Here is a 144,179-nt window from a genome sequence, read left to right as displayed (position 1 = left end):
TGACATTATTAGCTGGTAGGAACTTGTTACCAATCATTCAAAATGATGACAACTTGTCCATCAAGCTGCATCATGCTTTGAGTCACAAATTCTTCATGATGAGACAGAGTGGTGGCAGACAGGGAAAGAAAAAAAAAACAAATCCTGCACTGTGCATCCCATTATCTCATGGGGCACCCTGTCTCATGTGCTCAAAGATCTGTGGGTTGAGAATCGGCCTGTTCAGTCCCATGAATACCCAAGGTAGAAACTCACGACCCTGAGTAGACGTCATCCTCGAATCAAGCAACTGTCAATGAGAACGAGAGGATAGCATGGAGGAATGTGAGATGGCATGGGGGATTGAGGTGGCATGCAGTGGCATTGGGGGAATGTGGGGGTATAGTTTGGTGTAGAAGGTGGGCAGGAGAGCTTGATGGGAGGAGTGGTGATGTTTAGGGTCCTTTAAATGATGTTGGGAACTGGGCTGCTGTGTTGGAGAACCAAGGCAGGCCTCCTACCTGGCCCACCTCCACATCCATACTCCTCATGAGCTCCATCGTGTCTTGCAAGTTGCACTATGAACCTGATGCCTGTGTGAAATGACAAAAATCTCTTGTAAAGTTATAATCTCGGTAGAGATCAGTAACTGTTTTTTTTAAACAATTTGAAATCCCAGCTATTTACTAAAGGAATGCAGTCACAAGTTTCCACAGTTCAAAAACAGAAGTATTTTTACTATACAAGAGTCAGACAAAGCAAACACTAAATATTACCTTAGCTAACCACTGATACACTACACCCCAGAATGGCAAGTATATAAAAAGAAAAAGATTAATGAAGAAAAATGTAGATCCCTTACAGTCCGAAGCAGGAGAATTTATAATAGAGAACAAGGAAATGGCAGAAGCAATTAAACAACTACTTTAGTTCTGTCTTCACAGAGGAAAACACAAATAGCTTCCCAAAAATATTAGGGAACCAAGGGTCTAGTGGGAAGGAGGAATTGAAGGAAATTAGTATTACTAAGACAATAGTGCTGAAGAAATTAATGGGATCGAAAGTCGATAAATTCCCAGAGCCTGATAATCTATATCCCAGGGTACTAAAGGAGGTGGCCATGGAAATAGCGGATGCGTTGGTTGTCATCTTCCAAAATTCTGTAGATTCTGGAACAGTGCTGTCAGATTGGAGGGTGGCAAATGTAACCCCACTATTTAAAAAAGGAGGGAGGGAGAAAACAGAGAATTACAGACCGGTTAGCCTGACACCAGTAGTAGGGAAGATGCTAGAATCTATTATAAAGGATGTGATAACAGGATACTTAGAAAATATCAATGGGATTAGACAAAGTCAACATGGATTTATGAAAGGGAAATCATGTTTGACAAACCTACTGGAGTTTTTTGAGGAAGTAACTAGCAGAATAGATAAGGGAGAACAAGTGGATGTTGTGCATTTGGATTTTCAGAATGCTTTTGATAAAGTCCCATACAAGAGGTTAGTGTGTAAAGTTTAAGCACATGGGATTGGGAGTAATATATTGGCATGGAGTGAGAATTGGTTAGTAGACAGGACAGAGAGTAGGAATAAATAGGTCTTTTTCAGCATGACTAGTGGGGTACCCAGGGATCAGTGCTTGGGCCCCAGCTATTCACAATATATATCAATGATTTGGATGAGGGAACCAAATGTAATTTTTCCAAGTTTGCAGAGAACATGAAACTTGGTGGAATGTGGGCAGTGGGGAGGGTGTTAAGGGGTTTCAAGGCAATTTAGACAGGTTGAGTGAGTGGGCAAATACATGGCAGATGCAGTATAATGTGTGAAGTTATCCAATTCGGTAGGAAAAACAGAATAGCAGAGTATTATTTAAATGGTGATAGATTAGGAAATGTTGATGTCCAAAGGTACCTGGTGTCCTTGTACACCAATCACTTAAAGCAAGCATGCAGGTGCAACCAGCAGTTAAGAAAGCAAGTGGTATGTTGGCCTTCATTACAAGAAGACTTGAGTACAGGAGCAAGGATGTCTTACTGCAGCTATACAGGGCCTTGGTGAGACCACACCTGGAGTATTGTGTGTCGTTTTGGTCTCCTTACCTAAGAAAGGATATATTTGCCATAAAGGGAGTGCAGCGAAGATTCACCATACTGATTCATAAGAACATAAGAAATAGGAACAGGCATAGACCATTCGGCCCCTTGAGCCTGCTTTCAATAAGATCATGCTGATCTGATTTCCGCATTCCCATCTAACCTCGATAATCTTTGATTCCCTGGCCTAACAAGAACCTATCTACCTCTGCCTTAAAAATATTCAATGACCCCACTTCCACCACCTTCTGAGGCAGAGAGTTCCAAAGTCGCATAACCTTCTGAGAGAAAAAAATTCTCCTCTTCTCTGTCCTAAAAGGGCGACCCCTAATTTTAAAACAATGCCCCTGGGTTCTGGACTCACCCACAAGAGGAAACATTCTTTCAACGTCCACTTTGTCAACGCTGTTCAGGATCTTGTATACTTCAATCAAATCACCCCTCACTCTTCTAAACTCCAGTGGAAATAAGCCCAGCCTGTCCAACCTTTCCTCATAATACAACCCACTCATTCCAGGCATCATTCCTGGGATAAAAACAAAAATTGCTAGAAAAACTCAGCAGGTCTGACAGCATCTGTGGAGAGAAAGACAGAGTTAACGTTTCGAGTCTGTATGACTCTTCTTCGGACTGAAGAAGAGTCATATGGACTTGAAACGTTAACTCTGTATTCCTCTCCACAGATGCCGGCAGACCTGCTGAGTTTTTCCAGCAATTTTTGTTTTTGTTTCAGATTTCCAGCATCTGGAGTATTTTGCTTTTATCATTCCTAGGATGGCAGGATTGTCATATGGGAAGAGATTAGGTTGATTAGGCCTTTATTCATTGGAGTTTAGGAGAATGAAAGGGGATCTCATTGAAACGTATAAAATTCTGACATGGCTGGACAGACTGGATGCAGGGATGATGTTTCCTCTGGCCGGGGGGCTCTAGAACAAGGGGTCACAGTCTCAGGATACGGGGTAGGACATTTAGGACTGAGATGAGGAGAAACTTCTTCACTCAGAGGGTGGTGAATGTGGAATTCTGTACCACAGAGGGCTGTGGAGGCCAAGCCATTGAATATATTTAAGAAGGAAATAGATAGGTTTCCGAACTCTAAAGGCATCAAGAGGTATGAGGGGAGAGCGGGAGTATGGTGTTGAGATTGAGGATCAGCCATGATCATGTTAAATGGCAGAGTAGGCTCAAAGGGCCGAATGACCTATCCTACTCTATTTTCTATGTTTCTATGTTTTTACAACCAACCCGTGCTCCATGGGCATGGTCTTCACCTAAAACTGCGCACATCTGCAGAACCCTCTCAATTCTGGATGGCGTAGATCCACCAATGTTATCTTCAAGTAACAGAAACATGTCATCTTATTCTCAGCTTCTTGACCGGGCTTCTGTCTTCTTCAGCTTGCTTGCACTGCACCACTGGACTCATTCACTGTTACTACTGAGCTCAGATGGCTCTGCATCCCTTTATATAGTGTTAGGTCAATATGACATGAAAAGAAATCCAAAACTGTATGTATCAAAACTTTCATTCTTTTTGCTATTTTTATAATGGACTTTCTGCTGATTCAAAAAAGATGGCTGCTACAAGTTACATGATGAAAAGGAGTTACAGGAACAAAAGAATCCTCCTCTTATCATCATGAAATCTCACAACCAAATGTAAGGACATTATAATCACAAAACCAGAGACTCACAAATCAAAATTTGTTATGACTACAGAGCTGTTAACACACTCATCTCATACCTGGGATTGTCCAGGTCCTTTTCAAAAGGGGACATTTGAAGGGACAATGGATGTCAATTACATCTTTATAAACTTATCTCTCTAGGCAGACCCTCTGAGGAGGGTCTGCCTAGACAATGGCTTCCTGACACAAGGCCCTCAATGTGAATGGTAACTCTTTCAAAGGCTAATGGCTGGGACATTACCAGTTCTGAAATCATAGCCAGTTCCAGACATTGGATAAACATCCCTTTTGAAATCATTGTGGAGAAAGAAGGTCACATGACTCGAGTGACCATTTTGAAGTCTCTATATTCCTTTAAGAACCCTCAGCCTGTTGATTAACACCTAACCGGTGAACTACCAAATTTCAGAATCCCAGGCTAAAAAACAGCCTGCTCCTCGAAGCCTGCCTCTGCTGGAAGATATCCTACCATTGCCTGCAGAACTAACCCAGTCTCTGTGTATCAAATTCATCTTGCGGTACCAGCACCAATTATAAAGAGAACTCTACAACCCCCATCTTCAGCTAGCTGAACTTCAGCTCCTACGTGAAAGAACTCCTCATGGGACTCTGACTCTGGACTCTGATAATATTCATTTTGGTGTATCTTGTACTGTGACCATCCCTAGTTGTAAAGCTTTCTTTTTTCTATCCCCCTTTACTGTGTGTGTGTGCATGTGTGTGTGTAGTGGGGCATTGCGAACACTCCTCCACCAGGGTTTGAACATGAATAACCTAACTTCTAGGTTAATCATAACGTGATTTTACTGTATGTTATTAGTAAATTGGATCACACAAACTGGGTGTTTTGGAAAACACGGCACAGCATACATTAAAAAAATTCAAAACACATTCTGCTAACGGACAGTTGGTAAGAGGGAAGAAGTACAGTTTATCTGTCTCTCCTGTCTGTAGCAATAGCCTCAACCAGTTTCAGTCTGCCCAGAAGTTTTGGTTTCAGTTTTGGTTTCCTTAGAAATTGGGACGGTCAGTTCCCTTTCTCTGCTTCCTTTTTCAGTTTCCTTTTCGGGTTTCCCTTTCCATTGAGCAGGGAGGGGACACAGTTTAAGAATAAGAGATTTACCATTTCAAATAGAGATGAGGAGATTTCTTTTTCTCTCATAGGATTATTAGTCTATGGAATTCTCTTCTCCAGAAAGCAGTGGAGACTGGGTCATTGAATTTATTCAAGGCAGAGTTAGATAGATTTTTGATAGTCAAGGGAGTCAAGGGATCTGGGAGGCAGACGGCAAATTGGAGTTGAGATCATAAACACATCAGCCATAATCTTATTGAGAGATGGAGCAGGCTCAAAGGGCTGAATGGCCTAGTCCTGCTCCTATGTTTCCATGTTCCTCCACATGTTCCTATGACTCAAAAAACACAAGTTTGGCAACGACAGATCCCATCACAAGGCGTACATGGATCGGGTGTGCATTTTGCAAACCATGAAAGTGCACAGGTTGGGCTTTCCAATTCGAGACGTAAATTCAGCCCCAACAATGCAAAGATATGAATTCAACAACTGGTGAGATATGGTCATTCTTTTTTACCATTGAATAGAACAAAGGCTGAGAAATTGCAGGCACCCTTCATCCTACTCTGCTGCACAGCTGTGAAGAGGTGGAGATTGGAAACTACTGGACTGCTAATGCCACTACTAAGTGACTAATATATAAACTAAAAACGAATAAACTAACTCCCCAGCCCCACCCAGAGAAGATCAATCATTCCAAGATTCCTATCATACCTCTTATCCCTTAGGTCTCCACTTTCCTTAAAATTTAACTAATTTTTAATTTAAACAAATCTCTTTCTACATTTATTTCTACCTTGTTTAATCAATTCTGTTGGAAAGAAGTGTTAGAGCATTGGCAGAGAGTTACATAAAAATAGGCTGTTTGGCCAAACTGCCTGTTGTTTATGTTCCATGTGAACAGCAGTTCTAACACCAAGTACCAACTCTGTACCCATATCCCTTCATCCCTATTTTATCTGGCCACCAATATAACACATTCTTTGACAGTGGACTAAAGAGCAACATTGGAGTTTTACTGGAACCTGGTTGCTTGGCTTTAGCAAAGGGGCAAATGGAGTGGTGTCATATCCTGAAAAACAACTGTCAGTTATCACAAAGAGGGAATTTAACTCAATCTAGTCAACTAATGTAATTATACACATAACAGGTATATCAGATTCTTTGAACTGTCTTAATGATAGCAGGAATACATTTCATGCAAATAAATAGTTTTTGCACCAGAATTTGTCAATGCTTAATTCCTAGGATAAAGTGAACAAAGTCAAAAACATTCACAGTGACATCAAATTAAAATGGGCTGCCCCCGTATACTTGAATGCATGGAATTATACGGTAGGTAATTTTGGAACTGGGCTACAGTGTATAACCAAACCAGCCTGTTACCCATCTCGCTCGATTTACTGAGGTCAGGGAATTGAAAATTGAGAGCGATATATCACGGGCAGCTGATCTGATATCTCTCACCTAAAGTCAACTTATTCCCACGGTTCGATAAATTGGTGTAAAGAAAACTTGGAACCAAACATAATGGTATGCAACATTGGCAATGAATTTCAGTGCTAGTGCAATGCCAGGTACGTGGGTCTTTTGTGGAAGCGATTGGCTGATTTAACCAAACAGCATGTTTGTTTGGTTGTTTGTAATAGGCAGAGCACAAACATACTCAACCAGCCTACTCCTGCAAAACTCAAAACAAAACGTCCACTGTTAGATGTGATTCTGTGATTGGGAAACACTTGCTGAACAATTCTGAGTATGCTAATAGCTACACTAACAGCCAAATTAAGATAATCAGTTGAGCTCATATTGTGGCTCACTAATGCTTTCTAGAAGTGACATATATCATACCCAGGGTGATCTTTGCAAACAAAAGGAATATGTTCAAGCTTTGCATATTTTTTGAAATTTCTAATTTTTTGAATTACCAGGGAGCTTGGGGAGCCTTTAGTAGTCCATTGCTTTCTCCATGGCAACGTCTCACCCAATCAGCAACCTTTTTTCCTGTAGTGTAAATTGTTGAGATCATTTAAAATTTGGCTTTTTTGCATTTGTCCTGATGAATGCAAGACGAAAGGCTTTGGCAACATGCCTCTCTTTTCAGCAATATGCAAGTCATTGATGGCCAGGAAATTACTCAGTGCTGCCGCCAGATTGCCAGCATTACTTGCTGGGGTTGCAATGGAAATCCCTTTTACATATGAGCAGGGGCCAAGTGGGAGCAGCTCCCGGGAGTTTCTCTGCCTGATACATGTCCACGTGGGCAAATTGCTTGTGCATTTTCATTCATTTGGGAACACATTTGCTTTTATATGCTTGCAGCTGTTCTAAAAAAATACTTGGAAGACTTCTATCACACCTACAGCACTGGAAACATAAATAAATTATATGGTAACTCTTACCACAAGAAAGTGTTTATTTAACAGATGAGTATCAATATAGCTAATTAGGAGCTGACAGAAGGCTGTAATATTATAGGAAGTCATTTATGGTGTACATAAGATTTACCAGTGAGTTAAAATTATACCGTGTGATATTAGCTTACAAACCACCAGCATTTCTGTCAAATTCTTTTGTACTTTAATTTAATGGACTGCTTCAGTAACCTCTTTAAGTATATCTGTATATTTTTAAACAGTTAATGTTGACCATCTTTAAATAAAAAAAAATGTCATACCACCATAAAGTCCAAGTAAAAGATTGTACAGCAAAGCAAATTTCCATAACAACTGGCACCAAAAATGATCTATTTCCTCAGAGTATCGCACTTAAAAGAAGTTCAGGGCCAGTCGCTGGGATCACAAGCATAAGCCCTGTGACAGATTATGGCCCCACTAGGGAATCATTTTCAACCAAATTAAATTCTCTGTCACTAATTTTATACTGCTACTACTAACAATATTTTTGCAGACTGAAAACCAATATGCTCCCCTAATGCAGAACTTTTAAAACGTTCATTGCACCCGAGCCGTGGCAGTCATTTCCAGTATCTGCTATAAAAGCTGTCTCATCCTTAGGGCAAGTGAGCAAGGTCTTAAAGACTTGGCTAACCGATGAGCTCACAGAAATTTGCAATCACAGAACCTTGGGCAGAAATAGCATCAGCAACTCTGAACAATAATTCTATTCTTTGCTTGACAGAAGTAGATCCCTTCTGTAAACATGTGAAAAATATTTTGATTATTTATTTCATATTTTCTGGTCAGGAAGTGTGTTTAGAATGTGAGTGAACAAAAATTCACAGCATAAGATGGACATTATGTCAATCTTAACCATATGTTTGAAGCCATGATTTTTAGCTATAATAAGTAACAGAGCAAAGACATTCTGAGGAATAACTTCTGCGTTGTTCCTTTGTATATTAAATCCATTTATTTTTACTTGGTTAAACATCTGTCAAAGATACAGAAGATTAATTTATATGAAGAATGAGATGAGAATATTTTCCAACCAAAGAGTGACATTAGCACACAATGAGATCATTTTTTGGACGTGTTAGAGAAAACACATAATGTTAAGTACTTTGCTTTACTGATACCAAGTAGCTATTTTGAGGATCTGTGCCTCTTATGTTTACACAGTTTGTACAAAGTACTGAACTTTCCTCTGAATGTGAAAAAAAACAGTTTGATGGTAATGTAGGTCCTACATTAGTTTGGCATGGGGTCAAAATTCTTAAGTGCCCTGGAATTAAGGCTTGCACAAACTGACTGAACAGTTTCTGATGTGTGAGTTAATGCAGCCTTGGTGTTCCCAAGAACTTGCTATGTGACATTCTTAGCTGCAACACAAATTAATGCATTTTTCATACATGACTCAAGTTTTGCAATTGAATTCTTCATGCCAACTGCACAACAATTTGCATCCCCTTCATCAAGTGCACATGATTGCCAGGTAAAAACTGCAGTCGGAGTCAGAAAGTTCTGATAATGGGGAACGTATAGCTTTTTGTTGGATTGACACCAAGATTTACATGCAGTGCCATTTTGATTAGCAACTGGGAGGAGGAGGATCTACATGAACAGAAGAGGGTGGACTGTATCATAAAATAAGAAATAGGAGCAGGATTAGGCCAGTTGACCCTTTGAGCCTGTTTTGCCACTCAACAAAATAATGGCTGATTTGATCGACTTCCTTGTAAATCAAAAATCTGTCTAACTCAGCCTTGGGTATATTCACTGATCCAGCCTCCACTGCTCTCTGAGTAAATAATTCCAAGGATTAATGACCCTCTGAGAGAAGAAATTTCTCCATCTTAAGTGAGAGACCCTCTATTTTGAAACTATGCCCCCTAGTTCTAGATTCTCCCACGAGAGGAAACATTCTCCCAGTATCTATCCTATCGAGCCCCCTCAGAATCTTATATGTTTCAATAAGATCATCTCTCATTTTTTCTAAACTCCAATGAGTACAGGCCAAACTGGTTCAATCTTTCCTCATAAAACAACCAGGTGTGCACATAGGAATATCATGAGGCTGTTCAGCCCCTTTAGCTTGTTCATTCAATTCTATTACAGCTGAGTTTTTCCACAACTCCGTTTACTTGCCTTTGATTCATATCCATTGATATCCTTACCTAGCTGTCTTGAACATTTTAATTGTGTCACAAATGTAGGATAAATTTTGTAAAAAAAAAAGCTAACCCTCCTTTTTAAATGGACACAAAAAGCCTTAAAATGGCTTCCAAAAGTCACCTGAATTTTTCCATTGCAATGTGGTTAAGCTTCCAGAATGCTTTAAGTGGATTGCAGGCAGACATACACAGACATGAAAAGACTTTTGAAATTAGATGAGTCCTCAAACCAGACAGTGGCTTTCTTTGAAGGTGTGAAAACCTTGGCCCCTTTTGAACACTGCAGCTGATAAGGGGGCTTCAGATTGTTAAATGGGATTACCACTTGCCTTATTTGGAAGATTATTGGCATTTTGTCTAAATCACATAACAGCAGCCATTCTAAGTTTTTTGAATGGCATAAAGGCAGGCTGCAAATAGCCATTTTGCTTGCAGAACCCCAGGAAAAATTCTGAGAGGCCAAGGGAGGACAAAGAGGAAGTTTTTTTTTAAAGAAATCAACTGCTGTTTCTGCTGAAAAAATCCAAGCAATCTGTAAGTGCAATAACCGCAGAATTAGTGAGGAGTAGGAAACATTTTCTCTCTCTCCCAAAAACCTGTTGACCTGCTGAGAAAGGTGAACACCGACAGGTCAACTGCAGAAGCCATCGCAGCCACTCAACCAAACCTCAGGTTTCAACCCCTTCACTTCAGAAAGGAGGAACTCGAGCAACAGGCCCACACTGGTACCTCTCAGGGATTTGCAATCTCATCATTAAGTTCTTTTTATATTTATCAGCTTTTAATCTTTGTATCTGCATTTTAGTTTAATTTATTTTTAATTAAATTTAAAAAGTGCTACATACACACACACACAAATTCTTAGTCCATAGGCCACTTTAAGGAAACACCTTTCACATGGTTATGATAATTGTTGACAGAAGTCACAGTCTTTTGGGGAAAAGAGTTCCAGATTTCCATGACAAAGTGCTTCCTGATTTGACTCTGAAATGGCCTTGCTCTAATTTTAAGATTATGCCTCCTTGTTCTGCAATCCACCAGCAAAGGAAATTGTTTTCTGTTTTTATCCCATTGTATAAATTTTACACCTGGATTTGATCAGACCTCAGCCTTCTAAACTTGAAGGAACACAAGGCAAGTCGATGCAACCTATCGTCATAATTTGACTCTTTAAGCCCTAATGAATCTGCATTGTATCCTCTCCACAGCTAATATATCTTTCCTGAGGTGCAGTGCCCAAAACTGAATGGAGTACACCGGATGGAGCCTAAACAAGGTTCTGTACAACTGAAGCTACATTTCCTCATCTTTATATTCCAGTTCCCTTGAGATGAAGGCCAACATTCTATTGGTGGGTTAGAAAGGTCAAGAAAATGTCATTGAACAACATGAGCACCATGAATCATTTGTACCTAATGTTGACCATTTTAAATACACCCCCAAGAAATGCCTCCTTGTCTATTGCTCCTTATTATGATGAGCAATATTCATGTCAATCAGTTGTGAAACCTTGGTTCCTGCACAAAATGAAGGCAAGTGTCGTAGTCCAGGCCCTTTCCCCTGTGCAATGTGTAACCTTCTGAGCACAGTGATTTTCCAGCTTCGAAGTCACTCTCTAGATCAGTGATGCCTGCACCTCGATGTGGCTTGTGTTTGCTGCATGAATCTCGTACCCAAGCATCACAGCGTCACAGGGTTCTCTGTCTGCTCTCAGCACCTTAGAGGCAGGGCTGACCCCCCATCTCATCAGCATTCCTGACAGGTGAAGGTGTGGTGCTGAAGAGAACAGATGATGAAGCCTGTCAAAGGATCAAGTGCTGTTAAAGTCCATGTACCCGCCGTATCTCAGCAGTTCCTTCATGATATGACCCTCTTCACAGAATATCTGTGTGTTACCATCACCCAGACAGGTGTAAGATGTTTCCAGGTGAAATGTGAAGATCTCAGGAGTGTCCTCACTGCATCTCATCATCATCCTCCTGAAATCTTGTGGCAATGAGGGCCTCACGGGTACGCCTGCCTTGCCTGTGCTATGGCCTCATTGCCTGCACCCTCGCCTTCCAGGACCTCATCACTCTCATCCTCATCGGAGGAGACATACACCTCTTCCACCTCCTCATCATCCAGGTTCTCCCCCCTTTGCATTGTCAGGTTGTGTAGCGTACAGCAAGACACGATGGTGCGTGACACCCTCTGCGGAGTGTATTGGAGTGCTCCGCCAGATCTGTTCAGACACCGGAACCTCATTTTCAGGATCCCCATGCTATGCTCCACCAAACTCCAGGTTGCAACATGAGCCTCGTTATGCCTTCTCTCAGCTGCAGTCTGAGGCCGCCACATGGGTGTCATCAGCCAAGTTCTTTCTGGGTAGCCCCTGAGGAGCCAACCCTGCAGCATGTGTTGTGCCTGGAAGACATCAGGGGTCTGAGGCCTGCTGAGGGTGTACAAGTCGTGGACGCTTCCGGAGCATTTTGCACATATCTGCATGATTTGTTTGTTATGGTTGCAGGCCAGCTGAACATTGAGGGAGTGGAATTCTTTGCGGTTCACATACTGGACTGCTTGTTGCCAGGGAGATTTAAGAGCCACGTGAGTGCAGTCGATGGCAGCCTGCACCTGTGGGAATCCGGATCACTCAGCAAATCCCAGTGCTCTTGCTGCCTGGCTTACCTGATCTCTGTCGAAGTTAACAAAGTTGTGTGCCTTGGCAAAAAGGACGTGCACGACCTCCTGGATACATTTGTGGGTGGAGGCGTGCGAGATCCCACACAGGTTCCCAGTGGAGCCCTGGAAGGGGCCACTGCCGTAGAAACTGAGTGCAGTGGTCACCTTCACTGCCACTGGCAGTGGAAGCCCTCCAAGTCTCTGTGACACCAAATCCTGCACAAGGTGGGACATGTAAGTAACCAGTTCTCTTGACACGTGCAGTCATTGGCGATACTGGTTCTCGCTCATCTGCAGGGAGCACATGCGCCTTCTATAGATCCTGGGATTAGTAAAGCAGCTATGAACGACGGCTCTGTGGGGCTCATCCTCTGTGTATGGAGGAGGCCGAGCGCTGCTTGGTCTTCAGGTTTCTGCTCCTCCCTTTGGTGAGCCAGGCACCTCCGTCGCATTCTTCTCCTTCTTCTCTCCTGTCAATAAGCAATGAGGCAGACAGCGAGATCACCAGACTCCATGGTCCTGATGGTCTACTCACTGCAGTATCAAAGAGAGAGACACAAGGGTCAGCAATTGTCTCCTAAGGACCACTCTTGGTCAAGTCATCGTCTGTGGCTGCCTCTCAAGGCCCTTTTATGCCGGAGAGTCCGGGCAACCACATGGATGCCCAATGTTCAGTACACATGATGGTTGACCAAAATCCAACCCAGCACTGCCCCACACCACATGACAGCTTCAGCCACTCGACTACATCCTGAATTCTCACCTCAGGCGCAGGCATTGGTTAGCTTGGACCATGGAGGTGATTTTGATGTCTACTTAAACATTATGCAAGGGATTGGGGGGGGTGCACCCCTCTGTCAGTATTCCATGGAGACCTTTCCCAAGGAGATCCTCAAGCTTTCCCAATCGCCCAATGGTTCTGCAGTTCTATAGCACTCATTCAAGTTTGAAGTCTGCATGCGAGGGGTTAAAAGTAGAGGAGCAATCATTGGCATTAGGAATTAATGCTGCTTGAGTGGGCACATCTGCTTGAGCAGTCTGACTCCAAGCATGTCATTTGAGCTCAAGCTAGGCGGTCTCAGCTGCGGAAGTGTGCTCATCTTTGACATGTTTTTCCATTTGCCTAGCTGTTTTCTTGCCCCCACCCTTCCCCCCAACATGTGTTACTGTGCTGCCATGACACCCCCCCCCTTGGAATATTGCCCTAGGCCCAAGGTTCTCTTCTCTCCAGCAATGTTGCCCTTACCCCGAGTTTCCCTTCTCTCCGGCACTATTGCCCTTACCCCGAGTTTCCCTTCTCTCCGGCACTGTTGCCCTTACCCCACGTTTCCCTTCTGTCCGGCACTGTTGCCATAGCCCCTAAGTTTCCTACCTTCCAGCACTGTTGCCCTAGCTCCACCACACAAACCAGATTGTGACAGCCCCCTCCCCCCAAATCCAAGGAATCAGTTCCATGGGCCAGGGTTTTACGTCCCCTCCTGCTGGTGGGATACTATGGTCCCGCTGAACTGAATGGAAATTTAAGTGGCTCGCAGCATATGCCAGTGGGTGACACACCACGGCGGGCCGTAAGGTCCTGGTCAGGATCTCGGAGAAAATGCCGAGGAAATTTGCAAGATTACAAGGACTGAAGGACTCCAGTTATCTGAAGGGGATAGAGAGATTTATATTATTCTCTTTAGAACAGAGAAGATTAAGAGATTTAAGAAAGGTGGTCAAAATTTTAAGGGTTTTAAGAAAGCAAATAAGGAAAAACTGTTTCCACTGGCAAAAATTTGGTAACAGTTTAGAGTTATTGGCAAAAGCGCCAAAGGGCAGATGAAAAGGTAACATGTTGTCGTGATCTGGGATGCCCTCCCTGAAAGGATAGTGGAAGCAGATTCAATAGTAACTTTCCAAAAGGAAATGGATAAATACTCGAAAATGAATATTTTCAGGGCTGTGGGTAACATCAGTATAATGGGACTAATTGAATACCTCTTACAAAGAGATGGCACAGGTATGATGGGCCGAAAGGCCTCCTTCTGTGCTTTGTGATTCTATGAGACTGCACTTGCACTGAAGTTGTTGTCACTCGTTAATGGGCGAATGGGCATTTCAGTGGCATAAGGAGTACGTTTTGCAAGGAAATGTGTGCATGATGGAGCCAGAGAAGACTCCAAAGGAAACTGAGATTTAACTACAATGTTTTCACCATTGAAGTAAGTTTGAGTTTGCCTTGAGATCAGAAATGGGCAGGCAGCCAGTAAACCGAGGGTACACAATTGATTGAGGTGTTCTCCTGCAGTGTGTGGTGCCATTCAAGCCCTCAGTTGGATTTCTATCCTGCAGTTGACTGAGAAGTGAATGATATCATTTACTTATTTCCTGTAATGCTAAAGCGGTATCTTTTATTGTGAGGCTGATTGTATGTGTAAAGTTGCACTTGGCTAGTTGCGATAACCAGGGTGGGAAAACTTCTGGTTTAATTCGAAGGGCCGCAGTTCCACACTAGCACTCTGATACAATCTGAAGATAGCATTTTCCGTGAATTATCAAAGCGATTGCCCTGGGAGGCACCTCATGACAAGGGAGCTCAGCAGATGGAAAAAGATTTATCTGAACTTTGTTCTTGTTTGTTAGAAGAATTACAGCGGTGAAACAGGAAACCTTACACCCACCACTAAAAGGCATGAGTGGCCAGAACTAAAGATACAATCAGTACAAAAGAGATGAACTGCAGAGAATTGGAAGCAATAAATTATACAGGGCATGCCTGCTTTAACTAGCTCCATTAGATTCAGCACTTAATTGAGAAAAATCATTTTCACAAATTGTATAATTCCTACAATCTATTCCAATATTTCATATATTAATTCATAATAATGTTTCAATCTGGATTTAAAAATAAATGATTTTTTTTATATCACCAGACAATATTGAGAGGCTTTATAGAATCTAGCATTAAAATCTAGTCCCTTCAAAGTAAATTGTAAGTCACCATTTTAAAGTACTTATTCAAAATAATGAACATTTAAATATTAATGAGAAACTAAAACATTTTAGCATTTGAAGGGGGGTAAATCTATATATCAATTTTGGTGTATTAGTAGTGTACAAACGGTACAGGAAAACTCAGCAAATTTGGGTAGAGACTGTTTCTGTCCATTGTCCACCATCAAATCACTTCTTCAAGCTCCATCACATTTTATGATTCCTCCTGCAGTCCATCTGCCAAGTGCCCTTGTTTCCATATAGGCTATTTATGGCTAATTGCACTTCAACTTCCAGTTTCCTGCCTTTTATACTCGATAATAAGATTGTTACAGTCATTATCAGGAGACAGACAGAAGTGAGGAGTTTCTCAGCATCAAGAGTCTGAAGAGTTGACTGTAGAATTATAGAATTGTAGAAATTTACTACATGGAAGAAGGGCATTCGGCCGATCATGTCAGCACTGGCTGACAAGTAGCCATCCAGCCCAATCCACTTTCCAGCTCTTGGTCTGTGGCCTTGTAGGTTATGACACAAGAGGTGTCAGCTGTGGCTCAGTTCATAGCACCCTCGCCTTTGAATCAGAGGGTTGTGGGTTCATGTCCCGCTCCTGGAAAAAACCAAGAACTGTGATTGTACTCGAAAGAGTTGCAATCTGTGACTGTTGATAACTCGAAAGAGTTTCCCTTCCTTGTAGGTTATGACACTTCAAATGCCTATCCAAGTACTTCTTAAAATGTTATGAACATTTCTGCCTCTACCACCCTTTCAGGTAGTGAGCTTCAGATCCTCACCACCCTCTGGATGAAAAGATTTCCCCTTTGAACCTCCTACCTCTTACCCTAAGTCTATGCCCCTTGATCATGACTCCTCAACCAAGGGGAGTAGGATCTTCCAATCCACTATATCCAGACCCCTCATCATTTTGTACACTTCAATTAGGTGTCTCCTCAGCTTCCTCTGTTCCAAAGAAAACAACACCATTCTATCCAATTTTTCATCATAACTAAAATTCTCCAGTCTGGGCATTATCCTTGTAAAATATCCTCTTTACCCAGTATAGTGCAGTGACCAGATCTGCACACGGTACTCCAGCTGTAGCCGAACTAGTGTCTTGTACAGTTCCAGCATAACCTGCCAGCTCTTATATTCTATTTCTCAGTTAATAAAGGCAAGTAATAAGTAAGCCTTCATGACCACCTTATCCACCTGTCCATCCACACTCAGGGATCTTTGAACACGCACTCCAATTTCCCTCTGTTCCTCTATACTTCTCAGTATCTTACCATTTATTGTGACCTCGCTCTTCTCCACATTGAACTCCATTTGCTGCTGTTCTGCCCACCTGAGTAATCCTCAGATATCCTTCTGCAGTCTACAGCTAACTCCTTCATTATCAATCACATAGCCAATTCTTGGAGAGTCTGCAAATTTCTTCATATTATTCCCTAAATTCAAGTCCAAATCAGTGCTATACTGTATGCCACAAGAAGCAAGGAACCTAGTACTGAACCCCGTGGAACTGCACTGGAGACAGTCTTCCAGTCACATAGGGCTGAATTTTTCCGTCGGCGAGTTGGGGGCGGGGCCCGCTCGCCGACGCGAAAATGACACGGGATGACATCAGGAGGAACCCCCGACGTCACCCCGCCCCATTTAAATATTCAGGAAGGCGGGGGCACAGCGAGATCAGCTGTCCGCCCACCGACCTGTCAATGGCCAATTGAGGCCATTGACAGGATAATTAAAGCAATTAAAGGACCTGCCAGTCCAACCTTAAGGTTGGTGGGCAGGCCAGGAGCCCCAGCGGGCTTCTGAAAAAACATAAAACCTCATCCACCGGATAAAACACTTCATTAAAGTTTCACTGAAATTTATTAACATGTCCCATCTCGTGTGACATTGTCACATGAGGGGAACATGTTAATGATTTTTTTATTTTTCTATTTTTAAAGTTTATGAGGCTTTCAGCGATCTCCCTGAGGCAGCACTTTGCCTCAGGGAGATGTGCGCACTCTCACATTTGGGGAATCCTCTCCTGCCCGCACAGGAGCGCATAGCGCTTCCCGGCGGATGTCACGCTGGGTGGGTCTTAATTGGCCCGCCCACTTAAAATGGCAGCAGGGCCCGCTTCTCCGGCGGGGATCAGCTCCCCACCCGCCGGAGATTGGGTTGGGCCCGCCCGCCCAACAGGCAGAAAATTCTGCCCATAAACACACATTGACCATTTGCTTCCTACCTTGGAGCTAATTTTGGATCTAACATGCATTTTGCCTTGGATCCCATGGGTTTTTACTTCTGTGACCAGTCTACTATGTGGGTCTTTATCAAATGCCTTGCTAAAATCCATACAGGCCAGAATTTTAACGTCGGCCTGCGGGGGGTGGGACTGACACGCCGAAGCGTAAAATGATGCGCGGTGATGTTGGGCGTGCGTCCTGATGTCACCGCGCATCGTTTAGACCTTTAGTTCGGTGGGCGCGCGCCAGAGGCGGCTGCGCGCCCGCAGAATTGTCAACGGCCTATTAAGGCCATTAGAAAACCATTTAAAGTAATTATCAATGCTGCCCGTCCAACCTGAAGGTTGGCGGTAGGCGAAGAGCTCAAGCGGCCTTCGCGATTTTCAGGAAACCTCATCCACGGGCGGAATGAGGTTTCATGAAGGTTTAATGAAATCAATAATTAAATTCTGATAAATTGACAAACATGTCCCAGCTCGTGTGACACATTATGTGTAAATAATTTTTATCTTCCCTTATCAAAAATTTTCAACATGCACTTAATCGTGCGCATGCGTGAAAGAGCGCAGGCTCCTACTCTCCCCCCTCCCCCGCCCGCACCGGTAGCAGTGCGTCACGCTGGTCAGGCCTTAATTGGCCCACCCACGTAAAATGGTGACGTGGAACCGATCGCGGGCGGCAATCAGCTCTGCGCCTCCCCGTGCCCACTCCCGACCGGCCCGCCCGATATACAGAAAATTCTCCCCATAGGCTACATCAAATGCATTGCCCTCATCAAACCTCCTTGTTGCTACCTCAAAAATTCAATCATGCTAGTCAGACACGGCCTTCCCTTCAAAAATTTGTGCTGACTGTCTTTGATTAATCTGTGTTTTTTCACATGAAGATTTATCCAGTCCCACAGGAATTTTTCCAATAATGTTCCCACCACCATGGTTAGACTGACTTTAACTATTCCATCTATACACTTCTTTTTTTAAACGATGGTACAATATCAGCTGTCCTCCAGTCCTCTGGCACCACACCTGTAGCCAGAAAGGCTGGGAAAATGATGGTCAGAGCCTCCACTATTTCTTCTTTTGCTCCCTTTAACAGCCTAGGATACATTTCATCTGGGCCTGAGGATCTAGCCGCTTTCAAAGATGATAAATCCATTAATGCATCATCTCTCACTTTGTTAGTTTAATATTTCATACTTCTCCCTGATTGCAGTGTCTTTATTACCCTTATTTTTTTGTGAAAACAGGAGTAAAATGAAATATTCGTTAAGAACCACACCAACGTCCTCTGTCTCCACACACAAGTTACCCTTATGGTCCCTGATAGGCCTTGATTCTTTAGTTATCCTTCTGTTTTATGTATTTCTAAAAAATGGTTGGATTTTGCAGTTGCACAAGGCTTTTTGCAGTGACTTATTTTGCACTCTTCAGGGCCTTTTCTCTTATTGCTTCTGAAAGAGTCAGACCACCTGCTACCTTCAGTGAAGGATTCTCAGGAGCAGTTATTGCATTCCTTATTGCTATTCCCTTCCATGCCATTAGTCTGGAGGAGGAAGTGGAGCAGCACAGGATTCTGCAAAGGTGTGACATTTAAGCATTTAAGGAAGATGCATTTTGCCTAATATTACCACCCCGCCCCCCTCCCCTTGAATATGGAGGCAACACAGGGTCTGCGTAAGCATATTGCTGACAAACCCACTTGTCCATTTCTAGCATTTTCCGTTTTCATGTCTGATTTCTAGCATGTGAGTCTGCTGTTTTTGTCTCTTTCTGGCTGTGGCAATTGATTTGGTATTAGAAAAAATAAATGCTAATACAAAATGTTTTTTGTTTTACTAATTTTGGTGCTTTTACTTCTTGTAAATCATAAAATGTTACACTAGAGTCCAGGGTTCATGGGGAATTCCAGTGGTCCATGAGGTCATCAGATGTCTCTTCTTTGCTTTATAAATGCAAATCCTTTTTCCTCTTTCTGCATAGCCACAACTTTATGTGCAACTAAAGTGAAGTACAGTAGCTCATTCTCACCCCTCAGCAAAAGCACTTACACGTTCTTAGGCTTTTGCTTTGTACCTACGAGATTAATGTGATTCATTACAAAATAAATTGCTGCATGAGAACCATAAATTGTAGGAATACTACACCTGGGAAAAGAATTGGAGATGGAAAGGAATACTTTAAGCAGAAACATTGTGCAATAGAAATGAATGCGCAAGAGTCTGTGCTTGGATAAAACGTACTCTTAAATAGAAATAAAGGCGTAACATGTGCTGTGGATAAAGGGGAGCCTGTAGACGTGCTGTACTTGGACTTCCAGAAGGCATTTGATAAGGTGCCACATCAAAAGTTATTGCGGGAAAAAAGCCCATGGTGTACAGGGTAACATATTAGTATGGATAGAAGATTGGCTGACTGGCAGAAAACAAAGAGTATGCATAAATGAGTCTTTTTCTGATTGGCAGGATGTGACAAGTGGAGTCCCACAGGGGTCTGTGCTGCGGCCTCAACATTTTACAATTTATATCAATGACTTAAATGAGAGGAGTGAAGGCATGGTAGCTAAATCTGCAAATGACAGGGAGATAGGTAGGAAAATATATTGTGAAGAGGACATAAGGAGGTTGCAGATGGATATAGATAGGTTGAGTGAGTGGGCAAAAATCTGGCAGATGGAGTATAATGTAGGAAAATGTGAAGTTGTTCCCTTTGGCAGGAAGAATGGCTGCAGAATTCTGAGGTGCAGAGGAATCTAGGTGTTCTGGTGCATGAGTCACAAAAAGTTAGTATGCAGGTATAACAAGTAATTAAGAAGGCTAATGGAATGCTATCCTTCATTACGAGAAGAATTGGCCATAAAACTAAGGATGTTATGCTTCAGTTATACAGGGCATTGGTGAGACTACATCTCGAATATTGTGTGCAGTTTTGGGCTCCTTATTTAAGGAAGGGTTTAAATGCGTTGGAAGCGGTTCAGAAGAGGTTTATTAGATTGATACCTGGAATGAGCAGGCTGTCTTATGAGGAAAGGTTAGACAGACTGGGTTTGTTTCCACTGAAGTTTAGAAGAGTGAGGGGTGGTTTTAATAAAGTATATAAGATCCAGAACAGTATTGACAAGGTGGACGTGGAAAGGATGTTTCCTTTGGTGGGTGAGTCCAGAACGAGGGTGCACTGTTTTAAAATTAAGGGTTGCCCTTTTAGGACAGAGATGAGGAGAATTTTTTTCTCTCAGAGGGTTGTGTGACTTTGGAATTCTCTGCCTCAGAAGGTGGTGGAGGTGGGTCATTGAATATTTTTAAGGCAGAGATAGATAGATTTTTGTTAGGCAAGGGAATCAAAGGTTATCAGGTTTAAATGGGAATGTGGAATTCAAAACACAAACAGATCAGCCATGATCTTATTGAATGACGGAGCAGGTTTGAGGGGCAAAAAGGCCTACTTCTGCTCCTATTTCATATGTTCTTGTCAAGTATATTTTAGCCCTATACATAAAATCTTTGTTTGCACTCGTTAGGTTGCAGCAAAATATAAGTTAACAAAATAAAGCTGAATCTGGCACTAATATTGCATGAGTAAATCAGCATAGTGGCCAGAATTTATCCGTCGGTGAGTTGAGGACACGGGAAAATGACACAGGATGACATCAGGAGGAACCCCCAACATCATCCCGCCCCATTTAAATATTCAGGAAGGCAGGCGGACAGCGAAATCAGCTGTCCGCCCGCCGACCTGACAATGGCCAATTGAGGCCATTGACAAGATAATTAACCCAATTAAAGGCCCTGCCCGTCCAACCTCAAGGTTGGAGGGCAGGCCAAGAGCCCCAACGGGCTTCTGAAAAATCATGAAACCTCATCCACTGCCGGGTTGAGGTTTCATGTCTGTTTTTAAAAAGTTTAATAAAGTTTATGTGTTTTTTATTAACATGTCCCATCTCGTGTGACATTGTCACATGAGGGGGACATGTTAATAATTTTTTTATTTTTCTATTTTTGATGTTTATAAAGCTTTCACCGATCTCCCTGAAGCAGCACTTAGTCTCAGGGAGATGAGCGTGAAGGAGTGCACTCTGACAGTTGGGGAATCCCCCCCCCCTCCCCCCCCCCCCCCCCCCCCCGCAGGTGCAGGAAGCGCATAACGCTTCCCATTGGGCAGCCCGCTGGGCGGGCCTTAATTGGCCCGCCCACTTAAAACGGCGGCAGGGCCCGTTTCGGTGGTGGTGATTGGCTGCCTGCCCGCTGCCGAGCCGGTGGGGCCCGCCCGCCCATCAAGGGCAAAATTCTGCCCAGTGTGTTTCCAAAACAGATGTTTCTGTTTACAAACTGTATTGCACTCAGAAGCAGACCCAGTATTCTACTGTTAAATAATGAAAAAAAGCCACCCTCCTTCTGGATGCTGAAAGGATGTTTCCCCTTGTGGGAGAGACCAGAACTAGGGGACACAGTTTAAAAATAATGGGCCTCCCATTTAAGACAGAGATGAGTTGAAGGTTTTTTTCTCAGGAGGTCGTGGGTCTTTGCAACCCACTTCCCCAGAGAGTGGTGGAGGCAGCCATTGAATAATTTTAAGGCAGAGGGAGATAGATTCTTCACTAATAAGGGAATCAAAGGTTATTGGGGATAGGTGGAATGTGGAGTTGAGGCCACAATCAGATCAGCCCTGACCTTATTGAATGGTGAAGCAGGCTTGAGGGGCTGATTGGCCTCCTCCTGCTCCTAATTCATGGGCAGGATTTTGCCCCTGACTGGGTGCTCGGCGGGGGCGGGCGGTGCGGGGGGGTCGGGAAGCCGACTGCTGCCCACGTTCGGTTCCACACCACGATTTCACGCGAGTGGGCCAATTAGGGCGGGCCTGCACACTGAGCATAATATTCTGCCCCATATGTTCGTATGTCCCATTGCCTTAGTGGCTAAGTGGTGCTTCTGTTCCCTCAGAGGTTAGGCTATATGGTGCAATAGATTTGAGTTAATCAATCTCAGCTAAGACAGCAGCAGAGGTACACGTTTGACTTAACTGCCCCTTTAAGTGAGGAAAAGAAGAATCAATCAAAATTCCTGCAGTCAATTCAGTGATCCCTACTAGAAGTAGACATGATCGGAAATCAGGTGAAGACTGGTTTGAGCTCAGCCAAAATCGCTTCCATGGAGGAAATAATCAGCATACACTCACTGAGAAAGCTCACACATAAAGAATAGGCACTTGGGACAGGTTACCATTGCTGACACACTATAAACACAGCATGAGTCACCAGTTTCCAGCGAGCGGCAGCAGAGAAAGTCCATTCTAACAAAAGAAAAGCGAATTCGTTGAGCTCTGTTCTCTCTAGCGGCTGTTGCAGTCTGTCTCTGTTTTCCCTCATAAATTGTATTGTTGGCAATACTCCAATCTGGGAATGTATAATGGTGCATGTCCTGAAAGGGATCTGAGGTCAATAAGGTTCAACAATCCAATTACTCCTTTTATAATGAAGCTCACTTCAGATTGCTGTAATAATTTTAAATAAGCTGTAATCAACTGCTTAACTTTCTTTAACCATTTTTCATAGGTTCTCAAAACCCTATTAAAATCATTTGGATAAGAGGTTTTTCACCATTTAACGGAACTTTAGAGGGAAATCATTCCGTCTGATCGTCTAGAATTAGAACAATAAGCAAACATTTTTCTTAGTTATTTACTAACAGTGTATTCTGCCCAGAACTAAAATATGAACTATTGGGCCACACTTGACTACAAGGAGATAATCATCAATTCTATGATTCTTTGTGTTAAGCCTATGTGCTGTAATACAGATAATACAGTGTATTTTAAATGCATCTTCGAATGCTCATGATTAACACTCCACAATGACAATAATGCGCTGCCCCCAGCAATTGGTTTAGTTGTTGTTTGTTTGCATTCTGTGATTGTCCATCACTTTAGTTGTTTAGTTTTTGTGCTTAATATCTGATCTGGCAGTAAATGTAACATTATAACCCAGAGGAACATAAGAATGGAGCCAGAGAAAGGATACTTGGCCCATTGAGCCAACTCCTGTCACAGACTATGTATAATGTATCCCACTTACTTCATGTTATCAATGCTTCTTCCTGGCCCACAAAGGAAAGCAAGTGAAACTCCAGAGCATCTGTCCATTCAAATATCACTGCTACTTAATTCCGGCAGGTTGTTTTCCCACAGATGATAGTTCCTTGGCCCTTTCATGTTAGGTTCCCCTCTCTATCATATTAGCTTACAATGCCTGTGAGTGATATTTTTGTGCATTGAATGGCCTGATTTAAAAAATGTATAATGCTAAAATTAACCAATTGGAATATAGCCACACAGTTACTGTGCCTTAGCCATGGAGCAAGCAAACAAATTCACAGCACAGATGAAGTCCATTTGGCTGGTCACACCTGGATCAACCCTGGTCCTTCATTTGAACTACCTCCTCTAATCCCATTTCCCTGTGCCTCCCCATATTTTATAAAATCATAGACAATATGAATGTTTTCTTTTCTTCTTGTTGATGTAAATACATTTTTGTTTCATAGTCCCATCCATAGCCTTAATCCACATATTGTGGCTGCTGGGCCCCCTTGCCTTGCAATTAAACCATTGCCTTTGAAACTTTCTTCATCACGGGCCAAGCATTTTGATGCCCACTTTCTGTGGCCCAGATGCTTTAGTTTGGGTCTTAGTTTGATATGAGTAAGTTTTAATTAATCCTTCACAAAAATATGCAGCCCACATTCACAGAAACTTTACTCAATTCAGTTTTGTTAACCAATTTGTTTCCATTCTGTCCCATGCAAAAGAAGTTAAGTATGTCAACAGAAGGCAAGTGACACCTTTCTGATTATTATTCCATTTGTAATAATGCACCAGATATTCCACTGGATCAGTTAATGTACTATTTAATGACAGATTTACATTTATAAATGCACTAAATTCTCATCCTGCTTTATAAATCACTCCCTGCTTCACCCTCTGCAATCTAACCTCCTTCAGCTCTATGTCTCAGGCCATGTCCATTAGTCTTTCTATTTTCAACTTCTAAGCATTGCCCTCTGACTCCACCCTACCATCGGTGGCAGAACCATGAACAATATGCAACCTCTTTACTTCAGTCTCATCATCTTGGTAACTCTTCCCTTCCATGATCCACCGTATTAAAAAACCTCTTCAAAACCTGTCTCTTTGAACATTCTGTGCTCATTTCCCCATTGTCTTCTATATTGATAAACATCTACCGCTGTCCTTTGAATCATTTCGGGATACTTCCTATGTTAAAAATGCGATATGAATGCAAGTTGTTATAGTATAATGTGCAATAAATGGAAGAATTTGCATTTCCACAGTGCCTTTCATGATCTCAAGACATCCCAAAGGCTTTGCAGCTAATGAAGTACTTTTGAAGTGTAGTCACTGTTTTAATGTATGAAAACACTTGAACAGTTAGTTATCGCATCTAATTTCAGTCACATTTACCACCCAAATAGCTGTTTCAGTGGATGATTCTGCTGTCCATGCTTTTTGATTTATGAAGAGGTTTGAAGAATAGGAAACACAAAACAGTTCAGGAAGAAGCATCTAGCTCAACTGGCGGGACTCTCTTTGATTGATCTCAACCCCAGCTTCTGGCCTTGTCACCATATCCCTATGCCCATCTCTCTAAATAAAATGCATCCCCATAATAATTCAATAAAAAAAATCTGGAATCAAAAGTCTAATGATGACCATGAAACCATTGTCGATTGTTTTAAAAACCCACCTGGTCCACTAATGTCCTTACCTGGCCTGGCCAACATGTGACTCCTGACCCACAGCAATGGCTGACTTTTAAAATGCCCTCTGAACATAGGCAATTAGAGACGGGCAGTAAATGCTGGCCTAGCCAGCGACGCCCACATCCCGTGGACGAATAAATAAAAAAAGCATTGTTCAGCAGCAGGATCTATTTTATTAGCAAGTCATAAAGTTATAAAAGAATGAAAGGTTGCCGAACAAATTCACTGTTTGGAGATGTGCCACAGGGATGGAATTCTACTCTCCCCGAATCACAGGAGAATGCCTTTCTTAATGAATAGTTTAAGTCCCTGCTAAGGAGGTTGTGAGAACAAGCAGATTTGAAATATGTAATTTCTGAGAAGCCGATTCCATTAATTTTGACGAAAAACAGATATTCTCCCTTTTTTTTGTGAGAGGAGGAATTTCAACCGCCTCCCCTATCATGGCAATGCTAGGAAGATTATCTCAAATCAGGAAGATAGGTCCTTCTTTTCAAAAAGATCTTACCTAAAGATTGCTGAGGAATGAAAGTATTAAAATTTTAATTATGACGTTTAATTCTCTCAACATCAATTTCTCAGTAACACAGTGTTCCCCAGTCAATTTAGCTTTAACTCCCCGAGACCTGGGGTGGAATTTTTCGCTCGGCGTGTGGGTGTGCGCCTGACGTGCTTGAGTGTGAAGTAACGCTTGATGATGTTGGGCGAGCGTCCCGACGTCATCGTGCACCCACGCGATATGTCGGTCGGCGGGCGCATTCGAGAGTCGGCAGCACGCCCGCCGACAATTAAGAGGCCTAATAAGGTCATTAACGTATTAATCAACTGTGATTTTTCACTGCCCATCCAACATTACGGTTGGTGGATGGGCGAATCGACCAGGCGGCCTTTGCCTTTTTGAGGAAATCTTATCCAACGGCGGGATGAGGTTTCTGATATTAATTTTTTTTAAAAAATGTTTGCGTAGAATTTTCAACTGGTATATGCTCCGGCGACTGATTCTGATGCTTGGGCATTTTTTCCCAGTTTTTACAATCTTTATTTTTGGCATTTAAGTTCTTCAGTTCCTTGAGGCAGCTCTCTGCCTTCGGGGAGCTGTCTGTGAGTGCTCTCCCGCGCCCACGCTGACTTCAGCGCTCGCCCTCCTCCTGTCCCCACTCTGGCAGCGATGAGCCTTTCAGCGCATCTTTCACACTGGCTGGCCGATCGTGGTCAGGGCCCCGTTCCGCGGCCATTCCCGGGTCCAACGGGTCTCGGGCACCCGCCAAACTGCAAAGCCTGCCCCTGGGTTTCATGTTTGTGTTAATTCTTAAATTCCAGGCTAGCTCTAAACAGGTCCATCTACTTAAGTTAGTTAAGTTTTCGCAAGAACCTTTACAAGTGGCCACACTCCCAGCAGCTGTAAAGGATCCTACGTGAAATGGATGTGGGCTCAATCTAATTCTGAACTGGCACAAGCCTGCAAGGATGAAAAGAAAATAGAAATGTAACAAGGTTTGTCTGCGACCCAGCAGGAATCCAAAAATGAAATGCTTCAGCAATGTGATCACTGCCGAAGAGACACTGATATTACCAAAAATGTCCTACAATATTTCTGTGCAATGACACGATGCAGGCCCTTATCTAATTGGACCATCAATCAGAGTTGCCATACTGAAACACAAAGGGAGGAATTTTTGCATTGGGCGATGGTTCAAAACATTGGTCAGCTCCACTGCTCATTAACCCCCTCTCCTGATTTTTGGTTCCGGTCAGGTCAATGGAAATTAAAGTCAGGAGAAGTGTTTAACGGGTGGCTGAGCGGACCAATAACACATCTTTTACTCTATCGTCTCAAGTCAAAATTCCCCCATAGTTTTGGTTACATCAAAGAAATACAGTTATTGTCTACCAACTTTGCCTTGCCAATTTTTCTTAGTGACCTGCATGGTAAATTTTCAGCGAGGTTTCCTGAGTCTGCTAAAGCTGGGTCTTTGTGCTCATTCAGTTAGGGGTCGACTAAGCAGGATGTCTCTATTTCCTGATGAGGCATAAGGAAATAATATGCACATATAATGTAGCATCTTATTATGTCCTGAAGAACTTTTTCAGCTAAATGATCACTATTAAATTCCAGTCACTGTTATGTTAGAGGAAAGAGCAAATGATGTGTGATCACACAATCTGTTTTTGATGATGTTGATTAAAAGGAAATTAGGCACTATAAAGAAAAAAAAGAACATGCATTTAGATAGCACTTTTCATGACCGCCAGATGTATCAATGCCCTTTTCAGCCAATGAAGCGCTCTCTAAAGTTTAGTCGCTGTAGGAATGTAGGAAACTTGGCAGCCGATATGTGCACAACAAACCTCCACGAACAGCATTGTGACAATGACCAGATAATCTTTATCTGTGATGTTGATTGAAGGACTAATATTAGTGAGGATGCTGGGGATAACTCCCCTGTCCTTCCAAATAGTGCTATGGGAATCTTTTACATCCACCCAACAGGCAGATGGCAGCTCGATTTAACGTCTCATCCAAAAGGTGGAACCACCGACAGTGCAGCACTGCTTCAGTGCTACGCTGGCGTGTCAGCCTTAATTTTTGTGCTCAAGCCCTGGAATGGGACTTGAACCTGGATAGTTGTGAATCAGAAGTGAAAGTGCTACCAACTGAACCACAGCACTGCTCCATGCTTTTCTTCAAATAGAGTCACAGAATTTTTTAAGACCATATTACTGTGTAGATAATGCTTTGCTTTAATGGCTGGTGCAAAATTCAGCACCCCCAAACAATGCAGTACTCCTCAGTATTACACCAAACAATGTAGTACTCCTCAGTATTACACCAAACAATGCAGTACTCCTCAGTATTACACCAAACAATGCAGTACTCCTCAGTATTACACCAAACAATGCAGTACTCCTCAGTATTACACCAAACAATGCAGTACTCCTCAGTATTACACCAAACAATGCAGTACTCCTCAGTATTACACCAAACAACGCAGTACTCCTCAGTATTACACCAAACAATGCAGTACTCCTCAGTATTACACCAAACAATGTAGTACTCCTCAGTATTACACCAAACAATGCAGTACTCCTCAGTATTACACCAAACAATGCAGTACTCCTCAGTATTACACCAAACAATGCAGTACTCTTCAGTATTACACCAAACAATGCAGTACTCCTCAGTATTACACCAAACAACGCAGTACTCCTCAGTATTACACCAAACAACGCAGTACTCCTCAGTATTACACCAAACAACGCAGTACTCCTCAGTATTACACCAAACAACACAGTACTCCTCAGTATTACACCAAACAATGCAGTACTCCTCAGTATTACACCAAACCATGTAGTACTCCTCAGTATTACACCAAACAATGTAGTACTCCTCAGTATTACACCAAACAATGCAGTACTCCTCAGTATTACACCAAACAATGCAGTACTCCTCAGTATTACACCAAACAATGTAGTACTCCTCAGTATTACACCAAACAATGCAGTACTCCTCAGTATTACACCAAACAATGCAGTACTCTTCAGTATTACACCAAACAATGCAGTACTCCTCAGTATTACACCAAACAATGCAGTACTCCTCAGTATTACACCAAACAATGCAGTACTCCTCAGTATTACACCAAACAATGCAGTACTCCTCAGTATTACACCAAACAATGCAGTACTCCTCAGTATTACACCAAACAATGCAGTACTCCTCAGTATTACACCAAACCATGCAGTACTCCTCAGTATTACACCAAACCATGCAGTACTCCTCAGTATTACACCAAACAATGCAGTACTCCTCAGTATTACATCAAACAATGTAGTACTCCTCAGTATTACACCAAACAATGCAGTACTCCTCAGTATTACACCAAACAATGCGGTACTCCTCAGTATTACACCAAACAATGCAGTACTCTTCAGTATTACACCAAACAATGCAGTACTCCTCAGTATTACACCAAACAATGTAGTACTCCTCAGTATTACACCAAACAATGTAGTACTCCTCAGTATTACACCAAACAATGCAGTACTCCTCAGTATTACACCAAACAATGCAGTACTCCTCAGTATTACACCAAACAATGCAGTACTCCTCAGTATTACACCAAAGTTTTAGACCCATCTTCTTGAACCCACAAACTTTTGACTTAAAGGTGAGAATACTACCAACTGAGCCAAACTGACACTTAGCAAGCTGGCCTGAGCTGGTTCTGCTGCTGTCTTGTGTCTTTGGGCACAAACCAAAGCACAGAAATAATTTTAGATTTGTCACATTAATCAGCAGTTTAGAAAGAAAGGGAAAATAAACAGCTCTTTAAACATGACGTAACCTTTTTACATCACTAACCCCCAGGTAGCACTGTATCTCTCATCACTTTCTCTGTACTGCATTGTTACTGCAGGATGTTCAATGTTTCTTTACATTTTAAGTTGCTAACTTTGCTTTAAATTGTGCTGCCGAGCAATGAATTCACCTATTTTCTAAGAGATCTTGAATAGCTCAGTGTGCTACTGTATTTATTTGTTAAATGGCACTGAACATCTGTGCACATTGCAATTGTATAATTGTGTCTGTATTTAACATTTGGCACAGCTTTGTGAATTCATGAAGCTTGTTTAGTGATTTCAATGCATTCAAATATCTTGTTCAAAAATAAATAGCGACTTGCTGAAGAGTTGAAAAGTGGGCTGGCTATGACATAAAACAGGTCTGTTTGTTTTTCTGAGGTGTTGAAGCCACAGGTTTTACCAAGAGAATTTTAAACTCTTAGCCCTCAAATGCTTTCTGCTAGACTCTTTTACCTTCAACCTGAACAGCTACGCTTGAACTGATCTATCTATGATGTATGGAGCACTGGCATATACCCAATTAACAATTTACATACCTCAAGCCAGTTAAGCAACTTACCCGTTTACTTCCCGAGTTTATGGAAATTGTTTTCAGGTGTCTTTCTTGAACAACTAACTCCTCACATTACACACAGGATAAACACCAGACTGCTGTGCACTGACTGTTTTTACTGAGATGTTAAAATGAAACTTAAAATGTATCCTAACCTTTAAAGTCAACTGGACATACATTCAGGAAAGAATTACGAATTTTGATCCATGAATTTGTGATGGGTAAGTCATGTTTGCCTAAGTGCAGTTGTATTTTTGAGGAGGCCACAAACATAGTGGATAAGGGAATGTTGATGGATGTTATCTATCTGAACGTCCAAAAGGGACAAGGCTCCACATAAGAGATTATTAGCAAAAATGGTAGCGCACAGAGTTAGAGGCGAATTCTTGACATAAGTTATAAATTGGTTAAGAAGGCAAAGAGTAGGGAAAAAGGGCACATACTCTGATTGTCAGTGTTGTAAGATGTTGTGTGTAGTTTGATAGGTCTATGGAAGAGATTTTGAGTCTTGTATAGTTTAACAGTAAGTGTTTATTAACTACTAATAACTATATACATATAAACAGTAAAAGGTCTAAGCTAGGAGCTGTCTCCATGCTTGCCCCTACACATGTCTTTGTCCAGTACAAGACTGCCCTTTAGATTTGTATCTTGCGTTCCTTTACATCACAGTGTGGGTGGTACTGTACTCAGTCCCACACTAACCCTTTCTATGCCAGACTGTTATACTGCAGGCAAGATGTGAAGTGGAGTTCCCCAGGTATCTCTATTGGACCCGGCTTTTCATCCTATTTCTCAATGATTTGGATAAAGGAGTAGAAAGTCGTATATCCAGGTGATACTAAATGTGGAGAAAGTGCCCTGGATGGTTGGATTTTCAGTCCAGGGGTGTGGGGGATGGGTGTTAGGAGGACACTGGCTCAGTGCCCCTGGAAAGGGTTCAGGGTTAGTCACAATGGCTGCCGGGTGTGGAGGTGGACTGGGAGAAAGACTGGCCTCGGTGATCCAGGACTTTATCACAGCTGTTAAAAAACAAACAGAAGATATCCCTCCAGCCCACACCCCACACCACCCCTCCCACACACTCCCCATGCCCATCTATGCCGCCTCATGCCACCTACCCAGTCTCTATGGCCCCTCTTATTCTCCATGCCAGCCCATGCCCCTCAACCAACAAATCAGATCTTTTTTAAATGGTGAAAAATTAGGTACTGTGGAAGAGCAAAGAAACTAAATGACTAAAACCTACTGGTACAAAAAACTATCAAAAAGGCTTGCAGAAGGCTGGCCTTCATGTGGGGGCCCAGGCTTATGCTTTGGGAACAGGGACTCAAATCCCACCATGGAAGCTGGTGGTCCTCCTCCTTCAGGTACCACACCCTGAGAGGTCAGTGGTGACCATGGACTGCCATTGGATGGTCCATGGTTATACTTGGCAGTGTATTGCTGTTACCTACTGCCTGCCATCAGGCATATTGGAAGAATCTGCAGGCTGATAATCAACGTGACTGGCCACATTATGAACATACCTTCTGTGACCATCAAGTCCTTAAGTGGGACTTGAACCCAGAGCTTCTGGCCCAGAGGTAGGGATGCTACCACTGTGCCATAAAACCTCCTGGTGGTCAGATACCAGCCAGATGTTAAGGGAGTGAAGCCATTTTTAAAAGGTGCTAGGTTATCAGCAGGAGCCTTGCTGACAATGCACGGGGAGTCAATGGCACCTTGAACTTGTGGGTTTCCTGCAATGACGAGAAATCCTATTGTAGTATAAGTGTGTTCAGTCAGAGCAAGGGTTAATGTGGGACTGGAGAACAGTACTACTCACTGTATGATGTAGAGAGTCACATGGTGGCAGACTGTGTGTAGTAGAGTCTGGAAGGAGTCAGCATGGAGACAGCACCCTTGCAGGGTTGTACCTTGGAGATGTACATAGCAATGGGTTACCAATAAACAATTTATGTTCAACCATACAAGCCTTCAGACGTCTTCATGAGATACCAAACAACTTTCAACATGGTGGCAGTGAAGGATGGACCCTGAAATCCCAGAGAAGCTGGTGATGGAACCCAGAATCTCAGAGCATGAAGAAGTAAAGAAACTGAAGCCTGACCTGAGAGAAGTGCACCTAAATTGAAGACCCAATTGAAATCGCCTAAAAAGAAATTGAAGACACAGTTGGAGATTGCCATAAAAAAAAAGCTCCATTGTAGACGTGGAGGCTGAAGGGCTGCACGAGGGCATGTTGAGGTCCATTGCCAGACCTTATTGAATGCAGACTCAATGGATCTAGCTAGATCAAAAAGACTGAGCAAAATTCAGAAAAGTGGAAAAAAAAGGCTGAGAGGCAGCAGAAGAATCTACTGTGCAAATGAAAAGAAAAACCTGAGTGAACACAATCAAATGACCTAGCCAAATCACAAGAATGGTGAGCAAAATACAGTAAAAAAAAGTTGAAATTACCTTTAAAACAGACGGCTATCAGGATCAGCACATCCATATTGCAGCTGCAGGAAAGTTGCAGCAATGGGTTCACAGCCGGCACCAGAACATTTGGTGGCCGAGCTCAACTGAATGGAAAAAAAAAGCTTTCAAAGAAATGGCAGGCAGAGCTAAAAATATTGCCCTCCAGTTGATTCCCTGGCTTTGAGGAGCAAGTGGCTGGCCCAAGCAACTTGTTTTGACGTTTCCTGGAGAATCAATTAGTTTCCAAAAAATGGCCCCATTGGTGCAGTGGGAGCCCACTGAAATCCGACAAAGCACAGGAAGTGCACAGAGAGAGAGAAAACGGCAGCTGCGGGGCCATCTTACACAGTTTTTAAAAAACAGCCATGGGTAGTAAAAAAACTACCAGACCAGTTTAGGCTCCCAGAAATATGATAGGGTCCCCCTTGTCCTCACTTATCACCCCACTAGCCTCCGCATTCAAAGGATCATCCTCCGCCATTTCCGCCAGCTCCAGCATGATGCCACCACCAAACACATCTTCCCTTCACCCCCCCCGGCGGCATTCCATAGGGATCGTTCCCTCCGGGATACCCTGGTCCACTCCTCCATCACCCCCTACTCCTCAACCCCCACCTATGGCACCTCCCCATGCCCACGCAGAAGATGCAATACCTGCCCCTTCACTTCCTCTCTCCTCACCGTCCAAGGGCCCAAACACTCCTTTCAAGTGAAGCAGCATTTCACTTGCATTTCCCCTAACTTAGTCTACTGCATTCGTTGCTCCCAATGCGGTCTCCTCTACGTTGGAGAGACCAAACGCAAACTGGGCGACCGCTTTGCAGAACACCTGCCATCTGTCCGCAAGAAAGACCCAAACCTCCCTGTCGCTTGCCATTTTAACACTCCACCCTGCTCTCTTGCCCACATGTCTGTCCTTGGCTTGCTGCATTGTTCCAGTGAAGCCCAACGCAAACTGGAGGAACAGCACCTCATCTTCCGACTAGGCACTTTATAGCCTTCCGGGCTGAATATTGAATTCAACAACTTTAGATCTTAAACTCCCTCCCCCCATCCCCACCCCGTTTCTTCCCCCTCCCTTTTGTTTTTTTCAATAATTTATATAGATTTTTCTTTTCCCACCTATTTCCATTATTTTTAAATCTACAACTAATACCTTGTCAGTCTTTCCACCCCACCCCCACTAGAGCTGTACCTTGAGTGTCCTGCCATCCATTCTTAATTAGCACATTTTCTTAGATAATATCACCACCTTCAACACCTCTTTGATCCTTTTGTCTGTGACATCTTTTGATTATCTGCTCCTATCACTGCTTGCTTGTCCCTACAACCACCCACCCCCTCAACTTCTCTCTCCACACCCCCCACACCAACCCACGCCCCCCCCCCCCCCCCCCCCTCCACCCCTCACCCCCAGCTTATATTTCAGCCCTCTCCTAACTAAACTCAGTTCTGCTGAAGGGTCATGAGGACTCAAAACGTCAACTCTTTTCTCCTCCGCCGATGCTGCCAGACCTGCTGAGTTTTTCCAGGTAAGAAAATAAACAGTTGAAAGAACAGTTGATTTTCCTTCAAGATCAAATGCAAAAGGAATACATAACCTTGCAGCTGCATGAAGAAATAGAGACTGTCTTGAACAGCAGAATGGAAGAACAGCAGAATAAACTTGACGAGATTCTGTTGAATTACAGAAAACTCAAGGTGAAGCAATTGAACTTCACAAAAAAAAAAAAAACCTGTTGAAGGACCTTCACATGCTATAAGGATCCCTCAGGGCCAAGCCTGTTCCTCTGGAAAATTACAAAGAGAAGAAAATGAATTTAATGTCATTCTGAATGAACTGAAGAACCAGTTGGCAGAGAAGACTCAGCAATGTTTCATATTCCAGGAGGAAGTCAAGAGGTACAAGAAAGAGACTGAAGAGCTGAAGAACCAGCTGAATGGAAAAGAGTGGCATTGAAAGGCAAAGCCGTAGAACTTTCCAAGCTACAAGCAGATAATGAACCCACAAGTATTGCAATTACAGAACTGAAACAAGTTTAGACTTCACTGGAGACTTACCTGGCCAACAGAGGAACCAAAATGAAGGACAAGGACAAAGCTCTGCTGCAGACAGATAACGGAAAGACAGGAAAAAGATTGGGAGATGGTAAACCTGCTGCTAAAGCTCAAGGAACTAGAAAAAAATACGCTGGATGCATCAAATATACTGAGAACCATTGAGTTGCTGGAAAATGACATGGCTGAAATGAAAATGAAGAACCTGGAATGTCAAGAGAAAGTTGAACACTTGCATGAGAAAGTAAAAGTTCTCAGAAAAGAGCATGAAGAGTCTCAGATACAACTAACAGAAGTTAAATTAAGAAATGTGAGCCTGAAGGACAGCACACTGGAACTCAGCTCCGCCAAGGATAAACTGTTCAGTGTAGAAAACAATCTTTCACCTACGGAAGATGAGTTTGACTAAATGTTGCGTCTTAATCGTGCAAAGAACAATGAAATACTTGAACTTTGATTCAGTCTGAAGAACAGTAAAGATGAGGTGCATGGTATGGAAGAGCAAATCCAGACTATAAAAGCAGGAAGAGAAAATTCTAAGGAACAGATTGAGGATCTAATGGGTGATTTGAAAGAGCCTAAGGAGCTGTCAGTGACCGTGGAAGCAATGCTCCAAAAGGAACTGAATTCCCAGGTGAAGTTGTTAAGCTTGTATGGATAACTCTGAGACAAACTGAACTTACCAGAGTAGTTGCTGAGCTGAATGAAAAGATTCATAATATTGAAAAAAAGATTGGAAAATAAGAGAGTAAACAAACATTTGGCTGAAATTGTGAAACAAGTGGAAATGAAGGTTCCAGTTTGAAACGTCAACGTCTAGCAAGAACAGGGCCGAACCCACGGACAAAGAAAATCCAAGTCCTCTCCAGGAATGTAGGAGTGAGCATTCCCTTCGAAAGGAATGGGACAAAATCACAGTGTCCAAACACAGCAGGCGGGTTGTCGATAAAGGGAAATGCAACTCAAAGAAGTGCAAAAAGGCAAATCAAACGGAGCCAAACAAGTGCCAGAAACACAGAGTACGACAATTTCAATGCCAAACCAACAAAGTCAACCCAAAACAACTGAGACTATCATTCACCCAAACATGACAGAACAAAATCTGGAAGAATTGCCCAGCCTCCAGACCGTCTGAATTTATAAAGTCAGAGACTTGAGGTGGGGGTGGGGGGGGTGGTGGGGGGAAAGAAGGAGTAGCAAGTAAAGATTATATTGCAAATATATTTGAGTAAGGACTTGGGAGGAGGTGTAGTATAAGAATATTCAGGCAGAGCAAGGTTTAATATGGGGCTGGAGAGGGCGTATCACCCTAGGTATGTAGCAAGCCACATGATGGGAGACTGTGTGTAGTAGAGTCTGGAAGGAGCTAGCGTGCAGACAGGACCCATTCAGAGCAGTACCTTGGAGGTGTGTATAGTAATGGATTACCAATAAACAGTCTATGTTCAAACATACAAGCCTCCAGATCTCTTACTGTGACACCAGACAACCTTACAACACACATAACCCTCTCCTGCTGGCATCTGGAGTTCACGGGCAATGCAATGAAATTATTAGCTCTGGTAAAGAGTTTGCCAGTGACCTGCTTTATGCAGGAATGGACCGCAGCCTGATTGATGTTGCATAAGTTTCCAGCTGCTGCCTGATAAACAGAAATTCAGGGCTGCAGTCACCTTATCTAACACACACTGCGCATTGCCAGCTGTGGTCATGGTTCCTGATATAGCATTCCAAGATCTGTACAATAGCATCTTTTGGGAACTGTAATCTTCTATACTGCTGTTTACTGAAGTTTCAATAGCTGATTCTGACCCTATGAGCACACTGAGGCCTCCATTGTTGGACTCGTTGAAGGAACATGTGTTATTCCCCACTGCCCCCGGTCATCCTCTTCTGCAGATGTGGTTATATTGTTCCCATTTTTCAATACTAGAACCACCTCAGTATGCCAAGAGAATGGTTGAGGTGGCTAAAAAGTACAATTCAGCCAGAAAGCATTCTCAATAAACTCGTCCAACACTCTAGACAGATGCCAATGATCTGATGAATTGTCGGCAAGTGCCCTCTTAAATGTCACTGGAAGTGTTGAATTCTGACCTGTACTGTGCAGAAATGCTGAGTTGGTCCAGACAGGAGCCATACTAAAAGTCATCAAAGCAGTATCCAGGGGAAGAATTTTCCCCCCGTTGGGGGGGAAGTTCAGGAGCGTGTGCATGCGAGTGCGCCTCCGATTGGCCAATTAAGGCCCGCCCAGCATGACCTCCGCAAGGAAGTGCTATGCGCTCCCTGTGCGGGGGTGGGGGATTCCCTGAGATGGGAGTGCGCTCTTCTGCGCATGTGCACGAAAGAGTGCACTCATCTCTCTGAGGCTAAGTGCTGCCTCAGGGAGATCGGCGCCAAATTTAAAAATGGTACTTGTAGAGAAATGAAATTTCCCTGACATGACCCCTCATGTGACACTGTCACATGAGTTGGGACATGTCCATCACTTTTAAGTAAACTTTTATTAGATTTTTAAAAACCTACTTGAAACCTCATCCTGCCCGTGGATGAGGTTTCATGCTTTTTCTGAAGCCCGCCAGGGCTCCCAGCCTGCCCGCCAACCTTAAAGTTGGCCTTTTAAATGGCCTCAATTGGCCGTTGACAGGTCGGCGGGCGCACAACTGATTTGGCTGAGCCCCACCGATCTGAAAATTGAAATGATGCGGGGTGATGTCGGGAGTTCTGCCCAACGTCATCCCGCATCATTTTACACGTCAGCAAGCGGGCCCCGCTGCCCGGTCGCCGACCTCAATATCCTGCCCCAGGTCATATTAATGTAGGACCCTGATTGGCTTTAATGGGGCTCCCATTAGTTGTAGGCAGCTGCTAAGGCCATCAATGAATGCTGATAACAGTGGCAACCCTGTGCTCCTTGTAAATCCTGTGCTCTGATTTTTGATACCGTTATCAAAACCACCCGACAATGGGGAAGGAAATTGTCCCTATTGTGTCTAGTGTCAAGTATAGCACATAGTTCCGGCACATAGAGCCTGCCAGAACTGCTTCCCATGCAGGCACATTGAAAGCATTTACTGGCCAAAGTGATTCAGTTTCAATTTAAAAGGGAGTTATTCAACACACATCCCTGCTCACCCCTCCTAAGTTTTCACATCTGCAGAGCAGCGGCCTAGTCTGGCTGGACTGTAATGAAAATCATTCCTCCCTGCTAAATGTAAAAAAAAGTACAAAAACATTTGGTCATATTTGAAATGTAGAGTTATACTTTTAGATAGTGATCTTTTTTTAATTCCTGTTGTCCTGGCTATAAGCTTTAACTATTTTGTAGTTGAAATATGAAGGCTATAGCTTTCAAATATTTAATCATTCTTGTGGGAACAGCCTTGCATCATGTGATTTCTGTTAACTTCAATTGAGTCCGCCATAAATATTTCACATAAACTCCCCCCATCTTGAATAAATCATCCTTATCTCAAAATAAAACGAGAAGCTTTTTTTTGAAGCTTCGTATTTTATTTGCACTCATGTAATTACTTCTTGCAAACTACAAAGAGGATGAACCTTGTCTCTGTGTGCATTTGGTCTCGTCGAGTCCAGAAACCATGACGACAGACTAGCAAACTGTGAATGATGTGTTTGAAGCCTATTTGTGTCAATAGAGCACTTTGTAAAAGAGTTCAAGTGTGTTAAGTGTCTAGTCAAATATCAGAGAGAAAGGAAGAGAACATGACTGTGTCAGGGATAAACAGAGGGGGCTGCACCAGGAGAGAGTGAGACAGGAACAGGGACAGAAAATATTGGGCCCCGAAAGCGGGGCAGAGGTGAATCAGCAGTTGAGAAAGAATTAGGGGGAAAATATGAGCAAATTAGGAAATATGATTGTGAAACATGAGGGAAGTGAGCAGGGAAAAAACAATGACAGAAACACGGTAATAGGCTTTAGGCTGACTCAGACAGGTTGGTGAAATGGGCAGAAGCTTGGCAGATGGAAGTTAATACAAAGAAGTGTGAAGATCTGTGTAGGCTTAACATAGAAAGACCATATACTATAAATAGCATGACTTTGAAAACTATAAATAATCAGGCTGGCCTTGGTGTCCATATACACAAGTCCTTAAAGGTGGTGGGGTAAGTTGAAAAGTGGCTAAAAATTCATACGCACATGGGTTATAAATAGAGTACAAAAGCAAAGAGACCATGCTAGATGGTTAGTGATTGGTTAAACCTCAACTGGAGTATTGCGGACAATTCTGGGCACCGTACATCAGAAAAGATGTGAAGGCCTCAGAAAGGGTACAGAGAAGGTTTACCAGGATATCATCAGGAATGAGGGACTTCTGTTAGGAGGGCAGGTTGGACTAGCTAGGCTGTTCCTCTTGGAACAGGGAAGATTAAGAGGTGATCTAATAGAGGCTTTCATACTATGAGAAGTTTTGATAGAATAAATAGAGGAAGAATATTCCATCTGGTGATTGGCAATAGGGTCATAGATTCAAAATCGTTAGCATAAGATCTAGAGGGGAGATGAGGAGGAATTTTTTTCACTCACACAGTTGTTGGGATCTTGAACGTTCTACCTGAAATGGTGGTGGAAGCTGATTACGTGAATCATTTTTAAAGGAAGTTGGACAGGGTCTTGAGTGTAAGGAATTTACAGGGTTACAAACAAAAACCAGGGCGTGCAACTGAGTGCGACTGCTCTTCCAAACAGCCAACCCAAGCACGACAGGCAAAATGGCTTCCTTCTGTGCTGTAAGTTTCTATGAATCAGTGTGAGAGTTAGCATATGAGAACAATCTAGAAAGCTTGTGAGTTGGAGAAAGTGTCCTTCTGTTCAGATTTAGTTTTACATGGCCTGAGACAATCCTCATTGATCTCAAGAGAAGAGATTGAGTGGAGAGAATATCAGGGGCCAGAAGAAGTACAGAAGATGGTGGCACGGGGAGAGAGAGTATGATCCAGGTCTAAAGCGGGAGGTAGCTGAGAGGGCGAATGTGATCCAGATAGGAAGATGGGCCCCATTCTCCTCCTTCTGTTAGACCTGGATCACATTCTGCCCCTCTCCCCCTGCACCCATCTTACACTTGCCTGTGTTCTCCCTCTCCTCATCCCCCAACCCAACCCACTTTCCACCTGAGCCACATTCTCCCCCTGTAAACCTGGATCAAACCCGTGACAATGAAGGACAGCGAGATGATTTCTCGGCAAGCAAGACACATGTACTGCAAGTGACACCAGTGAACTGGACAAAGTCCGGGTGCACTGACATGGTTCAAGGTGACACCTTGCCCCACAATTTCTAGTCAATAACCCTTCTAACAATCCATAATCCACAAATGCCCCATCAGTCATGCAGCTCTCAGTCAGTTGGAGAGATTAGTGACGGTGTGGATACTCCTGCATTTCGGCCGAGCCATGGTGTCACCCTATATCCGGCCGGCTCACTTGTTGAATTCCTTCTCAGTGCATGCGAAAAACCTTAGGCTCCTCGTTTGATGTTGCTTACTGTACCATCATCCGCGCCCTTTCTCGCTGAATGTAAAGCATCGCACTAAACCAACATAGCCACTCAAATGGTGCAAAATAGTCAATCCTGTCGATTTGTCAAGTTCAGGCTCAGTGTAACAGCTACTGCACACTGCATGATCTTGCAGCTCCCTTTCATGGGGTCACAATTTTATAGGGGCCCACAAGACAACTCACGTCCCATGAATAAATAAATAAAGAATTAATCCAAAAGGAACATTGGTGAACAGCTCAGCAGCGTTTGTCTGAATGGCACTATTGCTGATTCCTGCTATCACTCTGCTGACTGAAAGCACAGTACTGCAGATGCTGGAAATTGGATATAAAATAGAGAAACACTCAGCAAAGCAGGTAACATTTGGAGAAAGGAGAAGAGATAGTTTCATGCGCTGGTGAAAGGACATCGACTGGAAACGTTAACTCTGCTTCTGTCTCCATAAGATACTGGCTGACCCCCCTGAACATTTCCAGCATTTCATATAATATCACTCAGTGACAGGGCAGGCTGTACATGGCCTTTTCAGAGTTCTTTTGCTTTTTAAAGCGATCCTCCACATATTTACAGGTAGCGGCTGTTGTCATGGCTGCACTGAAACAGCATGGTGTAGGGAGCAGCAAGCTTTGATGCATGGGTCCCCTGCACGTCACCTGGGATGTTTGCTGTATCCAGTGAACTGGAGTATTTCCCCACTACATGTGGGGTGAATCAGTGGTAATAATCCATCACTATTTAAAAAAAACGGAAAAGGGATAAACCCATTAATTACAGATCAGTCAACACAGTGTCGGTGGGAAACCTTTTGAGCTAATAATCCAAGACAAAATTAGTTAGCATTTGGAAAAGTCAGGGCTAATAATTAAAAGTTGGGGCAGATGTGAAAGGCAAATTAATGTTTGATGAGCATGAATGCTTTGATGAAGTAACAGAGAGGATTGATGAGGGTAGTGTGGTTGTCATGTATGTGGATTTCTAAACAGCACTTGATAAAATACCACATAATAGATTTGTTAGTAAAATGAAAGCCCATGGGATAAAAGAACTGCAAGGATTTAAAATTGGCTGAGGAACAAGAGGCAGAAAGTATCATTGAACAGTTGTTATTCGAACTGGTAGAGTGTGTGCAGTGGTGTCTTGCAAATAGTTGGCATGGGAACAATGGGCTGAGTGGCCACCTCTGTTGTATCAAAGGAGGAAAATATACTGCAGATGCTATACATCTCATATAAAATGCTGCCAACACTCAACATATTGGCAGAGAAACAGAGTTAATGTTTCAAATTCTGATGAAAGGTCATTGACCTGAAAATTTAACTCTGCTTTTCTCTCCTGTCTTGCTGAGTGTAAGTTGAGAGGTAAGTTTTGTTGAGCAAGGCATATTTCATTTAAAGCAGTGGTTCCCAAAATGTTTCCTTGTGCACCCCAATTCAGATTTACCAACCTTTCATGCACCTCTACAGGCTGTTTCTTCTTTAACTACTCCTCTAATGACCGCACGTTTTGTAATTCATTATAATTACACATTACAGGTAAACATATATCAATAATAATAATTTTTGCTTACCATTACTGTGATGGATGAGCTTGCTTGTTGGAGAAGTGCTTGAAGTTGGGAGAAATGGGTGAAAATTTCAGTTGCAAGCTGTTTTCCACACACATATGGTGACAATAATTTGATTTCATTCCAGTGAGTACTGAAAATCCCCTTATACAAAGGTGGGTTGTGACAGATGGCATCAAAGCCTTGGCAGCTTTGTCTTGAAAGCCAAGAATAGTCTGCTTGCATTTAGACCCAAAAATCTGCCAATTGGAGCTTGATCTTGAGCACACCATTAATTTGCTGTGTCAAGGACATCTTGTTCTTTTATGGTCAGCTTATGTGCCTGGAAATTGCAGGACAATTTGAGAAATGGTAGCAAACCCAACTCTTTGCGCTGTCCTTTGGGAGAAAGTAACCAGATAACTGCTGTGCCAGTTCAGCAATAGGTTGTTTGATGTCCCTGATAATGCTGTCCAGCAAGTTTAGCTTGGTCGTCAGGAATTCGTGCAGGCTTGGAAATATTTCAACGTTGTTTTCCTCCAAACACCAAGCCTAAAATTCCAGCTTTTTAATCATGGCCTCAGTTTTGTCCTGGACGTTGAATATTGTCACACTCAGCCCTTGGAGTCGTATATTTAACTCATTTAGGCGAGAGAAAATATCTGAGAAATTGCCCAGACATGAGAGCCAGGCCGCATCATGCAGACGTGCAGAGGGAAGGAAAGGGTGATCTGTGAAGAATAGCTTCACCTCAAAGTGCAATTCAAAGAACCTTGCTACGAGGAAGCCAGCAAATGTCCGTGTGGAGCAACAGATTAACATATTCACTTCCCATTTCTTTACATGGAGCAGAAAAGATGTGTGAATTGAGGGAACAGGTTTTTATAACATTAACCATTCTCATAGCATTGTACAGCATTTCCCTTAAGTTCTTAGTGGCAAATGCCTCCCATGTCTATGTTGTAATGCACCAACGCTGCATTTGGGGGTCACTGCTTCACAAGTGTCACCACTCCACTGTGCTTCCCTGTCATTGGCTTAGCACTGAATCAGTGCAACACATTTTGACCACAAAGTTCCATGTTCAGTGATGAAGCCATGAAAGCAGCAGGAAAATCTCCTCAGCTGTTCAATTAGATAGTGGTTTGTAAAACAAAAGTCCTCTTTATTGACCCTGTGTAAATATACCTAATTTTTGCTCATGTTGCTGAAGATTTTCATCTTGCACTCATCAGGACAAACACAAGAGTACCAAATTTCAAATGATCACAACAATTTACACTACAGGAAAAAAGGGTGCTGGTTGGCTGGCAAGTTGACTCTGATTAGCCAAGGTGTTGCCATGGCGAAAGCAATGGGGAGCTGTAGGCTCCCAAAACTTATTCAAAACTCAAAAATTCAATTCAAAATTCAAAAAAGGAAGGCTAGAACGTATCCCTTTTGTTTGCAGAAAGCAAGTACCTGCATCCTGTGTATGAATGTATCTTGCTTCTAGCAAGTTAAAGTTAGCCACATTAGGAGCTCGGCTGATTATCGCAATTTGGTTGTTATTGTAGCTGTTAGCACACTCGGGATTGTTCAGCAAGCGCTTCCCAATTGCAGAATCACATCTAACCATAGACATTTTGTTTTGAGTTTTGCAAGTGCGGGTTGGTTGAGTACGGTCTGTAAACTGCCTATTACGGACAACCGAAGGAACATGCTGTTTGATTCAATCAGCCAATCACTGAAATGTATAGCCTACGTACAAGCACTGAAATTCATACAAGACATTGCTTAATTGTGTGGTGGTAGCAGAACCTCTTTTTGGGCTGACAGCAGCATCCTGTCAGTGGAAAATACCACTTGGATAGCCACAGCATAGCAACAGTGTGAAATGGCTTGCTTAACCTGTTGTTCATATTTTTGAGATACTTTGCCTTTCTAGGGTAATTGAGGTGGAACGGGCACTTTTCAGGTCTGAATGTGGCAGCCTTTGACCCATTTGTGAGTTTGCATGATACACAGCGAACAATGATTTGATCAGGAAAGCCAATGTCCTGCAGGGGATCTTTGATGTGCTACATTTCTGCACAAAGCTTGCAGGGTGAGCAAATGGCCAGGGCCCTATTTACAAGGTTGCTAATAAGGCCAATCTTATAGCGCATGGAGCTATATGAATCCCAATTTGTAAATTGACCAGTGAAGGTAGGCTTGCATTAGACAGAAGTGGAGAACTCATTAGCAGATTTCTCATTAGTAGCTATATGACTGCTGTTCCTCAAGAGGGAGCCTGTGGTGTCTGCCATTTGAGGCCTTCCATAGCTCATGGGTACCAAAGTTACTGGACTGCTTTATCATCACCTTGAACATTGTTTTAATTTGATTTGTTAAGTTTCCATTTTTTTTATTGTTGCAGTTTATTAGTGATACCCCCTTAAGAAGGGAAATGTTATTACCTCTTTCAATTCATAAACATCTGTGATTGGTTAAATTAAAAGAGTTAGCTAGTAGTTGAATTGATATGAACTTTGACTCAGTAATGTCATTGTAAAATGTCATTGTTGAATAAAGAGGTAATTATGCTTTTAACAGTGCACTAACTTATTACTACTGCTGAACAACCTCTCTGACATTGAAAATTTAATTTTATATTTGTAGAATGTCAAATTTCTACATTATGATAAAAAATTAATAGGTTTTTCATTCATTTTTTCAAAAGTTTGTTTATTAGCAATCTTTATTTTGCTGCCAGTAATGTTTATAAAAGGGAAGGATAATCAGTGTATTTCACTTCATATCATGAAAACAGAATATGCTGGAAAAACTCAGCATGTCTGGCAGCATCTGTGGAGAGAGAAACAGAGTTAATGTTTTGAGTCCATTGCTCTGAAGAAGAGTCATATGAACTCAAAACATTAACTCTTGTTTCTCTCTCCACAGATGTTGCCAGACTTGCTGAGATTTTCCAGCACTTTCTGTTTTTATTTCAGATTTCCAGCCTCTGCAGTTATTTTGCTTTTATGTTTCACTTCCTAGTTTGCTGTCTGTAAGAATTTTTCAGTGTCATTGGTTGCTTAGCCTACTTGATGACCTAACTGTTGCTGGATGTCACATGCCTTGGAATTGTTGCCAGAATCAAATTAACATCGGGCGAGGGGAAATCCTGCCATAGAGATCACTAGATCCTCATAGGCAGTTTCCTTTAAATTCAGCGACAAATGCTGTTGTTTCACCACTGAACTCAAAACCTGGGCCAATAGTTTGTGCTTTCAAAGATTTTAGATGTGGTGCTGGCTTGTGGTGCTTGCTTTGAGGTAGCTTTCACCAGATTTGGAGGCAGAGTGAAAAACAAAACCTGTTCCTTTCAGCTGTTGACTTATTGCAAGAGTTGGTTCCTTGCGTGCTCCAGTTCACTGATCTTAGCTGAGTGGGTGTAGCCATTCAACACACAATATTTTCCTGCGAGTAAATTAATTAATGTCTTTGTCGAAAAGTTAACAGCATGTTTTGATTTCTTTGATCCATGTATATTTACCTCATTTGTTCTTTCTATATTTTTGGGAAAAAAACTTTTAAATAAACATGTCAGGGACTCTTGTTGAACAACTGTTCGCTGTGTGTTTCATGTCTGACTCCCAAATGTGGTGGTGGAACAGTGTACTAGGAGCCAGGGAGCTGAAAATAAACACATGTTCCTTCTCAATCTTTGCTAGAGTGTAACATTTATTTAAGATCAACTGAAGTGGAAGCCAGTTTAGGCTTTTTTAAAAAAACACAGATGGAGTTGAATGCTGATAAAGACCAATTTGGTTAGCCAAGAAATGTTACGATTGCATCAGGACTTCTATAGACTACATCAATCTGTATATTAAAATGAGGACCTAAATGCAGCTAGTGTTTGTTTTGTACTTTGTTATGAGGTCCTGTGATAATTGCAACAAACATATCATCACAGTTCAAATGATTGTCTTACGATGAGCTATTTTAAGGCATGTGTTATCCCATTTCTTTAACTGGGTTAGCAAATGCCAAAGCAGAACTTCATATGAATGCAGTTAACTTCTTCCTCATAAAAAGCACTGAGTCCACTTTCACCCTCTCAGTCTTTCGCCTGCCAATTTAATCTGAATTAAACTGAAGTGTTTTACTATTACTAAATCAGAAACAAATAACTTGTCACTCATGGTATTCAAGCAGCACATTGAAAGCACAGACTGGAGCAGAATGATCCACTTAAGGATATGAGTGAATTCGAAATAAAAAGATATGAAAACAGTGGAATGTAGAGCTCAGATCAGAATCATGCATGTCCAGAGTTTGCACTGTGCTTTAGATGCTGGTGATTAATTAATTCACTTTTCAAAGGAGCACTGATCCATCTGACCTCATACAATAATCCACCGTGCTAAATGCACAAGTACGAGGATCAGTGGCATCCTTTATAACATGTCAAGAATGGGTATTGTAAAATTTCAAAGAACTTATTGGGCCAGGGGTCTGTGATCCAGCCAGCTTGCCCTTTGCAAGGGCACAGGTCAAGTTAATTGGATCAATTTACTGTGACATTTGGAGTTGGTTGGGTCTTTTCATTACTGGCAGACATGACTGTTGTAGGCAGACACATAATTGCTTTGTGGTGCTTTGTTGGTACAGCTAATGTTTATGGCATTTTTGGGCTTCAAAGGGATACCTGTATTTTAACCTTTTATCCCACTTTATAGCTTTACACCACATCCAGAAGATTCAAAGGCATGTTTCCTGTAGCAATTTTCAACTCTCCTAATTTAATAAAAGCTTAATGATTTTATTTATCAAAGCAGTGTTTGCTCCAAAGGATTTCTCTGTGTAAAGATGATCGACCGAGCTTCATCATTCCGTAATGAATTAAGTGGTTAATATTCCTGTTAATGGCCACCTTGTTAATAGTCAAAATGTTCATTTAAAGATATTACACATCATTTTACTTTGATCTTCAAAATTTGTTCTTTTTTAATTGAAGTATTGATTCATGCTAGAGTACAACCTCAAGAACACCACAAATGAATCTGCTCACCAATGTGTCAGTCATCCAGGGAGGTGCATCAGAGTGAACCCAATTCTGTCATTCACTCAACAGCCACACTGGTACATGCCTTACAGTGAGGGTTGATGGATAAAAATCAGGAGCAGTATCCCTGACTGAATTTCCCCTTGTTTCCCTGGGAATGAGAAACCAGTTCTAGCACTTTTATCACTACCTGGTTTTTGACAAACAGAGCCCAGATCATGCATCCAGCCTAGGGGTATAGTCTCAATTTGAATGGGCAGCCATGCTCAAAGCGTGTGCAGGTCAGAGGACATTGCATTGCAGCCCCAACTGTACTCTTTGAGCTTGGCTACAAACTGAGTGAACTTATGCTCTGAGACTTGTCTGGTCTGTAAGACTCATTAATGAACCATATTGTCATCATTCACTCGCTTTGGGAACATTTTAATTTCTTTGTATTATTTCAAAATTATAACATGTTGAGCCAGATATTGGTACATATTGTCCTTGTATTTTAGGCATAAAGTGGACGCAAAGCATATCAATTTAGCGATCGGTCTGCGCCCATTCTGTGCATGCTTTTGTTCCTGCTAAATTCATGGGGTCTACTTTTTAGGCATCCTGGGTTGCCACCCAAAACAATCATTGTGCCACTTCAATATGTCAATTAGAGGTCTAACCACCAATCTAGAGACCTAGGCTGCTGAAGGATGTCTGCGTCAAGTTTATTCACAACGAATGGGGCAGGGGTCAGGATTTTTCCATTGTCTCTGTGTAGGTTTGCCAGCTCTGGTTCAGCGTATTTCAGAAGGTGTTATCTCCTGCCTCCAACAGCCCTGGCCCCGTACTCCCGTCATTGATCCCCTACATGTCCATCCTCGTGGCGCTCCATCCCCACCACAGCCCTCCCCCTGACTTCTGGAAGCAAACAGACTCATTGTTATCCAGCAGTCAATCAAATCAACCTCCTCCCCGTCACCATGTTTTAAATTAATACCCAAAGCGTTCAATGAATTTTTGATTTAAAACACTCTTTTTTTGATTGCCGTCTATGATTTTGTTCCCAGCTGTTGCCTATGGCAGTGTTGCCTGGAGATTAGTCTTTAATTCCTGGAGACTTCAGGGCAAAGCTGGCAAGCTGGCAACGGGAAAGGGAAGTTTTAATTTGATTTTCCCTTTTTACGGAGTCAAGAGAAACAGGAGTGTTTGCCCGCAGTTTTGGCAATCACAGCCCCTTTCCTGTTGCCCGTTACAAAAGCCCCTCTCAGAGCTTACCAGAGGGCTGCTGCCAACGGGATAGGCAGCCTGACATTGGCTTTCCTGTGGCTGTGTGGCCGATAGAAGCAGCTCAGCAAATGTTTCCTTTGAACAAGCACAAACCTTAATCAGCATTAATGTTATGATTCCATCAGCAGCTTGGACAAACATAGATCAAAGTCATTTTATTTTTAAAGCTCCGTCCGGAGAGATAAAGATACCGTGAGGTTCAATTTACTCTTTTAGGGTAACACTTAATGTGTTTGTGCAGCACTGTGTGTACTATTTTAATGCCGTCATTAAGCCATTCAAATAACAGGGCAGACACTGGGCAGAATCATCCCAGGTTTTCACAAAGTGCGGTACCGGGCGGGAGAAAGGGTCTTTTACCCGCCGGCCGCAATGCTGGCTTTTTGCGCCGTATCATCCCATTCCCGGCATGTCCTGCCTCATTAATAATTCATGCACGGGAAACACGACGGATCGCTGGTGGGCAGGGTTGGATTTGCCTGTTAACGTCATGACCGCAGCAGCTCCTCGCATTTAAAGCACACCGGGGCCCAGCCTACCTCGTGCCTACAGGACCAGGACGTCTCCAGGCGACAGATGGCCCCAAAAGCAAAGAAGATGGCAGCCCCCAAATTTAGTAACACTTCCCTGGGAAACCTGCTGGACACAGTGGAAGGCCGCTGTGATGTCCTCTACCCTCACTCTGGCCGCAGAACATCCACCACAGTCACCAATCCAGCTTGGGAGGTGGTGACAGTGGCGGTCAGCGCCACCAGAGCACAGAGGAGGTCAGCCATCCAGTGCAGGAAGAGGGTGAATGCTCTCATCCGTTCAGCCGGGGTAAGTCAACCATCTCATCGCTCTCAACTCACACACTCACAAACCCATCACACATCCACAGGGATCTCACACCTCAAGGGACAAAGCCACTAACCCTCATATGCACCCTCACATCTCCATAGGCTCACACCCTCTGGAGTTCACGACACCATCCTGCCCATGGCTCCATTCACCACACAAACATGCCACGCAGCGCCATGTGTCCTGCTCACACTCTCTCCATCTGTTTTCATGCAGGAGAAGCTGGCTCACAACAGCAGGGAGAGGTCCCAGACCGGGGATGGAATGGCCCACATTAGGCCCCTCCCTCACTTTGAGGAACTTTCCATCGGGCTAATGGGTGAGGATGTGGACCATGCAAGCGGCGACAGTGAGGTCAGCGGTGAACACTCACGTGAGGATCCTGCACCCCATCATCCCTCTCTCCACACAACTGTGAGTGCTCTCTCTCCTGCTTTTGACTCTGCTGCCATGCACCAATTATCTCTACTTTTGTTCACAGGGAGCTCTGCCAAGTGACCAACAACCTCAGCCAGCCAGTCTCTCAACTCCATCCAGACCCTCACCTCCAGCCAAGAGAACACCTTATCCTCCATAGAACCATAGAACCATAGAAAAGTTACAGAACAGAAGGAGGCCATTCGGCCTATCTTGTCCATGCCAGCCCAAGCACACCCAGGTGCCCTTTCTAATCCCACCTTCCTGCACTCGGCCCATAGCCCTGCAGCTTACAGCACTTAAGGTGCAGATCCAGGTACTTTTTAAAAGAGTTTAGAGTTTCTGCCTCTACCACCAACTTGGGCAGCGAATTCCAGGCACCCACTACCCTCTGCATAAAAAATGTTCTTCCTAATGTCCCCCCTAAACCTTGTGCTGCTTATCTTGAATCTATGTCCCCTGGTTCTAGAATTCTCCATCAAGGGAAACAATTTTATCCTGTCCACTCTATCTATTCCCCTCATAATTTTGTACACCTCAATCGAGTCACCTCTCAGCCTTCTTTGTTCTAAGGAAAATAACCCCAACCTATCCAATCTCTCCTCATAGCTACACTTTTCTAACCCTGGCAACATTCTTGTAAACCTCTTCTGCACTCTCTCCAGAGCTATTAAGTCCTTCCTGTAATGTAGTGACCAGAACTGCACACAATACTCCAGTTGTGGCCTCACCAGTGTTTTATACAATTCCAACATTATATCCTTACTTTTATATTCTATACCTTTGCCAATGAAGGAGAGCATTCCATATGCCTTCTTTACAACCTTGTCTACTTGAACTGCTGCCTTCAGGGACCTGTATACTTGTACGCCAAAATCTCTCACTTCATCTACCCCTCTTAGTATATTCTCATTTATTTTGTAATCCCTGTAACTGTTTGACCTCCCTAAATGTATGACCTCACACTTCTCTATGTTAAAATCTATCTGCCACTTTACCGCCCACTCCACCAACCCATCTATATCGTTTTGGAGATTATGGCTATCATCCACACTGTCCACTACTTGGCCAATCTTTGTGTCATCTGCAAATATCCCAATCGTTAATATATAACACAAACAGCAAGGGTCCCAACACTGAGCCCTGTGGAACACCACTTGAGACAACTTTCCATTCGCAAGGGCATCCATTGACCATTACCCTTTGTTTCCTGTTTACAAAGCCAACCTTTTATCCAGTTTGCCACATTACCCCGAATCCCATGGGCTTTTACTTTCCTGACCAATCTGCCATGTGGGACCTTGTCAAATGCCTTGCTAAAATCCATGTACACAACATCCACTGCACTACCTTCATCAACCCTTCTTGTCACTTCCTCAAAGAATTCAATCAAATTTGTGAGGGAAGACCTTCCTTTAACAAATCCATGCTGACCATCCCTGACTACTCCATGCCTTTCCACATGACAGTTGATCCTATCTCTCAGGATTGATTCTACTAATTTGCTCACCACTGATGTAAGACTAACTGGCCTATAATTGTTTGGCATTTCCTTTGATCTCTTTTTAAACAATGGAACTACATTTGCATTTCTCCAGTCCTCCGGTACCTCCCCTATATCTAGTGAAGATTGGAAAATCATCCTCAGAGTATCTGCTATCTCCTCCCTGACTTCCTTCAGCAGCCTCGGAAACAATCCATCTGGCCCTGGTGACTTATCAACTTTCCAAGATTTCAACCCTTCGAGTACTTCCTCTCTCTTTATGACTATCCTGTCCAATATCTTGCAGTGTTCCTCCTGGACTACTATATCTACATCCTCCCTTTCCTTTGTAAACATGGAGACAAAATATTCATTCAAAACCCTTCCCACAGCCTCTGCATCTACACACAAGTTTCCATCTTCATCTCTGATAGGTCCCACTTTTTCCTTAACTAACCTTTTAGCATTAATGTATTGGTAAAACATCTTTGGGTTATCTTTAACTTAACTTGCTAATCTTTTTTCATGCCCTCACTTTGATTTCCTTATTCCCTTTTTTACTTCGTCCCTGCACTTCCTATATTCGTCTAGGCTGTCTGCAGTGCTTAGTTCCTTGTGCCTATCGTACGCTTTCTTTTTCTGTTTGATCTTCCCCTGTGTTCCTCTAGACAACCAGGGAGGTCTAGATTTTGCAGTATCACTCTTATTTTTGTAGGGGACATGTCTACTTTGCACAATTAGGATCTCGCTTTTTAGTGCTTCCCACTGGTTTTCCACTGTTTTACCTTCCAGCAGTGCTGTCCAGTCCACCTCAGCCAAGTCCCTTCACATTTCTGCAAAATTTGCCTTCCCCCAGTTCAAGACTTTTACTCCTGCCTTATCTCTGTTCTTTCTCATGGTAATGCTAAATCTAACTGAATTGTGATCACTGTCCCCGATATGGTCGCCAACTGTGACTTCACCTACTTGCCCTTCTTCGTTCCCCAAGACTATGTCTAGAATTGCATCTCTTCCTGTTGGGTTTGTCAATAATTGGTTGAAAAAATTTTCCTGGACACACTGCATGAATTTTTCTCCCTCAGTGCCCCTTTTATTGTTTGAATCCCAGTTGATATTAGGATAGTTGAAGTCTCCTACTATTATTGCCCTCTTGTTCTTACAAGCAGGAATTTGCCTACATATTTGTTCTTCTATCTCCCTTTCACTATTTGGGGGTCTGTAGTATACTCCCAGTAGTGTGACTGCCCCTTTTTTATTTCTAAGCTCAATCCATAAAGCCTCGTTTGTTGACCTATTTAGTATATCATCCCTTCGCACAACTGGAATTGATTCTTTAACCTTTTGTGCTACCCCCCTCCTTTTTTATCTCTTACTCTATCGTGTCTCTATATAGAAAATTCTATAGCCAGGGATATTAAGCTGCCAGTTTTGTCCCTCCTTTAGCCAGGTCTCCATTATAGCAATGACATCTTGCTGCCATGTGTCTACCTGTGCCCTCAACTCATCTACCTTGTTTGTAATACTCCTTGCATTGAAGTATAAACAGTTTAATCCTGTCAATTTCCCTTGCTGGACACTTTTTAAACTTTGCTTCTCCTGTAGCTCCATGACTATCACAACGTCCCTAGCTAATGTTCTACCTCCATTTTTTTGATCTGAATCTGACCTATCTGATCCTACTCCTGGTATCCCATCCCCCTGCCACACTAGTTTAAATACTCCCCAACAGAACTAGCAAAAGCCCCTGCAAGGACACTGGTCCCAGCTCTGCCTGGGTGCAGCCCGTCCGGTTTGTACAGGTCCCACCTTCCCCAGAACCGGTCCCAGTGCCTCAAGAATCTGAACCCCTCCCGGCTACACCATCTCTCCAGCCACGTGTTCATTTGGTCTATCCTCTTATTCCTGCTCTCGCTAGCATGTGGAACTGGGAGTATCCCTGAGATTAGTACATTTGAGGTCCTGCATTTTAATTTATCTCCTAACTTCCTGTACTGAGCTTGCAGGTCCTCATCCCTTAGTTTACATATGTCATTGGCACCAATGTGCACCACGACCACTGGCTGTTTACCTTCCCTCCCCAGAATGTCCTGCAGCTGCTCCATGACATCCTGGACCCTGGCACCAGGGAGGCAACATACCATCCTTGATTCATGTTTGCGGCCACAGAAGCATCTGTCTGTGCTCCTAACTAATGAATCCCCTATCACTGTAGCCCTGCCACTTGTTTTCCTCCCACCCCTCTGAGCAGCAGAGCCACCCACGGTGCCGTGAGCTTGGCTGTTGGTGCTTTCCCCTGAGAGGCCATCCACCCCCAACAGTATCCAAAGTGGTATATCTGTTAGAGAGGGGGATGACCACAGGGGACTCCTGCACTACCTTCCTGAGTCTTTTGCTGTTCCTGATGGTCACCCATTCCCTTTCTGCCTGTGTAATCTTCACCTGCAGCGTGACCACCTCACTAAACGTGCTATCCACGACTTGCTCAACATCACGGATGCTCCACAATGAGTCCGCCCGCAGCTCCAGCTCCGAAACCTGGTTAGCTAGAAGCAGTATTTGGACACACCTTCCGCACACATGGTCACCAGGGACGCTGGAAGCGATCCTCATTTCCCACATCCTGCAGGAGGAGCATATCACAGGTCTGAGTTCTCCTGCCATGACGTCCCTCTCGAATAAGCTAGTTACTTCCTTAAAAAATACGCTAGCTCAGGACCTTATTTATGTTAGCTAGGAACCTTGTTTCTTGACTAATTATACTTGCACAGTACTACTCTATACTTTTTTTTTAGCTCCTACCTCAGTATTAAGCAATGAATTTCTTTAATAGATTAAAAAGAAAACTCACCAGGATTTACTCACCAATCAGCTGCTTTTTATTTAAATCCACTTTCGGAAGAGTGTCCCCCGCAGGCCTGGTGCACTCCGGAAGGTACTGCCTCTCCCTCTCTCTTTTTTTGGTTTGAGGAGGAGGGAGGGTTGGACACACTACAGTAATGTAATGTTTGGGGCTAAAACAAAAATAACAATACCTAGAAAAACTCAGCAGGTCTGGCAGTATCTGCGGAGAGGAACACAGTTAACGTTTCGAGTCCGTATGACTCTTCAACAGAACTAAGGAAAAATAGAAAAAAGGTGAAATATAAGCTGGTTTAAGTGGGAGGGGGGGGGGGGATAAGTAGAGCTGGATAGAGGGCCAGTGATAGGTGGAGATAACCAAAAGATGTCATAGACAAAAGGACAAAGAGGTGTTGAAGGTGGTGATATTATCTAAGGAATGTGCTAATTAAGGGTAGAAAGCAGGACAAGCAAGATACAAATAGCCCTAGTGGGGGTGGGCTGGGGGGAAGGGAAGGGATCGAAATAGGCTAAAAGGTAGAGATAAAACAATGGATGGAAATACATTTAAAAATAGTGCAAATAGGTGGGAAAAGAAAAATCTATGCTAATTATTGGAAAAAAAGGGGGGGTGTATCGGAAAGGGGGTGGGAATGGAGGAGAGAGTTCATGATCTAAAATTGTTGAACTCAATATTCAGTCCGGAAGGCTGTAAAGTGCCTAGTTGGAAGATGAGGTGCTGTTCCTCCAGTTTGTGTTGAGCTTCACTGGAACAATGCAGCAGGCCAAGGACAGACATGTGGGCATGAGAGCAGGGTGGAGTGTTGAAATGGCAAGCGACAGAGATGTCTGGGTCAAGCTTGTGGACAGACCGAAGGTGTTCTGCAAAGCGGTCATCCAGTCTGCGTTTGGTCTCTCCAATGTAGAGGAAACCACATTGGGAGCAGCGAATGCAGTAGACTAAATTGAGGGAAGTACAAGTGAAATGCTGCTTCACTTGAAAGGAGTGTTTGGGCCCTTGGACGGTGAGGAGGGGGGAAGTGAAGGGGCAGGTGTTCCACCTTCTGCGGTTGCATGGGAAGGTGCCGTGGGAGGGGGTTGAGGTGTAGGGGGTGATGGAGGAGTGGGCCAGGGTGTCACAGAGGGAGCGATCCCTGTGGAATGCCGCCGGGGGGGTGAAGGGAAGATGTATTTGGTGGTGGCATCATGCTGGAGTTGGCGGAAATGGCGGAGGATGATCTTTTGAACACGGAGGTTGGTGGGGTGATAAGTGAGGACAAGGGGGATCCTATCATGTTTCTGGGAGGGAGAGGAAGGTGTGAGGGCGGATGCGCGGGAGATGGGCCGGACACGGTGGAGGGCCCTGTCAACCACCATGGGTGGAAAACCTCGGTTAAGGAAGAAGGAAGACATGTCAGAGGAACTGTTTTTGTAAGTGGCATCATCAGAACAGATGCGACGGAGGAGAAGGAACTGAGAGAATGGGATTGAGTCCTTATAGGAAGCAGAGTGTGAGGAGCTGTAGTCGAGGTAGCTGTGGGAGTCGGTAGGCTTGTAATGGATATTGGTGGACAGTCTATCACCAGAAATTGAGACGGAGAGGCCAAGGAAGGGAAGGGAAGTGTCAGAGATGGACCATGTGAAAATGATGGCGGGGTGGAAATTGGAAGCAAAATTAATAAATTTTTCCAGGTCCAGACAAGAGCTTGAAGCAGCACCGAAGCAATCAGCGATGTACCGGAGAAAGAGTTGTGGGAGGGGGCCGGAGTAGGACTGGAACAAGGAATGTTCCACATACCCCATAAAGAGACAGGCATAACTGGGGCCCATGCGGGTACCCATAGCCACACCTTTTATTTGGAGGAAGTGAGAGGAGTTTAAGGAGAAGTTGTTCAGTGTGAGAACAAGTTCAGCCAGACGGAGGAGAGTAGTGGTGGATGGGGATTGTTCAGGCCTCTGTTCGAGGAAGAAGCGGAGAGCCATCAGACCATCCCGGTGGGGGATGGAGGTGTAGAGGGATTGGACGTCCATGGTGAAGAGGAGGCAGTTGGGGCCAGGGGACTGGAAATTGTTGATATGTTGTAGGGTGTCAGAGGAATCACGGATGTAGGTGGGAAGGGACTGGACAAGGGGAGAGAGAATGGAGCCAAGATAGCAAGAAATGAGTTTCATGGGGCAGGAACAGCTGACACGATCGGTCTGCCGGGACAGTCCTGTTTGTGGATTTTGGATAGGATGTAGAAGCGGGCCATCCGAGGTTGGGAGACTATGAGGTTGGAAGCTGTGGAAGGAAGATCTCCAGAGGAGATGAGGTCAGTTACAGTCCTGGAAACAATGGCTTGATGTTCAGTGGTGGGGTCACGGTCCAGGGGGAGGTAGGAGGAAGTGTCTATGAGTTGACGCTCAGCCTCTGTGAGGTAGAGGTCAGTGCGTCAGACAACAACAGCACCACCCTTGTTAGCAGGTTTGATGTTTGGGGCTATTCAGTTCTTTGACAGTGGGTCCTCCTCGATCCCCTTCTGAGTTGCTGTGACTGCGCTGACTTCTCCCAGAATGCTTCTCAATCACTTCTCACTACCTCCATCTGTTGGAGCTCCTTTGAAGAGCTAGAAATAAGCAGCCTGGAAGACCTGTCACAGCGCTTACCCACACTCTCCACCAATGCAGAGACACACCTTGGTGGGACCTAGATCTAGAGCAGGCTCAGATTCACAATCTGGTGGTCACCGCAAGGACACATGTCCGCAGCAGGAGGAGTCAGGATCAGCCGAGCTCCCTGGTACTTGGAGGACTGCTGGGGAAGAGGCATCAGTCAGATGAGGAGCCCCTGGATGTGGCCTTCCAACTCACCCTGGAGAGTCAGCAGAAGGTGTGGGAACATCATGTAGAGCTGTTTGAAGCTCTCAACAGAGTGGCACATGAGTCAGAGGAGTGCATCAGCCAGCTCTCTGATGAAGTGACACCCATGTGTGCACATATGGAGGTCTCTATGGGAAGGATGGCAGACACCATGGAGACCCTTATCCAGCAGAATGCAGAGATGCGCACAGACCTGCACTCCATCGCAGTAGCCATGGGTGAGTTCCTGCAGGGGCAACACGAGAGGAAACGGGGCATCTCGACGACCCTCCAGGTGCTCCTTCCCCTCAAGGAGTCACGCCCAGACTGTCGGGCACCCGAAGGGAGGAAGAGCTGAAGCTGGATACCCTGGGTCATCCATTCAGGAATTTCAGAGGCTGTCCTCTCCCTCCAAGCTCCCTTTTCCTGTAACCCCCTCAACCTCGTCCCCTCGTGCAGAGGGAGTAGCTGGCCCACAGGAGGACAGTCGAAACAAGTTGGGGCCCTCAAGGCCTCGGCCCTGCAGAGGATGCACACTGAAGTCATCAGAGGCAACAGGGCCAACCATTGCACAGGCTGTCTCCACCCCTGCTGCGGATGTCAGGGCAGCACCTAGAGGAAGTGGTCGGCCTGGAAAAGTTAAGAAATTCTGATCACAAGTGGTTGCATGGACGAACAAATTTTGTCACTTTATAACCTGAAAATATATTCACTTTCACTGGCATGGGGGGACGATTCTGGTCAGGACTTACTTTGCGTTCCATTAGCAGGATGCAAAGAGAGTACATACCAGCCTCCAGCAGGATTGGCGTTCCACCATGGTGGACACAATCGGATGATCCCGTTGTGCTTCCAGCATTAAACTGATTATTGGTCTTCTTGCCTATAATGACCCGCTGGCTCGCCATTACACCCAGCCCCAAAATTCTAGCCATTGTGTTAACATAAATACTTTGCACACATACACAGGAACAGGAGTAGATCATTTACCCTATCAAGCCATTTAATTAGATCTGTATCTCAACTTCATTTGTCCCTGTCTCTGTATATGCCCAGTGTGCTTTCGAGGGAGTGTTCTGTGTTTGCCTGAAACCTTCACTCAGTATGAGACTAACAAATACAAAAATTAAATCTTGCCGACTAGTATCTGTAAATGAGACGTTGATTTGGCACTACCATTGACTGATGGCGGAGAGCAGATGGGCTGCAAAGGTATTAGTTATGATCCCCAGAGAGACTGATAACTTTTAAAAAGAGATGAATTTCCCAACGACCGACAGAAAGAACGGAAGGAAAAGAATTAATGTTTTAAGACTTTTGGCTGATCTGTATCTTAACTTCATCTACCTACTTTGGTGAGTATAAGTCTGGAACAAAGGGGATTTATAATTCTTTTGATAAGGCCCAGGGGCCAAAGCCTATGAGCTCTCATGCCTAGATCTATTTCTACCCCATTGCCTGGTGGCTCAATGCTTATGGAATACAAAGGCTGGAAGTTATGTTAAATAAAGCTCTGGCTGGATCTCATTAGAAAGCTGCCTTCAATTCTGGGTGGTGCACCTAAGGAAAGATATACTGGCCTCAGAAGGCATGCACATTCATCAAAATGATATTAAAAGAGTTCAATTATGTGGATAAGTTGTATAGACTAGGCTTGCATTCCCTTCGGTTCAGGTATTAAGAAATCATCTAATTGAGGTGTTTAAGGATTCAAGGATTTGAGGGCAGTTAGAGAGAAATGATTTCCTCAGGTGGGGAGTCCAGAAGAAGGGGGAATAAAGGCTGTTCAGGGGTGATATCAGGAAATGCATCTTCAAACAACGGAGTGTGGAAATCTGGAGTTTTCTTCCACTAAAAAGTTGTTGAGGTTCAGAAGGGATCAATTGAAAATTTCAAATCAGAGATTGGTAGATTTTGGTTAGACAAGGGTATTACGTATTTCGGAAGCAAAATGGATAGATGGAATAAAGAGACAGATCAGCCATGAGCTAATTGAAAGGCACATTGGGCGGAATTTTCCATGCCCACCAGTGTTGAGTGTGTTCGGTGGTGTGAGTGGACAATATGGTGCAATTGGTTTTACAACAATTCATGATTGTCCTCTCAGCATTTCCCGCCATCAGACGTCGGGAACCTCATTATAATACATCAGTATATCATTATTAGGCCTGCCCGCCGGAATCATCCCCCCCACCAGATCGTCCGTTCACAGCATGTTTCACAACAGCGACGTGTACTTGGTGGGCTACACTTTGAAGGGAACACGGAGATGAGTGCACAGCAATGATGTGCAGTGCTCGCCAGGGTCGCCGGTTGGACTTCAAGCTTGAGCAGCGCTGCGGGGGTTGGGCTCAAAGGCAATCCTGCCTTTGAGGCGACTTGTTGGGGGGCCAAGGGCAGCCCTGCCATTGAGGTGACTTATCGGGGGGCAAGGGCCTGCCATTGAATATAGTGTGCAATCATTCTGGGCGGGGGGTAGGGTGGGCGAGGGAAGCAGCCACGCATTCGGGAAACCTGTATAAGGCGACCATTCCTCTGCAACTGAGACAGTTCAGACACAGACACATTGATATGATTGGAGTCGAGCTTCCAGCTTATCTGCCCAATCAAGCAATGCAGAGACATCAAAGAGCCGCCAAGTGCTCCAGAGCTTTTCACCAACCCCCCCACCACCGCCCCCCCACCCACCACCCCTCCGCCCCTCCCCCGGCACAGACTGTAAAGCCATGAGCATTTTAGTGGACAGTTGGACGTACTGTACACGTTGTAAAATCTTCTCGCGAAAGCTGGTCATGGAGCAGTCACTGCTGGAGCTGCTCACTGCCCCTTGCAATGTCAGCCTCTGGATTTGGACCAGTCTCCCCCATGGTTCAAGCTAACAGTGCAGCCTTGCAGTGCGGGTTAGGAGAATGACTGTGCCTGAGCTGAGAGCACAGCATGCAGTCCAATGGGCAAAGCTGTCGCCAATCTGTCAGGTGGACTGGGGCGGAGGTGGTGGCGTTTCGGGCAGCCATGCAGCGCACTAATCTCTGGCCATCCAAGTGGTGGCCAGCACTCTCCAGGAAGCATTAAGGGGCTTTCACACTTAACCAGAACAGCTTTTTAGTACTCCCATGCTAACCACGTGTCTCTCTCTTTCATGCTGCAGGAGGACTACATTAGGATCATGGAGCCTGGTGAACTAGCTGTATGCCCAATGGCCTACAGAGTGTGAAGACGATAGAGGAGACAGTGACTGAGACTCCTGGCTGCACAGAGGCTGGAGCAGCACCCACAGGAAGAAGAGGCAGCTGGGGCTCCCGCACATGCCACCCAAGAGCCACCGTGAGCCATCGCTGGTCAGCACCTAGCGATACCCAGGGTCTATAGCCACTGCCTTTCATCCCTGCAGATGACGGAGAACCAGTGTCGCCAAAGACTGCGAATGTCTAGGGAACTGGTCGCTCACGTCTGCCACCTGCTGCAGGGTTTGGGGCCTCGGGGACACGGAGGGCATCCACTGCCACTGACCCTGAAAGTGTCCTCGGTGCTCAATTTCTATGCTTGTGGCTCCTTTCAGGGCTCAACAGGTGACCTCTGTGGGATCTCACAAGCCTCCACCCACAAATGCATCCATGAGGTCACGGATGCCATATTTGCGAGGGCACACAACTTTGTGCATTTTGCCCAGGACCACGACATCCACGATGCAAGAGCGATTGGATTCACCCAGATCTCGGGTTTCCCACAGGTTCAGGGTGCCATCAACTGCACTCACATGGCGTTCAGATCTCCATTGCAGCACATGGTCAACTATGTCAACTACAAGGAATTCCATTCGCTGAATGTGTAGCTGGTCTGCGCACAGTTCCCAGGAGTCCTACATCCTCAGTCGGTCACAGATCCCTGAAGTCTTCCAGGGTCCACAGGAGCTGCAGGGATGGCTCCTCACCGGCAAGGGCTACCCTCAGCGGCTACGACTGATGATACCCGTGCGGCGGCCTCAGACTGCAGCAGAGCGAAGGTACAATGAGGCTCATGCTGCAACCTGCAACTTAGTGGAGCAAACCATCGGGATGCTGAAAACGAGATTCTGGTGCCTGGATCAGTCTGGTGGAGCCCTGCAAGACAGTCCGCAGAGGGTGTCACACATCGTCGTCGTCTGTTGCACCCTTTACAACCTGGCGCTGCAACAGGGAGACGAGTTGGATGAGGAGGAGATGAAAGAGCTGGAGGTCTCCTCCGATGAGGAGGACGCTGATGGGGATGAGAGTGAGGAGGCCCTCGGAGGCGACAATGACGGGGATGAGACCCTCGCACTGACTAGACAAGGCAGAGGCACTTGGGAGGTCCTCATAGCTGCTAGATTTGTGGAGGATGATGACAACAAGCAGTGAGGAGACCCCATAGATCCTCACATTGCATCTGTGAACATTTGACTATAGTTTGGCTTATGGCAGCCTGAATACCTTCCCTGAGAATGCTTCTGTCAGGGAGATGCAGTGGAGGCCCTAATAGTCACTTGATTGCAAGAGGATGATGATGACATGGAGTGAGGACACTCTATAAATCTTCACATAGACCCTGAGAAGGTCTGACTCCTGTCTGACCTCTTTGATCAGGGTCATATCATAGAGATGCAACCAAGAAACTTTAGAATCACCTGATCCTTTTCCACCTTCAGCACCTGACCCCTTCAGGAGCACAGCATCACGGGTCACAGATGCTGAAGAGGTGGGGGCCAGCCCCACCTTAGTGGTGCTGAGAGCACACAGAAATAACGAGAGAACTCTGTGGTGCCTGCCCACTATATTCTGACAGCAATGGCAAGTACCATCAAGGCACAGGCATCAGTAATGTTTTCAGGAATTGTGAGGCTGCACAGAGCACAGGGAAGAGGCTCTGGACTGAGACACCTGCCTTTATCTTGTGCAGAAAGGTTTCACATCTGAATGACAAGAACACTGCTCATTAAGACAAAGAGCCATAGGCAGGGAGACCTTATTGGGAGTTTATTGACAATAGTGAACAGTATGTACAAGTGATTAACACCTGGGCCCAGGCTGTGCAACTAATTCTTCTTAACTTTCCTAAACCTCCCGCTACATCCCGGTGCTCCCTGGACATACCGAGCGGAGGTGGAGGCAGTCTTCTGAATGCAACACCTTACCTATAATGACCTTGGCAGGTGTCCCCTGGAGGGCTGAGACTTGGAAGGCCCCGGCCTGCTTTTGGGATCTTGCTGTGTGGCAGTAGCACCCTCCTCGGCCTATGGAGCTGGAGCTGTTACGGTCACAGAAAGAGGGGATCCAAATGGGCCAGACACTCTCGGAGTCACCTGGATGGATGAGCCTGGAGTGTGCACCTGCTGATCCTCCTGCCTATGGGTGCCCGAGGGACCCAGGCTGACCTCCTTGAGGAGAAGGGGTAGCTGGAGTGAGATTGAGCTGCCCCGCACCCCTCTCACGTACACACTGTTGGAGGCCAACTATGGCCTCAGTGATGGAGCTGAGCCCGTGCAGCAGTGTGGGAATGACATCCTGGACCAAGGTCTCCACGGCATCCACCATCCTACCAATGTTGACCTCGGTGCATTGGCATGCCGGCACTATCACCTCAGACTAAAGGCGGATGGACTCCTCCATCATGCCTTGCAATCTAAGGAGTGCAGCAGACATCCCTTCTTCGTGTTCCTGATCTCGCCCTTGCAGCTCCAGCAACTATGACAAGACCGAGTCCAGAGGCTGGTCATGTGACTCGGGCTGTTTCCCAGATGTGCCTGTGGAAGCAAGGGGAGATAATTAGTGCATGGCAGTGGCCTGTGAAACAGGACACATCACTCACAGCATGGCTGTTTGATGAATGTTACACTGTTGGATCCTCTCTTGGTAGAGCACTGCCGACCTCACCATCAGCACAGGAACAGTCCAGATCCTCACTGACCAGCTGGATGACCCTGTTTTCAAAGTCTGTGAGGACTTCATCTCAGGCTTTCCTCCACCGGTCAGCCACTTCTCCCTCTTGATGCATGCCAGCTTGTCCTGCATGAATAGAGATGGAGAGAGTGTAAGCAGGATGCTTGCCAGGCTAGATAATAAGTGTGCCTGGCCTGTGTGTGTGGCGAGTGGTCCCATGGGTGGGATGAGGACAATGAAGGTGTGTGTGAGAGAGTGAATGGTGATGTCCCTTGAACTAGCAGTGAATGAGGGCTCTTTGACTGTGTGAGTTGAGAGTGATAAGAGAGTGACTTACCCTGGTGGAACGAAGGGGATCATTCATCCTCTTGCAACACTGGGTGGCTGCCTTCTTTTGAAGGGTGTCGGCGCTGACCACCACTGCCATCACATCCCAAGTCTGGTAGGAGACGTCGCTGCCCATCCTGTGACTAGAGCGGGGGTAGAGGACATCCCAGTGGGGCTCCACCGTGTCCAAAATGCGTTCCAGAGACCCATCACTGAAGCTGGGGGACTGCAGTCTTTCTGTCTTTCGGGGCCATCCTGTCTTCCAGTGGTGGTCTGGAAGCACTGAGATGTGTGCTTGCGGCTGGACTTTAAATACGGCGCCTGGCGAGATGAAGTGGCGAGGTGATGGCAAGTGGGCGAATGAGAGCCCGCCTGCCATCGAAATGGCGTGTTTCCCGGGAGTGCATAAATAATGTGGCGGGTTTGGGATGATACAGTGTAAAAACACCCCATTGTGGTCTGCGGGTAAAACGTCGTTTTACCTGCCTGCTACCGCACTTAGTGCAAATCTGGGACAATTCTGCCCAATAGGTTCAATGGGCTGAATGGCCTATTTCTGTGCCCATGTGTAAGTGGAAAATATCTTTATATACCATGATAACACAATTTCTACCCTGTTTATTTGAAATTGCTTAATAAATACATTAAGATAGTGCACAGAGTGCTAAGCAAGCACATTGGACCGTAACTTCCGAGCTCCCCAGTGTCGGATTGGAGGGGTACCCCAAAAGATGCGCTGGGGAATCCCATTCGGATCCCATAAGGTTTGCACGGCAATTGCCCAGAAGCACAAACTTCCTCTGGGCAATTGCCCTGTACCTGGGAACCATCCGAAAATGCAATTTAAATTGCAAATGTCAAATGGTTCCGGCTGTGTTACACAAATCGTTACCCAGAAAAAGTTAAAAGAATTAAAACCTCTTCTAACTCTAGGTAGCTATTGTACAGACCCAGACGGACCCCTCCCCCCACAACCCCACGGGACTTGCCACACACCCCCGACCCCCCAGGGGACTCCCCCAACACCCTGACTACCCTCCCTCACCACCACAGGACTCCCAATTCCCTGACTCATCACCCCCAACCGGATTCTCCCCAACTCGTCTCGACACCCAACCTGCTGCAGGCCCTTTCCCTCCCTCGTCGACCCAACTTCCCCTTGCCCCCCTGACAGGCCCGACCCGACCCGACCTGATCTGCCCTCCTGCCCTGCTGACCTGACCCGTCCCAACGACCCCAATTCCCGACCCATCCCCAGCACACCCAACCTACCCGGAACCCCCCCTGAGGCCTGACTCACCACCACCCCCTTGGAGGTCCAAACCACCTTCACCCAAGGTCCAACCCGCAGCCCCCCGGAGACACACTGCACTGCCTGGATCTCGATTGGTCTGAGTCGGAAGATCGAGTGAGACAATCTGTGAAAGAAATTCACGTAAAATAATTGGGGCATGGAGTGGCAATCCAACGCTCATTGCCACTCCAAGGAAGTTAGTGTCCATTAAGTGTCATATTAAAAGAGTAAATTAAACCCAAGGTATTTTTATGTCTACATAAGGCACTTTTAAAATAAAATTACTTTGATCTATTTTTGTTCAAACTGGTGATGGAATTACAATACTAGTGCCATCAATGCTGATTAAGGCTTGCTGGGCTGTCTGTTGCCTATAGGACACAGGTACTGTGGCGATGTCCTTTACCTGTATGGACTCTCCAGTGAATGTGTATGTCTTCAATTGAGCCATGGTTTGCTCCAGATTCAGTGGCTTCATTTAGGTATTTAAATGTGTGCTCTCCCATCACTGGGGTTGAGGCTCCCGTATCTACCTCCATTATTAGTGGCTTCCCATTCACTTGAATGATGATGGCTATTGGTTCAGTTTTTGCTGCTGTGACATTGTGCAGGGAATAGATATCAGTTTCGGCAGCTTCAGCTTCTGTTATATTATTCACTTCAATCATTTTGGTCTGCTGTCTGATGGGCTGTCTCGATTTTGCCCTGCATTGCTTTATTACATGCCCTTTCTTGTGGCAGTAATGGCATTCTGCCTCCTTGGATCTGCAGGTGTCCAGCACCTGGTCACCCCACATCTGTAACAGATTAAATTTGGAATCACTGCTTAATGCTTCCTCTAGGCCTTTTCGTTTTTTGAGCGGTAGAGACTGTCTCTCGCTTCGCTGCTGTGTCTCTGGTTTTCGCACCACACCGGGTGGTAGGCTCCCGCCCCATGTGAAGAACAGCGCCATGTTGCACATTCTGTAAAGCCTGCAAGTCCCTCGCAGCATTTTCCATGGCTGGTGCTATTTCCATGGTGCCCTTCAAATCGATGTTGACTTCGGCAACATCGGCGCTGATTGGGGTTGTCATGAACTCCACAAACTAATTGGTCCCGCAACATATCTTTGAGTGTGTCTCTGAAGTGGCAGTTTGGAGTTAAACTTAAACCTCTGCATAATTGCTGATGGCTTCGGTGGAAAATGCGTCTTCACAAGGTCTACCAATTCGTCAAAAGATTTAGAATTGGGCGTGTTTGGGGCCGTCAAACTGCGGATGAGATTATGTGTCTCGCTTCCACAGACAATCAAAAGGATTGCTTTCTGCTTCTCCTCCACGGTAATTTCGTTCGCCACGAAATAAAAACCAAGATGCTCTGCATACTGGCTCCAGTCTTCCATGGACGAGCCATAAGGGTCAATTCTGCTGAAGAGAGGCATGACTGGTGAGTATGCTTTTCCTTTTTCTTCAGAACCGTTATATTCACATTCACAAGGAGCATCGGAGCTTATTTTACCCTCATCTCCAAATGTGATGACTTGACATACTGGGCAGGCCTCTACTTGAAACAGATAACTTTATTACAGAGCTCTTTTTGGAGCTACATGCTTGAATCAGGTCCACGACTAGAAAACCACCCCCACCCACCTCCCCCCCCTCCGCCCGGATTACCTGCGCTTAGGACTCATTCATCAAGAGTAATCACATGACCCCTAATAGGCAGTAGGAAAAGGCTATACCTTCATGTCGGGGCTGCACCCAGGTGTAGTGCTAGAGTTTGGAAAGTTAAGAAAAATTTATGTCACTTTTGGGTCATGGGTGTGTGGGTGTGTTAGACATGTAACTAAATTGCACGTTTGTTAACACGGTTATGTTATGTGAATGTTCTTGTCAACTGAAGGCATTGTGATTTTGTACTTTGGAGCCCACTTGTTTTGAGATTTAGCCTTCCTCCCACTCAGCGATAGTGTTCCTGTAATGTTAACTTCAGTTGAACTAGTATCTGCACCACTTGTATGATGTCAGTGAGATGTGTTTAAATCTTTATTGGAAGTGTGTGATGTAAGCGTTTCTTGCCCTTCTTCCTCAAAGAACACCATTGAGTGAGAGCAGCTCATCAGCATTGATAATCTAGTGGCATGTGTGTCTCCTCGGTGGTAGTGGTAGAAGAAAAGACATGCATGGGAGGAGATCCCTAGGCATGTCCACATCTCAGTCACAGCAGTGTATGCATCATTAGATGACAGTGAAGGCTTCAAGTCTTCTCTCACATCACTCTTGTTTCTAAGTGGGCTCTCAGTTCTCAGGGTGAGCTCACTCACAGGGTCCCACAGACTAAAGCAAATATTATGGCCTGGCGAATCATGAGGCAAGTGTGAGTGTAGGGCTCATTCTCACTGCATGTGGGTGGACATCTCCTGAGTTGAAAGAAGATGGCATTGAGGGCTAGGAGAGATGTTCATATTCCCTCACTTGACTTTACTCTTCCTGGAAACTGTCAGCGATATATCACGACCACATCTCCCATGTCTTCCTTCTTCCATGATGTGATTGCACTCATAGCAGCCTCCTGATGTTCCTGAGCCTCCAGATCTTCATCCTCCAATGAAATCTCATCCTCCTCCAGTTCATCCTCTGGCAGGGGGTCACCTCTTTGTGAAAAGGAAATCATATTTGATAAATTTGCTAGAGTCCTTTGAGGATACAACAAGCAGAGTTGACAAAGGGGAACTGGTAGATGTAGTGTATTTAGATTTCCAGAAGGCATTCGATAAAGTGTCACATAAAAGGTGATTGCACATGATAAGAGCTCATGGTATTGTGGGTAATGTATTAGCATTGACTGAGGATTGGTTAACACACAGAAGACAGAGTCGGAATTAATGGGTCTTTTTCAGATTGGAAAGGCGTAACTAGCGGAGGCCCACAAGAATCAGTCCTAGGGCCTCGATTATTTGCTATCTATATTAATGACTTGGAGGAGGGGGCAGAGTGTAATGTATCCAAATTTGCTGATGATACAAAAATAGATGGGAGGGCATGTTGTGATGAGGACATAAGAAATCTGCAAGGGGATATAGAGAAGTTGAGTATGTGGGCAAAAACTTGGCAGATGGAGTTTGATATAGGAAAGTGTGAGGTCATGCACTTTGGTAGGAAAAATCAAAAGGCAGACTCTTATTTAAATGGAGAGAGACTCCAAAAAAGTGCAGCACAGAGGGATCTGGGTGTTCTTGTACATGAAAAACAAAAAGTTAGCATGCAGGTGCAGCAAGTTATTAAGAAGGCAAATGGAATTTTGGCCTGTACTGCTAGGGGGTTGGAGTTTAAAAATAGGGAAGTCTTGTTACAACTGTACAGGGTGTTGGTGAGGCTGCACTGGAGTACTGTGTATAGTTTTGGTCCCCGCATTTAAGAAAGGATATACTGGCATTGGAGGCAGTGCAAAAGAGATTCACTAGGCTGATTCCTGGGATGAAGGGATTGACTTATCAAGAACGGCTAAACAGGTTAGGCCTTTATTCATTAGAGTTTAGAAGAATGAGGGGTGATCTTATTGAAATGTACAAGATTCTGAGGGGGCTTGACAGGGTAGATGTTGAGAAGACGTTTCCACTAGTGGGGGAATCTTGAACTAGGGTACATAGTTACAGAATAAGGGGACACTCATTTAAAACTGAGATGCAAAGGAATTTCTTCTCTCAGAGGGTAGTGAATGTCTGCAATTCTCTACCCCAGAGAGTTGTGGAGGCTAGATCACTGAAAGTCTATAAAGAGGGGGTAGATAGATTTTTGAAATATCGGGGAGTTGAGAGCTATGAGAAGCTGGCACAGGAGAGGAGTTGAGGCTGGGCGCAGATCAGCCATGATCTTATTGAATGGCGGGGCAGGTTTGAGGGGCCAAATGGCCTACTCCTGCTCCTATTTCTTATCTTCTTATGTTCTTTGCATAGCCAGATTTTGAAGGGCACAGCACACTGCAATGATGCGGAAAACCTGGCCGGAGTGTATTATAGTGAGGCACCTGAGCGGTCCAAGCATCTGAAGCACATCTTCAGAAGCCCTACGGCCTGCTCTATAAGGGAGCATGTGGAGCTGTCAGCAACGTTGTACCTCTTCTCTGAGCAACTCTGAGAGTGACGCACCAGTGTCATCAGCCAGCGCTTTAGTGGGTACCCCTTATCCCCAAGCAGCCATCCCTGCAGACGCACTGGCAGCTCAAAAATCTCAGGCACCCGGAAGTGACTCAGGATGTAGGAGTAATGGCAACTCCTATGGTATTTGCGCACTAACGGGTTTATTTAGTGAAGATAAAGCAATTCTGCCATTAGCCCCTGCTAGAATTCAAAGATGGACTTTGATTTTGTCAGCATATGAGTACACCTTTATGCACCATCCAGGTGTGCATGTAGCAAATACAGAAGCCCTCAAACATCTTCCTTTGCCAGTTAGCATTACACATGCTCCAGTACCTCAAGAAGTTGTACTTGTGTTGAATTTCCTGGACTCTTTGCTGGTCTGTGTGAAGCAGCTAAAGAATTGGACAAACTGGGATTCAACTTTATCAAGAGTCCGAGAACAGGTATTGCATGGATGGTTAAATGCACAAGTCTCTGAAGAGTTAAACTCATTCTATGCCCGTAAATCTGAATTAAGTTGTCAAGATGGTAGCTTGTTGTGGGAATAAAGAATCATTGTCCTTTTGCAAGGAAGAGAACCCCTCTTGACAGCGTTTCACAGTGCGTATCCAGGCATTTTGAAAATGAAGGTGCTCGCACAAAGTTGTACCTGGTGGCCAGGTATAGACGGTAATATAGAAAAAATGGTTAAACACTGTCTCCAGTGTCAGCAACAGCAGAAGATGCCTGTTTCAGCTTCACTGCATCTGGGGGAGTTGCCTGGTTGACCCTGGGTTAGACTACATATAGGCTATGTAGATCCATTTTTAAGTACCATGTTTTTAATGATCATTGACGCGCATTCTAAGTGGATGGATGTGTATGAAGTGAGATCACCTACATCGTGTGCAACTATTGAAAAGCTGCACCAATACTTTAGCGTACATAGCCTACCAGAAGTCATTGTTTTGGATAATGGCACTGCTTTCATTAGTTCTGAATTCCAGAGATTCATGAATCTAAATGGGATTAAACATGTTAGAACAGCACCATATCATCCCTCATCCAATGGGTTAGCAGGAAGAGCAGTACAACTTTTAAAACAGGCATAAAGAAATTATCCGAAGGATAGTTAGAAACATGAATTTCAAGATTTCTTATCAACTATCGCACAACTCCTCATGCAACTACGAGTTCAACACCATCTGAATTGCTAATGAAATGCCACCTTCATACCAGATTGAGTCTAGCATTCCCTAATTTAGAAGGGAAGGTGGAGAAGAGCCAGAATAGTCAGAAGGTGAATCATGCTGTGAAGGTAAAGATCAAAAATTTACTGTGGGAGAGACAGTTTTTGTGCGAAATTTTGGAACTGGGCCTAGATGGGTTCCTGACATAATCGTCTCTGAAACAGGACCTTTGTTATACCAAGTGGAAGTGGAAAGCAGGATTGTTAGGAAACACATGGATTACTAAGAATTAGAGAGACACTCCAACAACCAGTTACTCTACCTCAAATTGGAGTTGAACATTTGATCCCTGAGGTGCCAGATCGACATAGAATAGACACACCTGATGTCTCTGTTGAAGTAAATAATTCTGAACTGCTATTGCCTAAGGATTTCCCTGATGCTGCACTTCCTGGTTAAGTTGATCCAGTGGAAGAATCTCAAGTCGTAGAGTTGTGTCACTCTACCCGAATAAGAAGATTCACAAAGGCTTAATCCATAATTGTGTGAACTGTATATATTTGGATATGTTATGGATTAAGATATTCTTGTAAATAAGAGAGGTAAAGCAAAATTAAAGGGGGAGGAATGCAGTGATTATAAGTAAAACCTTTCATACTCATTTGGAATCATGTGACTGCACAGATGAATCAGCCCTGAACGCAGGTAATCTCGCCTTTGTCTTGGTTCAAGCATGTAGCTTCATCAGGAGCTCTGTAAATAAAGTTTACTGTTTCTAACAAGAAACTGGTCTGGTACACCAAGTTTATTACAGAAGCCATTGTCTTTAAGTGGCTTTCATCACAAGGGGGTCTTTCTCCTTTCTTTCTAAGCAGACTCCTGCTCACTCTGGCAGCAACAAGAGATTAGAGGGAAACCCCAGAAATGCCCCCCCACATCGTGTTCATTCTTCCCCCTGACTGCCATTCCATAGCCTTTCCTCCCCATTACTCACCCCGTGTTCGCCCTTCCCCCTGACTGCCATTCCACAGCCCTCCCTCCCCCTTGCCCCCATTGTGTTTGTCAGCCGGACCCTCGCCTCACAGCCCAACCCTGGTTGAAGTGTTAGTCTCTGAAAGTGAAGGCCTGCATGAGTACCACAGCACAGTGGTGTTCCTTGGGACAATGAAAGCAAACAGGAGGGGCAGTCCAATGCCACAGCCCCAGAACTGTGGCATTCATCACTACAAGACCGATGCTTTTCCACTCTTGACGTGTAGCTAGGTGAATTCAATAACTGAAGTCCTATCTCAAAGCCGTTGCAGGGTCTCCTCGAAAAAGTATATTTTTCAGCAGGTCACAAAGTTAGTTGCTTGTAATCTTATTACTAGGAAGTTGGTTTTCTGTACTGGGGTGGACTTGAAAAAAAACATGCTTAGAGACCTTACAATATTTCAGCCTCCAGTCCTAAGGCATAGGTGTTACTGCCTTTGTTGTTGCTGCTGCTGTTTCTTGCTGTGTTGTTTACAGACTGACTTGTTTCTCCCTGATTCTTGGCATAAGTAAGATTGGTTATCTGAAGACAGTTTCGATCAGGTAGCCACATGATCAATTGTTCTATTGTTCAACCAGAATTATTTGAATTTATCAGCCACTGCTACACAATGGGGAATAGCTGGTGGCCATTCACACCTACTTTTCGATTTCTTCACAGCTCTCTTTGTAAAGTTTTGAATTTGGAGACAGTGACCTGGATTTTCACCAAGTCGGGTTGACTCATGATCCTTTTAAAAATGGTGGGCAGGCCCCAATTCCAGGATTCCTGACCCCAATCCCGGGTCATCTAATTTTCAAGAGTGTCTTCTAAGGGAATGGGCTGGCTCCCGTCAAAAGCCTGCACCCGGCACTCTTGAGCTGGCTGGCTCCATTACAAAGATAGGCATTTCCTACTCCTCTGCAATTTTCATGGAGTTAGGCCAGGTTTTTAAAGCATTGTGGCTCGTTGCTCCTTAGAGGAGTCATGAACCTTATCATGAAAATTCAAAAAGTCCCCCTCATGCCCCCAAGCCACCTCCCTCCCACCCCTATACCCTCTCATTTTCCCTATGTCAAGCTCTGCCCTTCCACCCACCTCCATGCCTCCTCATGTTCCCTATACTAAGCTCTGCCCTTCCACCCACCCACTATGTTCCCTCATTCTCCCTGTGCCAAGCTCTGCCCTTCCACTCTCCCCAATGCCTCCTCAACACCCCGTGCCAATCTCTGCTCTTCCACCCACCCTCTATGTTCCCTCATACCCCTATGCCAAGCTCTGCCCTTCCACCTACCCCCTATGTCTCCTCATGTCCCTGTGCCAAGCCTTGGTCCTCACCTTAGTATGTCCATTCAAGCAAGGTGCTTCATCCATGGTCATTCAATTAGGAACCTTCTGAAGACTTGAGATACTTCTGAGTATGTGCAGAAATTGCAAAAGTCACCTGACCATTGTCAACCACCTTAGAAGCCTTTTAATGCCCACATTTTAAAAGAAAAGTCAGTTCTAGAAAATTCTATACTGAATACAGTCCATGTTTAAAGTTATGAATATGAAATGCCTTTACTGGACATGACAGCACAAAATAGAAATAAATGAACATGATTTGATATAGCCATTACAGAGACATGGTTAGAAGATGATCACAGCTGAGACTTGAATATTCAAGGAGTTGACATTTCAGAAAGGCAGGAAGAAAGGAGAAGGAGTGGTGGTAGCTCTGTTAATAAAGGATAAGATCAATACAGTCATGAGAAATGATCTTGGCTCCGAAGATTAAGGTGTAGAATCAGTTTGGGTGAAGATAAGGACAATAAAGAAAGAAAGTCATTAGAGGGAGTACTTTATAAGCTCCCTAACAGTAGCTACACTCTATGATAGAGTATAAATCAAGAAATAATAGGAACTTCTAAGACAGGTACTGCAATAATCATGGATGACATTAATCTTCGCATAGATTGGGCAAATTGGCAAAGGTAGCCTGGGAGTGACTTCATAGAGTTTATTTGGAACAATTTCTGAGAACAATACATTCTGTAACCAACCAGGAAGAGGTTATATTAGATCTGATAATGTATAATAAGACAGGGTTAATTAATGACCTCATAGTAAAGGAGGCCCGAGGCAAGAATGATCACAACATGTAGAATTTCACATTTAGTTTCAGCGTGAGAAATGGGAGTCTGAAACTACTATCTTAAACTTAAATGACAGAGTTGGCTGAAGTGAACTAGAAAAATAGGTTGAAATGCAGGACAGTAGAGAAGCAGTGGCAGACATTTAAGGAAGTAATTCATAATTCTCAACAAAGATACATTGCATAAAGAACGACTCTATGAGAAGAATGCACCATCCATGGCTGACTAAGGAAGTTAAGGATAGTATCAATTTAAAAAAAAAGACTTACAAGACTGAAAACATTAGTGGTAGGCAAAGGATGACTAAAAAATATTAAAGAGGGAAAAATTAGAGTATGAGTGAAAACTAAGTACATATAAAAATAAACAGTAAAAGCTTCTACAAGTATATAAAAAGGAAAACAGTAGCTAAAATAAGTGTTTGTTCCTTTGAGGGTGAGATTGGGGAATTAATAATGGGAAGAAAGGAAATGGCAGAGACTTTGAACAAATATTCTTTATCTATCTTCATAGCAGAAGACACAAAAAGCATCCCAAGAATAATAGAAAATCAGGAGGCAAAAAGGGAGGGAGGAACATAAAAACAATTGCAATCACTGGAGAAAAAGTACTGACTAACAAGTTGGCTGGACCTGATAGCCTGTATCCTAGGGTCTTAAAAGAAGTGACAGCAGAGATACTGGGTGCATTAGTGGTAATCTTCCAAAATTCTCTAGATTCTGGAAAGGCCCCAGCTGATTGGAAAATCTCAAATGTAACACCTCTATTCAGGAACAGAGGGAGACAGGAGGCAGGAAACTATACAGCAAAGAACCTAACACATATCACTGGGAAAATACTAGAGTCCATTATTAAGGAAGTTAAAGCAGGACATTTAGAAAATCACAATTAGAGTCTTTCGAAGGTGTAACAAGCAGGGTAGATAAAGGGGAACCAGTAGATGCCATGTATTTGGATTTCCAGAAGTCATTTAATAAGGTGCCACATAAAAGGTTACTACATAAGATAAGAGCTCATGCTGTTGGTGATGATACGTTAGTGTTGATAACACTAACAGGAAGCACAGAAAGTGAAACCCACTGGACACAATGGCAGCTTTTTGTGTGGTATCATCCCCTTCCTCATAAATTATGCATTTCTGGAAAACACGGCAGGTCACTGGCAGGGCGCCCTCTGATTTGCCCATCCCACCGTCAAATCAGGCCTTCAGTAAACCGGCCGCCATATTTAAAGGCTGCCCCTGCACAGACCTAGCCCTCTTCAAGGGATAGGAAGCTGATAGGAACTGATGGCTGCCAAAGGGAGGAAACATGCTGCCCCCAAATTTAGCGACAGCCCCCTTGAGTGCCTACTGGATACAGCGGAGGCAGGCTGTGATGTCCTCTATCCCTACTTGAGAAGGGTCTCAGTCCAGGGCCTCTTCCCTGTGCTTTGAACAACCTTCCCAGCACACTGATGCTGCGCCTTCACTGTCACTGGACCCATCAGTCATACCTGCACCTTGGTGGGGCTTATCATTGCTGCCAGAATGTCCTGGGCCGGTGGCACAGAGTTCCGTCATTCTCTCTGTGAGCTCTCAGCACCTTTGAGGTGTGGTTGCATCCCCCCATCTCATCAGCTCCTGTGTCCGGTGACAGTGTGGTCCTGAAGTGTTCAGCTCACGAAGGATGCCATAGGATCAGGAGAAGTTAAAGTCTCCCCGCTGCATCTCCATGATATGACCCTGTTCACAGAGCGCAACCGAGATGCCATCAGCCAGACAGGAGTCAGACATTCACATAAGCTATGTGAGGATCTATAGGGTGTTCCCACTGCACGTCGTCATCATCCTCCTGGAATGTAGGGACTATGGGTATCTGCTGCATCTCCATTGCACATGCCTTATCACAGAGGGTGTGTGAGCTGCCATCAGCCAGACAGGAGTTAAGCATTCACAGATGCAATGTGAGGGTCTATGGTGTCTCCTCACTGCAAGTATTCATCAACCTCCACAAAGCTAGCAGCTATGAGGGCCTCCTAAACATTGGAACCTCATCTTCAATATCTCAATGGTTTGCTCCACCAAAGTGTGAGTTGCAGCATGAGTCTCGTTGTACCTTCTCTCTGCTGCAGTCTGAGGCTGCCACACGGGCGTCATCAGCCACATCCTCTGCGGGTAGCCCTTGTCTCCAAGGAACCAATCCTGCAGTTTCTGTGGACCCTGAAAGACGTCAGGGATCTGTGATCGACTGAGAATGTAGGAGTCGTGAACGCTCCTTGGGAACCGTGCGCAGACCTACAGGGTGCGTTTGCTGTAGCCACAGACCAGTTGAACATTCAGTGAGTGGAAGCCCCTGTGGTTGATGTAGTTGACTGCTTGCTGCCATGGAGATCTGAGCGCCACATGAGTGAAGTCAAAGGCAACTGTGGAAAACCAGAGCCCTGTGTAAATCCTAGCATTCTTGCTTCCTGGCTTGCCTGAACCCAGACAAAATGCACAAAGTTGTGTGCCTATGTGAATATGGTGTCCATGACCTCCTGGATTCACTTGTGGGTGGAGGCTTGTGAGATCCTGCAGAGGTCACACATGGAACCCTGGAAGGAGCCACTGGCACAAATATGAGTGTTGCAGTCACTTTCACGGCCACTGGCAGTGGAGGTACTCCAAGTCCCCAAGGTGCCAAATCCTGCAGCACGTGGCATATGTGACTGACCAGTTCCCTGGATGTGCACAGTCTGCTGCGACACTGGTTCTTGGTCATCTCCAGGGATGAAAAATGTCTATAGACCCTGGGTCTAGCTAGGCGCTGACCAGCAATGGCTCGCTGTGACTCTTCAGCGCTGTGCACAGGAGCCCCAGCCGCCCCTCATTCTTGAGGGAGCAGCTCCTCCCTCTGTCCAGCCAGGCGCCTCCATCGCTCTCTTCTCCTTCATCTCCACTCCCTGTAAGCCATGAGGCATAAGGCCAGGTCACCAGGCTTCGTGTTCCTGATGTACTCCTGCTGCAAGATGAAAAAGAAAGAGATGCGTGGGTTAGCTTGTGCATACTACCCTCTCTTGGTTAAGTCTGAAGGCCCCTTAATGCATCCCAGAGAGTGCTGGCCACCACTTTGATGGCCAGAGTTTAGTGTGTTGCATGGCTGCCCGAAACCCCACCCACCTCCGCACGACTGCACCTGACCGATTGGCAGCAGCTTCGCCCAATGGTTGCATGCTGTGCTCTCAGCTCAGGCACAGGCATTCTCCTAACCCACACTGCAAAGCTGCGCTGTTAGGTTGAGCCATGGGAGAGACTGGTCCAAACCTAAATTAAATCATTGCAAGGGGTTGTGAGCAACTCTACCAGTGATTGCTCCATTGCCAGGTTTAGCAAGGAGATTGCACAACTTTCCTAGTTGTCCAATTGTCCTGCAGCCCCCTAAAACACTCATTAATTTGCAGTCTGTGCCCAAGGGTGGAGCATTTGGTGGCACTTTCATGCCTCTGCATTGCTTGAGTGGGCAGATAAGCTAGAGGCCCAACTCCAAGCATGTAAATGTGGCTGTGCCTGAACTGCCTCAGCTGTGGTAGAATGCTCACTTTATACAAAGGTTTTCCTACTGCATGGCTGCTTCCCTCCCCGCCTCTGCATGTGCTTGTGCACTACAATCAGACCATGCTACCTTGCACCCCCAATTGCCCCAACCACAGTGCTGCCCTTGCTCCGGCATTGGGAAAATGCCAGCCTGAAAAAAGCAATTTGCATGAGCCCTCGCCTGAATTTACAGCGCCTCTTCCTTGAACGAGGCGACCCTCGTTACTGTGCACTCACCTCTGAGTTCCCCTTGAAGCTCAGCTCGCCTGGTGCAAGCCTTTTAAATGCTATTGTGAAAGATGTTTGCGTACAATCATGCCGACGTGCCCAGGTGATTCAGCATGGGGGGATGATTCCAGCAGGCGGGCAAGATGATGAGATGCAAAGGCATTGAAACTACATTAAAGGTGACCCACCATTGACGGGGGGAGTGGACGATTGCAAACTGGTTTCATGACGGCGTAAAACCAACTTTTGGCCTTCTCACCATATTGTCCGCTCTTGCCCGCCTTGAAGCTTGATGCCAACAGGGGGCCAGAAAATTCCAGCCAGGGTTGGAATAGATGTGCTATTTTCAACATGGCAAACCGTAAGTAGTGGAGTGCCACAGGGATCAGTACTGGGGCCACAACTATTTACAATCTATTTTAATGACTTAGATGAAGGGACCAACTGTATTGCAGCCAAAGTCGCCGATGGTACAAAAATAGGTAGGAACGCAAGTTGTGAGGAGGATACGAAGTGTCTGCAAAGGTAGGTTAAGTGAATGGGCAAAAATTTGGCAGATGGAGTATAAAATGAAAAATGGTGAGGTTGTCAACTTTGGTTGGAAGAACCAAAAAGCAGAATATTATTTAAAAGGAGAGAGACAGCTGAATGCTGCGGTGCAGAGAGATCTGGATGTTCTCATACATGAGTCACAAAACACATGCAGATACCGCAATAGATTAGGAAGGCGAGTGGAGTTATTGCAAGGGGAATGGATTAGAAAAGTAGGGAGGTCTTGGCAAAACTGTACAGGACATTGGTGGGACCATACCTGGAATGTTGTGTGTAGTTTTTGTCTCCTTACTTAAGGATAGATATACTCACAGTGCAAGCAATCTGATTAAAATATATAAGATTCTGAGGGGGCTTGACAGGATAGATGCTGAAAGGATGTTTCCCCTCATGGGGGAATCTAGAACTAGGCGGCACAGTTTTAAAATAAGAGATTTCCCATTTAAGACTGAGGTGAAAAAGAATTTCTTCTCTCAGAGGTTCATTAGTCTTTAGAATTTTCTTCCAGAGAGAGCAGTGTGTCATTGAGTGGGCAGATAAGCTAGAGGCCCAACACCAAGCATGTCACCCTCAATGTTGAATTAGACAGATTTTTGATCAACAAGGGAATCAAGGGTTATGGGGGCTGGCAGGAAAGTGGAGTTACGGTCACAGTCAGATCAGCTGTGATCTTATTGAATGAAGCAGACTTGAGGGACCAAATAGCCTTGTCATGAAGAGATATGCATATAATGTTATTGGAAATTATTGTTTTAAAATAGAGGTTTAGTCTCTGTGTATGTTAATTGGATTAAAGCCAGCTAGTCTGGGTGCTTTGATGTATAGTAATTTTGAGATGTAAACAGTAAGGTAAAAGGGTGCATTTGCATTTTGTTGTATAAACCATTCAAAGACTGGGAGTGAAATCTTGCACCTAGCTAGGAGACACCAAGCATAAGTTTATATTACTCATAAAATTGTTACTATAGAAGGGGTTTTATTGTTAGAAGAGGTGGAGTTCAAATGACCTGGTGATACAATGAGAATTTTCACTCAAAGGGAAAGGCTGGCTATAACAGAAGGGAGTTTTGTTTGCAGGGCAGAGGCTGTGTTATAACAGCCTATTCCTGCTCTTTTTTCTTATGTTCTTATGCAAGCATACCTGTATTCTTAATTAACAGGCAACTAATATATCAAACTAAAGAAAAGGTACTTTTCAATCAATTAACTAATGCAACTAAAATATGTAATTCAAAACCCTTTTACTGTGCGCCACACTTCTGGCAGATACGCAGTATTAAAGGAGCAGTCCCATTCACTCCCAGCTCTCCAGCGGAGGCTCACTTCTTCACTCCACTACCGGGTAGAAACTTCTGGCGTCCTTCAACAGTTGTTCTACTCGTCCTGAGTTTTCCCATAAATTAATATCACCAAAAAGGCATACCTCAGCAACGCCCCATTCTTTAAATCTCAGCAGCCCTGTCTGTTCTGTTCTCTTTCTTTTGAACAGAATCTGAAATCTCACAAACCTTCTGCTTGGTCATTAACTTAAAACAGTTCCCCTGCTTTTCCACAGCAGAAGCTGCTTTGTTTCTGCCTTTCAAACAGGAGCAGTCCTTTTTCAGTGAGTTACTGTGAAAGGTGTTAAAACTACCACCCTCAATAGGTTCCTATTTCAGTTTCTCTCCCCATTGCAACTGGATCATATGGGCCTGTCTCCTAGCTGAGGTGTTTATTCAGAAATCTCTATTTTATTTTGAGTTGAAGCTACATTTGAAAATTGAACTGTCTTGTAAAGATGAGTGTTCATGACATATTCCACATGCTCCCATCAGCCTGCCTTCATGAAATGATTACAGGGCTCCATGAGACAAGGTTTGGCAACATAAATAATATAAGAAGCTAATTGGTAAGAAAATAATTTCAACATTCCAGTCTTTAAGGCTTAAAAATGACGTTATCTCTGTGTGTGTTTGAATAGATTTTCTATAATTTCTTGCTGCTACGTTCCCATAAACTCAGCCCTACACTACTCAAGGAGTCAAGACTATTACCACCTAATAAAAACATTAATGTTGGAGTCAAGTTAATGACTGGGGCATTGAGAGGACATGTTATTGAAGTGAAGATCAGTGTTAAAAGCACATATTTTTAATGAAGCTTGTTTAATGGGAAGGGCTTGAAGAAAGAAACATTATTCTTGCCACAGGCAGTGATCCTTATTAAAGGGCGTATACTCTCATGTCTTTTTTTTAAGTGGATCATGCAGATGTCAAGTCACCCTGAGGGAGACTGTGGATGTTGTTTCATAAAATGATAATGGCTCTTACTCCCTCAGGAGGGGCAGGGGGTGTTTGTGCTGGGGGGAAGGGGGAGAAGGGATAATGCTCAGTTTGCAAACTACTTTTATGTCTTTTCATTACTTTCTCTGAAAGCAGAATAGTTGGCGCTCATCGAGTGGGTTATTTTTTGGCATGTAGAAAGTAAATGGGAACCTGAGCAACAGTTGAGTAAAGGATCTGATAAATGAATCAGTGCCACCATTGTCTGCAGGCAGCAGGTGTGCACACTGCACACAGACACAGCTCTGTTCAACACTCTCAGCACTCATCTGCCATTCCTGTTTCTCCTACACCTGAAAACACCACTGACACGGCTGATCTGTGCAGGCTTGACTGAAGCCGCCCGATATCGGGTTCAGGTTTTGAATTTGTACTTATTAAACCTGGCAGAAAGTTAGCAAGGAAAAGTGCATTTTCTGCAAAAGACTGTGCAATTCAGTACGGATATTGTTTATGTTTCAGTGTCCCAGTATAATTAGTTCACTGTCCAAGGCTCCTCATCCTGAATAAATAAATTCACAGAACATAGCCACACACTATCTTTTCTCTGTGTCCCTTTACTAATTCCTTCCATTGCTCTTGAATTCACTGGTTAACTTGATTGGCAATTATGGCTCTGCCAAAGGCACAGCATTCCAGTACTGCCATATTTAGCAAGTTCATTAAATTAGGTCAATATAAACATCTAAAAAAACCAGGAGCAAAGTCAGAGATATATGGATGTCAGCCATTTGTAGCCGAGCCAGACATAAAGTGGAGTTTAACTTTGCAGACAGTAAACGTTGTTTCATTGGTATAATTGGAGCTCCTTCTGACAGTTACCAATGGCAAAGATCATATTTTAACAAAAACAGTGCTTGGTTTGCATTATAAATACTCCAAGCGTTCTCAGAAGTCCAGATTCAAGAAAAATACAAACTAGTTATTTGGAAAACAGAAAACATTTCAGTGAATGATGTGGCCAGTGGTTCATCAGCATTAAAACATTATGTGAGGAAAAAGTTAAATGTGTTCTCTCCCTGAGACAGAACTTCCTTTTGAGGCCACAGGTCATGTTGTATCAATAATTTCTTTCCCAGTTTTCATTACACATTAGCTAGTTCTTGTGAGGAACAAGGACATTGAATGGGGATGTTGGTTCAGAAAGCAGTGCTGAATTATGAGCATAGTCCATGATCAGCCAAGTTGTACACATATAATTGTCTAGAAAAGAATGGCTTGCGTGTATGTAACACCTTTCATGATGTCAAGATTTCCCAAAGCACTTTACAACCAACAAAATATTTTTGAAGTGTGGTCACCGCTATAACATTGAAGCCCAGCAGTCAAATTTCACACTGTAAGTTCCCACAAGTGACCATGTCATAAGGAACAAATGATCTGTTTTTAGGTGATGGTCGAGGGATAAATATTGGTCTTGTAAGATTTTTATGGCTCTAGGATAAAGACGTGGGTAGTGAGCCTACACTCAGCACTCCCACCCTTGACTGCTCCATTACATAGTATGCATTTTAGACCCCTTGTTATTTCCATGAATTTTGGCCTGTTTTGTTAGATGTGGTCCATGGCATCTCAGAGGAGGCATAACCTTGGGGGAAGGCTGCTGTGGAGTTGGGAATATTTTAACAGGCATCTTTAAAAGTTCTTGTCAACTTCAACTGAAATAATTAGATGTTGTATTATAAGTTAAATGTTTTTAATGCAGTAATTGATCATAGGCTTTGTCCTTAAAAAAGTTACCATTAAGTTGACCAGCATTACGTAAGTGTTCATGTGCATTAGAATGCTTTCTCTACTGGACAAAATCCTCTTCTGCATTTAACAGTATTGAGAATCTGACTTTAATGTGTCATCTAGAGTCCAAAGATCTGCTGAGCCTTTGAAAGCACTGTTCCCATTATCTGCTAAGAGCAGAATTCATGAAGCCTAAAACAACACTGGGAAGTCTTTGGAATGCTCATGAAACTGTTAAAATAAACAAACATCTATTCAAACTCCCCTTGAAAAAAGGCTTAATCCCATTAAAGGCTACAAAACTATAAAAATAAACAAACGGGCATCAAAAACCACTTCGAAGAAAAATAATTTTCTGAGCAGCTCAAACAAAGCTTCACAGCCATGTAAACAACCCCTATGCTCAGCTGAACCCATTAGTGTGTTTTGGAGCTCAGCCAAGCATTCATAATATTCCATTGCACAGCTGTGTCAACAAAGGCTCTAAAGCTGAATACATTGAAACCTTTGAAGCAGGTTGAACAGATGTTCGAGCTGTGAATCAGAGAAGTCAGCTGCCTATTGAGCCAGATGGCCATGTGCTCATCATGCAAGCTTGATGCTGAAATAGGGTGCATCAATGCTATTCTGCAGGATAATAGCTACCTGATCAGGCCTTTGCTCACTGCATATCACATAAACTCATGAATGGGCCTAAGGCCTTTGGTCCTGAAAAGTGTTCAGTCTACCTCAAATTGCCTTGGAAGGGTAAGGTGTCTCAAAAATTTGAGCATCAGGTGACGATAGCCATTCCATACTGCTAATATGCAATAGCAACATGAGTGGCATTCTCCACTAACAGAACGCTGCCATAAAGCCTACTACAGAAATGAGTAGTGTGGTATATTAATTTCAGTGCCAGTGTGATGCCAGGTGTGTAGGCAGTAAGCCTGGATGACTGGTAGCTCGTATTAAACAACAAGTCCCTTTAGCTGTTTGCAACAAACAGCGTACTGACCATACTCATCCAGCCAGTGCTTGCAAAACTCAGAACATTGTGTCCAACATTAGATGTGATTCATCGAATGGTTAGCACTTACTGAACAATCCAGAGTGTGCTAAGAATTACACTAACAATCAATTTAAAATTATCAGTTGAGCTCACAATGTGGTTCACTTACATGCGCTAGAAGCCACATATTTCAAATGCAGGGCTCTGTCCTCTGAAAAATGAAAGAATAAGCCCAGGCATTACACCTTTTTCAATTAAACAAAAGCATAGGCGACAAATGTTCCCTGGTGTATTTGCCATTGCAACGCCTCAACCAATCAGAGTTAACTTGCCAACCAATCAGCACTCTTTTCTCATGCAGTATAAATTGTTGTTCCCTTTGAAATGTGGTATTCTTGCATCTGCCTGGTTAAGTGCAAGATAAAAAGTTTCGATAGCATGTCTCTTCATTTCAGTAACATACATATTTACTGATTTCATGTGATAAAATGTTTAAAATGGTTCAGAAAGTTTGGCCTTAATTTTTAGTTGGTTGGGGGTGCTGGTGGGGGTGGTGACAGGAATGATGCCCTTGAACCTGGCAGCAGGTGGTGCACCCGGATTTATTGAGGATTTGGAGGAACTGTGGTTTGGTGAGGCATAAGCTTATGAGTAGAATTTTTCTGCAATAACTTTTCTGTGAGTTCAACGCCTGGGTTGAGATAGAGAAATTTCTTATTTATACATGAGCCAGTACAGTGATTACTTTCCCCCAACAATCAATGGCACTTATCATGTTAGAAACCCAACTTACCTCAATCTTGAGTGCAGAGGTTGGGAACTCCAAGCCCCGACAGTCTTCTGATTTCTCACTTGTGTAGGCTGGGAACAGGCTGCATGTGCATAGTTCTGTATCTCTTATGTTCTTTGAGCCAAGGATGAGCCCAGTGTGCTCGTGCAGAAGAAGAATGGCGGGAAAACCTGGGTGAGGTGACTGAGTGCAGGGTGCCATGGCCAGCAAGTGCCCCAGGTAAAGGACAAGAGTGGGGGACAGGACAAGGTCCTAAGAAATGACCTAGGCAGGGACAAAGGAAGGGGACAGGGAGAGGTCCAAAGAAGTGTCACAGACAGGGGGAAAGGGAGAGGGGACAGGGAGAGGCCCCAAAAGGAAGTCCTAGGTAAGGGACAAAGACAGGGGACAGAATCAGATCCCACTTAAGCTCAGTTAAAAAAGAGGAGCAGGGAAATAGGCTCCAAGCTAGAGAAACGGCTAAAGGGAGCAGGCTTTAAGTAAAGAAGGCTCAGGAGAAGTCCTGATAATTGAAGAGGACTGTTGAGGCAGAGGTACCCCTTTGGAGCAGCAGGATTCTGCTTGGCGTGGCCGGAGATCTGAAGTTGTGCCTGTAATTTGGTGCTTGGGTGTATACCCGGGAATCCAGGGGAACGGAATCTCGGAAGGTGAGATTGAAACCCTATGAAGTGGGCCATTGTTGATGCCATCTGAGTCAGGTAATTATCAGACTGAGGACTCAAGGGAATCCCTGAAGATCCAAGGAGGCAGCCGAGGGTTGGTGACTCAGTGCTGTGGGCCGTTGGGGCAAAGGTAACCCTTTAGAGCAGTAGTGTTCTGCTTGGCATGGCTGAACAGCTGAAATTGTGCTTGTGATTTGGTGTTTGAGTGGACTTGGAAATCCAGGGGAATGGAATCTCAGAAAGCAAGATTGAAACCCTGTAACTGTGGGCTGTTGTTCAAGCCATCCATGTTTGAATGACTTTTGCAGACAATTCCAAGGCAAGATCTTCCAAGGTGAGAGATTTTCATTGAGATTGGTTGACTCACAGTGTTATTAACACCTGAGTGGGTTGTGGAGAAATCCATGGAATCTATTTTGGTCGCACCTGTTATTTATTGTGTACTATGGTGCGTCCGACCATGGGTTGCCTGTTAATTCATATGTACATCACACTTACCCTGAATGTTAGAGTATGAAATAGATATCGTAAATTGTATTATCTTTCTGACATTGTACAGTAAAATTTATTTTCGTTTGATCAAAACGCGTGGAATCTCGTGGCTTTATTCTATTAGCAAGTGTCTTGAATCTCAAACATTGCTACTTGAAACAAAATGTTATTGGTCCGTAACTGGATCTCACCAACAGCTTGGGGGTCTGGTCAAGGATCACAACAATCAGACTTTGAAGAGCTATTACCTGAATGTTGTCTGACAGCTTCAAACTCAAGAAAGCACCATTGGGCAGGGATGCTATTTTAGTTATATTTAAATAACTCATATTGGCTCAACTAGATTGATTTTCAGTTGATATTTCATATACTTAGCTGATTAGTGGCATTTGCATCAGTTTGGAATTGAGGCACTTTCTGGTCCATTCAATCAATGGGTTATCAAGGGAAGTTAGGGTTGGGTAACAGATGCTGCCTTGCCAGTGAAGGCAACATCTCATGGAAGAATTTAAAAAACAACAGTATCAACAGCATTATTTATATAGCACCTTTAATTTAATAAAAAGTCCCAAGGCACTTCACAGGAGCATTATCAAACAAATGATGAGCCACATCAGGAGATATTAGGTCAGATGACCAATAGCTTGGAAAAAGTTGGAGGTGTTAAGGAGTGTCTTAAAGGTGGAAAGAGAAGCAGAAAGATGGAGAGTTGCAATGAGGCGATTCCAGGGTTTAGGGCCTAGGCAGCTGAAGGTGCGAACGATTAAAATTTGGGATAGTCAAGAAGCCAGAATTAAAGAAGCAAAGAGTTCTTGGAGCGTTGTAATGCTGGAGGAGGTCACAGACATAAGGAGGGGCCAGGCCTTGGAGGGATTTGAAATAAGGATAAGAATTTTAACATCAAGGCATTGCTTGACTGGGAGCCAATGTAGGTCAGCGAGCACAGGAGCAATAGGTGAATGGGACTTGCTGCGAGTTAAGACATGGGCAGCAGTGTTTTGGATGGCCTCAAGCTTATGTAGGGTAGAATGTGGGAGACCAGCAAGGAGTGGATTGGAGTGGTCAAGCCTAAGGGTAATGAAGGCATGATTGAGGGTTTCAGTAGCAGATGAGCTGAGACAAGTGCAAAGCTGGGAGATGTTAGGTGGTGGAATATTCGGTCTGAGGGATGGCGTGAATATGAGGTCAGAAACTCAACTTGGGGTGAAATGTGATATCGGGATTGTGAACAATCTGGCTTAGTCTCAGACAGTTGCCTACGGAGAGGAACCCCAAAACAACAAGTTCTTTAAATAAGTTTTTACCTTCACACTTTTTTGTTTGGAAAGTTATTTTTTTGACATCAATGGAAAATAAAGTTGTCCAGGGTGTATAATACTAATGATGTAGTCTTTCTCTACTCTCTGTTTTACATCTGTCATGCCAAGTACTGGCATGTCATTTTCTGAACTTCAAACTAATTTCACATTTTTAAAAAAACTGGGAGTAAGGCTAGAAAAGATGGCAGCCAAAGGGTCATCTGTCTTCTTTTGTGAGTTAGAATCCTTTCTCAAGGGGGAAGGAAAGAGCATTCTGGACTAATTTGCATTAATGCCCTTCCTCAAAACCAATCAAAAGAGTATTATCTGATTTAAATGGGTCCTTCTAAAGCAAAAACACTGACAGCCCCAGAGGTGTTAATCCACAACACAGGATGTGTAATCAACATGAACACCCCACCTTATTTGGAAAAAGTCTTTGTACTTGTGAAAAGCTACATGGAGGAAGCCATGTTGTCTTTGTCTGCTTTTAAACATCATCTAAGAATTGTTTGCAGTAGCCATAAGTTGGTCAGAAAGCCAGACCATGAACTAGTTGTAATACATCAAGCAGCTAAAGTAATCAACAGCAATTCACTGAAAGTTGAAGATCCCAACAGAGAGAAGGACTCCACCCCCACGCCCGTAAACCTGTTCCAGTTTAAGGTTCACCTGAAAGCCAACCTCCTAGCTATCCGGCAACAAGAAACCTCACAACCTGCTGTGAGCCCTTTGCTTTACAAGACTCTCACTTCAAGTTTAACTCACTGTCATCATTCAAGGAACCAGGCCTACCACATGGGAGACTGGAGATTGTTAATCAGAAACTGAGATAACTGTAATCTGTAAAAGTTCATTACCTTCACATGTATCCAATCTCTGTGTGTGTGTGTGTGTGTGTGTGGGAGAGAGAGAGTGAGAGACAGAGAGATTGAGTGGGTAACATTGCATTAATTTAGGGTAGGTGTGTAAGAATCAGTAACCTTCCTTATTTTAACTCACAAAAGCTTGCTGCTGAAAGTATTTAGTTGGACCACACACTCAAAGGAGTAAGAAGGCCTTTTTTCATACAAAACATACTGATCATGGGAAGTACGAAAACACATACACTCATCCGTGACACACCCTTTTTGAATTTGAGTTTTATGCCCATATATTAATATCAGGGTAAGTACTAGCATTTGTCAAAGGTAAATGTGTTCCATGAGATCCAGACTAGAGATCAGCATTTTTGAAAGAATATTTAGAAATAAATCATCGTGGGTATTAGCTTTCTTCTTGGTTCAACTTGGCTAGCTTTATTCAGTGTGCCAATAAATCAGTGACCCCTTTTTGTTGCCTCCAGTTGAGTACTTTTGTTTTACTTTCACTAGCAATTATTCGTGTGGCCCTTAACAAAATGGTATTTAACAGTCAGCGGTCTGGTCTGTCTCATATAAACCATGTATTATTTACATGAACGTGTTCATTATTAGTCACTGGTTCAAGTTCCTCCATGATGAACTACACCATATAAATGATTCATGACTTAAAGGAGGAAGAAAGTGTAGTGAGAACGCTTTCGATATAAGATGATCAATCTATCCTAAGTATATGAAAAATCAGTTGAAAGCCTATCCTCTGTTGTTCATTGAGGAGAAGGAGGATATAAGCTGTGTCTATAACGTTAACATACTTCATCGAAGGGAGATTTTTTTACAGATTAACTTGTACATACTAGGAAATTCCCAGGCAGGGGATTTTCTTAAATTCGATGGTTTACTTATTGTAAGTCGGAAACATTCAAATCAGGATTCAACAAGGGAATCCCAGTGAGCCATGATGTCATCAGATTTCTCTATTTTCTGTATTTAAGTTTCTGCCTCATTGTGCAGAGTGTAACACATCCCCGCCGGTGGATTTTCAGGCAGGGGGGGCCTGTAAAATTACCTGGGTGCCCTTCTGGCCACCCTCCCACCAGCCACCATCCTTTCCTCAATTTTACAGGGTGGGCCAATTTTACTAGGGTGACCGCCCTTACCCCATTTGAGGCATCTAAGTGGACAGTTAATGGCCATTTAAGGGCCATTTCCCACCCGGCCTCAATTTTGAGGTTCGGGGGCGGTGGTCAGGGACTGTGAGGAGGCCCCACAGGTCACACTGCTTGGGCCTCAGGCGGGAAAGGGGGCACCTCACTCACGCCCCTGTCCCCCTGCCAAGGTCTTCTCACCAGGGTCTGCCCAGGTGCTCCCTCCCCCTGCCCTCTCTGTCAAGACCCTGCCCCCACCAAGGATCTCCCCTCCCATCTCCACCTCGACACCTCCCACACCACCACCTGGCACTTGCCTTCGTTCTGGCTTTGGGCCTTAGACTCTTGGGATTGCATGTAGTCCCAGCAGTGGTCACCACTTTCAAAGATGCTGCTGGGACTAAAGGCCTGTCACCGAATCAGATTGACCTGCAGCTCTCTGAGGCGGGACTTCCTCCCGAGTGAGGAGTGAAGTCTCACCTCCAATCAATGAATGCCTGTTGGAGCGTTAAATGGCTGAGGGATAGCCAACATTGGCGTGGATACATTCCCTGCCGACTCTTCAGGTGGTGGGCCAGGAAACGCCATAGCCTGTTAAATTTTTGATACATATAATAACAAATCTACAAATAACATATTAGGACTATTTTCCTTTGAGCAGCTGTCATTGGGATTCAAATGATTCAAACATCTGATCCCTCAGATGGAGCAAAAGTATTCTAAAAGTTGCCCAGCTGGAGTAAAGTTATCAAAACCTTAGTCGACCAGTAGCACAAGAAGGAGACCATTGAGCTTTAACCGAAACACAAACCCTGGGTGATATGATAACTGCAATTGTCAACATTTATTAGCTACCAGCTGGGCCGCTAAATTGATTATTTCATGGAACACCTCTGGGCTCGAGGCTTGCAGCAGTGCTGTGTGTGTGAAGGTGCAGTGAGGCATGTGGAAGTCAGGTATGAAGCCTGATTGATCAAGGTTTTTGGTAGATGAATAATGGAGAGTGTTGTGAATTGAGTTGTGCCTGAGGCCAGTGGTGCAGTTGTTAGGATTTGGCATTTGAAGATGCATTCACTGACCTTGATGACCTATGTGAGCTCAAAAGAACGTAAGAAATAGGAACAGGAGTAGACTATTCGGCCCCTCAAACCTGCTCGGCCATTCAATGATCTTCTTATGTTTCGATTTCCACATCCCTGTCTAACCCCGATAACCTTTGATTCCCTTGCCTAACAAGAATATATCTACCTCTGCCTTAAAAATATTCAATAAGCCCGCCTCCACCACCTTCTGAGGCAGAGAATTCCAAAGTTGCACAACACTCCAAGAGAAAAGATTTCTCCTCATCTCTATCCTAAAAAGGCGACCCCTAATTTTAAAACAGTGCCCCCTAGTTCTGGACTCACCCAAAAGAAGAAACATCCTTTCTACGGCCACCTTATCAAGGCCATTCAGGATTTGAAGAGAGGTTGGATAGACTTGGGTTGTTTTCATTGGAGCAGAGGAGACTGAGGGGCGACCTGATCGAGGTGTACAAGATTATGAGTGGCATGGACAGGGTGGATAAAGAGCAGCTGTTCCCCTTAGTTGAAGGGTCAGTCACAAGGGGGCATAAGTTCAAGGTGAGGGGCAGGAGGTTTAGGGGGGATGTGAGGAAAAACATTTTTACCCAGAGGGTGGTGACGGTCTGGAATGCACTGCCTGGAAGGGTGGTGGAGGTGGGTTGCCTCACATCCTTTAAAAAGTACATGGATGAGCACTTGGCACGTCATAACATTCAAGGCTATAGGCCAAGTGCTGATAAATGGGATTAGGTAGGTAGCTCAGGTGTTTCTCACGTGTCGGTGCAGACTCGATGGGTCGAAGGGCCTCTTCTGCACTGGGAGATTCTGTGATTCTGCGATTCTGTGCGATTTTGTATAGTTCAATCAAATCACCCCTACTTTTCTAAACTCCAGTGGAAACAAGCCCAGTCTGTCCAACCTTTCCTCATAAGACAACCCACTCATTCCAGGTATCAATCTAGTAAACACCCTCTGAACCGCCTCCAATGCATTTACATCCTTCCTTAAATAAGGAGACCAAAACTGCACACAGTATTCGAAGTGCGGCCTCACCAATGTCCTGGTAGAACTGAAGCATTGCATCATTTTATGCTCAATCCCTACTCGTAATAAAGGGTAGCACTGCATCTAGATGCTCAAGGTTTGACTCCTGGCATTGACCTCTGTGGCTATCTGTTCCCACTGCCGCCTGATCGTGCGTCTGGAGGGCTTCCGGGCCCCTGGCGATACAGACATCTCTCCTCTTTCCCCTCTCCTCCACCAAGGCCTCCAGTGCAGCATCAGAAAACCTTGGATCTCACTATTTCCCATAATTATGTCATTATTCAATGTTTCCCAGGTCAGATTCGCTTCCTGCATGACTGCCTGCACCTGCTCCAAGCACAACGTACCTTCCCTTCAAGAGGAGCAGGCTCGCTTTAAGCTGTGGAGGCGAGCTTTAACTGGTGCTAGCCAGTCACAATATTGGCCCCCTACTCAGGCATGCAGCCTGGTTACTGCCGGCTGGATGCTGAAATCGTTGAAATGAGCAGGCAGCATAAGGTTGGCATGGTGCCCGCAGTCAGCAGGTGTAGATTAATCACACATTGCAAACCCTGTTTTCGGGGGCTATCGAATTTAGTGCCCTACATTTTCTGCCAGTTGGTCACAGAAGCCACTGTTATATTTTGGTACAGTTTAAATTTGAATTAAATTTGAGTAAATTTGAACCGCTTCATCACACTTGGTTTCACAATAAAGCAGCTGTTAAAATCTAGTTGTTTGCGCATGCACCGTGCATTAAAAAGAAGCACAACCTGCATCATGGTATAATGTTTTTCAGAGCCTGTGACAAAGATAGTTTCATCTCCCACTGCCAACCAGTGCAAAGGAATTAATTATCACATGTACTTCTGTTGCACAATTTGCTGAAATGATCCAGTTTTCTCTATCGTATATCATGGTGCAATCACTGTTAACACAAACGTGGAATTTTTACCAACTTTTTGCTGCATTTTACTGCACTCATTTTAAAAACCATGTAAAATTGCTTTTGGCATTTAACAAATTTTATCAAGATGTTGTTATGTAACTCGTATTAACATTTCAACAGCACTGTAACATGCAATCAAGACATTTGAACAAAGATAGCATTCATCAATAGTATTTGATAAAACAGTCCAAGCAGAGCACAGGCCATTTATACTGAATGTTAATTTTGATCAATACATGAGGGGCTGAATTTTATGCTCTCTCGCTGATGCGTTTGAAGGTGTGGGGGGGCTCCTAAAATGTAGCACGTCGCCTTCCCACATGTCCTGTTTCCCATTTCACAGGGCAGATACTTAAGTACCTCATCCCATTCCCCCTCCCTCCGCACCCACTTCTATTTTACCTGCCACTTCAGGCCTATGCCTGAAGTAGGTGAAGTGGGTAGCCTGGCAGCTTTTACTGGGTGAGCTGGTGTTGGGCAAAGGGCCATGGGGCAGGAGAAGCCTCTTTTTGGGGTCCCCTGTGCCCATTGGAGACACCCCACCTAAGACCAAATCCCCTTCCCCCCTTTAAACTTCCCTCTCCATCTCAAACCTGGAACCCCCCCCCACCCCCACAACATTCCCTCACACGCTTACCCCACCTCACAGGGACCTGCCTACTCGGCCCAACCGATACCCTGGATTTGTCTTCAATTCGGCCTCGATAACCTCCTCTTTCTCGAGGACTGCCTGTAGTCCCAGCAGCGGCCACCATTTGAACCCAGTGCTGTTGGGCCAACAGAGCTGGGCCAGCCAATTGAGCCCTGATGTGGGTAAAATGGCTGCAGGGCAGCTAGCTTTTTCATAGTTGGGCTGCCAACTGACATGCTACGTGGAGGGGAGGGTGTGGACCGGAACACAGCGTCCCGTAAAAACCAGCCCAAGATGTCCCAGTAGTTGTAACATATTGAACTCTGTACCAAAGGATATATTATTCAAATATGCATGGTTAAATATGCTCAATAAATAATTTGGTAAATAAAAAACTAGTATTACGTTACAAGGCTAGAATTCAATCAAGAAATTGTGATTATATAATTGCAAAAGTAATTCTTGAATATTAGCTGAAACTTGAATTTGACATATCAGCCCTATGGTTTACAATTCAGAGTAAACTGAGTATTATTGAAAGAGAAAATAACATCAGATTTTGTACAGTGTATGGTACTCTAACTCCGCATGATCACCAAGAACTTTCCTTTTTCCCAAAACAGTTTGTTAAATACTTACGATGTGAAAGCTTTTATACAACACAGTTGGCCCTCCATTTGATTGGTGAAGCAAATTCTAATCCAATGATAACAGCTTAGAGGATTTCTTTAGCACATGTCTTATTTCTGCCATTAATGCCAATTTATTCTGTTCTTTTTTAGACCGATTTGGAGCTGTCTCTTTACGCACAACAACAGATTGTCGATAGGTCAGCTAGGAAGGAGTCGCAATTAGTTGCCCAGATTGGTCAGGTGTTCAGTGCACCCCTGGATATATTGCCTGGCCTTGGAAGGAACAAGTGCTGGCACTGGAGGAGGACATGGGCCAAATTTTCATCAACAGTTTTTTTTCAAATGGTTTGGAACTTCTGCTACTCCTATTTGGATGGGCAAGTGCAATAGCGTTCATGAAGGGTCATTTTCACCTTTGTACTTGGGCAGTAATAGTATTATAAAAGCCCGTTCGATTTTCATAACCATTGAAATCAATGGCATTGAGTGTTAGGCAGGTTGTATAACAGGTGGGTTAACAGCTCTACCAGTTTACTGGCTAAATGGAGAATAACCAGACCTAAGCGAAGTTCACAGCTCCAGATGGGCCAAGGGATGATGTGAGTGGTGGAGCAGGGCAACTGTGTGTGCATTTAATTTAAAGGAATGGGTGAATTATGATGTAGTGCCATTTTGTGAAGACAGAAATTCAACAAGGTTTTGGAAAGCCTTGAAAGACAACTCAACCCATCAGTCATCTTTATTGAGATTGAAGTGACAGAGGATTAAGGCTAGTGTCTCTGCAGACAAGCGACAGTACAGCCTAGCTGACCTCCTCCTGTTTGTTGGCTGCTAAAATCAGAGTGATGCTTCATGAGATGTTTGTGAGGTTGGTTGCCTCTTTGAATCTCCACTTCATCATCTCCACAGGCCGGTATTGTGACATGGTCACAGAGAAATAGAGCCAATTTTCAACCCATAGTTGTTCATTACTGTTCTTGGACGTACCAGCCCTATTCAAAGCAGGTATGCTTGTACATCCTGAGAAAAAGAAAAACATGACATTCAAAGACCTGCAGAAATGGTTTTTGTTAGCTTACTAGCTGCAGCAATCAAACCATGTTGCTTCCTAACCACCCTGGCATACATTCTTTCATGCAGTGCCATGTAGGGAGAGGTGGTGGCATGGTGGTGTTGTCACTGAGCTGGTATTCCAGAGACCCAGAGCAATGCTCTGGGGACCTGGATTTGAATCCCACCATGGATTAAATTTGAATTCAATAAAAAATCTGGGATTAAAATTCTGATGATGACCATGAAATCATTGTCAATTGTTGAACCCATCTGGTTCACCAATGTCCTTTAGGGAAGGAAATCTGCTGTCCTACATCTGGTCTGGCCTACATGTGACTCCAGATCCACAGCAATGTGGTTGACTCTTAAAATGCCATCTGAACAAGGACAATTAGGGATAGGCAATAAATGCTGGCCTAGCCAGTGATGCCCATATTGCATCCCATGAATAAATACATTTTTAAAAATCATAAATTATTCTGCTTGATGATGCTTCTGAAGGACCTTTGATGTGATGGTTAGCAGAAAAAGGCCCATTAAGTCTGTGCTGGTCAAACAAGTACCTAACTATTCTAATTCCATTTTCTAGCACTATGTCCATAGCCTTGTACACCATGGCATCGCAAGTGCACAGCCAAATACTTCTTAAATGTTATGAGGGTTTCTGCCTCTACCACCCTTTCAGGCAGTGAGTTCCAGATTCCCACCACCCTCTGGATGAAAAAATTCTTCCTCACATCCCCTCTAAACATCCTGCCCCTAACCTTAAATCTATGCTCCCTGGTTATTGATCCCTCCACCAAGGGGAAAAGTTCCTTTCTGTCTACCCTATCTGTGCCCCTAATAATTTTTAACACCTCAATCATGTCCCCCCTCAATCTCCTCTGCTCCAGGGAAAATAACCCCAGTCTATCCAATCTCTCCTCATAACTAAAACTCTCCAGCCCAGGCAACATCTTGGTAAATCTCCTCTGCACTCTCTCTTGTGCAATCACATCCTTTCTATAATGCGAATTCCAGAACTGCACGCAATACTCTAGCTGTGGCCTAACCAGCGTTTTATTCAGTTCCAGCATAACCTCTCTGCTCTTATATTCTATGCCTCAGCTAATAAAGGCAAGTATCCCATATGCCTTCTTAGCCACCTTATCTACCTGTCCCGTTACCTAAAGGGACTGGAGGACACACACACCAAGGTCCCTCTGAAGCTCGGTACTTCCCAGGGTCCTACCATTCATCATGTATTCCCGTGCCTTGTTTGTCCTGCCCAAGTGCATCACCTCACACTTATCTGGATTAAATTCCATTTGCCACTGATCAGCCCGTCCATATCCTCCTGTAATCTAAGGCTATCCTCCTCACTATTTATTGCCCCACCATAACCCTCCTCATTCAAGTCTAAATCATTTATATATACCACAAACAGCAAGGGGCGCAACACCGATCCCTGTGGAACCCCACTTGTCACAGGCATCCAGTCACAAAAACACCTCTTGACCATCACCCTCTGCTTCCTGCCACTCAGCCAATTCTGGATCCAATTTGTCAAATTTCCTTGGATCCCCTGGGCTCTTACCTTCGTTATCAGTCTCCCATGTGGGACCTTATCAAAAGCCTCACTGAAGTTCAAGTAGACTACATCAAATGTATTGCCCTCATCCACACACCTGGTCACCTCTTCAAAAAATTCAATCAAATTGGTCAGACATGACCTCCCGTTAACAAAATCATGCTGACTGTCCTTGATTAATCCCTGCCTCTCCAAGTGTAGATTAATTCTGTCCCTCAGAATTGCTTCTAATAATTTCCCCACCACTGAAGTTAGACTGACTGACCTGTAGTTCCTTGGCTTATCCCTTCCTCCCTTCTTGAATATTCTTCTATTATGATGGCACCAGCCTCCAACAGCACAACTTCTGTCAAAGAGAGATTAATTCAGCTCCCTCTGCCTAAGTAGGATTTGGTAAACCCTGTGAGAGTCCCCTGAATGTCCCCCCTCAATCTTTAAAAAAACACACACACACACAATTTTTGAATGTAAGCCAAACTCCTTAGCTCATAACCCACCCTGCCCCGTCCCATGATGGAATCTACTTTTACCTTTCTGCAGGCCAGAATGCCTAATTTCTCTCAAGCTACTGGCCTCCTACCTTATGCTGCATCCTTTCTGGGCCATTGAAGTAGAAATGGCCCTCTTGGTGTCATTGGTTTTGTATAGGATGGACAGAACATCCCCCCTTTACAAGGTTGTCCGGGAGCTCTCAGTATCAACAGTGGACCCAGTGTATCAGGATCCCCACCCATTTCCCTCTCCCTGCATAGTCCCAGCTGTCGTTCTCATGAGGAAAAATAGGGCTCATATCTTCAGTAATTAGATGTAAACCAAAGAACTTATAAACAACCGCATTCACTTCTTGGCATCTTGCAACAAGGAAAATTTGCCGGCAATGTCACGACATGCATATGTGTCACACGTGGAATTTATAGAGACATGCTGTATGCTGCATTCTGCACAAACCCTGCCAAGAAGGACCAAAATAGATCTCCTATTTCTTACAACTTCAGCTCCATGACTCATGGATGATAAGCAGATGATTGAAAATTCTAAACAATATCTCGATCGCACCTGTATAAATACAGTGCAAATTACAAGGGGAAAATCACAATTTTTAAAAATTGGAAATGAAGCAAAATGTTTGATGGCAAAAAAATCAAATGCAGCTGGCAAATTGGAAATAATTTCAATTGCTTGGTTAAGAAAAGATTTTGCAGAAACATTTACAAGAAGTTTAATGAAAGTACAGTACAGAAGATCTGAGTTGCAAAAAAAAGATGCTGAATTGCAGTCAAATGGATGAACTGTGGTCATCATTGAGAGACATGGGGCATAGAACATATGCTAATGGAGTTGCGTGAACTGAAGTAATTGTGGCCTGGAAGCGAAGGATGGGATAGGACTTCTGCTGGCGATGATTTTTGTTTACATTTCAGATATTTCTGATTCTGTGATATTTCAGTGAGCCAATTTCCTGAATATCCAAATTTGGTTAGTTTCAGATATCTGAGCTTTGGGTTTCCATAAGATTTTTATCATTATGTTGTGAGCGTTGAGCATTGTCCAGATGGGCAACAGGCAGGAAAATTAGTTGGGAATGATTGTACACCCACAGTGAGCCCATCTTTCCTCCCATTTTGTTTAAAATTTAATAGACTCGGTGCTGAACATTTCCAATTCTAATTTCAAAACTATATAAGAGTTATATAGCCAAAACAAGTTGGAGGAAATCATATTTAAAGTGTACAATACAGTGTTCAGACCATACCTTGAGTCATGGTTATTCAAGACACAAATCCTGGAGGGGTCCAAAGATGAAGCTCAAGACTGATCCTTGGTGTGAGAGGATTGCACGATGAGGAAACACTAAAGAAACTTGGTCTTGTCAAACTTGAAAGAGAGCCACTGAAAGGTAACCATGTGGAGTTACATAGGTAATGAATTGGGAAGGTAATGGCATAATGGTAATGTCCCTAGATTAGTAATCCAAAAGCCCAGGTTAATACTTTGGGGACATGGGTTCAAATCTCACAATGGCAACTTGATGATGACCATAAAAGCTGTCATCGATTGATGTTTGAAAGTCCAGCTGTTTAACTAATGCCCTTTAGGGAAGGGAATCTGTTATATCCTTACCCAGTCTGGCCTATGTGTAACTTCAGACTCACGGTCATGTGGTTGACTTTTAACTGGGGCGGGATGGGTAACAAATGCTGACCTTTTTCCAGTGACACCCATATCCCATGTAAGAATGAAAAAAAGTAAATCTGAGCAGTATTTCAACATAAAATGAAACATTGTTACTCTAGGCTTGACTATTCCAACGCTTTCCTGTCTGGGCCCCCATTTTCCACCCTTCATAAAGTTGAGTTCATTCAAAACGCTGCTTCCCTTATCCTAACTCATGCCAAGTCCCATTCATCTATCACCCCTGTGCTCGTTGACCTGCTTGGGATCCTGGTCTGGCTGGCAATGCCTCAATTTTATAATTCCCCTCTTTGTTTCCACATCCCTTCATGACCTCGTCCCTCCCTATCTCTGTACCCTCCTCTAGCCCCCACACACGTGCTGAGATATCTGCGCTCCTCCAATTCTGACCTCTTGCGCCACTGCAATTTTAATTTCTCCACTGTTGAATTTAGTTTCCAAGGCTCTAAGCTCTGGAATTCCCTCCTTAACTATCACCAACTCTCTACCTCTCTCTCTCCTCCTTGAAAATGCTCCTTAAAACCCATCTCTTTGAGCAAACCTTTGGTCATCTGCCCCAGCATCTCCTCATGTGATCCTGCACTGAAGATTGTTTGATAACACTCCTGTGAAGTGCTTTGAGACATTTTACTATGTTAAAGGCGTTACATAAACGCAAGTTGTTATATTGAGACAATGGGACAAGGAGGACACATGCCCAAACTAGCAAAAGGCATAATTCTGACTTGTATCAGGAAGTTCTACTTTTACATAAAAACTGTTTTAACACATTGAAATAGGCTTTTAGGTAGGGCAGAGAGGCAGGAGTTGTGCAGGTGTGGCAAGAAAGTTGAAATCATTTAAGAAACATTTGCCATGTTGTAGAAACTCAGCCTTTTCTGAAAGGTTTGTAAACAGTTTCCCTTTCATAAAAGAGATAGTTCATTTTGAGATGTAACCTGGGGCTTGGAATTCAAATTTCAAATGATTCACAGGCAAATCAAATCCAAATTTTACCAAAATCTTAAATCAATTGTAAATTTAAATTTGCCTTTGTAGTAATTATGGTTTTATTTAGTGTGTAACATACCTTTAAGAATAATGCTTGTTAAGGAAGATCACATGATCTTTAGTACCCAATAGGAGAGTAGCGCGAGTTACCTCAGTAGTTAGTAGTGTAGGGCTAGGATATGAGTTGAAAGCACACATGTAGTTGGTGCTGAGCACCTTTGTGAATAAGTTTAATGTTTCCACCTAAGAAGCTGATCAACTCTATCAATAGTACCAACTCGGCTACCTCTCACAACAAACTGGCGATGAGGATAAAACAAGTTTAACAGAAGAAATCAAGTGAAAAGAAACCGGCACTGTACCTCACCCAGTAATTGTAAGTAGAAAGTTCCGTTCAATTCGACGAAGTAATTCCCTCTCAAAATGCGCGATTCGGAAGAATTGATCCTTCGATCCAACTACGGACGATTGATCTCATTACATTGACCACCTCACATTCTTTTTCCAAGTGAACGAGATTACAGGGGCAGAGAAGTACGTGTGGGAATAAAATATATGGCTTGATTCGAAATTTGATGGCTCCTAGTGCCCCAGATTCAAAAAATTCTGACGAATTGGTAGACCCCGTGAAGGGTCATTATCAACGAAAGCCCTCAGTAATGATGCAAAGGTTCAAGTTTAATTCGAGAAATAGAGCTCCAGGTGAGACATTTGCATGCTATGTGGCAAAGTTGAAGCAGTTAATGGAACATTGTGAGTTCGATACATCTTTAAATTACATTCTCAGAGATCGTTTAGTGTGTGGTGTGATTGAAGACGCAATTCAGAAGAGATTATTATCTGAAGTGAATTTGGATTTCAAGAAGGAGCTAGATATGGAACTGGCCATGGAAACCACAGTAAGAGATTCAAAAGCCATACAGGGTGGGCAAAATGGTGCCATCCTCTACATCAGGCAGGAAATCCCAGCTGAAAAGGGGGCGAAAATGCAAGACTGCTGAGAAGCAGGAAACAGCCCCCGCTAGCTGAAGAATAAGGAAAAATAACCTAGCAACGAAATCAAAGAATAATTTCAATGGAGGTCAAAACAAGCAGTCTTTTAACGATTGGCAGTTTAAAAAAATTGACTGTTATTACTGTCACAGAAATGGACATTTAATGAGACAATGCAAGGAAAGATTCAAGCGGGCTTGTAAACAAAGGAAAAAGCCCAATGAAATCTACAATGTAGAAGACTGAAGCAACAAATTCAGACATTTACTCAGTGTTTAATCTGAAAGTTGGAAAGACAGAACCAATATTTGTCACAGTGAAAGTTAAAATGGAAGTGGACACAGTAATTGGGAAACATACCTTCAGATACCTGAATAATGGGGAACATCATTTAAAATTAGAAGAAACAATTGCCAAACTAAATATACATGGGTACTAAACTAAATATAAATATAAATATACACGGGTAAAGACATTCAAATCAAAGGTATAAGCAGAGTGACTGTCCATTATGGAAGCCAATCGGTAAAGCTACCAGTGTTGGTATTGAGAGGCAGAGGACCAAGCCTTCTAGGGTGAAATTGGCTAAGAGAAATCAACCTTGATTGGCCACTGAGATTCCAAAAGGAAGCTGGAAGCATTCCTGTTTTGAAAAAGGAGTGTGTAAGGATTCAACAGCCTGAAGAAATGCAGGCTATCTTTAGCCAAAACATAGAAAAACAGCAAAAGGAACTTGAAGAGACTATGCTTAGCAGCAGAGTTCGGGATGAGATAAGCAAGCTTCAAAAGGAAAAAGAAAACCTGCTGAAAGATCTTCACACACTACAAGATTCTCTCAAGTCGAAGTTTATACCCCTGGAAAAGTATGAAGAGAAACAGAAAGAATTCAGCACTTCTCTGGATAAACTGAAGAATGAGTTGGCAAAGAAGACACAACAATGTTCAATCTTCCACCCCCAACATGGTGGGATTTGACCCCAGAGCATTCGGTTGGGTCTCTGGATTACAAGTCCAGATCCTCCTTTTTCCAATAATTTATATAGATTTTTCTTTTCCCACCTATTTCCATTATTTTTAAATGTATTTCCATCCATTGTTTTATCTCTACCTTTTAGCCTATTTTGATTCCCCCCCAACCCACCCCCACTAGGGCTATCTGTACCTTGCTCGTCCTGCTTTCTATCCTTAATGTCCTCATTAGCACATTTCTTAGCTAATATCACCACCATCAACACCTCTTTGTCCTTTTGTCTATGACATCTTTTGGCCATCTACACCTATCACTGGCCCTCTATCCAGCTCTACCTGTCCCACCCCCCTTAAACCAGCTTATATTTCACCTCTTTTCTATTTTTCCTTAGTTCTGTTGAAGAGTCATACGGACCTGAAACGTTAACTGTGTCCCTCTCTGCAGATGCTGTCAGACTTGCTGAGTTTTTCCAGGTATTTTTGTTTTTGTTCTAGATTTCCAGCATCCGCAGTTTTTTGCTTTTATCTTAGTAAATATTTTGTTGTCTTGAGAAAATTGTACTTGTAATTATAATATGTTTATCTGAGTAAAGGAGGAAGGATGTGGCAATTATGTCTTTATTTAGTGTGTAATATACCTTTAAGAATAATACTTGTTAAGGAAGATCATATGATCTTTAGTACCCAAAAGGAGAGTAGTGCGGACTACCTCAGTAGTTAGTAGTTAGTAGTGTGGAGATAGAGTTTGAGTTGAAAGCACATGTGTAGTTGCTGCTCAGTACCTTTGTAAATAAACTCAGCATTTTCACCTAAGAAGTGTCTGCTGATCAACTCTGTCAATAGTACCAACTCAGCCACCACTCACAATAATCCTTATCTGCTGATTCCTGCTCTTGAAGTTTTTAATATTGTTTTCACAATGTGCTTATTTTACACTGAATATGTTGCGGATGAATATTTAACTTGAAGGCTTTTAAAATTGCTTTAGATTTTATCAGCTTCAGGATTTCCAATGCGAACCGGTTTAGAAAGAAACTACAAGTAGCCATAAAGATGTTCATATTTGAAACTAAGACTAGTGTCTGATGTACAGCAACAGATAGCAGCCCTGAGAAAAAAAATCTGCATTTATGTAGCACCTTTCACAACTTGCTAAAATATTTAAAATAAGTACTTTTAAAGTTACTATGGGGAATGTAGCAAAGCAATTTGCACGCAGCAACTCCCCACAAATAGCAATGACCAGATAATCTGTTTTTAGGTATTGGTTGAGGCCTCAGTTTAACCTCTCATCCAAAGGATCACAGAATCACAGAATCTTAATGGTGCAGAAGGAGGCCATTCAGCCCATCATGTCTGTTCTCCAAATGAGCATTATGACCTAGTGCCATTGCCCTGCCTTTTCCCCGTACCCCTGTACATTGTTTCTATTCAAATAATCATCTAATGTCCTCTTGAATGCCTCAATTGAATCTGCCTCCACCAGACTTTCAGGCAGAGCATTCCAGACCCAAACCACTTGTTGTCTGAAAAAGTTTTTTCTCACGTCACATTTGCTTCTTTTGCAAGTCACTTTAAATCTGTGCCATCTCATTCTTGATCCTTTTACGAACGGGAACAGCTTCTCCCTATCTACCCTGTCCAGCCCCCTCATGATTTTGAACATCTCTATCAAATCTTCTCTCAGCCGCCTTCTCTCCAAGTAGAACAGACCCAACCTCTCCAATCTATCCTCATAGCTGATGTTTCTCATCCCTGGAACCATTCTTGTAAACCTCTTCTGCATTTTCTCCATGTGTTCACGTATTTCCTATAATATGGTGCCCAGAACTGTACACAATATTCCAGCTGAGGTCTAACAAGTGTCTTACATAAATTCAGCATAACCTCCTTGCTCTTGTACTCTATGCCTCTACTAATAAAGCCCAGGATACTATATGCTTTATTAACTGCTTTCTCCACCTGTCCTGCCAGCTTCAATGATCTATGCACATATACACCCAAGTCTTTCTGCTCCTGCACCCCCTTCAAAATTTCACCCCTTATTTTATATTGTCTGTCTGTGTTCTTCCTACCAAAATGCATCATCTCAAACTTCTCCACATTGAACTTCTGCCACCTATCTGCCCAACTTGTCTACGTCCTATTGAAGTTCCATACCATCCTTCTCGCAGTTCACAACACTCCCAAACTTTGTATCATCCGCAAACTTTGAAATTGTCCCCTGCACACCAAGATCTAGATCATTAATATATATCAACAAAAGCATGGGTCCCAATATCGAACCCTGGGGAACTCCACTACAAACCTCCCTCCAGCCCGAAAAATATTCATTGACCATTAATCCCTGCTTCCTATTTTTCAGCCAATTTTGTATCCACGTTGCTACTGTCTCTTTTATTCCCTGTGCGATAACTTTTCTCTCAAGTCTGTCGTGTGGCACTGTGTCAAATGCCTTTTCAAAGTCCATATACACCACATCAACAGCGTTACCCTCATCGACCTTTTCTGTTACCTCTTCAAAAAACTCCAGCAAATTAGTTAAACATGATTTCCCCTTTAGAAATCTATGCTGGCTCTTCCTTATCAATCCATATTTTGCCATGTGACAAAAAGATGGTACCTCCAAGCAGCAATCTCTCAGTACTGCACTAGGACATTAGCCTAGACTTTGTGCTTGGTTTGCTGAAGTGGAACGTGAACCCACAATTTTCTACCTCCAAGGAGAGAGTGCTACCCACTGAGCTGATTTGAAGGGGGCAGAAATGTAGGGGGTTTGGGGGTGGGGGGCAGACTTATGGGTGGAATTTTCCATTTATGAGACTAAGTGCGGTGGCAGGTGATTTCTGTGGTGTCCATCTGGCTGGCCGGAATGGCGGGAACTTGCTCCCAATTCCGCACTTGAAAGCCTATTAATTATGCACAGGCGAGTATCTGGCCGAATCGCCTGGTGGGTCAGGAGCTGATTCGTCTGCCTGCCATCAGCTGGCAGGGTCAAAGGTCCGAGCGCCACATTTAAACGCCAGTCCAACACATACATCGCACTCTTTCCAGCCCACCTGTCCTCAGGACGCGTGCAAGGACGCCTTTCAGCCACAAGGAGAAGGCTGAAAGCCTCAAGAAGAAGGCAGCAGCCCACTTCACCCTCCAGGCCTTGAACAGAGGCATGCAGGTGCACAGGCAAGTGCTCTATCCCAGGGATGGCTGCAGGAAGTGCAGCAGCCTCACCTCTCCAGCCTGAGAGCCTGTCGCAGAGCAGGTGAGTCAGTTCGCCACCCAGTGCTGGAAGAGGATAAATTATCTCATCTGCTCCGCAAGGATAAGTCATCCTTCAATAGCCTCCAATATCAAACTCTCATCATGGCATCGTGCACTCAAATGGTTACTCTCTCCAGGGATCTCACACAACCATTAGCGGGGAACACAGATCAACACTCGTTCTCTCACCAAGACTTTCACATCACCACCATCCCATCTAACATGTTGCTCACACTCCATCCTCTGGCCCTTCTGGGGAGAGCTCACCACACACAGGGGACATGCATCTCACCCAGCCTCTGCTCCATCCCTTCTCATCACATACCTTTTTTTCTTCTTCATACAGGTTAAGCTGGTGCAGAACAGGTGCAAAAGGTTGCAGACCAGGGAGGGATGGCTGACATCATCACCCTCACTGAGTTTGAGCTGGCTGGGGAAGACAGGGATCACTCCTGTGGGGAAAGGGAGATCAGCGTCTCCCACCAACCTAGTAGGGGCCACAGCCCCATCACCTCATCAAATCCTGACATTCACAATGACTCACATGTAGTCTTATCTAGCTCATGCTCATCAACTGAAATTCTGTTTTCTATTTTCTAGGTACCAGCAGGTTGAGGCCCACAAGGCAGCCGGGCACCAGTCTGAGCCCCCAGCCCACATCTGTAGAGGAAGCTCTGGATGAACCATCACAGCGCTCACCCGCACTTTCCACCAACGCCGTCGGTGGGGCACTGATGTAGATTAGGCTCGGGCTCACTTTCTGGGGAGCACCTCACTGACACATCCCAGCAGCAGACAGAGGCAGGGACAGCCAAGATCTCCGGCACTGGAGACCAGCCACCTGCTCAGTCCAAGTCAGATCATGAACATCTGGAAGCAGCTGCCAACTAAATGCTGGGATTGCAATGGCAGGCGGCAGAACATTGACAGCCACTCAGCAACTAGAGTGAGTGATGGGGGAGTCCGTCCACGTTCTATCTGATGTCATGGCTCCAATGTGCGAGCGTCCTCGAGGTCACTGTGAAAAGGCTGGCAACCACCATGGAGGCCTTGGGCCAGCAGGTATTGTCGGATTTGTGTTCAGCCCTGCACTCTATAGCCACACACCCTGGTGGGCAGCATCAATCTGTAACAGGCCCCTTGGCCTCCCTCCAGGTACACTTTCTCCTGCAGGAGTCAGGACAGAACCCTCGGGCACCCACAATGAGGATGAGTGTCAGCCAGACACCCCGGGGGTCTCATCTCAGGACACTCCAAGGGTGTCCAGCCGCTTGGTGGCCTCTCTGCCTGTGACACCCAACCACTCCAGTTGCTCAGGCCGTCGAGGGCACTTCTGCCCCTGAGCAGGTGACCCTTGTCAGGCTGGCCCCCTCCAGGCCTCAGGCCACCAGAGGACCTCTGTCAAGGTCATCACAGACGTCAGGACGTAGCAGTCAGCAGGCTGCCTCCACCTCTGCTGTGGATGTCGGGACTGCACCCAGGCGTAGCGGTAGGGTTAGGAAAGTTAAGAAATTTTGATGCATTTTTGGGTCATGGGTGTGCTATAACTGTAAAGAAATTGAACTTTTGAGAATACATTTGATGGTTAAGTGAATGTTTTGGGCAACTGAGGCCGTTGTGAATTCATTCATTGGAATTCTCTTATTTTGAGATTTAGCCTTCTTCCCACTCAGTGATAGTGTCTCACTGTGAGATTAACATTCCTGTGATGTCAACCTCAGTTGAACTAGTCTCTGCACCCTTCTGTAATGTCAGGGAGATGTGTTTAAATCTTTATTGGAAATGTGTGATGTAAGCGTTTCTAACCCTTCTTCCTCAAGGAACTCACCATTGAGTGAGGGCAGCTCATCAGCATTAATAACCTAGCGGCATTTGTGTCTCCTCAGTGACAGTGGCAGAAGAAAAGACATGCACGGGAGGAGGAGATCCCTAGGCATGTCCACATCTCAGTCACAACAGTGTTTGCATCATTAGATGGCGGCGAAAGCTTCAAGTCTTCTCTCATATCACTCTTGTTTCTAAATGGACTCTCAGTTCCCAGAATGAGCTCACTCACAGGGCACCGCAGACCAAAGTGGAGATCATGACCTGGTGATTCATCAGGCCAGAATGTGCAAGTGTGAATGCAGGACTTGTTCTTGCTGCAAGTGAATGGACATCCCCTGAGGGGAAAGAAAATGGCATTGAGGGCGAGGAGAGACATGGCCATATTCCCTCACTTAACTTTACTCTTCCTGGAAACTGATAGCAATTAAGTTATCATGGGCACATCTCCCATGTCTTCCTTCCTCCATGGCGTGATTGCGCTCATACTGACCCTCAGCAGCCTCCTGAGATTCCTGGGCCTCCAAATCTTCAACCACCGATGAGCACTCATCCTCCTCCAGTTCATCCTCTGGCAGGTGTTCACCTCTTTGCATAGCCAGATTGTAAAGGGCGGAACACACTGTTATGATGCGGGAAACTCTGTCGGGAGAGTATTGTAGTGAACTACCTGCGCAGTCCAAATATCTGAAACACGTCATCAGAAGCCCTATGGTCTGCTCTATAAGGGAGCGTATGGAGCTGTGAGGAGCATTGTACCTCTCCTTGAAATGACTCTAAGGGCAATGCACCGGTGTCTTCAGCCAGCGTTTCAGTCAGTACTGCTTATCCCCAAGCAGCCATCCCTGCGGATGTACTGGTCCCTCGAATGTCTCAGGCACCTGGGAGTGACTCAGGATGTAGGAGTCATGGCAACCCCCGGGGTGCTGAGCACAAACGTGCGGTATGTGTTTCCACTGATCACTCACCAGCTGTACATTGATGGAATGATAGCCCCTGTGGTTTATAAACATTAGGGGCTGCTGCCAGGGAGCCTGTATAGCCACATGGGTGCAGTCTATTACATCCTGCACTCTTGGGAAGCCTGAGGTGGTGGCGAAGCCAATGAATCTCACAGCCTGGCTATCCTCATCTAGAGCAAACCGGACGTAATGATGGGCCTTCCTGTAAAGGGCATCTGTGACCTCCTTTATGCATCGATGTGTTGCAAATGAATAGATGCCACACAGGTCGCCTATTGATCCTTGGGAAGAACCAGAGGCCAAGAAATTGAGTGCAGCTGTCACCTTCAAAGCCACTGGCAGGAGATACTCTCCAACTCCGTGTGGCGTCAGGCCTTCGTGAAGAATGTGGGTTATGTGATGTACCAGAGCTCAGGACAAGCGCAGTCGTGCATGGCATTGTCTCTCACTCATTTGTAAATAGGAGGCTCTTCCATGATAAACCCTAGGTCTGGTGAGTCGCCCCTATTGTCTGGGTCTTTCCTCCTGACCCTCTGCTTCATGCTCTGGCTTCGCTTGACCGTGTCCCACCTACTGGAGCTGCATGTGGAATCGTCTCTCCCTCCTTTTCCTCCTCCGTTGCATTAGGACCCTGACAAAGGCTGCATTGAGCCCTTGGTCCATAACAGCTTTTGCCTCCTCTCTGAAAGGAAACATTGGAGACATTAATGATTCAAGGGGCAAGAAAGTGAAGCTCAGATGATGACATGTTTGGAAACTGTAAGGGTCCATAGTTTTTCCTGCCCTACTTGCATGGTGGCTGATGCCACCTTGTCCCTGAGCCACTAGCACACACACCGAGGTGACCAAGATAGCATCGCAGATATGTAACATCTTGAGCCCTGCTTGGGATGATGAGGTTTAATTGAGATGATTAACCCAACCTAACTCTGTGCTCCAATCTCTGATGTGGCATATTAATGACCAATCAGTTGCTTATGTTCAATGAGTGGATGCCCTTTGGCCCATTAGGAGTGTAAATTCTTTTCTTTTGTCTTTTCACAGAATAATTTTATTTGTAAAATATTCCAGAGTCATAGCCGTTCATTTCTCACTAATTTGCTCTGGCAGCCACTGTAATGATGCACACCAGTCTTGACTAACATAGCATGGTACTCAATCTCTGATTTCCTCAAAACTGGACAGTTGTTGGCAAGCTTAGCTTTGGTGACCACGTGACAGGCCTTCATTGATGGAATGCCATATATGTTACAGCTGTGCCTCCTTCCCTATTGCCTGCATTCCCAAATTCTACATTCCTGTGTGTCCCTCTTGAGCTGCAGCGACTGTGATGTGAAGCCGCTAAGTTCTGTGTAGCTCTTAAACAGTCTAATGAAGCCATTGGCTTTCAGTGGTTTTTATCGCAAGGACGTCTTCCCCCTTTCTCTCTAAGCAGACTCCTGTTTGCTCTTGAGGCACCAATAAGTTAGAGGGCCACCCCAGAAAGGCCCACTTGTGTTCGCCCTTCCCCTCTCACTGCCCATGCACAGCCTTCCCTTCCCCTTTGCCCCCCTTGTGTTCACCCTTTCCCCTCTGATAGCCCCTGCAAAGCCTTCCTTCCCTATTGCCCGCCTTATGTTCGCCATCCCCACCCTCCCCTCACACCCCACCACTGGTCAAAGTGCTAGTTTCAGAAAGCGGAGTTCTGCCTGACTACCCACTGCACAATGATGTCCTTGTGGACAACAGTCTCAGCCACCAGGAGTAGAAGACCCCTGCACTCCCCAACCCGGCCACAGTACTAGTCACTGTCTGAAAGCGGGGGCCTGCATTAGTACCATAGCACAGTGGTGTTCCTCGGGACAGTGTAGGCAAAGAGCAGGAGCAGACCAACCCTACAGCCCCAGCAGAGTGGCATTTACCTCAATGAGACCGGCGCAGCACTATAGCAGGTAGGCTATGTATGTTGCATTCACCTTGAAGTTACAAGCAACTTGTGCACACCGCTCCTTTTCAAATGGCCAACATGATTTCCCGCTGGGGTGACGCAAGACTGGAAGGCGTGACAAGATTCGGGCGAGCAGCTGTTTTAATGAGCATTCATGAGATTTTAGTTAATGCAAATGGCGGTCATGCCACGATTTGGCAGGACGACTGACCCACCATAAACCCACCATTGGGAGAATTGCTAACTGTTTTTACGCCAGCGGGTTTCTGACTTTTTGGCTGCAGCTGGATTCTCCGATCCCGCCCGCCACGAAACCCGTTGCAGGCTGGATGGGAAAACTCCACCCTATATTATCAAGTGTGCAAATTTGGCTTGGCAATTTGCAAATCGAGCAGTTTAAATACAAATTTTAGTTCTGGTCTGGCCAAATTTAGATTGATTTCATTCATTGGTCCAGTTCCAACTCATTGCTAATCAGCAGTTTTCCATTTGTCTTTTTTTGAAAGATGTTGCATTTCTTTTGAGCATGTTCTTATTTAAAAAACAATGATTTTATTGTTACAGCTCTCATAAATGATCATTTTATGTAAAATCTGGTGGAAGCTGCTTATGCTATAAAATTACAATTCCAATATAGGAAGAACCTCCTAGAGCCCACAAATGTACTATATAAACAGAACTTAATAGTGTTCAGTAACTTGTCAACTGTTAAATATGTCCCATCTTAGCAAAATCCATAATGTCGCAATAGTAACATTTGCAGTTATCAGGTTAAACTTTCATGTGCATGCAACAGATTGGTTGAGCTGAAGGTTCCACAAGCATTGGATGAACTATACAAAGGCACATTTTAATTGGATTAGTCATGCTGCTGATTGCAAGCATCACGTGTTGACAGTGAGGAATTAAGGCCCTCTGCACCACATAGGATTTGCTCAGACCTAAGGTCCAACAGGTTTCCAGCAGCTGTCACAATGTCCATTGACTGTTATCATAATAAGTCAAAACACCGGCTTTATCAGCCAGCTGCCCTCAGCAACAACTGAACACCAAGCAGGGCTGTCGCTTGAGTGCATGAGTTCACTGAGTTTGTGCAATTATGCATCATTAAAGCCATAACATTAATACACAGATTAACACTCTGGTTGTTTTTATGTGGGAGTTTTTGGTGTAGGACCAAAAACCCCCACCATCAATCATTGGTCTGAGTTAGCTGAGCTTAGTCTGGTTGGTGATGGGAGGGATACACAACTGGACTCCATGCCCATGGGTTAGGAATTGGAAAAATATCCGGGTTTCCCACCATCGACTTCCACCTTGTGATGCTTGATGGGAATGTGCACTTATGGATGTTGAGCTGGGGTCAGCTGTGATGGCTCCTGCAATCAAACAGTCTGCCAATACTCGCCATCAACAAATGAATAATGGTTACTTGGGTAAGCTATGATAGTAACTTCGGGAAATGTACACAGTAAGGAGTTGATACCCACCAGGAGAGGCAAAGGAATAATTGGTGAGGGTATCTGGGGGAATTTGTTTGCATATGTATTGGCATAGGTCCAGAAAGTTGAGTGTGCCCCTTTTGAGGGGCACCGAGTGGCTAGGGTGCATTCACTGTTACTGAATGGTGAGGCCTGAAGCTCCTTAGACACTTTATAGTGGTTTCGCTGAGAGTCCACCAGGTTTTACTTATCGAGGTGGATGTGGTGGGTTTTCCACTCAGTAGGCAATTACAGTAATGCCCAGATCCTCTCAAAATGATCAAGGCGCCTGATATACATATACTTATGAGTCAGGTATATAGCTCAGCTGCCCAGAAATCTAATGGCTTTACGATAGTTGTGTGCATGGCCAGTTGAGTGCAGAGAAGGTTTGCTTGACTGATACCTGGGATGGAGGGGTTTTCTTATGAGGAAAGGTTGGACAGGAGTTGAGTCTCTATCCACTGGAGTTTAGAAGAATGAGAGGTGAACTTACTGAAACATATAAGGCCCTGAGGGGACTTGACAGGGTGGATGCTGAAAGGATGTTGCCCTTTATGGGAGAGACTAGAACCAGGAGACACAGTTTTAAAATAATGGGTGTCCCATTTAAGACAGCGATTAGGATTTTTTTTCTTTCAGAGGGTGCTTAGACTGTGAAATCCTCTTCCCCAGAGAGCAGTACAGGCAGTGTCATTGAATCTCATTAAGGCTGAGCTAGATAGATTCTTGACTGTCAGGGGAGTCAAAGAGTATAAGGGGTAAACAAGAAAATAGAGGCCACAATCAGATCAGCTATGAGTTTATCAAATGGCGGCGGAGGCTCGAGGGGCTGAATGGCCTACTCCTGCTCCCAATTTGTGTGTTCATAAATGAGCAGCGAATGTGCCACTTGGAATTTAGTTCGTGTTCTGCCCAGTTTGTCCTGGTGGAGTGAGATAAAAGCCCCCTGTTAGCAATGAGGACCACGGAATTGATCATAAGACAGAGTCAGCTCAGGAGACTGGTCACAGAAAGGAGTTAGGATCAGTCAGGATACTGTTTAAAGATTCAAATCACAGATCTTTAGTAATAGGTTTCAATTGTTAACAGAGGACAAGTTGCAAACAGTGAACTGATCAGAACAGAATTGGCAGGTATGTCACAAGCAGGAGTCATATGTCAGGCAATGTAGGAATAAAAGTCAATGAACTGGAAAAGAGAAGAGTGAAAAATGAGCTGCCAATTAAATTTCACCCATTTTACTTTACTGTCCAATGTACAGTTTTTCTCATGTTTCAAACAGATGGCATATGGTAACTGGAGGTTGAACGCAAACATGGTCTTTGATTTTGAGATATTTTGCATTGCAACCATTCTTCTGCTTTGTTCCATAAATTAGAACATGTGTGTTCAGAAATATTAGTTCGCCAACAAGTCTTCCAGAATGATTCAAACTGTACAAATTTACAGATTTCTGAAAAAGTTCAGATTCACTCAATTTGGATTTGATAATAATTTAAACAAAATGCTGATCCTGAACCTACTATTTTGAAATCACCATTCCCACCCCACTTCCAATTCATTCTCAGAATCTTAAAAACCTCAGGGTAGTGCCCTCGGCCCAACTATCTTCAGTTGCTTCATCAATGACCTTCCCTCCCTCATAAGTTCAGAATTGGGGATGTTCACTGATGATTGCACAATGTACAGCACAATTTGCGGCTCCTCAGATACAGAAGCAGTCCATGTCCAAATGCAGCAAGACCTGGACAATATCCAGGCTTGGGCTGACAAGTAGCAAGTAACATTTGTGTCACTCAAGTTTCAGGCAATAACCATCTCCAACAAGAGAGAATCTAACCATCACCCCTTGACATTATCATTACTGAATCTCTCACTATCAACATCCTGGGGGTTACCATTGACCAGAAACTGAACAGAATACTGTGGCTACAAGAGCAGGTCAGAGGCTGGGAACCCTGACTCCCCAAAGCCTGTCTAAAATCTACAAGGCACAAGCCAGGAGTGTGATGGAGTACTTTCCAATTGCCTGGATGGGTGCAGCTCCGACAACACTCAAGAAGCTTGACACCATCAGGACAAATCAGTCTGCTTGATTGGCACCCCATCCACAAACATTCACTCCCTCTACCACCAACGACAATGGCTGCAGTATGTACCATCTACAAGATGCGTTGCAGGAACTCACCAAGTCTCCTTAGACAGCACCTTCCAAACTCACGACCACTACCATCTAGAAGGACATACATGGAACACCACCGCCTGGAAGTTCCTCTCCAAGCCACTCACCATCCTGACTTGGAAACATTTCACTGTTCCTTCACTGTCACTTGGTCAAAATCCTGGGACTCCCTCCCTAACAGCACTGTGGGTGTACCGACACCATAGGCACTGCAGCGGTTCAAGAAGGCAGCTCACCACCACCTTCTCAAGGGCAACTAGGGATGGGCAATAAATGCTGGCCCAGCCAGCGAAGCCTTCATCCCATGAATGAATATAAAAAAAATTTCATAGCTTTTCGACCTGCTGATGCCCTGCATTACCCATAATTTTAGTTTCTTAATTTTGTCAAAAAAAGGAACAGTAACTCTGATACATTCTGCAGAATACATTATCAGGTATATGGTGCATTTAGACCAATGGTGACATAAGATCTTCAATCAGTAGCAATGTTAATCTGTAATAACTTCAGATCAGACAAATGACAACTAAGGTACTCAATCTCCTGAGGAATATAAATGTAATGGTATGTTTAGCACAATATCAGAACAAGCATTTGCCTGTTATTTTATTGTTGTTCCAATGTCTAGATATAGAGCAAAGCCTGCCAACTAACATCTGGCATTTATAACTTTTGTTTGCTTCCACCCAGATGAGAAATGAATTTTTAAGGACGTCCTGAGTTTCTGGCTGCAGAAAGACACCCTGGGCTTCAAGTGAAATTTTCTGTCATTTGATCTTGCCATACAACCAGCTGAGACGAGTTACGTCTCACTGCTAGGAAGCTTGAAAAAAAATTCATTGAAGCTGTGTACTCATTCTTGCTGAATTGAAAACAAATGCTGCAGCTTCTCTGCTGGCTTCTTTGAAATCAAATTCTTTCCAGCTCTTCCGAGGGATCTCTCCCGGGAGACAGAATTGCTTTCCTGTCTTTGCCATTTCATTTGCTAATTTCTTTTACTCTGTTATTCATCCCCTCCACCTTCGCCCATCACCTCCCCTTATCCTCAACCCAATCTCCTAGTAGGCTCCCATTCTTCTCAGCCACATCATAGACCAGCCCCATATTTTAACTATCTCCTCCAATCGAGCCATCAACTTGAGGACAGTCAATGCTAATGTACATGTTTATTGAAGAATTTTTATGTGTATTGGAGCTCAGCATGGTTTTGTATAGCCAACAGTGCTGATATAAATCTTTGGCACTGCACTGTAACAGTCCACCTGTAAAGCATGCAGCAGTTTTATTAAGTAATTTCAAAATAATATTTTATTTCCTGAATTATTTTTAATTAAAGCAGAGGGGAAAAATTGGCCACAGCAAGCCTTCTCACTTTTGCCTCTGTTCTAAGGGTACATTCACACACAAAAACCTGCAGCTTTGATGGGGACTGGGAAAGCATGACTCATTCCTGTGAAATCCTTCTGGCATAATAAGGATTTGGCATGGTCCACAGTTGAATCCATGTAGAAATGCGCCCACAATATTGTGATTATTTGAAGCATAGCATCTAGTCGGAGCTGCTGTTTTGGGCTGTTTTATATACCTTGAAATATTCTGTCACCAATAGTTCCTCATGGTACAGTGAGCTGTTTATCGTATGATTGCGTGAACCTTATAGCGTTGCAACATTGCAACTATTGGTTTGGATCATGAGAGATACAATAACTTGGCCCATAAACACATGATCAGTTGAACTCCAAAGATCATGAATGAAAGCCCCACAGGACAGCATTTGCAACATGAGGCAACTCCTCCTCTGTGTGTAATTAGCTCTTCCCCATCGGATTGACACAGGTGGGAAGGGGTTCCCCAGGAAATGTTGTGTAGTTCTCATTCTTGTTCTGCTACTGTAGCGTGTGATTCTCTTGACATTGGCTGCTCTCCTAAGACAAAACTGAAAGCAGGGACTGTAAGGATGTGGCCAGCTTTCTGATCTTTTGTCCTGGTAACATGGTATCCTTTCTCTACCCCTCCACCTGCGCTTCCACTGTCACTGAGTCCTGAGATTAGATCACTACCTTGAAATAACTCCAGGGCGTGTCCTTTTTTTTTAACTAAACATACGATATTTTATGAAGTGATTTTATTCTGTGCTGAGCCAACAGCAGCTGCTATTAAGTACATCAGATGCCATTGCAATCACTGACATTAGTAGAAAATGCTTTCCATACTTGCATGTCTAACAATTTCCCGTTGCTAGTTTATCAACAAGCAACTTTGAGTTGATTCAATGGCCAATATAAAAACTATTGTACACGTTTCAGAGATACCTAAAGCAGAGTGGTAAACACCACATCTAGGGGGGAATTTTATGGTCCCGCCAGCAGCCTGAATTGTGGCAGGCAGGGGCAGTTAATTTGGGGGGAGGCAAAAAATCTGTTTCCTAACGGCGGGATAAACTGTTTGAATTTTATTCTCCTGATTTTCAAGGCAGGTTAAAGGCAGGTCAAGCTTCCTGACAAACAATGTCGGGAACCCCATTTGCATGTGTTAGCATCTCATGCATGCTCATTATAAGTCACTTTGCCAGAATTAAGTTCTCCCTCCAAATTAAGTTCCCCGCCAGTGAGAATGTAGAGTGTTCAGTTTTATGACTGCATATAAGTAGCGTGCATCTGGGGGGGGGCTTCACCTCTTCCACTACTTTGAGGTCAGTAGATGATGCTTTTGCCTTCTTGGGGACGTCACGTAACTCAAATTAAGCAAAAGCTGCACCGAGGCTGGACACAGGAGGCAGGCTAAGCAGGGAAGTTGGGGGGAGAGTGTCTGGGAAAGTTGGGGGGCAGAATGTCCGGGGAAAGGGAAGTGGAGACTGTCCGGGGAAGTCGGGGAGAGAGTGCCTTCGGGAGTGGGGTCCTAGGAGTGAACTCAGGATACTGCTGGAAGGAGGGGATGGTGGTATCATGACATTGTCACTGGACTAGTAATCCAAAGACTCAGGCTAATGTTTTGGGGAGAAGGGTTCAAACCTCTGGTGAAATTTAGATTAAATAAATAATCTGCTATTGGAAAGCTAGTCTCAGAAATGGTGAGCATGAAACCATTGTAGATTACTGTAAAAACCTGCCTGGCTCACTAATGCCCTTTAGGGAAGGAAATCTGCCATCCTTACCTGGTCAGGCCTACACGTGACTCCAGACCTATAGTAATCTTGTTGACTCTTAATTATCCTCTGAAATGGCCTAGCAAGCCACTAAGTTCAAGGGCAATTAGGGATGGGCAATAAACGCTGGCCTTGTCAGCAAAGCCTACATCCCATGAAAGAATAAAAAAAAGGAGGGATAAGCCACAGTCAGAGGGCGGAGTAGGATGTTATAGGATGTGGCAGGTCTAGGGTGAGAGTTTGGCAGGCAAAGGTCTCATTGGTGGGGGGGGTTCACAGAGGGGGACTAGACAGGTGGCTTGGATAAAGAGGGGGCAGGGTCAGGTGGGCATGGGGACAATAATGGGTGTCGGCTCTGAGGGGAGGAAAGGCATGTGGAGATGGATTGTAATAGGGTCCAGAGTAATGGGGGGAGGTTCAAGGGTGTCATAGAGGAGAGGAACGAGGATATTGGGTGGGTCGAGGATGATGGTGGATGCTGGTGGGTGACAGAGGGATGGTAGAAGGTGGTGGACCGAGTCTGGAAGGTTAAGCGCAACATTTTTCAAATCTGACCTTGACCACACAGTTAGTCAGTGAGATCCCTCGAAGTGGGAGGAAGGTCTTTTTGGGTGGGTTCAGTTCAAGGTCAGCACAAGTGGACGACTAAAGGGAAACCCTAATAATTATGATGCAACTGGATGACAACTGTGCTCAGTTGTGTTATCCCCACCATAGGGAAGCCCACACGGCAGCAGGTTTGTTCCCAACTCATAGGTCTCATAACATCGAGATCCCAGCAAGACATGGAACTGCCGTTCATTCTGTGCCATTTGCCATCAGCTGCTGCCAGAGGCAGGGATGGAGGGCGGGAGGGAGGTGGATGCCTCCAAGGGGCACGGCTGGTGGATGGCAGCCAACTCCAAATCTCCATCTTTCCAGGTGAATGATCATGGCTGTCAGGGGTTCATGTGGTTTAGTCTTTCTATGCTGCCAATACAATGATCTCTCTACAGAGTCTCCAGAGTAGTGGAGGAAAATGGAATAGTGTCACAGGAAGGCTTCTTGCACATGGCTTTCATCACCTTGGTCAAAGAGCAATGTCTCCATACATCCTCCAGGATGTCCTTCACCTGGAAGGGGTGGGGTGGAGATGCCATATCTAGATGGAGGCCAGGAAAAGGGCTTAACACTGGTCTTCTGGCTTTGAGATGGCAGGAAACCTGTAAAGGGCATATTCACTAAATGTATCACTTCAATTTGTTCACAGATCCACTGAGGCATTGATGATGCAGGCTGCAAACAACCCTGTCTTGGTAATGGCTCTCATCCAGATGAGAAGAAGGAGGCCCCAACGCAGGTTGGCACAGGGCCAGAGGGAGCAAGGGCCTGAGCAGGAAGTGGCAGTGGGGCCTCGGGAAGGTCAAGATGCTGGCGAACAGGGTGCACTGCAATGGTGAGCATTGGCCCAGCCATGGGTGTATCGCAGGCAATGCTCATCTAGAAATCAGCGAAATACAATGCTGGAGGTGCCTTCAATATGTCCCAGAATGTGGTTGCTCACATCTGCAAGCTTCCCCAGTAAGACCAGCAGCTGCAATGACTCTGGAGGAGTACTGTGGAGCTCCTGGCCTGCATTGAGTGAATGCCTGTTTGGGTGCCATTTAAATATGGTGCCAGGACCTTCGACCCCATGAGGTAAAGGTGGGGCAGACATTTTCCTGTCTGCTCCACCACGAGATTCACCGTGCTCCTCGCAGATGTGTAATTAATGAGCTGAACAGCAGACAATTGCGTGCACTCAGCCATCCAGCGGGAATCACATTGACTTCCCCATCCGCCACCAGACTTAGACGCCAGGACTGAAGATTCCACCCCAAGTCTTTATGAATAGACAACTCCTAATATTGGACAACATTATGGGACACTTATTGCAGGATGTAAAGTGATTTCTATTTATTCTGAAAGTTAAAACCTTTCAAAATGTTACAGCCAAATCTTTGTAAAATATAAAATAAAGAATGCTTGCACTGTTGTAGAATTATAATAGCCATTCAGCTGTTTAAGCTTCTTATGAGCCTGTTCCAACCAATTCATCTAACCCTCTCCGCATACCCTTTTGTTTTTCATTTCCTTATGCACTTATCTTGCCGCAGCTTAAAGGCATCTATTCGCCTCAGCTACTCCATGTGGTAGCGAGCTCCACTTTCCAACCGCTTCCTGGGCAAAGAAATTTCTCCTGAATTCTTTATTGGAATCATTAATGAATATCTTATATTTATGGCCCCTAGTTTTAGACTCTCCTACAACTGGATTTGTCTTCTCTGCCTGCCCTATCGAAACCCTTCAGAATGTTAAAGACCTCTAACATTCACTCCAGCTCATTCAGTCTTTAGCACTTTATCAAATCAAAGTTTGTCCAAGTGTTTCCTATAACGTACTTCAGATGGAAATCAGTGACAGTTGTTATGTAGATAAAAACTGAACTGGAAATCTAAACCATCTATGGTATTATTTGTACAGGTTGTGCGCACAACACAAAACCTTACTTAATGGAAGTATGAATCTGAGAATTGAATGACTAAACAATTAGGAGTAGTGTAAAGTGGGTGAGCTCTGTTTGCAAAATCATTTTTCATTTGGTGCTCTCCAATGGGTGGGAATCTTCACTCTCCAAAATTCGTCCTTATATTTTTCACCTTCTTTTGCAGTTTCACTACAGGACCATTGCAATGGAAGGCACAACTGGTTAGTAAGCAGAAGTTAATCTGAGGCCATTATTGAGATTCCCTTTGAACTTAAGAAGTTTGGTTCCTTTTGAAAGGAACACATCTGTTATTTTGAGAGAAACAAAAATGTTTGAAATGTATAGTATTTCAGTCAGCAACTGAAAGGAAAAAGAAAGGCTATTGTTTGGGGTGTGACCCCTCAACAGAACTTGCCAAATGAACTGTTAATGAAAAATGCACTAAGTCCTTAATGAAAACAAACAATATTAAATCAACTGCCAATAATAGAAGAGCTATTTAATCAAATCAATGAAAATTATTTTGAATGGAAACATTCTCATTTCTCTTTTCATTAGTGAGAGAGATGATTATAGCATGACCAGTTTAAAAATGCAGTTTCCATTAAAATGTAGACATAAAGATTTATAGTGGCAAGGTTGACCCAGAAATTGTCTGCAGGTGTAAGATATTCAATATGTTATTAGTTAATGCCCTGTGGCGTTGAACACAGCAGTTTGGAGAATATGTTCCCTTTCACCTATCTCTGCAATCTTTATGCTGTTCTCTCTCTGTCATCTGTTTGCTTCTGTTTCTCTCTTTTGCTATCTGCTTATAGGATTGAAGGAGATTCCAAAGATAAGGTGAAGCGAGGCCATGAAGGTATTTGAACACAAAGGTGCCTTTAGGGACAGGCTGTCAATGTGGGTCAATGATAAAGGATGAGATCAGTACAGCCATGAGAAATGATCTTGGTTTGGAGGATCAAGATGTAGAATCAGGATGGAGATAAAAAATAGCTAAGGAAGGAAGTCACTGGTGGAAGGGGTTTATAGACCTTGTAACAGTAGCTACACTGTAGGACTGAGGATAAATCAAGAAATAATAGGGGCTTGTAATAGAGGTACTGCAATAGCCATGGACAATTTTAATTTTCACACAAATTGGACAAATTAACTTGGCAAAGGTAGTCTGTAAGGTGAGTTCATAGAGTTTATTTGGGACAGTTTCTCAGAACAATGCATTCTGGAACCAAAAAGGAAGTTGGTTATATTAGATCTACTGTGCCATGTGACAGGATTAATTAATGACTTCATAGTAAAAGATCCCCTAGGCAAGATTGATCAGGTTGAGGTGAGAAATGTGGGTCTGAGATTAGTGTCTTAAACTTAAATAAAGGCATTTACAAGGTTATGAATGAAGATAAAGTTGGCTAAAGTAAACTGGAAAAATAGGTTAAAAGGTAGGACGGTAGAGAAGCAGTGGCAAACATTTGAGGAAATATTACATAACTCACAACAAAGATATATTCCATTGAGAAAGAAAAATTCTCTGAGGAGGATGCATCACCTATGGCTAACTAAAGAAGTTAAAGGTGGTATCAAATTGAAAGAAAACACATACAATGGTGCAAAGATTAGTGATAGGCCAGAAGATTAGAAATATTATGGAAACCAACTAAGGATGACAAAAAAAGGAAAATTTAGAGTATGAGAGAAACTGAGCAAGACACTGTAAAAGCTTCTACAAGTATATAAAAAGGAAAAGGGCAGCTAACATAAGTTTTGGTCCTTCAGAGGATAAGACTGTAGAATTAACAATGGGAAACAAGGTTATGGCAGAGGCTTTGCACAAGTATTATGTATCTGTGTTCACAGTAGAAAACAGAAAAAAGCATTCCAAGAATAGTAGAAAACCACAATCTCTTATCACTAGAGAAAAAGTACTGGGAAAACTAATGGGACTAAAGGCTGATGAGTTCCCTGGACCTGATGGCCAGCATACTAGGGTCTGAAAGGAAGTGGCAGCAGAGATACTGGATGTTTCCCTGATGGGAGAATCTAGAACTAGGGGGCATAGTTAAAAGATCAGGGTCTCTCATTTAAGACTGAGATTAGGAGAATTTTTTTTCACTGAGGGTGCTAGTCTTTGGAATTCTCTTCCAAAGAGAGCAGTGGAGGCCTGGTCATTGAGTATGCTCAAGGCTGAGTTAGACAGATTTTTAATCAACAAGGGAGTCAAGGGTTATGGAGGGCAGGCCGGAAAGTGGAGTTAAGGCAACAATCAGATGAACCATGATCTTAATGGCGGAGCAGGGTCAAGGGGCCAAATGGCCTACTCCTGTCCTATTTCTTATGTTCTTATGTTTTTAATGAGGACAGGGGTGATGGGTGAAGAGGAACTCATTCAGGCTAGGATACAGGCAGCAGAGTTTAGGACAAACCTGTTTATGAAGGATGGAGGCTGGCCAGGAAAGCACTGGAATAGGCAACTCTGGAATTGAACTAAGTATGGATAAGAGTTTCAGCAACAGATGTGAGGAGGCAGGAGCAAAGAAAATAAATGTTACAGAAGTGTTATTAGGTGGTCATTGTGATGCAGACATTGTGGAGATGGAAGATCAGCTTGGGCTCAAAAAGGATGCCTAGGTTGTGAGCAATCTGATTTAATTGGACCAGGAGAGGAATCTGGGCAGAATAGGGATGGAATCTGTAACAAGGGAATGGAGTTTTGTGGGGGTGGGGGTGGCTGAAGGCAGTGGCTTTGATCTTCCCAATATTTAATTGCATGAAATTGCAGCTCATTCAGGACTGAATATCAAATAAGCAAGCCGACAGCATAGAGGTAGTGCAGAGTTCAAGAGATAGTGGCAAAGAAGAGGATGGAATCATCTGCACACATATGGAACCTGATGGCATGTCTTCAGAGGATAACAGCAAGGGGCAGCATCATGTAGATAAGGACTAAGCGGTGGCCTAGATTCTAGGGATACTCCAAAGGTAACTGTGTTGGGGTGGCAAGAGAAGATGTGTTCTGGCTAATGTTGGACAGGCCAGAGTACAACTAAACAAGGACAGTACCACTCAGCTGGACAATGAATGAGAGGCATTGGAGAATGTTGGTATGGTCAACTGTTTCAAAGTCCGCAAAGCAGTCATGAACGAGCATGGGAAGAGTCCATTAATTAGCTACTTAAAGGCACAATTGGGTGAGAGCAGGTGAGCCACCCTAGACCTCACCCACCCATTGTAGGCATGTGGCCAGGCTAGGGGCAGATGGGAGGTCCAACTGTATTTGTATCAAATTATTCTCACTGCTGTTCTAACAGGTAATAACCCATTTACTTTTTGATTTGTTAAACTTTATTGATTTCAAGCATGATTGATGACCCAGAAACCTCACTGTGCTCCTGGTTGCACCACTGTAGGCTCCTTAGCTAGATGACAGGACCTGCCTCATCCCAACTTCCTCAAGTTCTCTACATAATCTTAAATATTCCAACTACATGCTAGTGGTGAGAAATCTTGCCTGCCTTCAGTGGATAACGGAAGATTATTTCTTTTCCATTCCTTCATGAGATGTGGGTGTCGCTGGCTAGGCCAATATTTATTGCCCACCCCTAGCTGTTCTTGAGAAGGTCACCACAACCTTCCACAAGCTGCTTTCTTGAACCCCTGTAGACTATGTGATGTAGGTATGCCCACAGTGCTGTTAGCTAGGGTAATGTGGTTGCAATTTTTCAATCTGTGCTGTTGAGGTGTGAGGTTCCTCACCACGGCCAAAGGGCAGAATTTTCGTGCCCATGGGGTTCGGGCTCGGCAGCATGATCGGCAATAGGGCAAGAAGGCCAAAAATCAGTTTCACGACGTCATGAACCAGTTTGCGATCGTCTGCTCAGTCCATTGATGGCGGGTCACATTTCCCGCCTTCGGACTTCAGAAACCCCATTATAATACATCTGCATCTCATCATCTTGCCAGCCTGCTTGAATCATCCCCCCACGTTTGATCGTCTGCCCACATCAGTGTGATTGCACACCAACGTGATTCACAACAGTATATATAAGGCGTGCATTTGGCAGGCTGCACTTTGAGGGGAACTTGGAGGTGAGTGCACAGTAATATTGCACAGTGCTCATGAGGGTCACCTGTTGGACTTCAAGGTTGAGGCGCCTTGTGGGGTGTGGCAAGGGTTGCCATGTAGTTGAGGTGACTTTGGTGGGGGAGGTTTCAGGGCTGCACTGCGGCTGAAGGTAGTGCACAAGCAAGTGCGAAGTGGTGGGAGAGAAACTACCACACATTAGGGAAACCTTGTATAAAATGTCCATCCCCCTGCAGCTGAGACAGTTCAGACACAGCCACATTGCCATGCGTGGAGTCAGGCCTCTAGCTTATCTGCCTACTCAAGCAACACAGAGGCATCAAAGTGCCATCAGGTGCTCCAGAGCTTTTCACCCCTTGGGCACAGACTGCAAACTAATGAGTGTTTTAGTGAACTACAGAACAATTGAACAACTGGGTACATTGTACAATCTCCTTGCTAAAGCTGGTAATGGAGCAGTCACTGGTGGAGGTGCTCACTGCCCCTTGCAATGTCATCATCCCAGTTTGGACCAGTCACCCCATAGTTCAAGCTAACAGCGCAGCCTTGCAGTGCAGGTTAGGAGAATACCTGCACCTGAGCTGAGAGCACAGCGTGCAGTCCAGTGAGCAAAGTTGTCATCAGTCAGTCAGATGGAGTGGGGCAGAGGAGGAGGGGGTTTCAGGCAACCATGCAACGCACTAAACTCCAAGTCATGGCCAGCATTCTCCAGGATGCGTTAAGGGACCTTCAGACTTAACTAAGAGAGCTTCTTAGTACACTCAAGCTAACACACGCATCTCTCTCTTTCATCCTTCAGGAGGAGTACATCAGGAATATGGAGCCTGGTGAACCAGCTGCATGCATCAAGGCGTACAGAGAGCGAAGACGATGGAGAAGAGAGTGACGGAGGCGCCTGACTGCGCAATGGGAGCAAAGCGTCCTGAGGAAGAAAGGGCAGCTGGGGCTCCCTCACACACCACCAAAGACCCACAGCGAGCTGCCATTGGTCAGTGCCTAGCTAGATCCAGGGTCTATAGACATCGCCTTTCTTTCCTACAGATGACCAAGAACCGGTGTGGCTGAAGACTGCGCATGTCTAGGGCACTGGTCGGTCACACCTGCCAGCTGCAGGATTTGGCACCATGGGGACATGAAGTGACTCCATTACCCGTGGCTGTGAAAGTGACAGTGACACTCAATTTCTATGCCAGTGGGTCTTTTCAGGGCTCCACTGGTGACCTCTGTGGGATATCACAAGCCTCCATCCACAAATGCACCCATGAAGTCATCTTCGCAAGGGCACACAACTTTGGGCATTTCACCTGGGACCAGGACAGTCAGGATGCAAGAGCGATTGGATTCGCCCAGATCTCAGGTTTCCCACAAGTGCAGCGTGCCATCGACTGCACTCAAATGGTGCTCAGAATCTCTGTCGCAACAAGTGGTCAACTATGTCAACTGCAATGGCTTCCATTCGCTGAATGTGCAGCTGGTGTGGGACTACCACAAACTCATCCTACAGGCCTGTGCACAGTTTCCAGGGATTGTCCATGACTCTAACATTCTCCGTAGGTCACAGATCCCTGACTTTTTCCGGGGTCCACAGAGGATGCAGGGATGGCTCCTCAAGGACAAGGGCTACCCGCAGAGGACATGGCTGATGACACCCGTGCGGCGGCCTCAGGTTGCAGCAGAGCGACGGTATAATGTGGCTCATGCTGCAACTCACAGCTTGGTGGAGCAGACAATCAGGATGCTGAAAATGGGCCGGCCAGGTGGAGCCCTGTAATATAGTCTACAGAGGGTGTCACACATCGTCGTCACCTGCTGCGCCCTTTACCACATGGCACTGCAACGGGGAGAGGAGCTGGCTGAGGAGGAGATGGAGGAGCTGGAGGTCTCCTCCGACGAAGAGGATGTCGATAGGGGTGAGGGTAAGGAAGTCCTCAAAGGCGATGATGATGGCGATGAGGCCCTTGCACAGGCTAGACGAAGCAGGCGTGCTAGGAGGCCCTTATAGCTGCTAGATTTGTGGAGGATGATGATGACATGCAATGAGGAGACACCATAGATCCTCACATTGCATCTCTGAATGTTTGACTCCAGTCTGGCTTATGGCAGCACGAATACCCTCTGTGAGAATGCTCCTGTCATGAAGATGCAGTGAAGGCCCTAATAGTCGCTCGATTACAGGAGGATGATGACAATGTGCAGTGAGGACACTCCATAGATCTTCACATAGCCTCTGAGAATGTCTGACTCCTGTCTGGTCGAGGGCAGCTCGCTTGTACTCTGTGATCAGGGACATATAGAGACGCAGCCATGAATCTTTAGAAACATCTCTTCCTTTGTCCGCCTTTAGCACCTGACCCCTTCAGGAGCACAGCGTCACTGGTCACAGATGCCGAAGAAATTGGGGTGGCCCAGCCCCACCTTAAAGATGCTGAGAGCACACAGAGAGAAAGATGGTTCTCTGTGATGCCTGTCCACAACATTTTGGCAGCAATGATAAGCACCATTAAGGTGCAGGCATCAGTAATGTGTCCAGGGAGTGTGCAGCCGGACCATCACTTTGGTCTGAAGGCTGCACAGAGCACAGGGAAAAGGCCCTGGACTGAGACACCTGCTTTTATCTTGTGCAGAAAGGTTTCACATCTGAGTGACACGAACACTGCTCATCAGAACAAGGAGCCATAGGCAGGGAGTCATTCTTGGGAGTATATTTCCAATAGTGAACATTGTGTACAAGTGATTAACACCCATGCCCAGACTGGGCAACTACATCTGCTCAACCTTCCTAACCCTGCTGCTATGTCTTGTGCTTCATGGTCATATAGAGTGGAGGTGGAGGCAGCCTACTGACTGCAACGTCCTGTCTGTGATGACCTTGGCAGGCGTCCTCTGGAGGGTCGAGACTTGGAGGGCCCCTGCTTTCGGGGTCCTGCTGTGTGGCAGTGGCCTGTGGAGCTGGAGCTGCTGAGGTCACAGGAAGCGGGGATTCGGATGGGCCAGACAATCTCGGAGTCACCTGGATGGATGGCCGCAGTGGGGGTACATCTGCTAATCCTCCTCCCTGTGGGCACCCTAGGGCCCCTGGCTGACTCTTTGAGGAGAAGGGGTAGCTGGAGTGAGATTGAGCTGCTCAGAGCCCCCCTCGTATACACATTTTTGGAGGCCAACTATGGCATCATCAATGGATTTGAGCTCGTGCAGCAGCGATGTCCTGGACCAAGGTCTCCATGGCGGCTGCCATCCTACCTGTGTTGACCTTGGTGCATTGGCATGTCAGCCTTATCACCTCAGCCTGAAGGCAGACGGACTCCTCTGTCGTGCCTCGCAATCTGAGTGCAGTGGACATCCCTTCCTGTTGTTCCCGAGCTTGCCTTTGCAGCTCCAGCAACTGAGACATGGCCGAGTCCAGAGGCTCATTATCTGGCTCAGGCTCAGCAAATTTCTGGCCTCCAGCAGTCTTCCGAGTGCCGGGGACCTGGGAAGTCCCTGCCTCCGCCTGCTGTGGATCAGAAAGTGCAATGTGCTCACCAGATTGTGATCCTGAGGCTATTCTAAAACTAGGTCCCGCCGAGCTGTGTCTCTCTGCGCTGGCGGAGGGTGTGGGTGAGTGCTGTGATGGGACTTCAAGCAGGGTGTCTCCAGATTCCTCTTCAGTGGTTTCTTCAGGGTTGATTGGAGGCCCTGGCTCATGGGCTCTGTCAGCTGTTTGGCAGATGTGCCTGCGAAAGCAAGGAGAGATAATTAGTACATGACGGTGGCCTGTGAAAGAAGGCACATTACTCACAGCATGGTTGTCTGTTGGACGTTGCACTGCTGGATCCTCACTTGGTAGAGCACCGCTGACCTCACCATCAGCACAGGAATGGTCCAGATCTCGCCGGCCAGCTGGATGGCCCTGTTTTCAAAGCCCGTGAGGACGTTGATGTCAGGCATTGCTCCACCGGTCTGTGACCTCCCCTTCTTGTTGCATGCCAGCTTGTCCTGCATGAATAGAGATGGAGAAAGTATAAGCAGGATGCCTGCCAGGCCAGATGGTAAGTATGCCTGGCACATGTGTGTGGTGAGTCCATGGGCGGGATGAGGATGATGAAGGTGTGTGTGAGAGAGTGAATGGTGATGTCCCTTGAACTGGCAGTGAGTGACATTCCTGTGGATGTGTGATGGGTTTATGAGTGTGTGAGTTGAGAGTGATGAGAAGAGTGACTTACCCTGGCGGAATGGAGGAGATCATTCATCCACTTACAGCACTGGGTGGCTGCCCTCTTATGCAGGGCATTGGCGCTGACCACCGCTGCCATCACCTCCCAAGCCAGATTGGTGATGTTGCTGCCCATCCTGCGGCCAGAGCAGGGGTGGAGGACATCACGATGGGCCTCCACTACATCCAAAAGATGCCCGGGGGACACGTCATTGAATCTGGAGGCTGCAATATTTTTGCCTTTTGGGGCCATGTCTTCTGTACAGCAGCCATGGGCTAAAAGCACTGAGAGGTGTGTGTGCGACAGCACTTTAAATATGGTGCCCAGTGTGATGAAGCGCTGAGGCGATGGCATGGTGAGCGAATGAGAGCCCACCCGCCATCGAAACAGTGTGTTTCCCGGGAATGCATAATTAATGTAGCGGGATTGGGATGATACGGCGTGAGAAGCTGTCATTGCGGCCGACAGTAAAACATCGTTTTTCCTGCCCGTTCTCACACTTAGTACAAACCTGGGACGATTCCACCCAAAGTCTACTCAAAAAGGGCTTCCGGAGTTTTCCTGCCTTGAATATTGAAAAATGTCTTATGAGCCTTTGGTGGTCAGAATTGGACTGGCAGTGCCTTTCATCAAAAAGATTCCTTTCTTATGTAACAAAAACAATTTGGCCACTTACAGCGCACATCAGAAAATCACAAGCAGCCTCTGTGTGACATGTTGATCTGTGCAGATGGTGGGTGATGACCCTGATGCCAGCGTACACTCATAAAATTAGCCCCATTACACTCTGTCAAAGTGATGTCAGCTCTTTCCAGGTTTACAGGTGATATCAAGTTAGGAGACATGGTAAGTTTGGTAGATGGAAGCATGAAGTTACTAATAGAATTGACAGACTAAGTGAGTGGACTAAATTATAGAAGATGGTGCTCAATATGGGAAGGTGTTAGATCATTTACGTTAGATCCCAGAAAGTCAAATGAAAATTTATTCTTGATGGTGAGACTTGGAGCTGGAAAGCAAAAAATGGATGGCAACATACACAAATCATTAAAACCCATGCAACAAGTAATCAAAAAGGCTAATAGATGTTGGTAGCATCTGCAGAGAGGAATACAGTTAACGTTTCGTGTCCATATGACTCTTCAACAGAACTAAGGAAAAATAGAAGAGAGGTGAAATATAAGCTGGTTTAAGGGGGTGGGACAGGTAGAGCTAGATAGGTGATAGGTGGAGATTGCCAAAAGATGTCATAGACAAAAGGACAAAGAGGTGTTGACGGTGGTAATATTAGCTAAGAAATGTGCTAATAGGTGACATTAAGGGTAGAAAGCAGGACGAGCAAGGTACAGATAGCCCTAGTGGGGGTGGGGTGGGGGGAAGTGATAAAAATAGGCTAAAAGGTAAAGATAAAACAATGGATGGAAATACATTTAAAAATAATGGAAATAGGTGGGAAAAGAAAAACCTATATAAATTATTGGGAAAAAGGGGGATCGAAAAGGGGGTGGGGATGGAGGAGAGAGTTCATGATCTAAAGTTGTTGAGCTCAATATTCTGTCCGTAAGGCTGTAAAGTGCCTAGTCGGAAGATGAGGTGCTGTTCCTCCAGTTTGCGTTGAGCTTCACTGGAACATTGCAGCAGGCCAAGGACGGACATGTGGGCATGAGAGCAGGGTGGAGTGTTGAAATGGCAAGCGACAGGGAGGTCTGGGTCATGCTTGTGGACAGACCAAAGGTGTTCCGCTAAACGGTCACCCAGTCTGCATTTGGTCTCTCCAATGTAGAGGAAACCACCCCCCCTTAAATCAGCTTATATTTCACCTCTCTTCTATTTTTCCTTAGTTCTGTTGAAGAGTCATATGGACTCAAAACGTTAACTGTATTCCTCTCCGCAGATGCTGTCAGACCTGCTGAGTTTTTCCAGGTATTTTTATTTTTGTTTTTGTTTTGGATTTCCAGTATCTGCAGTTTTTTGCTTTTATCATAATAGATGTTGGTGTTCATCTCAAGGAAGTTGGAAGTCAAAAGTAAGGAAATGATGCTTTGTTTGTGCAAAGCCTTGATCAGACGCCAGTGCAAGTATAGTATGGACACTAAGCCTCAGGAAAATTGTACAGATTTTAGAAGGGATGGATCACCAAGTCAACCATAATGATGCCAATGCTTAAAGGGTTAAATAATTAGGATAGTTTGTATAAAGTTAGATTGTATTTACTTCAGTTTAGAAGTTTGAGGGGTGATTTAATCAAGGTATTTAAAATGATTAAGGAATTTGATCGGGTACAGAGAAGCTACATGTTCTGTAGGGGGAATCCAGAACAAGGATGCTTAAACTTAAAATAAGAGCTAGACCCTTCAGGAGTGAAGTCAGGAAGCAATTCTTTACACAAATGATAGTAGAAATCTGGTACTCGCTCCCCCAAAAGTCTGTGGATGCTGCATCTATTATAAGTGTTAAGATTGAAATTTATATATTTTTGTTAGATAAAGGTACCAAGGGACTTAGTCCGTAGTGGATAAATGGAGTTGAGGTACAGATTATGATGGAGCAGGCTCAAAGTGCCTGAGCCTTTCAAGTGCTGTATTAGAGCTTCACTATACCTGAGTAAAACAATAGGAGATTTCCTGTGGTTCTGTACATTACTTTATTAACATAAAAAATACCCTAATTTAGAACATTCACCACTTCCTCTGATTGCCATTTCAGTGTCCTACTGAAACAGTTGATTATGTCAGTTTTCCCGCTCTGAGATGGAGTGAAACTTAGCCACTGAGTGGTCTTTTTGAAGCAGAATTTAGATCTTTCAATCTCTGGCTTTGGATCCCTGAAGTCAAATACTTTGTCAATATAACTGCAAACTGCTGATTATAAATGATGGGCAAGATTTCCCTTACAGCTTCAGGATCCTACTGTCAGGCTCAAATGGGTGCCAGATGCCCGCATTGTGTGTTGAACAGTCACTTAGCTGTGATTTTTCCTGAAATGATCAAAAGAAGGCCCTCCAATTTGGAAGCAGCAGCTGGGTGCTTGTAATGACTTGATGCAGCAGATAGGTTTCAACTAGAAACAGATAACTTTATTGCAGAGAGCTTTTCAGATGCTACATGCTTGAACCAGGTCCTTGACAAGAAGAGACCTTCCCCCCCCACCGGATTACCCACGCTTAAGGCTCATTGGTCGGAGTCTCCAAGAACAAGCACATGACCCCTGATAGGCAGTAGGAGAGGCTATAGCTCAATTGCTACATTTCCTCCCCCTTTAGTTTTTTTTTACAGTTTCTATTTACAGAGAACATTTGACTATCCCACAACATATACATATATACAACTCAGGTGATTAAAGATTAAATCTCTGAGGTGGTTTCCTTATTTGGCTAGAGCAGCGTAGCTCTACCACTTGAGGTTCTTCCACTGGATCAACATGATCAGGAACTGCAGCACCAGGTACATCATTAGAAAGTGGTAGTTCAGGGTTTTGCAACTCTACAGAGACACCGGGCATGTCTATTCTAGTTCGATCGATCACCTCAGGGATTAATGGTTCAATGTTAATCACAGGTGGAATTGCTGGTTGTCGGAATGTCTCTCTTTCTAAGATGGTCCACATGTTTTCAAACAATTCAGTCTTTCTCTTCCACCTGGACAATTGTACCAGGAACCTGACAAGGTTCACTTCCAAAATTCTGCACAAAAACTGTGTCTCCTACAGTGAATCTTCGAGCTTTGCTATGAATATCGTGATTCAATTTTTGATTACTCTGATTCTTCTCTACCTTCCTCTCTAAGTTTGGAAACACCAGGCTTAACCTTGTATGTAGGCAGTGTTTCATTAATAATTTAGACGGCGTTGAGCCCGTAGTTGTATGAGGTGCCGTACGATAATTGAGAAAAAAGTGGGAAAGCGGAGGTTCTAGAGTACCTTCAGATAACCTCTTCATTCCTGATTTGAAAGTTTACACAGCTCATTCAGCTAAACCATTTGATGAGGGATGATATGGTGCTGTTTTAATATGTCTGATTCCATTTAAGCTCATTAATCTCTGAAACTCTGTACTGGCAAAGACTGTACCATTATCAGAAACAATGACTTCCAGTAGGCCATGCATACTAAAACTATGACGCAGCTTTTCAATAGTTGCGCTCGAGGTCGGTGATCTGACTTCATATACATCCATCCATTTAGAATGCGCATCTACAATCAATAAAAACGTGATACCCAAGAATGGTCCTGCATAATCCATGCATAGTCTAACCTAGGGTTGACCAGGCCACTCTTACAGGTTCAGTGGAGCTGAAACAGGCAACTTCTGTTGTTGCTGACAGTGGAGGCAGTGTTTGACCGCACTGGCAATGTCACTGTCAATGCCTGGCCACGCAAGCATTTTCATCTTCGAAATGCCTGGATGTCCACTGTGAAGCTGTCAAGAGTGGTTCTCTTCCTTGCGAACGGATGACAACTTTTGATCCCCACAACAAGATTCTAACTTGACAACTTAACTCTGTTTTTCGGGCATGGAATAGTCTCATCTCTTCAGACACTGGTGAATTTGACCACCCTGGCAAAACAAGGTCTCTGGCTTTTGACAAAATGTTATCCCTGTTCATCCAATTTCTAATTTGCTTCACACACACAGGCAAAGAATCCAAGAATTCAGTACAGGTACAAGTTCTTGAGGTACTGGAGCATGTACAATGCTATCTGGCAATGGGAGACTGAGCGCATCTGCATTTGTAATATACAAGCCAGGACGGTGCATAACGGTACACTCATACGCAGATAATATCAAAGCCCAACATTGAATTCTTGCTGAGGCTATTGGTGAAATGGCTTTATCCTCACTGAATAAACCCATTGTTTATGGTCCGACACATGCTGAAATGTCATCCATGCAGGTACTGGTGGAATTTCTTCATTCCTAATGTTACTGATAAACCTTCCTTTTCAAGTTGTGAATAGTTGCGGAAAGGGTTCTGGAATCATAGCCAATTGGCCTTCCTGATCCATCTTCCATCCTATGTGATAACACAGCTCCCACACCATAAGAAGATGCATCACATATTAATAACAATTCTTTCAATGGGCCGTAGTGTACCAATAAACATGATGAATGTAATAGCTTCTTAATTTTCACAAAAGCTTCTTCCTGTTGTGAATTCCATGACCAACGATGATTATTTTTTAACAAGTCTAATGATGCTAACACTATTGACAAGTTTGGCAAGAAGCGGCTATAATAGTTGATTATGCCCAGAAAAGACTTGAGTTCGGAGGCAACCCGCCTCCACCACCCTCCCAGGCAGCGCATTCCGTCACCACCCTCTTGGTAAAAAAGTTTTTCCTCACATCCCCCCGAAACCTCCTGACCCTCGCCTTGAACTTGTGTCCCCTCATGACTGACCTTTCAACTAAGGGGAACAGCTGTTCCCTATCCACCCTGTCCATGCCCCTCATAATCTTGTACACCTCGATCAGGTCACCCCTCAGTCTTCTCTGCTCCAATGAATACAACCCAAGTCTATCCAGCCTCTCTTCATAACTTAAATGTTTCATCCCAGGCAACATCCTGGTGAATCTCCTCTGCACCCCCTCCAGTGCAATCACATCCTTCCTATAATGTGGCGACCAGAACTGCACACAATACTCCAGTTGTGGCCTCACCAAGGTTCTATACAGCTCCAACATGACCTCCCTACTTTTGTAATCTATGCCTCGATTGATAAAGGCAAGTGTTCCAAATGCCTTTTTCACCACCCCACTAACATGCCCCTCCTCCTTCAGAGATCTATGGACACACACGCCAATGTCCCTTTGTTCCTCAGAACTTTCTAGTGTCATGTCATTCATTGAATACTTCCTTGTCAAATTACTCCTTCCAAAGTGTTTCACCTCACACTTTTCAGGGTTAAATTCCATCTGCCACTTATCTGCCCATTTGACCATCCCGTCTATATCTTCCTGTAGCCCAAGAAACTCAACCTCACTGTTAACCACCCGGCCTATCTTTGTGTCATCTGCAAACTTACTAATCCTACCCCCCACATAGTCATCTACGTCGTTTAGATAAATGACGAATAATAGGGGACTCAGCACGGATGCCTGTGGTACGCCACTGGACACTGGCTTCCAGTCACTAAAGCAGCCTTCTGTCATCACACTCTGTCTCCTACAACTAAGCCAATTTTGAATCCACCTTATCAAATTATCCTGTGCCCCATGTGCATTTGCCTTCTTTATAAGTCTCCCAAGTGGGACCTTGTCAAAGGCTTTTCTGAAATCCATATAAACTACATCAACTGCACTACCCTCATCTACACACCTGGTCAGCTCCTCAAAAAATTCAATCAAATTTGTTAGGCATGACCTCCCTCTGACAAAGCCAGTTCCTGTTGATGACACGAGGTGGTCTTCCAGCACTTTCAGTATTTAGTTCAGAATTGAGAATTTGCTTTTCAATGTCTCCAACAGTGGTTTTCCTTTTCCTTTTTACAGGGGTTTCCTGAGATAGAGGTAGAGAGAGAGAGAGCAGCTTGTAGAGATATGAGGAAAAAGAGATTTTAGATGTTTTCTCTTTGCAGGCCAGGAGCTTTCTGTTGTGGAATTACTGGAATCTGCCAGACACAGGAGAAAGGGGTTTTAGGTCTTGTTTCTTTCAGGCTAGGAGCTATTCTAATCACTGCTCTCACACAAAACCCTGGTCACCTGGTCAGGAGCCATTAAAATGCAGTTGTCAGGCAGCTCCCTTGGTCCAGGACTCCTTTTGGGGCACCACCCTCTCTTTCATGGTGTACTCTGTTCCATGAACAACATTGTATATATCTCTCACCCCTTTCCAGTGGACAGGTCTTTCAACTGCAGCCATTGTAATATTATAGCGGTCCAACAGAAATAAAAAGATATGTTTCTTACATTATCAAAGAATAGAGTTGGATAATGCCTCCTGGGAATTTTGCACAATTAATACCCGCAAAGGGTATTATGTAATACATGACTGCCTTTCAGTGTCTCCTCCACTTGTGCCATCTTTCAGAGAACAATGGAAAGCTTATTGCAGAGACTGTCCCAGGTTGTAGTCTAGTTAGATGATGTATTGGCGACAGGATTCACTGCAACAGAGCATTTGGCAAACCTAGGAGATGTCTTAAACGTTTCTTGCTGGAGTGTGTTTGAAAAAAGAAAAGTGCACATTCCAAGTGAGGGAGGTAATCTATTTAGGTTACCGGGTAGATTCACAGGGCCTCCACCCAGTTGAGGAGAAAGTGAGAGCCATAAGAGAGGCACCTGGGCCAAAGAACGCCTCAGAGCTCAAATCATTCCTAGGGATGATCCACTATTATGGGCGTTTCTTACCCAATTTGTCTACAGTGCTGGCCCCCCTGCATTCTCTACTCAAAAAGAACAAACACTGGTCTTGGGAGGCGCCCCAGAAAGGGCTTTCATAAAGATGAAACAACTGCTCCACTCGTCCAATCTATTAGGGCATTACGACCAGACAAAAGAATTGGTGCTGACATGTGACGCATCTCCCTACGGAGTGGGAGCAGTGCCCTCTCTTTGGATGAACGATGGCACGGAACGGGCGAATAGGTTACATATCAAGAACACTCACCACAGTGGAAAGTGGATACTCGCAGATAGAAAAAGAAGGCCTTCCCATCATCTTCGTTGTCAAGAAATTTCACCAGTACGTACACAGCCGCCATTTTACAATAGTTTCAGGCCACAAACCATTGCTAGGATTGTTTAGTGAGGACAACGCTATACCAACCATAGCCTCAGCAAGAATACAATGATGGACCTTAATTCTGGCAGCGTACGAATACATAGGCCTGGCACTCAAATCTCAAATACCAATGCTGTTAGTCATTTGCCTTTACAAGAAAATGATGAACACATCCAAGTTCCACAGGAACTTGCTTTACTGTTAAATTTCTTAGATTCCTTGCTGGTATGTGCTCGACAGATCAAAGACTGGACAAGTCAGGACCCAGTCCTATCTCAAGTAAGAGAACAATGAGAACATGGTTGGTCACAGGAGCCCGTACCTGACGAAATGAAACCGTACTTCAACAGAAGACATGAAATAACCAGCCAGGATGGCATCTTATCATGGGGAGCACGAGTGATGGTTCCTCCAAAGGGAAGCAAAACACTCTTAATTGACCTACACAGTGCCATACCAGGAATTTCCCGAATGAAGACCAAGGAATCGCCATTTAACTTTTTCAGCTATCTATGGTGACCCGGGATGGATGACAAAATATAGAGTTTAGTAAAGCACTGGGTGCAATGTCAACAACTGCATGAGTTGCCAGTGACAGCTCCATTACACCCATGGGAGTGGCCAGGTAGATCCAGGGTATGGTTACACATTGACTACGTTGGACCTTTCATGGGAACAATGCTTCTGCTCATTGTCGATGCCCATTCAAAATGGTTGGGTGTATATGAGGTGAGGTCAGCAACATTGGCCGCTACAATTGAGAAACTACGTCACAGTTTTGCCGTTCACGGACTACCATAAGTAGTCATTTCCGATAACGGCACGGTATTTCTGAGTGCTGAGTTTCAATGGTTTATCAGCCTCAACTGTAACTGCACTGTACCATCCTTCCTCAAATGGGCTGGCCGATAGGGCAGTTCGAACGTTCAGGGCAGGCATGAGAAAGCTAACTGGCGATTCCTTGGCAACCAAGCTAGCACGCTTTCTTTTTCATTACAGGACTGCCCCTCGCACACAAACAGGTGTCACACCTGCGGAGTAATTGTTGAAACGCCGTCCCAGGACGGGATTGAGCTTAATAATGCCGAATTTAGAGGGGAAGATGGAAAGGAGTCAGGGAAGCCAGAAAACTAGGCACGACTGGCATTGTCGCGAGAGGAAATTTACCATGGGAGAGAGAGTATACGTGATGAACTTCAGGGAAGGATCAAAGTGGTTACCGAGTGAAATAAGTGGGGTGACTGGACCTCTATCTTACCACGTGGAGGTGGAAGGTCGGATCATCCGTAAACATGCGGACCATTTAAAAAAGAGGGAGACAAATCACCAAGATTTGGTTTCACCTATGATCATGAGCGGATCTGCGTTTCCAGCTGAGGATACCCAACCCAGGACAGACATGTCTGTTGTTTCTGTAAGAGTTGAGGATACAGAACTGCAAGTGCCCACCAGAGCACCTGATGTTCAGGCAACTCCAGAAAAGGAGGTTCCTGACAAAGCATCTGAAGTTGTGGAGCTGAGACGTTCTACACACACCAGGAAACCACATGAAAGACTGAACTTGTAAGTTCCCTACCCAGTGTAAATATTATGTTGCCTTGAAAAATATGTACTTATAAATATAATATGTATAGCTGAGTTAAAGTAATTATGGTTTTATTTAGTGTAATGTACCTTTAAGAACAATATTTTAGGCAAGATCACATGATCTGTAGTAACCAATAGGAGACTAGCTTGGGCTATCTCAGCAGTCAGTGTAGAGATGCAGTTGGAGTTGGAAGCACACGTGTAGTTGCTGCTGAGAATATTGTAAATAAACTTAATGTTTCCACCCAAGAAGTGTCTGCAGATCAACTCTATCATTAATAGTAGCAACTCGGCCACCCTTACAACATCAATATTATGACACCACCTCCTGTTTTACACCTCCCACTCCCCCCGTCTCGTTTGAAGATTCTTTAGGGGGAGGCAATGGCGTAGTGGTATTGTCGCTGGACTGGTAATCCAGAGACCCAAGGTAATTCTCTGGGGACCTGGGTTCAAATCCTGCCATGGCAGATGGGGGAATTTGAATTCAATAAAAAAAGATCTGGAATTGAAATAAAAAGTCTAATGAAGACCATGAAACCATTGTTGATTGTTGTAAAAACCCATCTGGTTCACTAATGTCCTTTAGGGAAGGAAATCTGATGTCCTTGTCTGGTCTACATGTGACTTCAGACCCACAGCAATGTGGTTGACTCTTAAATGTCCCTGAACAAGGGCAATTAGGGATGGGCAATAAATGTTGGCCTAACCAGCAATACCCACATCTCATGAATGAAAAAACAAACCCTGGAATATTAACTGCCAGTCCTGCCCCTCCATCAACCATGTCTCTGTGATAGCAATGATATCATATCCCCATGTGTTAATCAACACCCTCAACTCATCTGCCTTACTTGCAAGACTCCTTGCATTAAAATAAATGCAATCCAGCCTTGCCATGCTCCCTTGTGCCTTAACTTGACTACATACGCTCTGCCTTCCAGACTGACTTAGTTTTTTTCTATACTTGCCTGTGCCGCACTCCCTATTACACCTCCACTCCATATCCGCCCCCCTCCCTGCTAAATACCGTTCCAGTTCAGGTGCAACCCATCGGACTTGTACAGGTCCCACCTTCTCCAGAAACGGACCCAGTGATCCAGGAATCTAAAGCCCTCCCTCCTGCACCAACTCTTCAGCCATGCATTGATCTGCTCCATCCATCTATTCCTATACCCAGTAGCATGTGGCACCGGGTGTAATCCAGAGATTACAACCTTTGAGGTCCTGCTTTTCAATCTGCTACCTAGCTTCCTAAATTCTTGTTGCAGGACCTCATCCCTCATTCTATCTATGTCGTTGGTACCAATGAGAACCACGATCTCTGACTGTTCGCCCTCCCGCTTCAGAGTGCCCTGCAGCCGTTCAGTGACATCCTTGACCCTGGCCCCAGGGAGGCAACAGACTACCCTGGAGTCACTTCTGCAGCCGCAGAAACGCCTGCCTGTACCCCTCACTATTGAGTCTCCTACCTCCATTGGTCTTCCTCTCTTTCTCCTCTCCCCTTGTGCAGCTGGGCTCTGGCTGCACTCCCCAGAGGAACCGTCACTCTCACTGTTTTCCTACACAGAAAAACTGTTCTTGAGTGACATACACTCTGGGGCTTCCCTGACTACCTGCCTGCCTCCCTTCTACTGACTGGTGGTCACCCATTCCTTCTCTGACTGCACTTCCTTAAGCTGCGGGGTGACCACATTTAAAAATGTGCTACCCACATAACTCCCAGCCTCGCGGATGCACTGCTGTGCCTCTGGCCAACACTCAAGTTCTGAAACCCGGCGCTCCAGCTGGTCAAACCAGTGGCACTTCCTGCAGATCCAGACTGCCAGGAACGTTTAAGACTTCCCACATTCTGCAGGCCATGCAACACACGGAACTGAGCTCCCCTACCATGCTTTTAGTTCAAATACTCTTACCCTAAATTTATGCCAAGAAGAAAATTATTTGAGTTTCTTTCTTTTTTTAAAAAAAGAAAGCGAGAACTCTTACCTTCCCTTAATGTAATTTTAAAGTGGAGAAAAACAATTTACCCACAACCTACCAATCAGCTCTCCGCTTTGCGCTGACGTCACTTTCATCAGCCTTTTCAGGTTCTGGCGGGGTTCCTGTTGGGGTTCGCTGTTGCTCTGACTGGCTCAGCCTGGGCTTTGACCCTCAGGCTTTCATTGAGAGGCTCCGCTGGTGCCGTTCACTCCCAGGTTCACTTGAGCTCAGGCAAAAAGCATCGCCCTCTAAGCCTGCCTGGACTGTTGCCCCACCCCAACTACCTCTGCTGCCGAGAGGTCACCTCCAGGCCACTGCCCTGTTTACCATCACCTCTGGGCACCAGGATGCTGACTGGAAAATAGAAACATGGAAAAATGGGAAAATAGGAGCAGGAGTAGGTCATTCGGCCCTTCGAGCCTGCTCTGCTGTTCAATATGAGCATGGCTGATCTTCTATCTCAATGCCATACTCCCGCTCTCCCCCCATACCCCTTGATGCCTTTAGAGCCCAGAAATCTATCTATTTCCTTCTTAAATATATTCAGTGACTTGGCCTCCACAGCCTTCTGTGACAGAGAATTCCACAGGTTCACCACCCTCTGAGTGAAGAAGGTTCTCCTCATCTCAGTCCTAAATGGCCTACCCATATCCTGTGACTAATACCCCTTGTTCTAGACCCCCTAGCCAGAGGAAACATCATCCCTTCATCCCGTCTGTCCAGCCATGTCAGAATTTTAAACGTTTCAATGAGATCCCCTCATTCTTCTAAGCTCCAGTGAATACAGGCCTCGTCGGCCCAATCTTTCCTTATATGACAATCCTGCCATCCCAGGAATCAGTCTGGTGAACCTTCGCTGCACTCCCTCTATGGCAAATATATCCTTTCTTAGGTAAGGTGACCAAAACTGCACACAATACTCAAGGTGTGGTCTCACCACGGCCCTGCATAGTTGCAGTAAGACATCCTTGCTCCCTCCTTTATGAAGCTCGGTAAAACCTACCTCTTTGACCAAGGTTTTGGTTATCAACCCAATACTTCCTTATGTGGCTCAGAGTCAACTTCTGCTTTATAACACTCCTGTGAAGTGCCTTGGGACATTTTAGTACATTTTAATGGCGCAATAGAAATACAAGGGGTAGAGTTTCCTGGCTCCTTCCACCACAGGATCAGAAATTCCCGCTTGAAGTCAACAGACCTCTGGCTGGTCTGTCAGATTTTCTGTCCTGCCCACAATGATTCCCACCATGGGTGGGACTGGAAAATCCCAGCCAAGCTGTTAATGTTGCTTCTTCAAGTCTCCCTTCAGAGATTTGAGCACAAAATCTAGGCTGATACTTCTGTGCAGAACAGAGAGGGCTGAATTTTGCCATCAGCGAGCAGGGGGCGGGGCCCACACGCCGACGCGCAAAATGATGCGGGATGAGGTCGGGGGTTCCCCCCAATGTCATCCCGCCCCATTTAAACTTTCAGGAAGGCGGGGGCGCAGCCAAACCAGCTGCAGGCCCGCCGACCTGTCAATGGCCAATTGAGGCCATTGACAGGATCAATTATACAATTAAAGGACCTGCCTGTCCAACCTTAAGGTTAGCGGGGAGGCCAGGAGCCCCGGCGGGGAATAGAAAAAACATGAAACCTCATCCACTGGCGGGATGAGGTTTCATGTAGGGTTTAAAAAAGTGTAATAAAGTTTTTTGTGAAATTTATTAACAAGTCCCAACTCGTGTGACATTGTCACATGAGGGGGACATGTTAAGGATTTTTTTTCTATTTTTAATGTTTGAACAACTTTCAGCGATCTCCCTGAGGCAGCTCTTTGCCCCAGGGAGATGTGCGCTCTTTCGTGCGCATGCGTGAAAGAGCGCACTCTTGCATTTGAGCAATCCCCCCTGCCTGCACAGGAAGTGCATAGCGCTTCCCACCGGACGTCACGCTGGGTGGGCCTTAATTGGCCCGCCCACTTAAAATGGCGGCGGGGTCCGCTTCTCCGGCGGGGATCAGCTCCCCGCCCGCTGGAGAGTGGGTCGGGCCCATCTGGTAGGCAGAAAATTCTGCCCAGACAGTGTGAAACTGACCTTGTTTGGATGAGATTTTAAACTGAGGCCCTATCTGCTCTCTCAGGTGGATGTAATCCATCCCATGTCTTGTGTTCTTGTGACACTATTCAAAGAAGAGCTGGAGGGGCAGGGACACCCCCACAACCCCTCTCCCTCCCCCCCGACTGTATTGACAAATATCTATCACTCAACCAACATCACTGCAACATATTATCTGGTTATTATCATATTGCTGTTTGTAGGGATTTGTTGTGTGTAAATTGGGAGCTGCATTTTCCAACATTACAGCAATGATTACATTTCAAAAATACTCATTTGTTGTAAACTGCTTTGGGACATCCTGAGGTTGTGAAAGGTGTTGAGTATCTTGCATTAGGTGTGATACTAGTCCCATGCTGCATCCATAAATACTTAAAACTCTAAACTTAAAGTTTAACACAATTCCAAAAATATCCTGCTTGCTTTACCTCAAATTAATTGTTTATAGCTATTATTAATATTTAATGTGTGTGTGGATAGATTAATGTTTCAGGTCTTCATGGTCAATGATTTTCACTAGCAAAGAGGTCATATCAAAACCCCTGGCATTGAAAGTGTGAGACATTTCTAATACACGCCTGTAATCTGTTTGGAGTGAAGAAATATGCTTCTTTATGGTTCACCCCTAAGCTTACTGACCTATGATAGCTCCAGATCCAGTAAATCCTCAAATTTAAAATGCGATTCCCATGTTCAAATCCTTCCATGGCCTCGCCCCTCCCTATTTCTGTAATCTCCTCCAGTCTTACATCCTTCCAAGAACTCTGAGTTCTCCTAATTCTGGCCTTTTGTCCATCCCCACTTCCATTCACTCCACGATTGCCTTCAGCCAGCTAGACCCTAAATCTAGAATTCCCTCCAAAATCTCTCTGCCCGTCCAGCTCACTCATCCTTTAAGACACTCATTAAAACCTACCTCTTTGACCAGCACTTTTGGTGCCCTTATGGGACTCAGTATCAGATTCTGTCTGGGGCATATTGCCATGTTAAAAGTGCTATATAAATGTAAGTTGAAATAGATTTTGTAAAACCTCACAAGCCCTTTTCTAATCGTCTTTGTGTGAGCTTCAGTACAAAGGTGCAGAGCAGGGCTTGCTTGACAAGACATCAGTGTGAGCAGAAGCACATGACTTAGTGTTGCCTGCTCACAGGACACTTAAAAACCGTGGTAATGTCAAAATATAGTACAGCCTGTATTTAAACCCCAACCCTTCCATTCATCTTGATGGTGGGCTGTAGGGATTAGTTGCCTTGCCCGCTAATCTTTTCTGTCAGATGAGCAACAAAGCCCTACTGACTTCAATGGCAACTCCTGATTGATGCACGTGACCCTCTTTGCTTGTTGCCTGCAAGGTTGTGTTCAACAGCAAGGAAACAAAGCAACCAACCAAAGCTGATCACAATTGGCTTGAATTCATTTTTTTCCCTGAATAAGCAACCAGCGCACCAAATAAGTATAACATCAAATAGAATGTTAATCCTTTTCAGGGAAAATCCCAACTCACAATAGCTCCTCAATCCTGAATGAGTAACAATGTCACTCTTTAATTAATGCTTTGAATGGTCAGGGAGGAACAGGATTATGATGAAGTGAGATTTGCTGTTAAGACATTCCTCCCCCTGAGGTAAAAGAACAAAAGATCTTCTCCAACCTGTCGCCCCAAAAACACCCATAAAACAAATGTAACCAGCAGTAGCAATTGTGCAAACAACTCGAAGCAAAGTGTATTGTATCTAAAATCATGGGATCCTGCGACTAGTCATTTTGCAGAGAATAAAATTCTTAATTGATTTCAAAATTGCTTGTAGATCTCCTGTGAGGACGCTCACAGTTTTCAGGACCTGGAGTATGCATTGTGCTCTCTGATCTACTTTGGTTCCTGGTCCAATTTTTAAATTCTCATCCTTGTTTTCAAATCCCTCCATGGCCTATCTCTATCTCCCCCAACCCTAAAACCCTCTGTGATCGCTACATTCCTTCAATGCTAGTCCGTTGTGCATTCTCGGTTTTCATTGCTCCAACATTTTCAGCCATGCCTTCAGCTGCCAAGGCCCTAAGTGCAGGAATTCCATCTCTAAGCCATTTGCCTCTCTACTTCTCTTTCCTCCTTTAAGATGCTTCTTAAAGCCCACTATCTAAAGGCAGCTCAAGTGAAAGTGGTTGAGCTTCTTGGCATGATGCTGGTACACAATGTAAGTCAACAACTTTCACTTGAGCTGCGTTTGGAAGTATCTGAAAATCAGGTGGCAGGACAAAATACGAAACACTGAGATGTTCACCCAAGCTGTCATGCCAAGCATCCACGCCATATTGAGACAGTCACAACTGAGTTGGGCTGGTCATGCAGCTGGAATGCCTGATACTCACTTACCAAAGTGAATCTTCTATGGAGAGCTTGAGTCCAGGGTGTGCACTCATGTTAGTCAAAGGAATCTGTACAAGGACACTCTGAAGGCTGCACTTAGGAGTTTTGATCTTGACCTCGAGTCCTGGGGGAAGGTCACCCAGGATCGCCGCACCTGGTGCAACCAAATAAGAAATGGTGCAGCCTCCTTCGAAAGGTAGCGCGTATCAGAAGCAGAGGGAAAACACAAGGAGAGGAAATCCAGAACCAGCAACTCGTCCAAAACTCAATCGTCTGCGGTATACTGTCCTATATTCAGCAGAACCTTCGGCCTTAGCAATCACCTACAGATCTCCACCAGACAGCACAGTTGATGAACATGGTCATCTTCACTTTGAAGGACAAACAAGGAACGAAAGGAAAGCCTAACCTGTTTGACCTGTCTTAACATCTTATGTGACCTGGTGTAAAATTTTGTCCAATAAAGGCTCATGTGAAACACCTTGGGACATTTTACTATGTTAAAGGCACTATAAATGCAAGTTGTTGTTATTCACTGGTCCTGATGTAAGCCAAAACAATGTTTTTCCCACTGCTACATTACAAAAAATTTATGAAGCAGTGTCTCACATGACAGATTCAAGGTGCAAACATGACATACATTATTAATACTGAAAGGCACAGGGCTCACAAGCCCTATATTGCCATTTATTTATTACTTCACAATTGCTTCAGAGGCAAATAACTTTGCTTGTTCCTCCTTCCGTAAAACTTCACATTTCCATTATTTACCTTGTAATATATATTTTTGTCTATATTTTTATGGCCAGTTTGTATTATTTGCTTAGCAGGAGGCAGAGAGTTGGGATAAGGGGGTCCTTCTCAGGATGGCGGCCGGTGACTAGTGGAGTTCCACAGGGGTCAGTGTTGGGATCACAACTTTTCACTTTATACATTAATGATCTAGATGAAGGAACTGAGGGCATCCTGGCTAAGTTTGCAGATGATGCAAAGATAGGTGGAGGGACAGGTAGTATTGAGGAGGCGGGGAGGCTGCAGAAGGACTTGGACAGGTTAGGAGAATGGGCAAAGAAGTGGCAGATGGAATACAACGTGGGGAAGTGTGAGGTCATGCACTTTGGTAGGAAGAATAGAGGCATAGACTATTTTCTAAATGGGGAGAGAATTCAGAAATCTGGAGTGCAAAGGGACTTGGGAGTTCTAGTCCAGGATTCTCTTAAGGTTAACTTGCAGGTTGAGTCGGTAGTTAGGAAGGCAAATACAATGTTGGCATTTATTTCGAGAGGACTAGAATATAAAAGCAGGGATGTGCTGCTGAGGCTTTATAAGGCTCTGATCAGACCACATTTAGAATATTGTGAGCAATTTTGGGCCCCGTATCTCAGGAAGGATGTGCTGGCCCTGGAGAGGGTCCAGAGGAGGTTCACGAGAATGATCCCAGGAATGAAAGGCTTAACATATGAGGAATGTTTGAGGACTCTGGGTCTTTACTCGATGGAGTTTAGAAGGATGAGGGGGGATCTGATTGAAACTTACAGAATACCGAAAGGCCTGGATAGAGTGGACGTGGGGAAGATGTTTCCATTAGTAGGAGAGACTAGGACCCGAGGGCACAGCCTCAGAGTAAAGGGAAGACCTTTTAGAACAGAGATGAGGAGAAATTTCTCTAGCCAGAGAGTGGTGAATCTATGGAATTCATTGCCACAGAAGGCTGAGGAGGCCAGGTCATTGAGTGTATTTAAGACCGAGATAGATAGGTTCTTGATTGATAAGGGGATCAAAGGTTACGGGGAGAAGGCGGGAGAATGTGGTTGAGAAACTTATCAGCCATGATTGAATGGCGGGCAGACTCGATGGGCCAAATGGCCTAATTTCTGCTCCTATGTCTTATGGTCTTTTGGTCTTAGATATATTACATGATTGGAGCTGTGCCATTCAGGGATGATGTCAGGATGCACTTCCTCATGCAAAGGGTTACAGAAATCTGGAACTCTCACCCCCAAAAAGGTGTTGAACCTGGGGGTCAATTGAAAATTTCAGAACCGAGATTGAAAGATTTTTTTAGACAAGGGTATTAAGGGCAATGGAACCAATGTGGTTAGATAGAGCTAAAATACAAATCAGCCATGATCCAACTGAATGGCAGAACAGGCTCGAGTTAGGCGCCACAGAATTCCTAGCCTCTGACCTGCTCTTGTAGCCATGATAAGTGATAATAAGCGGCAGGCAATGACCATCTCCAACAAGAGAGAATCTAAACATCGTCCCTTGACCTTTAATTGGATTACCATTGCTGAATCCTCCACTATCAACATCCTGGAGCTTACCATTGACCACTGAACTGGACCAGCCATATAAATACTGTGGCTACAAGAGCAGGTCAGAGGCTAGGAATTCTGCAGAGGTATTTCACCTCATGACTCCCTGCCCACCATCTACATTGCACAAGTCGGGAGTGTCATGGAATATTCTCCACTTACTTGGATGAGCGCAATTCCAACACTCAGGAAGCTCAATATCATCCTGGACAAAGCAGCCCACTTGACTGAAACCCCATCCACCACCTCCCACATTCACTCCCTCCACCACTGATGCACAGTGGCAGCAGTGTGTACCATCCACAAGCAGCAGCTCACCAAGGCTCCATTAATAGCACCTTCCAAACCTCTACCACTTAGAAGAACAAGTCAGCAGATGCATGGGATCACCACCACCTGCAAGTTCCCCTCCAAGCCATTCACCATCCTGACTTTGAAATATATCGCCGTTCCTTCACTCTTGCTGGGTCAAAAACCTGGAACTCCCTCCCTAACAGCACTGTGGGTGTTCCTACAACACATGGACTGCAGCGGTTCAAGAAGGTAGCTCACCACTACCTTCTCAAGGGCAATTTGGGATGAGTAATAAATGCTGGCCCAGCCAACGACGTTCACATCTGATGAAAAATTTTTAAAAATCTGTCTGGTACATGGCCATATTTTAGAGTTACTGAAATTTCACAGGAACAGGGTGAAAAATGCAACTCTTGTGATGTATCTCTTTTGGCACCAGTTTTCCTGGACTCCAGTAATATCAAAGAGACAGATCGGAAATTTATAATATAGCACTCAGGAAACCACAAACAAGAGTTTCAAGTACGTTGGGAAACTGCATGAATGAACTCCATATACAAGTTTACAATCAAATTATTCATTACAACCAAATTATACGTAACAGCCAAATTATACATAACTGTTATATTTGTTTTAAGATTTACTCAAACAAAGATGTTGTAACTAAGCCACAAACTGAAATTGGTCTATATAGGAATAATATGAGAACAGCAATAGGCTATAGGCTGGCACTGCAGTGCAGCACTGAGGGTGTGCTAGACTTTGAGAGGCGCTGTCTTTCAGGTGATACGTTAAAATGAGGCCTAGTCTGCCCTCTCAGGCGGATATGAAAGATCGCATGGAATTATTTTGAGAGCAGGGGAGCTCTCCTCCATATCCTTGCCAAGTTTTATCCCTCATGCAAAAGCTAAAAATAGATAACCTACCGTTACCACATTGTTGTTTTTGGGAACTTGCTGTATCCACATCTACTTTACAATAGAACTCAGAAGGACCTCCTTGACTGTAAAACACTTCGGGATGGCTTGAGATCATGAAAGGCACTATATAAACGCAAGTCTTTCCTTCGTATCAAGCCCCTTGGGCATATTCTGCCATTCAATTAGATTATGGTTGATCTGCACTCAGCTCTATTTACCTGCCTTTGATCCATGTCCTTCCATACCCTAACCTAATTAAAGACCTATCAATTCACAATCTTGCTCTCATGCTCACATTTCTGTCCTCAGCCTGCAACACTGTTCCAGTGAAGCCCAACGCAAACTGGAGGAACAGCACCAAATCTCACTTTGGCACTTTACAGACTTCTGGGCTTAACATTGAGTT

This window comes from Cetorhinus maximus, chromosome 4, assembly GCF_964194155.1.
Source record: "Cetorhinus maximus chromosome 4, sCetMax3.hap1.1, whole genome shotgun sequence".
Classification (NCBI taxonomy): Eukaryota; Metazoa; Chordata; class Chondrichthyes; order Lamniformes; family Cetorhinidae; genus Cetorhinus; species Cetorhinus maximus.
This window is presented reverse-complemented; position numbering follows the sequence as displayed.